Raw genomic sequence first — 119,879 nt, 5'->3', positions numbered from 1 at the left:
ATCATTGCAAGCACCAGTCCCCACCCCTGTGAAAATTGCTTCTCCAGAAAGGAAAAAAGGAAAAAACAAAGAAAGAAAGAAATGCTAACATGATTTTCGTGTGAATTTCCTATCTTCCACAGCCTGTATTACTCCCACACCACCACTAATCTGCAAATCAAGAACAGATGCCCTAAGAGTTCTATATCTCTATAAGACCTGGATAAGAAATTCGGTGATGAATTAAGGCCAAGTATGGGAATAAACCATGAAAAATGTAAACTTGTTTCTTCAATTTCTAATCAACTCTGATGTTAATGTCTTCTCAATTTGGAGATTCTCTGTAGTTGATCTGTTTAAGAGCTGAATTGCAGTTTAAAAGGTTAGAGATAGAGAGGAAGAGGAAGAGAAGGGAGTCACATGCTAGAGGACGAGAGAAGTCTCTGAGAAAGAGCTTCGACCCTTCTCTCGTTCATGGCGTGTTCACACCCTAAATTGATTTTTTTTTTCAATCTCTTCTTCCCAAACCCTTCCTATGTTCCATTAAATCACCTTTGGATCTTTGAATCCATCTGGATTTCAGAGTAGCAGGGGAAAAAGAAAAAGGGTAAAAAGAAGCCCAACCCTTCTCTATTGATTATGCTGCGAATCATGGAACCGAGGTGAATTGGGATGAAAGGGATGAAGAAAAGGGGTTGGGGGTAGAGGTGGGGCGATGGATTGCACCATCATCGTACCAATACGGCAGTTCCCCGTCATCAATTTCTTCCCTTTCAACTCTCTTGGCCAACGATGAAGATCTCCACTCTCATTTCACTCATTTTCACTCAAGTGAGAGAAGAGAAAACGTGGAGAGGTGGAGAAGGAAGGAGAAGACCCATTGCTGTCTTCTCCTTGTTCTCTCTGTCTGTAATCTTCGACATCGACAACTTTAGTTGCGTTTTGGGGAACCTGAGGAGTCGAGACATTTACTTCTGTTGTGCCTTAACGGAATTTGAAGAATGGTTCTGTGAAAACCTTTCCATTCTTACGGGAGGAACGTAATTCTCATCTCTTTCATCCTTCTGATTCTTCTTCTTCTTCTTCTTCAGAATCTTGTGCTAATTCTACTAATTCTGGTGTCACTGCGATTGCATCGTCTTCTATCCATTCAGAGTTAGCAAAGTTGTACGGCATTTGGGTGCTTTCTTTCTTCACTTATGAGAGGGTTTTCTGTTTTTGTGTTGAGGGAAGACAAAGGAAATCAAACCGTGAAATCGTACGTGCGTAGGTCAAAGCAAGGAAGCTGAAAGGTTTTAGATGTTTTAGGTGTTTTAGGTGTAAGGGTAGTAGGGTCATTTCAGGATTTTTAAGTCTTTTAGGTATAAGGGTAGTAGGGTCATTTCAATATTCAACTTAACAGAGTCTAACGTTCTAGGGTCGACTGTAGTTTTTAAAGTATCAAAGGTGTTTTTTGAATTAAGAATAATTACAGGAGAGGTCCATGTAATTTACTCTTTTCCTTTTTATTTTTTTCCAACCACATTCTAATCTTTTCCTTAGGATCTATCTAATTGAGACCTATGCTATGTAGGAATGGGCTTTAACTGAGTCGCTGAAATCCACAAGCAAGACATCATAAAGTGTCAATTGGCCTATTCTGTCCAGTTTCGGTTGGACTGAATCGATTTTGATGCGATATTTGACGCAGTTACATACCATTCCTTACAGCAAGGGCTTCTCCAACGAGGGTAGAATCGAACTCAGCTACCTCAGACTTTTCAAAAAGGCTGACCTTTAAATTCTCGAATCACAACCTCCTAATTCATTTTTTCTCGTAATCCTGGCTGATCTAACTAGCAGATGTGTGCTTTTTTAAGATAAGCGTATAAAAGAATTTTTAAAAATAATTTAAAAATAACATATTATTGTATCATTATCAAAAGATTTCAATATCAAACACATTTTTTGTTTATACATGTGAAATGATACTATTATCTTCATTGAGAAAAATTGTATGCCAAACTCAACCATGGTGTAGAATTCGATTATTAGAAGTTGTGTTTTATGTGTCATCTCTTTTCTTTGTTTTCACCTTGAGTTATTTACAAACCTTTCAAAGAAATCACTTAACCCTTATTTGACGGACCTTTATCCCCTTAGGTTCGTTAACTGGTACGATTATGCGATTCCTCTCATAAGGGGGGCTGAAATGACCATTCCACTCCCTGACCGAACACACTGCCCAGGTAGGATCCACCCCGTTTTATTAGAGGCACTAAGAAACCGTACCGGACAGGAGAACCACAGGTGATAAAAATTCTTATTTGACCATGGTTTCTATCGCATGTAAGGTTGGACTGGACTGATATTTTCCAGATGAATTGGGGTTGGTAAGCCCTACATGAAGTTTAAAAAAGAAATAATTCCAAATTTTGATAGGCTAACTAGACATACATGTATTAATGTATAAAAGATATATATACTAGTATACAAAACTATTTAGGAAGACAAAATATAGTAAATATATTTCTACAATACATAATATCATTCATTAATATGCTTACAAATATATGACAGAGAAAATAGAGGAGGGAAAAGGAGAGGGAGAGAGAGAGAGCAGGTTTTTATTATTATTCCTAACAACATTGCAATGGCTTGAGTCTTCATCAAAACTTCCATTCTTCCAATCAATCAAGTAGAGAATAGCTTATTTGGAGAGCTTGTTAAGAGGATTATAAAGTACAACTAGAATAACTTGTTTTAAGTTTTCTAAGAATAAGTACATAAAAATGAATGGGCAAAGTGAAGAAGAGAGAAAACAAAAAAAAAAAAAAATCAATCAAAAAATTCCCATTGAGTAGTAGTAGGAGGATCAAAGGTCTCCCACTTGGTAGTGACGACTACAGGTTTTACTCTTGCATTTGAGATCTTGAGCACATCTAGGTTTTCAACACACTTTTGCACTCTCTTTCCCTGCAAAATACCATCAAGTTTTATTTTTAATAAAATTCTCTTCATTTCAATAGCCACATAAACACTAATAAAAGAAACAAATTAGCTGATTGAATCAAAGTATAAAGTAGATTTCCTAAGAAGATAATGGATAAGGTTAAATAAAAAAGAATGAAATCTACTCATCCCGTGATTCCGAATCAACAGATTCATTGAACAACTCTTGAGTAAAGTAATAATATAAGAAATGTATCATGTAACTTCATTCACAAAATCATGCATCTAAATTTCCGATGAATGATTGTGATTCATGAATATGATCTCTCATTGGAATAAGATAGCTTGAATGATGATGATGATTTTTATTTGGGTAAATTACACATCACCCCCCTGATTTTCAAACGAAACTCAAATCACCCCCTTGTTTTTGAAAAAACTCAAATCACCCCCTGGTTTAAACCCCAATATGACAAATTAGTCCCTATCTTTAGTTTTATGCTGTTACATGATGATGTCAGGCAGTTAAATAAATTTAAATCCCTAAACTACCCTTGACCAATGTTGAAGATGAAGGAAGGGTAGTATTGTAAATTTAATTCTAATGTTTTAGTACAAGGGTAAAATAATCCTTTCACACCAATAACTAACAGCAGACTAACACTGTTACTGTAGAGGGGGTGATTTGAGTTTTTTAAAAAACCAGGGGTGATCTGAGTTTCGTTTGAAAAGTAGGGGGTGACGTGTAACTTACCCTTTTTTTTTTGGAGGGTGTGTATGTGCGTGTGAGATAATTTATTTATTTATTTGTTTGTTTATTGAGGATGTGGATTAAAAATTGGATGAGCAAATTAAGCATGAGGTGAATAGCTGCTTGGTCTGTTCATCGGTGGCTTACTAGTAGAGTTAATGCCCCCAGGAGGTCAAGGGATCACTCTCCTCTCACATTTGAAACTCTTGTTAAAGTCCCATTGGGCAATTATATGGGATGGAACCCCCCAAAAAAAATTACTCTCTTTAATTCTAATAGTTTCACTCTTTTTTTGGTATATCTATGTTAGTGGTTTTTGGAGAGCAAGTAGGTAAAGTACTTTTTTTTTTTTATGAGAAAGTAGGTGAAGGTACTTGCTACTTTGTTCTTATTTAGATGATGGGTTGGGGGTGGATGAAAACAATAACCATAGAAACCTTACCAACTCCTCCATGTTAATACTATTTTTTTTTTGGGTAAACCTTCATGTTAATACTCTCACTAATTCCCAATTTATGTATTGTTGCTTTGTTGGTTATTGAGTTTGTGTTAGTTTTAGGTTAGGTTAGTTGAGCTTCTTGGGTGCCAGCCTTCATTATAATATTACTTTGGTACAAGTAAGATACCATGATCTCATTCACCCAAAAAAAGATACCATGATCTCTTGGATCATTATCATTTGCTACCTACTAATAGGTCTACGGCCAATTGTACTAGTAGTTGTCTTCACCTTCAATGTATTCATCTATGGTGAAAGAAACACCTACTCATCCAGGGTCAGTATTACTCTCCTCTCGGACACTTATCCAAGACCAATGATAGTCATCATGAGGAGGTTACTTCCCCGACTTTGGAATGAGAAATCGGTATCAGATCAGCGGAAAAAGTTGGATCGGATTAGTATCCACCGTGGTTGATACAGATTCTTGGCTGATCCTGGTCAAGGAATCTATATTGGTACTTGGATCATATACTGATCCAATCCGATCGATCCAAATTGGTCGATGCTGATACGAATCAACCGATCCGATACCAATTCCTCAAACCATGCTTCCTATACCATGTTGTCATCAACCATCAATCCCCAATATCATGAATCCAACTTTAAATCCGCTGCCGATGCTCTTCCTCCTTTGGCATGAAGGCCATGTGGGCCAAATCATGGTCCTTCAATGGATTATTTATTTATTTATTAATTAAAGGTAGATATGCCTAGGGATGTAAACGGATCGAATTTGGCTTGGATAGTGCTATATCCGCATCCGCATCCGATTAGCTTTTGGACGGATTCAAATAGTGCTAAACGGATACGGATCAGATATTTTATCCGTTTACAAGTAAATATAGCTTTTCGGATAGCTATAGCCTATTCCTATGTGCATCCATTTAGCTTTCGAACGGATTCGGATAGGACTAAATGGATATAAAAACGGATACGAAAATGGATTTCAGCTATTCATTTACACCCCTAGATATGCCCTAAGGAGATTTGAACTCGTGAGCTACCCACTTGGAGTTATAGTTAAGCCCAAAGATTCATCATAAATTCTTTATTTATTTATTTAATTTTTAATTTTCCTCAATGGCTAGTGGGTCAATGACCAATTTTCGGCAGATGAAAAGACAGGTTTAAACTAAACTTAAATCTTGGATGGACCCCCTAGCCTTTACCAATCCAGGTTTGCATACTTAAGAAGCATAATTTCAAAAATCCTGACCTGGTTGACCTGGTTTAACCAGAATTACCCACTTTTTCTAATATGTTTTAGCTTAGATTTAAGAGTCTTCAATTTTAAAACTATGTTACAAACTATAAACAACTCTCCATCATGGGAACTAGGTAATGTGCAACGAAAATAGAAAGATAGGGATGAAGGCAAAGCTAACCTGCAAGTTTTTTTGAGCAGAGGTATCTCCTTCTGTGGGGATACTATCTAGTTTGATTGCTTGTCTCATCAGCATCTCAATCAAAGTTGTTATTTGAACTTCTGGCACCTTAATCCCATTTGCAATTGACTTGTCAATTGCAGAAACCTTCTCAAACAGAGAAAAAAAAATAACAAAATTCAGTACTTTATGACCATTACTGCAACATTATTAAAAAGAGAAGATCATTTTGGTTCTTAATGCTTAAAGTCAGATTATTAGAAGTTCCTTCCACAACTAAACCAAAAGAGAAGCACGTGCCAAAGTGCTTCACATCTGTATTGAAAATTGAAATAAAATCAAACTCCTAATGATAAATCTGCTGGGCCTGGGCCCCACTTCAATAATTTAATATGATCGATCCACAGTCCACCAGGACCCCATTGGATTCGTCTCCCTTCCCCAAGGCCAAGGTCCCCTCCCCGCCACCACAGCTTTGAAACGCGCACCTATGACCACCGACACAACAACAGTAACCATAACAGTTCAATCTAGCATCACCGGTGGGAGGACGAAACTCTCACCTCTCCACCCCTCCCCCCCCAATATGTCTAAAATAGTATGGCCCACCCGGGAACCCGGATAGAAAACCGTGTGGACCAAGCAGAGATGGGAATTGATTAAATGAAGTAAAAGAGAGTCAGGCATGAGTCATTCACCTGATCAGCTAACTTGTCAACTTCCATAGAGACGTCAGAAATGGCACGATGAGCGCTCTGGATCTTCGCATTCCTACGCATCTCCAGGAATCTCTTCTCTTTGCTCGCCGGATCCTCCATCATCACCACCTTGGATCGATCCTTCACACCACACATGTCCAAGTACTCTCCGTTCTCTCTCTTTTTTCCTCTGTACAACAAACTCTGCTCCGCCGGTTGCATTCCCGTCTCCGCCGCTAGAAGTTTTTTCAGTTCCCCTGCATCAACACAACACCCCTCTCAAAGTAACCAAAATGCCCCGAACAATCAGAGAATCCCAGATCGGTATCGATCCATCGATCGGTAAGACTTACCAAAAGTGGCTTGAGAATTAATAGAGATCTCGTAACGGAGAGCACCGTAAGCGATCCTTAGCCCCAGGATCGGAGCAGAAGAATCGTTTTTCTCGCATCGTTGCTGCACCAGCATTCCTCCTGGCCGCATCTCCCACTTGGTTTCTTCCTCCTTGGACGTTGACGTCGTCGTTGTCGAGCTCTCGCTTAGTCCGCCATTAAAGCTTAAGCGTTTCCTTATCATCTTCTTTTTCTTCTTCAGTTCTTCTCCACCACTGTAAAGTGAAGATTCGGAACTCGACTGGTTTGTATTTGTTTTTGTTCTCTCTCTCTCTCTTAGCGTAAACAAATGTACGGCACCCCCTCTCCGCTGCCGACAGTTTCAGTCTGGCTTTCTCTGGTTTTGGGGTTTGTGGTAATATTGACAGTTGGATCAGTGGTGTATAGCTAGCTATATATTAACAATTTAAGCACATGAGTAATAAGTAAGGAATTATTTATTACTCCAATGGGAGATATCCACGTAGAAATTTGAAAGTGTTTTTCATTGACAGCTAAGCATGGGTTGCCCACACGTTAAGGTAAGCATCCGAGAGCAAGTGCCAAGCAGAAGTCTACTTCCACCATGGCCTGCCATGTCACGTGGAGATTAATGAATGGGTGAGTTGGAAGAAGTTGGGCGGGTTTATGAATTATGATGATGCTTAGAGTTCGATACTTGGATCCCTTTCTGTGGTAGGTTGATTAGCTGGTCAATTTACCATAGCACCCTTATCTAACTTTTTAATTTTTTTCTCTTCTATTTTTGGAAATATTGGACAAACAGCTGTGTCACACGACTCAACATCACCAACCATCGGTTTAATCGAATCGGCCAATAGCACCCTTATCTAACTTTTTAATTTTTTTCTCTTCTATTTTTGGAAATATTGGACAAACAGCTGTGTCACACGACTCAACATCACCAACCATCTTAACGAATAGAACAGTTAGGTATCACTTTGACATCATCGGACCAGGGTTTTTGTAAATCGGTATCGGGTTAATCGAATCGGCCAATAGCGACTGATACCAATTTGGTGCAAATTTTACCATATTATTATTTTTTTTGGAATTGATAGCCACATTTCGGCATCAGCAGAGATCGATTACAGCATTGGACCGATTTCTAAACTCGGTTTTTTTTTCTAGGGTTCAGGTTGATTCTAGTGGATCCTAGTAGAATCAAAATCTCCACCGATTTTGTTGCCAATTTTGCTTCCTTGATCGATAAGGTTTTAAAACTCGAGATACAATCAGCTGAGGCCAATATGACTCTTGCTGATCTTTATTGCATTTTTACGATTAGGGCAGAATTTGACTGATTCCGACCTATTCTTGACGATTCTAATCAAAATCGGCCGGAACCAGTCTGGATACCGATTCTGCATTTCTGCTCTTTAAAACCCTATTCCTCGAACAATGTTGAAATGGTTGGTGAGATGGCTAGCTCAACTTTGGGTGATCAAACCATTGTCTAAAATCAAATCATCGCTTCCATGAACCGATCGGATCCATCTACGGTTGATAAATATATGGAAACAAATAGGGAATTATTTAAATAATTAAGGGAACTTAATCATTAAATGATGATAATTAAATAAATGGGCATACTATAAAAAATTATGCATGTACCATGTGGGTTACGTCGTTGCTCATGCATTTCCTAGTTAAAAGTCAAAACCATAGTATAATCACAATCATGTGAACCTTAAAAGTCTTTTAAAATGGATTAAAAAAAAAGTTTCAATGGTTTACTTGTTTAGGAGTCAAGAGTCAAGACTTAGGAATAGGGATGTAAACGGATCCGATTCGACTCGGATACGGATCAGATGTGATCGGATTCGAATATTCTCTGGTCAAATACGAATACCTCTAAACGGATTCAAATGGATTCAGATATTTGACCATCCGTTTACATCTCAGCCTTGTGTAACCCGGACCTTCTTCCCCCTAACAGATACAATTCACTCTCAATCCATATCTCTTAAATCATGATTCTCTTTTCCTCATATTCTAAAACTTGTTGAAGCTTCAAAACCCCTTAAGATTATCATTTACTTAATTTTTTATTATTAAGTATTTAATTTTTTTTTGACGGATTTTTATTAGAGTAATTCAATTTTTTATGGATGTCCCTAAACAGATACGAATGCGGATTTGGATTTTCAGATAACCATTTACATACCTAATCAGGACTACCAAATTTAGGATTCTAACTTCAAACAAGAAGATTAGTGTAACAATATTCGCTATAAATATATTATTTTTTATAAAATGGAAGCTATTATATAAGGAATTTTCTCGTTGACACCATAAATCAAATCGTAGTTTATCTTTTTTTTCCCTCTTCGTATGACACATTTTTTTCCTCTTGAAAATGATATATTGGTAATAACTTTTATTACCAAAAAAATAATAATAACTTTTAAATTAATTTGAAAACACCTTTTTTCACCATTGACTTAAAAAGTTTTTGAAAAAACGACAACAACAATAAAAGAATATTGATAAAATGACAGCAACAGTAAAAGAATACTACATATTCTCAATACACCTTTGCAGGTGTCATTCAGAAAATCCCTTCTTTATATGGATGTGGATGTTTGTTGAAAAATCACTCCAATAAACCAACAGCGTCCCTATTCATTCACAATGAGTGACTTGTAATTATACGAAACATGTTCATTTCCAAATTTTGATTATCATAGTTTATATAATAAGTCTTTATTCTTTATGCTACAATTTTTATAAGTATTTGAGAGTTATTAGCAATGATCTTTTAAAATAGCATTATATTTTTAATAAAAAAAATTCAATATATTATAAAAAAAAAATATGAAGTTGATTATATTGTCTTGACACAATTTTCGGTCCTATGATAAGAAAGGTCAAAATATAAAATAGAAAAATAAATGAAACAATTAAAGTCATAAGAGCACATAAATACAAACAATAATTATTTAGTTGGAACCTGTTTGGTAACGCTCTTAAGATAAAGCTTTCTTGTTCTTTATTCTATTTGGGACTAGAAAAAGGGAATAAAATGTTTGATAAAGTACAATTGATTGTTTTTGTGTACCCAAGAACAAACCGGATCCAATAAGTCATTTAGGAATGACTTTGATTACCCATGTTCCTCATTTCCAAGATCAAATTTAGGGCAAAGTCATCCGTGCAAATCCAATAAAACATCCTCTCATACCAAAACCAAGAATACCTGAAACTCCTCTTGCGTTTTCAACTGTAACTCTTCATTTGTTTTCGATTGAAACCCTCTTGAGACTTAAACACATCTTCAAGGATTCTGCAGCTCATCTTCAACTCCTATACAAGGTTGAAACCTAGGCAAATTGTCAACCTTCTGCAACTCTCTACTACATGAATGAATGTACGCACGTAAAATTGAAGCTCGTCTCTCTCTCTCTCTCTCTGTGTGCAACTCAATCGACTTGCTAAGCTAAGCACCCGAGTATCAAAGTATAATTTTGATCTATATAATTTTTTATCATAAAATGTGACCTACGCCAACACTCCCATATGTCTATTTCTCTCATTCATAAAACAAAGGACAATTTTTCATATAAATAAAAAAAAGAGACTCAACGGAGCACTGGTCTAAACCACACTCCGGGGAAAAAGATCTTTTCCTCAAAAAGAATTTAAGTGGGTGACAAAATATTTACCAAAAAAGCTGAAGCCATTAAAAACCTGTATCACCTCACTTTCTCAGCAATAAATGTATAACCTCACTTGGCGTCTTATAATAGGTCCACAAAGAATTATAGCTGACGTGGTATGATGTTTAACGTGGGAATTAGGGCTGTTAGGGTTACAGTGTATTATTGACCCGTGACTGAGTTGGCGGCTAGCAATCCATAGGGGAGCTGATATGAGCTGTCGGCGATACAAACGGAGTTATCCTGTTTGGAAAATTGGAGAGTGTGGTGACGCAGAACCCACTTTGCAAGGGGGATCCACTTGGCAGCGACAGTGCGACACTAGTCACTGTCACTCAAACCTAATAAATGATACTAAAAGTGTCCACGTCGACCCATGTTACCCTTGTGCATCACCAACATGAGGATGCCACTTTAAACTGCCGCATCTGTCACCCAACATAACCTTCCAATGAGAAGTCTCTAGTTGGTCCGAATGAACCAAACCGATCGAAATTGGTCCGAATCAAAACTGATATGAGCATATATTGGATCATGTTTCGGATTGGGATTTAGCGACGCCAGATCCAAATTGGACTGCACCGAAACCAATTTTAGAAACTGAAATCGAACAAAAATCGATCTCTCTCTAAGAATCGACAGCAACCCCAAACTCATAAAACAACACATTTTTTTCCCCCACATACTTGTGAATATATTTACATGGTGAATCGATCCCAAATTGAAACCACAACAAATGAATTAGAGAAATCGATAAGAAATCAAAATCAAACCGAATCACAATCTAAACCGATCTGAAACCGATGTGCTCTTATTGGTCATGTTTTGGACTTGCTCATTGTCACATCAAAATTGGTCCAAACCGACCCATTGACACACCTATGATCTACTCCTGATGAGCTTTTTCTTTTGTTTTGGCTTAATGTTTCCATGACTTAAAACTGAAACTGGTCCCACTCGAAACACTGCAGCATCCTCCTAGGAAATATCCTAAATACCCCTCTATTTGATAAGCTTTCGCTAAATGCCCCCATTAAAACAAAAAATTGCACGCTCCCACCCAAAACACTGTAGCACCCCTAGGAAATGTAAACATAGGAGGGGGCTTTCCCTAAATGCCCCCTCCATCGCCGAAACCGGTTGCTGCTGGAATTTTTCCCTTTTCATTGGGGGGGGGTCATTTCGCATGCCCCTATGTCTATGCGCAAAAACAACGCACCACACACACTCAGGTAGCTTTCTTTCTCTCTTTAAAAAATTATAAAATTACCACAAAGGGAAAATGACATCTTTCTTATTTAGAGCCACTTCATATGCTCATTTGGGACTAAAATTTTACGGCTAGGATGGATGTAGGATTGTTGGGTCTTCTATCACATGGAATTTTTACTCATGTACGACCATGAGACAAGTAATAGAATGGTAAAGTATCTAATCACAATTACTGTGAATTATCAAAGCTGCATTTATAGAGGTAGAGAAGCACCTTGACAACATTTCTATTCTACATGAATGATTCTGAGCTCGAGTTATTTTTTGTGATTCCAATTTGGAAGAGTGATTTTGTGATTTCAATCTATATAGATGTAGGTGCAAGCTTAGGAACAAGTGGTAAGAAAGCCTGTGAGCAATTTTAAATTGAGAAGAAACGTGTTTTTAATCAAAGTTGAGGGACAAAACTAACCCATTTATTTGGTTGGGAAAATGTTTATAAATGGAGTCTTCCCACATCCATGTTCAAGGGAGAATCCTTAATCGAGAGGTTAGAATGGTGTCTATAGGGTATAGAGGAGCAGTGAATTTATTTGTAAATAGGGTGCAGATTTTTTTCTGCACCCATGGTGCATAAAAACTTGCATATATAAATGCAATCTACACGACCATGTCGATGTCCCCTTTTACATGAGACCCATCGTGAACAAGTAGACCCTTAAATGCCCTGCTCACATGTCAGGTTTCAGTTTAAATACAGTTTGTCGAACCATCCCCTTATATCCAAAGGTTCAAAATTACCACATCATCCTGACACATCCTAAAATTAAGGATCCTGTGGAAGGAAATCTTATATCACTACGCACAATGCAAAGGTAAAATTTCCTAAAAAAGATGTAGCTTCTACTTTCACTTCAGCACCTGTTCCTTTTCTTGCACTGTACTTTAGGCATTTAGTTATCCCACGTTGGAATGGATGCTACAATTAATCATGTTTTACCTTTTCTCCAAATCTAAAGTTAGCTTTTGGTCAACTTGCACAATCTCTTCATTTGTTAAAAGAAGCAAGTGCAGATGATTCCAATGGAAACTTATGGGTAACCTCTAAAACCTTTCTTAAAAGAAAAGGTATATTTCTATAGGGCAAGCTAATAGATCCACCTAACTGATTTTGATTAATTGGATTAGTGGTTAAGCGTTCCTTCAATTCTCATCAGCTGCTTATCGATATTGTGTTTGTGCCCTTTGTGGTAAGGGTGTCAAATTCGAATCAGAATCGAAAACCAAAATTGAAATTGGATCAAATAAAATTCGATTCGATTTAAGAATTGAATTTCAATATCGATTCGATCTTGGTTTGGTTTTGGATCCAACATATGAGCCGAATTTCAGAATCAAAACTAAGCCTAATTTTTATACTAGTATATTATAGTATATTAATAGATTATAATACTAATATTTTTTTTTATGATAAGAATACTAATATATTTTAGTATATATTATTAATATAAGTATTAGACTTTATAATACTTCTATACTATACCACAATATTATAGTATAATATATGTTCACCAAAAAAAATAAAATATTATAGTATAATATAATATACTATATACTGTATATTATAATATATGGACTGAATACAGGAACCGAATCATATAAAAACCGAACCGAGCAAATATGATTTGAGTATCGAATTTCAGAATCAATTCAGTTCTAGATCACACCTACACTCTCTGAACCCAAACCGATTAACCGATTTACACCCTTAGTACTTTGTGGGGTCGAATTGGGTAGAATTCAAGGCCCAGCCAACAAATCCTGCACTATTGCTATTTGCCAATGTAACTGTGCTGGGCCGACCTTGGGCTTCCATAAAGTTTTGTATTGTTCTGCTTGGCCCACCCATACCTATAGGGATTTACTCCAATTCCCCTGGTGCAGTTCGGGGTGGCGAGGTTGACATCTGGCAAGCACGACATCCAACAGTCTGAACTCATTGACTTCATTTTTTTTTTCTTTCGCCCCATCCTATGTCTGGGCACAGGAACCACGCTCTTGGATAGAGTCCTTCCCCGATAGGCGGCCACAACACCTTGAATTAGGTTTTAGATTTGATTCCCAGTTCATAATGAAAACAATATATTCTAAGATGCCGAATCAAAGATTCTTGGTTCATCTAGGAAACATATATCCTCACGGGTTGAAATTCATTATATGAAATAGAGATGGTTGGATTAAAAAACTTAGTTGCCATATGTGAGGATTAGTTTAAAATAGCAAGATTAATTTAAAATAACAAATTTTGATGTATTGTTATAATAAAGGGGCGATGTTCTCTGCCAGGAAGTGCACGGGGGCACAAGCTGCACCCAGACACATGGGGCAAGATAGGGCGGTCATTCAGGGGGGCGGGGCAATTATTTCACCCACCCCATGTGTCTGGGCGCATCCTGCACCCCACGTGTAGAGAACATTTTCCCTAATAATAAACCTCAAGTCCCAATTAAGGCACACTTAATAAAAGCCATGTCTGGCATGGCCTGGCCCACCAAGGGTTCATCAAATTCAAATGGACAAACTTCTTATGTTTTTTCATTATTCAACTTATGTTTCATATTTCTCAGATGACTATGCATGCATTTGTGGTAGCTAAAACTAATAACTAAAACTTAAAGGTAGGTTATGCATTTATTTTGCATTTGCTATGAAAAGAGCTTTTGCATGAATGAATCTATCCATAAAGACATTGGCTTTTGCTTTCCATACACTACTTGGAGCAAGTTTATGGGAGCTGAGAATGGTAGGGATGAATAATCATCTTTTTTCTTATATTAGTTTTTTATATTTTAAAATATAATAGCAAACAATTTTTTTGTCAAGTATTTTAACAATCCTAAATCATTTTCATGTTGTAACAATCTAACGCCCTCTATTTTGTATTTTCAAAGCAGAGTTCCAACATTCAAATTAGAAACACAAAAGTGATATATTGGAGGAAACTGAATAACGTAAGTATAATATTTTTCATAATGATATTGATGGTTGAAAGGCCAATGCATGAATTTTTGATAAATTGATATCTTGATCAAGAAATGAATAACCGATAGATAATAGATAAGGGAGTAAGTTGGTTCAATTCCTATTGATTCAGATTGTAATGGAACCAAACCAAAACCAATTATTAATCGGTTTTATATCGGTTCCTATTCTCATGCATTGAGCAATGGTTGTAAAGTACAACATCTTTGCCTGCACCAAGAAATGGTCGCACTCTTCGAACCCCTTTGTAGCTCCCCTACAGGCCTACACCCTCAATAGCTCCTTCACCAGTATAATTAGTTTCTCTTCTGTATGAACTTATTGTACAACTGATCGAGCATGCATTTTTAAACCTGATCACAATAGTAATGTTGTTCTTCAAAAACTATATATATAAATATAAGGAAAGTTTAAGATTTGTTGGTTTGTGCAACTATTTTCTAGTGTGGAACTTCCATAGTCAGCAGATAACTATAGAAGCATCGCCAAGAATTCAATATCACCAATTTCCACAAAGAAATCTTCTACGAGAAAATTGTACACAAATTTTTTTTTTCTTCTCATTACAAGACATTCATATACATCTATTAGCTAGTGCCATATATAAATGATCAAATATTCAACACAAGCTAAAAATACATACAATTTTTGGGAAAAAAAAGTATAATTCTAATCACCTTTGCATTGTTCTTGTCCATGGATTTTTTAGATTATACTATAACCTAAGAGAAATAAAGATATTCACATGTGCTTGTGTGCAGCGATCGAGGTTCAAGAATTTGTAAATTTGTGTTTTTTTGTTGTTGCATAGAATGGATTTCTCTCATGTTGGATGTTATAGCCACAAATTAATGAGATGGAGGAAACGGAATGGTTGAGATTTGAGTTGCCTATGTTTATTTATGGGGAACAGTGAAGGATATGGCGGCACAAAAGAGAGAGTGTCATAACATATCATCATCATATACCAGTACTTCGGGTTATTGATGAATTACATCATTGTACTCCGGATTCTATTCCTCAACTTGCTCTGGCAATTTGCTAGTGTTTATTTATGGTTGTTGGTTTTGACGAAATGAGAGTAAAAAATGAACTGAAGCGATAACACTTAGTTAACTCTGATTTTATCAACTTTAACTGCGAGGGATACAGAAATATACATCTTACCAAAAGAAGAAAAAAGCTTGGTTCAGCACACCCTAGTGAGATGTAATCCACTTATTCTTTGAACCTTTTGGAAACCATCAATTGTAAAGTTACTTCAAAATGATGAAGCTAACCATCTTGATTAAAATTTGTTCTTAAGATGCTTAGCTATTAGTCATCATTTTGTCCACAAGTTTAGACAAAATTTCTTCCCTTCCATCCCTTCAAAGTGACAAGCTGAAGATTAATTTTGATGGAGCAAACTCAGATGGGTGCACAGGGTATTGGGATTGTGATTCAACATCATTGGAGATTTGTCGCACAAGAGCCTTTGCTCATGTTCACCATTGGTTTGTGAAGGCATGGCTTTGAGAGAGAGCATTTCCTTGGCTATTGATAAACTTGGACCGCAATGTGATAGGTGATGGATGCACTCCCATGAATTAAGAGTTTGTCATTTTCTTCAGAGATTCCCCAACTTATGGCAAGAGAGGGTTGTTTTAGTAGAGCCTCTAAAGCTAATTCTTTCCATGGTGTATCGACTTCACTCCAGATGGTATTAGCCCATTAGGGGGTTAAAAAATAATAATGATACTTAGTTTTAGAGCATAAAGCTACTTCTTGTTCAAGATGGATCTTTATCCTCTCAGGTTTCCTGTTCAGTATAATTCGTTCGGTTCCTCTCATAGGGGTGAAAATGACCGTCTTACCCCCGCCCAGATGGAGTCCACCCCCCTCTTATTAGAAGCACTAGAGAACTATACCGAGCAGAGAACATGAGAGGATAATTTTCCATTCAGAACCCAGGACCTGAAAATCGAGGACAAATTTTAATCAAGATGATACCAATAACAAGCTAAATTGATAAATATACCCACCTAGCTAATGGATAAGGCTACTTCTAAATTCTAATTCTAGTTCGATTTAGCATTATCGGATGATAATAGTTGTTTCTATCGTTCGAGAATGCGAAATCAACCTAGAATGCATACCAAACACAGCCTTAGAGAACCGGGAAAAAATATCAATCTCCCATAATACCTTCAAGGGAAAAGGAATGCACATTGATCGGTGGGTGCAGTGTGTACTTGCACTTAGACACAATCACGCATGCAACGAATGGCACACTCCTGATCCTTTATGCATTTTCAGGGGGTGTATTGATCATTTCGTGCACGGCGGTGCCACTGTACCGGACAGGGAACAAGGGACTGATAATGATCCATTATATTAAACACTTATTAAACATGTACTGTAGGATTACCAAACACGTTTTATTATGCCGAATTTTTAAAAAGTATTTTTACCATGTAATCCGTTAAGTTGTCGGACGTACTACACGCAGGCAGGTGGGTGTAAAGCGGTAATTGCACGCCGCCCCGTGTCTAGGCAGCACGGTCCTGCCGGCCAGCTCGGCAGTAGTGGATCCGTGTCCACACTACCGTTCCCGAACATCGTTCCCGGTAGAATATCCCATCTTCCTATCTTCTCCAGAAATATCTTTTCTGCAACCTGTCTCGCTGAAGAAGATCCAAGTACGAATCGTTAATTCCAGCAGGTATCCCGACCCTCGCTCTTTATATATACTCGTCACTTTCCGATCAAACTCCAGAGCAGCGGCGAGTTGGCTACCGGTGCTAGGTCCTGAGCAATGGCAGGTAGCGCGGCACAGCAATACCTAATGTCCTGAGCTCCTTGAGCAGCAGCGAACACTCCAAACAGACACGTGCGAAAATAGGTTAGAAAACCCCTCACCAGTCTTTTGGATTTACAAACCCGGGCTCAATTTCTCAATACCTTGTCTCCAATTCGAATGATGTTAGGGTTTAATTCGATGTATTTTTGTTAGTTGCGAATTTCTTTCCTGGATATTCGATGTGACTTCTTCTGTTTCTCATCTGTAGATGTAGTTTTTTGAGCTGAGGAATAGAGGATTTGACGAACTTTGGCAAGTTGATGGAATTGAGCACAGAAAATATAGTATTTCATGCTTGAATCATGGATTGGTTTCTGATTTGAATTGCTATAATTAGCTCGTCTTCTCTCTAGTTTGTGAACATCAACATTCGTGGCGACATTTTATGGTGCTTTTTTGGCAATTTGCCAGTATTACCTTAACCCCAGACCCTAATATCTCTCTGTCTTTTCATAATATTATAGCTTCATGCTAAAGAGTCGACTTTTTTCTTATAAAAAAAAAAAGTTCTTTTGGATTTTTTAAGCACCACTATTGTTGAAGTTGCAAAGCAAATACTGTTGCTCTCGCCAAGTGTTCCCCTTGAAAGTTAAGTGCTGCAACCCAACCATAGGTAAAGCAGCAATGTACAAATAAAATTAGGGCTGCTGTATGGAGAGAGAGAGGGGGGGGGGGGGGGTTAGGGGGAGACATTTGTTATTTGGTGGGGAGAGATGGTTATGAGGGACAAGAAACCAAAATACAGTATAGAAATTTCAGGAATGATGAGATAGATTTATTTAGATAAATTAAATATTGTCATTCTCTTATGAGAAATTTAAATCTAATTACATACACAATTGAAATATCTATTTAGGAAATTTGACTAGATATGGAAACTAAATCTGGTTGAGAGAGTTTTGGAGCTGATTAAGGAAGAAGGGGGTGGAGTCTGGGAGAAAATTTATGTTGCGTATATGCCACGCCAAGCTCAAAATGGGAGGTTTATTCTTAAATGATTGAGCAACAGCCCACATGAGAAATCCTAACAGGTGCAAAGTGCACCAACAAATTCTCCTTTACTCTATGTTCTTTTTCTCCTTTTCTTCTCTATTCTGTTCTTTAGTTCCCTGGAGACAGGTCAACGTCAGTTACTCCAGATCAACTGAAAATATCCCGTCAATCTTCTCTTAAATAGACAAATCACTCAAAGGGTTTTCCAGTTTATTCTCTTCAATTTTGTCCTGTATAGAAGTTCTGCATGTATAGCCTAATCAATTGTTATATTTGGCATTAGAGTTCATTCTTATAATTTGTCCTGTATATACTTGATCTGCATCTATCCTTCGTCATTAGTGATGCAAGGAAAATGTCCAGAATTGATGCAACACATGTCTAAAGAAATTCAAGAAATTAATTTATGAGAACTTTTGTCTTCCAACAGACGAGGTAAAGACTCATCAAAACTAGAAGGTAAGATTGAGAAGAGGAATTCTAATAGACTGTTCTGCTCATATTACCTCTGTGATCTAAAATACATCCTATTTAAGCAAATTTTGTTATTCTTACACAAAATACTCTTTGGTGCTTAAAGTGTATTATCTTTTTCATATTTTTTGATTATGGTGGCTTCGGTGCTTAAAATGTATTCTCTTTATCATAATTTTTGGTTATGGTGGCTTGGGTGGTATTGGCATTTTTACGTAATTATTTGGGTTAATTATGATGGTAATGGCATTTCTGTAATTATTGGTAACAGTGGTAAGAATTAGTTTTGGACCAGGTTTTACCAAACGCCATTTCTATTCTGGAACTACTTCTGGAACAGGTGTACCAAACGCTAATCTAGAGCCAAAGAATACAGTTCAAGAACAGAAATGAAAAAAAGATAGTTCTGCCAAAAGAACACAGTTCTAGAACAGAAATGTCAAACGTTACCAAACATGGATGAAGTGACTAAGACTTTCGTTTCCAAGATTCCATGTAGATGTTGGTTGAAGAGAAGTCTTCTCGTCTACACTTTGGCTTCATCATTAAATGTTGGAAAATATTTTATTTTTTCAGAAGCCACATTTATACTATTCTGTTTTATTTTTTCAAACCATATATTCCAAACTTACTTTTTTAATGGTCATGATCCATCAAAGTGAAGAAACATGACTTGCCTTGACCAGGTTTTCCAACTATGCTTTAGGTGATTTCTCTGCATCATTAAGCCGTAAATCCACCATGACGAACATCTGAGCCGAGCCTTGGTTTGAAAAAAGACTCAACTGACTTGTAGATTACGGTTGAGGTTGGGCGTTTGAGGAGAAAAGGAGCAGAGAAAAGCTAAAGGGTTTGCAGAAAGCATGATAGGCAGAGGTTGGATTCCAAGAGAGAATTGAACAGATTAATGGGTAACAAGATTGCACGCACAACACAGGTTTCAGCATCAGAGTACTACCTTCATGATCTTCCATCATCATATAACCTTGTCCTCAAGGAGGTTCTGGGTCGAGGTAGGTTCCTTAAATCGATTCAGTGCAAGCACGACGAGGGACTTGTCCTCGTCAAGGTCTACTTCAAGCGTGGAGACTCCATTGATCTCAAAGAATATGAGCGTCGCTTATTTCAAATCAAAGAGACCTTTCGTTCTATTCAGCACTCTCATGTTTGGCCATTCCAGGTAGGTACTCTATTCAGTCCAATCAAATTCGTTCATATATCTGTCAATCATCTCATTTCTTTGAATTTCTCATAAATTTCCTTTTTTCGGGTTTTGAATTTCAATTTTGTTTTGTTTAATTTTAGTGTGCATTTGAGTATTTGCAGTATTGGCTTGAAACGGATAAAGCGGCTTATTTATTGAGGCAATATTTCTTCAATAACATTCATGATCGGTTAAGTACTCGGCCCTTCCTTAGTTTGATTGAGAAGAAGTGGTTCGCTTTTCAGGTGAGCAAATTAGCCCCCTGGCCTTTTTTTTTTTTCCCCATTTTGGGTTCTATGGAGTTGTGTCTATGGCCTTTGTGGAGTTCTTTTGATGTGGTTGCCCACTAAGATTTGTGGTTTTGCAGTTACTATATGCTGTGAAGCAAAGCCATGAGAATGGTGTTTGTCATGGTTAGTTTACTTGACTGAGGCCACTTAAATTTTTGGTTGTGAAGTTATCTTTTGATGGTGTGTTTTTTGGTGTTGCACAGGTGATATCAAGTGTGAGAATGTTCTGGTTACTTCTTGGAATTGGCTTTACCTTGCTGACTTTGCTTCATTCAAGCCCACTTACATACCTGATGATGACCCCTCCGATTTCTCTTTCTTCTTTGATACTGGAGGGAGAAGGCGGTGTTATCTTGCTCCAGAGGTTGGCTGGTTCCTATCCACTTCTAGCATCTCTTGTAAACTGCTATGAAAATTTTCCACTGTCTGTTTTCTTTTAGAAACTCAATGATTGAAAATTTATGGACCTCTCTAATGCAGATGTTTGAGAATTCATGGATCTTTAATGCAAGTGTGTATTTTGTTCTGGGATTCCAAATTGGTAGATGAGAACATTGGCATGAACCTCATATCTTCTTCTGCCTTGTTTAGTCTTCCCTTTTTGAATAAGTGAAAAATGTCTTCAATGGCAGGAGGTCCATGAAATTCTTTTAGTGAGAAGACAATGTAGGATTCTAGGTTACCCCAAAAAAGTGCATGTGGAATTAGAATGATTACTATATTTTGTTGGTCAAGAAGGAACATACAAAGTTGGGGAAAGGTTTTCATTCAGGCTCCATTTGTTTCCACGAAAGAGAGAAAAATAGATATTTCTATCCATTTGTTTTGATGTAAAATATGGAAATTGACATTGAAAAACAAGTAAACTTAAAATTTTCATGTAAAAGGAAAATTCTGCTCTGAAAGGGCCTCAAGGGGAAAATTAGAATTTTTTTTTAATTTTAAAATTTAGCATCAATAAAAATTTTACTTTGGCCCAAAAAACAAAAACCATCATAAAGTATTAAAGAAGCTACTTGACGTTTTTATGCTAAGGAGCTTGGTCCTTTTTTTTATTTTTGATAAAAACACTTTATTAACGATGGAACAATGTTCCAATTGAGTCAGCATACAAGAGCAGAGAGAAAGACTGGGGTGGGGAAGAAAACCAACACAAAGAATGCTGTGAAGAAGCAGCAAACGAAGCCAGGGAGTCAGCAACCGCATTAGCTTCCCTCAGAGAATGAGAGAACCTAACTTCGTCGAAGAAAGGAACTAGGTTGAAGCAATCATTGATGATGGTCCTGATTCTCCAAGGAATTGCCTCGATGTCTCTATTAAGCACATTCTTCACCAGCAGATTATCTGTTTAGAAAATGATCCTCTTAAAATTGAGAGAGCGTGCTAAGAGCATTGCGTTTCTGACCGCAAGAGCTTCCACAGCTAAAGCGAAGTTCCATCCAAGTCCTTCCTAAAAACCACAAATAAAAGAGGAATTTGAATCTCGACATCCCTTGTCAAGGATCTTGGTCCTTGACAAGAGAAAATGTGGACAATATAATCAGAAGAGAGAGTACTGGAAGAAGATCATTGATTTATTTAGTTAGTTTACTTTGTGAGCAGGTCGAGGGAGATTTTCACAATTTGGGAAAGGGAAAAAGAATGCTGCCCGGCAGATCCCCCCTACACCCAGACACAGGGCGCCGTGAAATGACCACCCCGTCCCTGGTTGGATGCCTGTGCATACGCTCCCATTGGTCCCTGCACTGGTGCAGTGGCCATGCAGCCGGGCAGCGATCCCCCTCCCTTTAGGAAAGTAGAGTTGATTGCCGTTGATCTATTCACATCCCCTCTTATATTGGATGTTGGACGGTTGGACCTAATGAACAGACCTGCTCAACATAGGAAGCCAAACAAGACAGGCTGGACTAATGAAATGCAGCTCTAGGTTTTTTTTGGAACCCACTCTTTCTGTTTTTTTTAATGGAGTGGGGACACTAACTACACACTCCCTATGGTGTTCAGCTATGGAACCATTTGAATCATTAACATCTGATGCAATTCACCAGGGCCTGTCCTTCAGTATATACCTTGGGAAATAGCTGAGTCATTGTTTTTTTTTTTGTTAAATTGCTAGCTGAGTCGTGGGTTATTGTTGAGCATATTTGCATGAGGCAATACACACATATATAGGAGGATAATAGTCCATGATTTATTGTCTGGTTTTATTCAAGGCTGAAGCTCTTACTATGCATATTATCTAATGAAATCACCTGTTTCAGAGATTTTATGAGCATGGAGGTGAGACACAAGTTGCACCAGATGCACCTTTAAGGCCATCTATGGACATCTTCTCTGTAGGGTAAGCAGTCTTTATCACATATCCCCCTTTGAGGTAAAAAGTAAAGAGATTGATATCATCTTCTCTGACTGCAAGTTGTACCAGTTTTACCTTTAAGCCCATCTATACGCTTTAGAAAATTCGGAAGTAAATACACAAATACAGCATGTATTTAGTTATTTACCCTGATGTATAGAGCAACATAATTATCATGTATAATTATACTGTCGAAATTGTGCATGGCTTTTACTCAAAGCTATGCTGTTTATTCAGTCAATCATTTTCTATTTCTGGAAGTTTGATCTAAAGATATCGTCAGTAATTTTGAAACAATCTTTTAAAATCTTACCTTTTTCCATTCTGTCACTATCAAAAAAAAATGGCTTGCAAATAGTTGGACTTAACTTGCTCGTATGAATTTAGGTAACAATTTTAATGATGTGATCACTATATTGGCACTCAAGCTTTGAGTTAACAGCAATATGACTACCAATAGAATAGAGTTGAATGGTGAACAGTAATAATAATATGACTTTAAATACATTTGCATGGTGAAATGGGACTTGTTGTACCTGACTCTACGTAGTTGAGACTAGTTGAGTTAAGGTCTCTACATTGGAATTTACTAGTGTTCAATAATGGATATGAACTCCTTAATTGCAGTTGGAACACAATGCCTAACTTGTCATTCATATTTCATATTTGGCATAAATGTTTTTATATTCTTATCTATAGTCTCATCTGATTCCTATAAGCTGATAAGAGCTTGTAGTTTGTCTTTGGATTTCCTACAGGAATTTAAAAAAAAAAGGCTAAGGATGGGAACCTTGTAGGATGAAGTATTATCATGTAAAGATGTAGTTTCAAGTTCGAGACAAGGTTTAAGATCTCGGGTTTCGACCAGTCAGAAACCGAGATATGGTCGAAACCAGTGATTTTTTCCTAGCCAACTCGAGTTGGTGGTTTTGAGGCCTAGAAATGCTTTTTTTGATTTGAGTTTTTGTATACAGCCTATTTTTGACATTCTGAACACAATGCATTAAGACTATTTTCACAAAAAAAAAAAAAAAAAAACTCAAAATGGTACTTGTGGTTTTTTACCCAAGTTTACTAGTGTACGCACAGTGTACTGAGAGTACAGTTGTCACGCCAAGCACTTATTTATGCAAAATATCATGTAAGTAAATGTAATACAAATTCCCCCCTATTTGAATCAAATAAAAATAGTTAAAAAAATAAAATTCCAAAAGGAAAAAAAGTCAACCCCCAGTTCAAGAACAAAAACTGGATTTTTGGCGGCAGGTGAAATTTTCAACTTTCTATGCTGGGGTTTTTCTCAAATCTAAAAATTTCATAAATCTTAATATGGTAAAACATTGCTAAAAACCAAAAGTGCGGTAAAATATTCATTTGTTTTGATGTCCAAAAAAATATTTTCATTCAAAGCGATTTTGAGAACATTCTCGCACACCAAATTAAGTTTGACCGGTAAATAACTCCTTCATTATAAATCAGATTTAAGCAATCTTGGACTTATTGGAAAGCTATCACAACAAAGAAAAGGCAAGAGAGATGCAAGGATTTTAAAGTGGTTTGAGAAACCTTCCCTATGTCCACTACCAAGGCTACACAAGCACTTGGACTTTCCACTACTCTCAATTGCTTTCCAAGGTAGCAATCAAGCCCGTCCAATTGTTATTTTCCTCGTACACTACAAACCCAAAGGTGTTTTCCACAGATAACACCAAAGCCAATAATGTCACTAGGTGACACTCCTTGTGTGGCCCAAGGACGACTCACAAGTAAACAACACTCAACAAAGGTGAGAGAACAGAATACAACCTCTAAGAAAGGTAGATTGCAATTACGAAGTACAAATCTCTCATAATCTCTAAAAGCCCACACGCAATATGATTCTCAGTTATTTCTCCTTAAACAGTGTTGTCTCTTATTTTTTAGGTCCAAGAGTCTCCCCAAACCCCACAGTGGCGGGAGCCTCGTGCACTGGGTACGCCCTTTTTAGTCTCCTTTATATAGGCCACTAGTGTTTAGAAAGAATCATCTCAAAATCAGTTTAAAACACCATGCGGGGTGACCACTCAAATGGTGCCGACTTTTTCTGGCTTCCAACGGTAAAAAAAATATAGCTGTACCAACGGTCAGAAATATATCCTTTGGAATTCTGACACGCGGGCTTCTCTACAGGAGTGCGGATGTCTGCAACAGGGTGCGGGCATTGGTTAAACTGAGGGACTAAATCTGGTCGGAAACTTCCAATTTATTTTTTTGCAAGTTGTTTTTCAAAAGAGGTGGCATTTGATGATCATATGTCCGACATTCATAACTGTGAATTAGGGTATAATAACCTCTCCGATTATATAAAAACCATATTGTGAGTGAACAGAATGGTCAAAAGGGATGAGTCTGTTGGCTGCCAGTTGTTGCCTCCAAATTCATATTCCTTTCTATTCATGAAAATGCATTAAGGCTCCAATTGCTTCGATGGATAATGTTTAACAGGTATTGTCAAAAAATCAGTTAATTGAAATGTAATACAAATTTTTGGAAAGCAACTTTCATTTTGTTTTTCAAAAGTGGCATTTGGTCAATGATACAATTATCACCAGTGAAAGACCATCCTATTAAATGGCTGGATTCTATTCCTTCTCAATCATGTCCAGACATGCTTTCTTTTTGTTGAAGTCGTGAGTTATATGGGGCAAATAGGTCTTTGTGTAGTTACTTTATTCCTTTGTATCTGTCCTTTATATTTCTGTCTTTTATATTTCGACTATGTAAGGGCAATTCTGTCCAGTTAAGTTTTATATAAATAATCATATTAACCTGCGAGAGAACATTAAGTTCTCACGCAGGTCTTCTCTCATACGGCTTGCTCTCTTTCTCTTCTCCTCTTTCTCCCTCTTCTCTCTTCTCTCCCACCTTCTCTAATCTGGTTCTCTTATTTCTGGTATTGTATCATGGTATCAGAGCCTGAATAATCAGATTGGAGAAACCCCCACGATTCTCTTTTGATTTCCCTTTATCGATTTCTGGTTTGTGGTGTACAGCCACCTATAGCTGTCTCTTCTACGATGTAAGTTCACTCCTTGAAGAATGAATGGAGTGATACATATTGGTACCTACATGATTTGATGATCGATTGGAATCCTCCCTCGATTTTTTTTCTTGAAGGCTGCTGAGATCGAGTACAGGAGAAAACCCTGACAATTATTGTTTTGTTTCTTTCGAAGCTCTCCCTTGATGTCTGGTTGTTCTGGCCTTCTCCTACATGGTATTTAGTGATTCTAGAAATTATCTTACCCTGTTTTGGGGTGATGTTGCTGCTGCTGTGAAGATCCCTTCTTCTTCTCAGAAATTCTGAGATCGATTCTGCCTGGCTGCTTCTATCAGTGTGGGGCTGCTGCTGTCTATTACCTCTGGGTTGCTGGAGATTATTCATCCTTTTATTATCCTCTGCTGCTACTTATCACTGCTGTTCTTGGCTGCCTTCATTGAGTGACATTGGCTGCTGCATATTTACATTATTTCTGCCTCGGTTTTTGACGTATATATACTATGGCTGATTCGAAGACCTCCAACGACAATGTGAATGTTCAGATTACATCCATAAAGTTGAAGGGAGGTTCCAACTACTTATTGTGGGCACAGGCTGTTCGAGTCTACATTATGGCCAAGGACAAGGCTGACTATCTTACTTCTCCTCCAGCGGCTGACTCTAAGGATTATAGTACTTGGAAAAGGGCGAATGCTATTATTTTGATTTGGTTGTGGAACTCCATGGAGCCAGACATTGCTGCGAATGTTATGTTCCACACCACGGCAAAGGGAGTTTGGGATGATCTCAAGGAGACATACTCTCAAGAGAAGAGTATGACACGTATCTTCGACCTTTATGAGAAGCTATTTCAATTTCAGCAATCGGACAAGTCTCTCCAAGACTATTACAGTACTTTTAAGGGAATGGTCGAAGAACTAAATATGTTCCAGCCCCTCACCACTGATATTGAGAAGTTGAAGTCTCAAAGAAACGAATTCTTTGTATCTAAATTTTTGGCTGGTTTGAATCCTAGTCTCAAGGCTGTTAAAGAACATATACTTGCTGGGGAATCTGTCCCTACATTGAATGACACTTTTTCTCGATTGCAGCGTATTGCTTCTTTTAGCTCCAAGCCCGACACCAATCCAAAGGAAAATTCTGCTTTCACTACTACTAGAGGCTGCGGTAGAGGCCGTGGCTCAGGGGGAGGACGCGGATTTGGTGGTCGTAATTCTGGCGGACAGCATATTGACAAAGCAGCCCGTTTATGTTCTTATTGTGGGAAGACAAATCATACTGTTGACACTTGCTGGTCCAAGCATGGGAAACCCGAATGGGCTCAAAGCTTGGCCAATCATGCAGTCTTTGAAGATGGTTCTGATTTTGCTGCACCTAGCGATTCTAAAGCTGGTTCGACCGTGGGAGATTCTTCTACCAACCTTCGTGATGAGATGCAACAACTCATGCGTCGCATCAAGAGTCTGGAATCATCCACTTCCACTGCCACCCTAGCTCATGCAGGTACTCTTGCCGCTCTCCTTTCTACTACTTCCACACCCTGGATCATTGATTCGGGGGCTTCCGCTCATATGACTGGTAAGTCATCGGTTTTTAGTTCTATCTTTTCTAACTCTCACACAACTCCTGTTATTGTGGCCAATGGTTCCTCCACTCCTGTTACCGGGCATGGTACTGTATCTCTCAATTCGAATATTTCCCTTTCTTCAGTTCTACATGTTCCTCAATTTCCTTTAAGTCTTTTGTCTGTTAGCCAACTTACTAAAAATCTAAACTGCTTCGGTAACCTTCTTTCCCTCTTACGTGTTTTTCAGATCTTCACACGAGGAAGACGATTGGTGGAGGGTGTGAGAAAGATGGTCTATATTATTTGTATGGCGCTGCCCGCTGCTTCGCCGCAGCTACTTCAAGGTGGAGAGTCTCCGTTTCGATGGCATTGTAGGCTAGGACATTTATCTTTATCTAGATTACAGGTTGTTTTTCCTCAGTTTAAGAGTTTGAATAAATTAGAGTGTGAGGGCTGCGAGTTGGGTAAGCATCATCGTGGTACCTTTCCATCTTGTTCTATGCCCCGTAGTGAGTCTTTATTTTCCTTGGTACATTCAGATGTGTGGGGTCCTTGTCGTGCTAGCAATAGACATGGTTTTCGTTATTTATCACTTTTGTGGATGATTATTCCCGGACCACTTGGCTGTATCTTTTAAAGGATAGATCAGATTTTTTAAATGTTTTTCAGAATTTTTGCAATGAAATAAAGACTCAATTTAATGCTGTTATTAAAATTTTTTCGGTCTGATAATGCTCTAGAGTTTGTTCAAAATGAGATCTCTTCTTACTGTGCTTCTACTGGGATGATTCATCAGACTAGTTGTTCCTATACTCCTCAACAGAATGGAGTTGCGGAACGAAAAAATAGGCACTTACTTGAAGTTGCCAAGGCCCTTATGTTGCATATGCAGGTGCCCAAATATTTTTGGTGTGATGTTGTACTTACTTCGTGTTTTTTGATTAATCGCATGCCCTCTTCTGTCCTTGGTAACAAATCCCCTTTCTCTATTTAATTTCCCGGTGTTTCGACTTTTAGCTTGCCTCCTAGAGTTTTTGGGTATGTTTGCTTTGTTCACAATCTCCATCTTCATGGTGATAAGTTGGACCCTCGGTCCACCAAGTTTATCTTCTTGGGTTACTCTAGGACCCAAAAGGGGTATAGATGCTATGACCCTCTCACTCGCAGACAATTTGTGAGTGCGGATGTCACCTTCTTCGAGGGTACATCCTATTTTTCTGACAACCCTACTATATCTAGTGATCCATTAGCTGTGTCTGAGGCTCCTCCTATTCCTGCCATTGTCCCTATGACTCCTCCACTACAGGTGTACCGGCGCAAGAGGCACTTTGGGCAACTCCATCCGAATCAGCCTGGCCCATTAGCATCGCTTCCTGCACCTGTCTCAACCTCTGGTGGAGATCCTACTCTACCTGTCCCTCCTGTCGCACCAGCTGATCCGGATCCTGAAGCCTTGCCTATTGCTACTCGGAAAGGTAAATGTTCATATACTCAAAAGTCTCTCGTTGCCTATCCTTTTGAACAATTTGTTTCTTTATCTCATCTTCCTTCTTGTCCCCACGGTCTTGCTACCTCTTTGTCTTCATATACTATTCCCCGCACACACTGAGGCTCTTCATAGTCCTGCCTGGAAACAGGCCATGGATGTGGAAATGGATGCTTTACTGACTCGACATACATGGGAGTTGGTGGATTTACCTCCTGGTAAAGACCTAGTTAGGTGTCGTTGGGTGTATACTATTAAGTACCATTTTGATGGGTCTGTTGAGCGGCTTGAAGCCCGCCTGGTGGCTAAAGGGTATACCCAGACTTACGGTGTTGACTACTTTGAGACTTTTTCTCCTTTGGCTAGACTGAATTTTGTTCGCATCATTATCTCTTTGGCTATGAATTTTGCTTGGCCGTTGTATCAGTTAGGCATCAAGAATGCTTTTCTTTATGGTAACCTGCTTGAAGAGGTCTATATGGAGCAACCTCCGGGCTATGTTGCTCTGGGGGAGAATAGTGGTCGTGTGTGTAGGCTGCACAAAGCCATTTATGGGCTGAAACAGTTTTCACGTGCATGGTTTGAGAAGTTTAGTTTTGTTGTCACACAATTTGGTTTTACTCAATGCTTCTCTGACCATTCTATGTTTGTTCGCCGCCAAGGAGAGAAATTGGTGGTTCTAGTGGTTTATGTTGATGACATCATTGTGTCAGGAAATGATGAAAATGGGATCCAGGAGGTGAAAAGTTACTTACAGTAGCACTTTCAGACCAAAGATTTGGGCCAGCTTCACTACTTCCTTGGGATTGAGGTTATCCGAAGCAAGAAAGGAATAAGCCTGTCTCAAAGGAAATATGTACTAGATCTGTTGACTGAAACTGGTATGCTTGCTGCAAAACCAGTGGATACTCCTATGGACCCTAATCACAAGCTTGGTTCTGATGATGGTGAGAGTCTTAAAGATATTCATTCCTACGAGCTTAATTGAGAAGTTGTTATATTTGACACTCACTAGGCCAAATATTTCCTATGCTGTTGGGGTTCTTAGTCAGTTCATGCAGTCCCCTTGCAAGTATCATTGGGATGCAGCTATCCGTGTTCTTCGGTATTTGAAGGGAGCCCCTGGGAAAGGACTGATTTATCGTCCAAATAAACATATGGAGTTGATTGCTTATTCTGATGCTGATTGGGCAGGTTCTGCTAGTGACCGTCGATCTACTACAGGATATTGCACTTTTGTTGGGGAAAACTTGGTTACGTGGCGGAGCAAGAAACAGACCACGATTGCCAGGTCCAGTGCTGAAGCTGAGTATAGAGCCATGACCCATACCACCGCAGAGCTGATGTGGGTTAGGTCTCTCCTTCTTGAGATGGGTTTTTCTATTCCAACCCCCATGAAGATGTTTTGTGACAACCAGGCGGCCATCTATATTGCTAGTAATCCTGTCTTTCATGAGAGGACTAAGCATATAGAAGTGGATTGTCACTTTGTTCGCAATACCGTGTTGAAGAAGCTGGTTGAGATACCTTTTGTCTCTTCGTCTGATTAAGTTGCTGATGTGTTCACAAAGTCTTTATTTGCTCTTACTTTCCGGTCTTGTTGTAACAAGCTGAGCATGGGTGACATATATGCTCCAGCTTGAGGGGGAGTGTTGAAGTCGTGAGTTATATGGGGCAAATAGGTCTTTGTGTAGTTACTTTATTCCTTTGTTTCTGTCCTTTATATTTCTGTCTTTTATATTTCGACTATGTAAGGGCAATTCTGTCCAGTTAAGTTTTATATAAATAAATCATATTAACCTGCGAGAGAACATTAAGTTCTCACGCAGGTCTTCTCTCTTACGGCTTGCTCTCTTTCTCTTCTCCTCTTTCTCCCTCTTCTCTCTTCTCTCCCACCTTCTCTAATCTGGTTCTCTTATTTCTGGTATTGTATCACTTTTCATGTGCTATCAGAAAAACGACAAATAGTAAAGAAGTACGAAATGAGTTTTATATAAAAAGTTTATTTTCCAGGATGTTTGTAGAATTTTTTTGTCCCTTTGAAACAAACAAAGCCTAAAGGAATTGGACTTTCTGAGCAGCTTGTATCAAACCAGGTGTCTTCATGAATTGGGCTCAAGTGTGAAGTGCTGCATCTTTCGTTGCAAATATCTTGATTTAATATTGTCTCTAGTAATGGCTTGTTTGATACACATGCTTCTTTCACATCTATGCTCAATCTAATATTCTTATCTTTCCAGGTGTGTGATTGCGGAGCTTTTTCTTGAGGGACAGCCGTTGTTTGAATTATCTCAGCTACTTGCTTATAGGAGAGGGCAATATGATCCAAACCAGCTTCTTGAAAAGGTAGTTTTCTTTTCCTGTTCTTCTTTTCTGTTATCATTTTCAAAATTTGGCTGCAATTCCACACTGATTTCATTATTGCTTTTTTTATTCAATTTTGTTCGTGCTTGGTGATCATATTTTCTTGGTTGGGTATTTGATTTTTGCAGATCCCGGATTCTGGAATCCGCAAGATGATTCTTCATATGATTCAGTTGGACCCAGAGTCACGGCTTTCTGCTGATAGCTACTTGCAGAATTATGCTGCTGTTGTGTTCCCAAACTACTTCTCACCATTTCTCCATAATTTCTTTTCCTGCTTGATTCCCCTTGATTCTGATACCAGGGTAAGGAACTTCTGCAAAATTGATTCCTTTAAAAAACAGATACTCAGCAGCTCCATAATGCTTCTTGCCTACATTTTTTTTTTAATTTGTCTTAGATTGCAGTGACACAGAGTGCCTTCCATGAGATACATAGGCAAATGATGAAGAACAAGGAAAGTGAGGAGATTGGTTCTGTATCATGCAAGTCTTCCAATACCACAACTGATGGGACTCCTCGGAAGATAGGCTTGAATTCATCAAAGGAGTTCTTGAAGAAGAGAGAGCCAGATAAAGGCCTGTTGAATGATCAGCTTCAGCTTCTTGGTGATATCAATGCACTCCTTAGGGATGTAGAACCGAGTAATCATTGCTGTAATTCTGAGCTGACATTTGAAAATTCCCCTAGCGTTTCTTTGGGAAAGTCTGATCCAAGAAATTCTGCAACTCCTCAAAACCCAAAGAACGGCCAGAAGGAATCTCCAGGGGAGCTCTTGCAAACTGCTTGTAATGGGTTTAGGGGCAGGGATCACTCCCTTTTCAGGAAGATTATAAAGAGCGACTTGAATGCATTGATGTCCCAATATGACAACCAATTGGATACTTTTGGGATGCCTTTCTTTACAATAACCCAACATAATATGAGCTGTGAAGGAATGGTGTTGATTGCTTCACTGCTATGTTCCTGCATACGTAGTGTCAGGTTGCCACAGTTGAGAAGGGGAGCTGTGCTACTACTGAAGTCATCTTCCTTATATATTGACGATGAAGACCGCTTGCAGCGTGTGATTCCACATGTTATTACAATGCTTTCTGATCCATCTGCAATTGTGCGTTGTGCCGCTCTGGAAACTGTGTGTTGCATTCTGCCATTAGTCCAAGAATTCCCTCCTAGTGATGCAAAGATTTTTCCCGAATACATTCTTCCAATGCTATCTATGCTTCCAGATGATTCAGAGGAAAGTGTGCGGATTTGTTACGCCAGCAATATCTCCAAGGTCGCGCTAACTGCTTATCGTTTTCTAATTCAATCATTAAGCTTGAGCAAAGCAGGGGTTCTTGATAAACTCAGTACAACCCCAAAATCATCAGTTCCATCATCTGGACAGCTGCAGAGTGAGAAAACTAATGCACAGCTTGCTCAGTTGAGGGTGTTAATAGCTGAGGTGGTTCAAGAACTGGTTATGGGCCCAAAGCAAACTCCAAATATCAGGAGAGCACTCCTATATGACATTGGTAACCTTTGTTGCTTTTTTGGTCAGCGGCAGAGTAATGATTTTCTGTTACCAATCCTCCCAGCTTTTCTAAATGATCGAGATGAACAGCTGAGGGCAGTATTCTACGGCCAAATTGTGTTTGTCTGCTTCTTTGTGGGTCAAAGAAGTGTCGAGGAATATCTTTTACCTTATATTGAGCAAGCCTTAAGTGATGCCGTGCAGGCTGTTATTGTTAATGCATTGGAATGCTTATCCTTGCTGTGCAATAATAGTTTCTTGAGGAAGAGGATATTGCTTGAAATGATTGAACGTGCTTTGCCATTACTATGCTATCCTAGTCAGTGGGTAAGGAGATCGGTTGTCACTTTCATTGCAGCTAGCAGTGAGTGTTTGGGTGCAGTGGACTCCTATGTTTATCTAGCTCCAATTATACGCCCTTTCCTCCAAAGACAGCCCGCATCTCTAGGTTCAGAAAAGCCTCTTCTTTCATGTCTCAAGCCTCCCGTTTCAAGACAGGTTTTTTACCAAGTCTTAGAAAATGCCAGGAGCTCGGACATGCTAGACAGACAGAGAAAAATATGGTACAATTCATCTGCACAGTCAAAGCAATGGGAAACAGTAGAGAACAAGAGGGGAATGGGGGAGTTAAATCCCATTAAGAGCTGGTCAAGCAAGCCACCTGATTTGCAGGGTCATAAACCTGCCAGCAGTACCATACAGCAAGTTGGGCTATCTGATGGTGATGATGGTGATGCTAAATTTAGGGCAACGGGAAGCTTCATGCCAAATGCTTCAAGCACAATGGATATTCGTGATCCTCTGTCCTCAGAAAAGATGCAGTTTTCTGGCTTCATTTCTCCACATGGTAGTGGTGGGAGCAGTTCAGTTGGTGATGGATCGTCTGAAGGAATACCTTTGTACTCCTATAACATGGACAAACGAGCAACTGGAGTTGCACCTGCTGGATCTGATTCTGCATCACAGTGGAACAGCCTTGGAATTGGTTCATCATCAATGCCTTGGGTAGACCCACTTAATAAATCCTTTAGCTTGGCTAATTCATCTGTGGCACCTAAGCTTGTTTCAGGCTCCCTTAGCATTAGTAATGGCTCGAAGCAGTTCTACAAAGTGTTACGGGAAGCTGAAGGCAGAGAAAATGATCAAACTGTCTACATCACCAACAAGTTTCAAGACATGGGAGTATCTGGTTTGTTAAAAGGAAGTTCTATTAATGTGGAGGATGTCCCTTCACAATCTGATGCAACAGGATTGACATCTTTTGCCCGAGCATCATCACTTCCAGACACTGGTTGGAGGCCTCGTGGGGTATTGGTGGCACATCTCCAGGAACACCGTTCTGCAGTCAATGACATTACCATTTCATCTGATCACAGCTTTTTTGTAAGTGCATCTGATGATTCTACTGTGAAAGTATGGGATACAAGGAAACTGGAAAAGGACATCTCTTTCAGGTCACGGCTGACCTACCCTTTAGATGGAAGCCGGGCACTATGCGCTACAATGCTACGTGGGTCTGCGCAAGTTGTTGTTGGAGCATGTGATGGAATGATACATATGTTCTCTGTTGATCACATTTCCAGAGGGTTAGGAAGTGTTGTTGAGAAGTATTCAGGTATCGCCGACATCAAAAAGAGGGAGGTTGGGGAAGGAGCCATTCTCAGCCTGTTGAACTATACAATGGAAGGCTGTCCCAGTCAGACAATTATATACAGTACCCAGGGCTGTGGGATCCATCTCTGGGATACAAGAACAAATTCAATGTCATGGACATTGAAAGCAGTTCCTGAGGAGGGCTATGTGTCTTCTCTGGTGACAGGTCCTTGTGGAAACTGGTTTGTATCAGGGTCTTCGAGGGGTGTGCTTACTCTTTGGGATCTGAGGTTCCTTTTGCCTGTTAACACATGGCAATATTCTCTGGTATGCCCCGTAGAGAAAATGTGTCTGCTCGTACCACCTCCAAATGCTCCCAGGTCTACTGCAGGAAGACCCTTGGTATATGTAGCTGCAGGTTGTAATGAAGTTGGCCTCTGGAATGCAGAGAATGGGAGCTGCCACCAGGTATTCGAAAACCAGTTTACCTTTTTTTGCTTATTTTGAGCTTCCAATAAAAAATTTAAACATTTCCTTAGGCCTGCTACCTTTTCTTTTATTTTTATTTCCTGGTGCAGGTACTGCGACTGTCAAACAATGAATCTGATGCTGAAAGCTCTGGCCTGCCTTGGGCCTTAGCCAGGCCTTCCAGCAAGCCCAGTTCTAAACAAGATATGAATCGAAATGTCAATCCTAAGTACCGAGTTGATGAGTTGAATGAACCCCCAGCTCGTCTTCCCGGTATCCGTTCAATGCTCCCCTTACCTGGAGGAGATCTATTAACTGGGGGAACTGACTTGAAGATTCGTCGGTGGGACCACTGCAGGTTTCTTTCAATTCCTTTCCCTTTCCAGAATTTCTTGTTGAAGATTCCTTTGTATGTTCTAAGTCTTCATCAATATGTTGCAGTCCTGATCGCAGTTATTGTGTTTGTGGGCCGTCACTGAAGGGAATAGGAAATGATGAGTTTTATGAAACCAGATCTAGTTTTGGGGTGCAAATTGTGCAGGTATGTGAAAAGAATTAGACAGATTCAGTGAAGAGAATGTGTTTGTTTTTATTTACTCTAGGTGAAAAGCTGGAATCATTCCAAGGATATCTGATTTCAACCCCCCTACATGTTGGTAACTGTTTGTTTTTAAACTTCTTGACACAATCAACCGGTTGCTCGAGTCCTAATAGGGAAGTTCTCATATATAATGTTGGGATAGCATCTTAACCGGTTAATTTTTAGCATTGCTGGGCTTTCATCCTATTTGCATGTATGTTCACCTCTTTTTTTGGTGGACTTCTTTCCCTCCTATTTCTTAATATAATCATGTTGGCCACTTCCTCTTAAAAAAAGAGAACGAAAAGTTGGGTGAGTTGACATCCCACTTCTGCAATAAGTACCTGCCTAATCCTGGTCCAGCTTGGTCCGTATCACTAATCAGTTAATGTCCCTTATCTATTAGGTTAGGCCTCACCAAGCCTGATGAATTGCCACCTCTAGAGAGTATTGATGGAGATCACTAGGATTGATACAATAGTGCAAAGAGTGTGAGTATGAATACAAGTCCTCGTAGGCTCTTGCAAAAAGTTGGAGGTGTGCTTCAGGCTGAAAGAGACAAAAGCACAACCGTGCGGACTTACCTACACTGGCTATTCATCCACATTCTAGCAAAGATAGAACAATAAATTGGAGAGGCACAATCTTAGTGCAGAGTCTAAAATGCATGTGGGTTGGCTAGAAGAAGGTGACAAGATAAATAAAACCTGTGACCATGCTAGCGACACAGCAGTATCATATGATGTGCCTTAGTGGTGTTGGGTGGAGAAGCTGAGCTATTGATAAAAATGTCACTGAATGCATTGAAGCAAAGTAAGTTAGCAACATAGACATCCAGATCCATCCAAAAAACAAGAAAACTTCCAGAAGTGTTCTGCATTTTGGTGATAGCCAATGGGGGAGGAGAAATGTTAAGAGAGAAAACACAGTTAAAACATAAGACAGCATCTTGGATCCTACAGAAAAAGCCAAATACAAAGGGCACCATCGTTGGAACTATACCTTTTTATTAAAATTTCAGTCGTTTTTTTAACATTGCAAACCCAGCAGGAAGTGATACTCATAATAGGTAATAGCCCTTTGAAAACTTAATTACAAAGTTAGTCTGTTTTTTTTTTTTTTGGGGTCACGCCAATATCTTTTTTCAGGAAAGTAAAGTTGAATTCTTCCATATCTTTGTTGTTTCCTTTCTTATGCCATGTGCTCACTAAGTTATCCAAGTTTTATAGTAATGTTTTGTACTCCCAAAAGTTATAAACTGGTTGTACAAGATTATGAAAAAAAATGTATAAGGGGTTAACTGTTACAGGAGTCAGTTACGAAAATAGGTTCACTATCACAATTTGACCTGAAGTGCTAGCATGGCTGTGTCAATTCCTTTTTTCTTGTGCACCACTGCCTCCATGAACCACATGTCTCTTATGCCTCACAGTTTAAGCTCTAAGGACCATGCACCTGAAGTGGGTATGAATTCACAGGTGATAGATTAATAGTGATTTGGTTATTGGAGATGCTTTGTCTTAGTTGATTCAGTTAGATAGCGCAACACAAGAAACAAATATTAGAATCAAAGACACACAAGCCCACAAAAACACATGGCAGTATGTAACTTTTGTCAAGGTCATCATCATGCTAATTCACAGATTTCATGCAACAGTACTAATACTGGTTTACCCAAGCATTATCCTCCCTCCTGTGATCTTCACAACATTTAATGAACATGAGTGGAATGGATTGATCAAAGCAATCAGCTTACAACTCATCTGTGGAACCTAAAACTTCTCTACACAGAGGTGGTGTTGCAATCCTAGTGATTACAGTTACGGAGATACAGTTTGTTCCATAGAGAAAACAGTATATTGGACTTTCTCAGTAAAGTGATCCTAGTTAGAAAAAAAGCATTGCAAAATCAAAGGATCACAAAAGAATTGTGTAACGAACCTAGAGCTCGGAAGGAAAGAAATTAAGTTGCAGAAGGAGAAGGGGAAGGGAAAAATACCACTTCGAGGGTGGTGACCTCCTAGAACAGAAATAAGAGAAAGATTTTGATTAATTCTTGGATACCTCTACATGACCTTCATTCCTCCATTTATAACAACCATTTATCCTCTAATTACCCAACTGCCCCTAGCAGACTAACCCAATACAAATTACCCTCTACCTCTACATGATTAACCCAACACAATAATCCATCTATCTATGACTATCTATGATCATAACAAATTGTTAATTGGACAGGAATTTGGTCTTTTCTGTCACTGAATGCATTGTAAATGAGCTACTGAATTTGCCTAAAATGTAAAGAGGAGACCTCAGCATAGCCAAGCAGAAATCAAAGAAGATATCAATTGTATTACCATTATTAACCAGAAAGCAACTGACTTACCTTCCATGGAGTAAATAGATCCCATGAAGGTCGAAAACCAGTAGCACAAATCACAGCTTCAGCATCATTACCTATAGCTTCAGCCAGCTTATCCTGACCCTCTGTTACATCGGCTTTTACCTGCAAATTAGATCAACATTAGACGAGGCATCACTGATATATATACCTGGTTTCTGAACACATTACAAATGACAACAAACCCCAATAAAAGGGCAATTATAACTACTCACAAATTGCAAGTCCGGATTGTTAGAAAGACTAGTCTTGGCCTTCTCTATGTCACGAACCCCAGCCTTCACTGCAAAACCCTTGAGCAGGAGCTGATCAACAATCCTTTTTCCGGTATTCCCAGTAGCCCCAGCAACGAAGATTTTCTTCTTCTCATTCACATTTACTTCCCCTGTCTCCGTAATTTCATCTCCTTCCATCTAAGAGTAGTAAAAAAGAATAATTGATAAGTGGACCCATGAGAGAGAGATAAATGATTATTAAATTTCCATTTATAAAGGTTTTGTAAACAAGAAATGTGTGCATAAGAAGCCCTAGAAGAGGAGTATGAGAAGCAGATTACCTTAGCAGCTTTAATGGAGAAAGAACAGCGGGATTTGGAGAGAGGAGATGCAGATAAGGGTTTAGTAAGGAGAGCCTTAGCTTGGTGAAAGAGAGAGAATTGACCTAAATGAGTTTGAGTGTTTGTAAGGAAGACTGCTGAGCTCATTGTATTTTGATTTTCCTCTTCTTCCTTCAAAACTACCAACTTATAAAACGTCTACCTCAATTCCTCAAATGACAAATCCCTCCTCTTCTGAATAAGCAGCTCGAACTTTGACACGTGGCAACACCACAAAACAGCAAACTGGTGTCGGTGTTTGCAAATTGAGAAGTCTGAATTCCGATTTTCTAGTCAGCAGAAAACCGGATCATTCGGGCCGAATATGAATCTTACGAAATTTCAAACTGAGTCAAGTCGGACTGAAAAAAATGAGTCAATGCTTCTGTGTCTAAGGCCTAAGCCAAATGCTGGTTTTGTGATAAAAAAAAGGTTCTGTGAACCGCTGGGGTAGGGTACACTTGTACTCTTGTATCTCTATATCTATCTTTCTCCTCATATAAAATGAACTCAATTTTTGCCATATCAGATTGGTGCATATCTATAATGCTTGCTCCGAGAACCTTCACCCTTGTGATAATAAGCAATATAAATTACCAATAACCTTAATATAAATTATGGTTTGGGAGTCAACCCAATGTAGAACTTCACAATAACACTATTACACGGGTTTTTTTTTTTTTTTGGGTAGAATACTATTACGCATTACAGCATTGCAATCTTGTAAACTCCATTAGATTGTAAAGTAAAGGACACAGAAAGAAAGAGAAATCAATTTTAAAAAGAAAATAAAAGCTCTTATTATCTATCAAATTAAAAAAAAGAGGCAAGGTTTCGCTGTTTGATCATGTAGCACTTGTAACAAGGCCAATGAGAATGCACTTAGGAACATCAACATGGATGCACTTTTTTATTTCACGAGGGGCAAGACGGTACTTTTGTACCCTCTTGTGCCTAAGCATAAGAGCCACATGATCAAATAAAGTTCTTTTCTTCAAAAAAAAAAAAAAAAAACCTTTGTAATCATGATTGAATTACTATCCTAAACTCTTACTAAATATGATAAAAATAGAATCTTTATTTTTCTAAAATGTAGTGAAATTTTAATTACCATATTGGAAATGACTTGGATTTAATTTACACAATCATATTATATTAAGTGATGATTACAAAAGTTTCTATTTTAATTTTGATTTGATTTTAACTCTTTTCCACTTATTTTTCTTGCAACAAAATCAGAATCATTGAGGACACAAAAATTGGTGGGTTGTTTTTGACCATTCAATTTTATGTAATTAATCGACAGAATTAAAATGTCTGATAAATGGAATCTCAAAGTCTGTTTTTTTACACCTTCTCACGTGAGATTTATTATTACTTTTTAAAGAGAAAAAATAAATAAAACTACCCTGTGAAAAGGGACACCAGCAGTGAATAGTATAAGATTGGAAAAAAGTTCTTTGAAGTTTGAACTGCTAATGTACTCTATACCCTCTTATAAATTTTTCTATTATTTCTCTCTTGCGCACCAATGAAAGAAACCACGGGTCACCAGTCACCCCAATGCCCTACCCCTACAAGGACAAGGTATGCCAGCAGTTCAAGAACTCTCTTGACTTTGCCCTACAAGATTTTTAAAAAACAAATTATGGTAGAGAGAACATTGCTTGGTCGCATGGTCTCTAAGCCAGCACATGGGCCAATGAGAACGTTCACCCAGGCATCCAACTAGGGCAAGGTGGCCGTTTCACCAACACATGTGCCTACGCGTCAGTCATATGGGGGCAACCAAGCAACATTCTTTTTCCCAAAAATTAATGATAAGGTTTTTTTTTTTTGAGAAACATGGTCTTAAAGATGCCAGTCCACAAGGCTTATGCTTCCAATAATCCAGGTAAGTTCAAGAAAATAAATTCCTCATAAGAATGTCAACTAATAGTTACATTTGAAGTCCCTAGTCCACTGCTCATACAGCAGAAAAATATTAGGTTAATTCTACCAATGCATCATCACCATTGGTTTCTTACAAGTTTTGGATTGCAATCTTTGATCAGGAGCCTTGCAGACAACCCAGAATTGATCCAAGATACACATGCAGCAAAATTGCATTATAGAGCATCAAGCACAGGCCAATAGACCAATATATTTTCTGGAGTGAGTTTGACACCTTCATCATAATCTAGAAAATTCATTAGCCCATTAAAAAAACACAAAACAAATGCATTGAGATCTATGAGATATGACGACTGTTCAAGTTCTTAATTTTGCAAATGAACAGTTGAATTGATCCTGCCTGAGTTTTTTTCTTCAAGCACAAGGCTATGGTGGTTCATGGCTGAAACATGATACAGCAAAAACCATTGTGCACCACATGTAGTTTGCACCATTAATCAAATTCGCTTTTTCACTCTCAACTCTTAATGGACAGAAACACATTACTCATAAACACATAACCGGCTGATCACCCCTATCTTTCAACCATTACTTCAACTAAATCTTGCTTGATGCTTGTTGAAGCCAATTTATACCTTTAAGCAGTGAACCAATTTTGCTCCATACAAGTCAAAACCAAATTATGTGTCAACTTTAAAATGCAACTTTATCAGGGTGAGAGGAATGAATGCAAACTAACATTGGAATTTCTTGAAAAATAAAAAAATCCACAAATTTAATATTGACCACTAGCATGGAAACTGCACTTTTCTCATGAATTGGCAGTAAAAAGGGCAATACAAATAAAACACCTGTTCTAGCCAAGACATCATATTGAGAAATACCAATTTACTACATTGCAACAGCCTCCAGGTTATCTGTCTTGGGTGTCCACCTTGCAGTCTACGCAACAATCCAGCAAGCGATTTAAGCTCTCCACAAAGGGGCAAAGTGACAATTCTGTTTTCATGTGTGATAATTTTGCTTCTTCATTTTCTCTTAATACTCCCTGAAATCCATTAAGCAAGCCATTTAACTAGTAAAGAAACAAACAGAACTCTCTAATACGCAAGGAATTGCAAGATTAACATCATATGCAGCCTTATAGTATTATAAGAAACTTCCACAATGCTGACTAACCAGGGGAACAATGAACAGATGAAATGTAACAATTATGCTTTTGACCATGACTCCACTTTAGTTAAACTTCTCACATCCCACGGTATTGGCAGTTGAAAGGAAAGTAAGGTTGACAAGTCACTCAAATTGACTCACCAAGACATTTGCTCAGTAGGGTTTTAGCTAAGTTTAACATCAATTTTTCATTTTGATCAAAAAGATTATTCCCACCCCCATGGGGAAACATTTGTGCAGAAGCCCATGCGCCAACTGTTACGATGAACGCCCCTCAGGACATAAATATGCATACTTAAAAGTTACTACACCAATAAAAAGGAAAAAACAAAAACTGTACTTTCTAAACAAAAATATTCCAACCAGTAATCAAGAATGTGAACGAGGTTTTGGGGGAGGAACAGTACACAAGAGAACAGTAAAAGCCTAGAAAATCTTGTAATCTCACAAAAAGAACTAATATTTACTAACCTCATGAGTTGCTGGCATAAATGGAAATTTGCTCTTCTTGCCACTGTTTCACATCATATGCACCATTTCATCAACTACCATCAATCTGTTATCTGCTTGCAGTTTCTGCAGAAAAAGGCAAACATATAATACTTATTGTCCATTCTATTTTCATCCTCAGGTAGGTAATTTGGGATCAATCCCTCAACCTCTACTTGCCACATAAAACACGATATGATAGAAGTAAGATCCCCAGAGAACAAAAAACATCAAATCACATTTTTCTCTAGATGAATTTATCAACCTTAAATGCTACTTACCTCTAATAGAGACATTATTTCTGGCCTGGTGTAATGTACAGCTGCTCCCGTGTTGACAACCTTCTCAATATCTGAAATAGATATGAGATCCAAGTGGTTTGCACGCATATGCTGTCCAAATACAGACTCAAATGCTTCTATTCTGCAAGCCAGCACAAAAAACAGAGGGCTGAGAACCACCCTTAAATGATAAATTTGGTTAAGAGAGAAAAAAAAGTATGTTATGTGACATTATTGACTTGGAGACAGACCTTTCTGGAGAAATACTGAGACCAGATTCACCTGCAGGAGGGTCATCCAAATCCATGGCATCCGTTGTGGAACTAATGAAATCAAGAAAAAGATTAAGAAACATAAAATTGCATTATCCATGCTAATTTGGAAAATGAAAGAAACTTGAAAATATTACACCACCTAAACCTTATGCATCACCAACAGCATGAAAATTTGATTATATTGGATAATCAGCTGATATTATCATATTTACTTATGTGATTGGAACAAGGTGCGATAAACAACTGATTGGAAATAGGCTGTGAAAGAAATAAAAGAATTAGCCAAGTCCAATGCTCAAAATAAGTCCAAGTTCAAACCAATTTTGCATTTGCATTGATTTTGGAACAATTTGGGATCTAATGGCATGAATTTTTCAACAAGACTGTTTCGAACCAACTTTGCATTTGCATTGATTTTGGAACAATTTGGGATCTAATAGCATGAGTTTTTCAACAAGACTCTGTTTCAATGTAAATATTTTGCAGGAATTGCTTAAGAGTATAAACGGAAAAGGTAATAAGTAAAAAAAATCCAGAAATTATTTTACTGAAACGACACAATTTTGAAAAATGACTTCAATTTTAAATTTTTAGATGTTTTCTAGAAAAGTGGCAGCAACTTCACCCATGGAGGACCAAACCCATTTTATAGCTGAATCTTTTCCACAGTCAACCATTCCTAAATATGCTTCCTCGTTATATACAATTAAAGAAAGGACAAAAGGCAAAAAAAAGAGAGATTTTAAATAAAAGTTTCTTCTCCATAAATTTTTTTTCCATTGAAATAAAAGGAGCTTAAGAGAAGTGAAATGTTTTTATGAACATTTTCCAGATATTAAAGGCTTCCATTGCACTTGGACTACTAATAGTTATTTGTGAGACTTAAAGTATTTGATAGAAGTACATAATACATAATTTCTTATGCATGTCAGCATAATCCTTGCAATATAGGGTAGCTGGTTGTTGCTTTCTGGGTAATGAGCATCATTGCCTTTGTTGCTATAACAGCCTTCCGACAGTTCACTGCTTGACACTATGATTTTGATGTCCTTCCATGTTATCACAGAAATGTTATAAAAAGAAAACAATGCACACTGTTTTCCATTGATTTCAGGTTCCTGTTGCCCCACCCAACTAGATTATCTATATCAGGTTCATCTTTTTCTTTTACCCTTTTTGAGAAAGCCTGGTTGGACTATTAGAAGGTGGGATTCGATCCCAAGACCAGGCCACAACAATCCAAGGTCCTTACCGCTGGGGGAAGCGGCATCTTCCCTATACCAATTTCATCCCATGGTTAAACTTCCGAATGTCCACCTCCACTAGAAATGTTTGTTACCGACACATCTCACACAGATATGGGTTCAGTCTGAGACAAAGGCACAAGATGCCAGATGTGGAGGGCCCCAAAAAATTTGAGTCAAGGACAAGAGGGTACTTAGTACTTTATTTGAAAGTGTTAATTTATTTGTATTTCATGGGAACAATTCTTGAAGTGTCATGAAAATGATCAAATTGCTTGTGTGTGTGTGTGTGTGTGTGTGCAGCTAAGTTATTTGTAAGTATTTGTGTATTGACAGATGAAGGAATATTAGTTTCTCTGAGGTCTTCAAATAGGTGCTATTAAACACGTTGGGATGCTTATAAAATATAAAAAGTGAAAATGAACCAGAGAATGTGAAAATTTTGGGGAACTAAACATGATGTATTTTCTAGACATCTAGAACTCAATTAAATCATAAACTCCAGAAGGATAAACGAGTAACTTGTTGAGCACAAAAAACGAAAGGACGATGATTAAGTACATGCATACGCAATGATTCTATCTGATTCCTTTAACACCAACATACAGGTACATATCCAAACTTGTAAATCAGCTCCTACGAGAAAAGGAGATTGCTTAACCACCAACATACACAGAACAATAGCTGAGAAAACAGAGTTTGTCAAGCACAGAAATAGTGTGAACTTCTAATGAGACATCATGCTTAAAATACTCACCCTCTTGCCGTAGCAGCTCCACTGCCAGCATGGTCAGCTTTTTGTTTCCTTTCCAACTCCCTTGCCCTTTCTTGTTCACGATCCTCCATCTCTGTCAACTCTTTGTGGTATATGGCAAAGTTTAGAACTTTAAGTGCAGCTTCAACATCAGTTTTTGTAACCTGACCAGACAAGTTGTCATTCAGAACCAATGAACAGAAAGCATGAAATCAACAATATAAATACTTTTAAAGCTGTGACAAGCATGATAAATGCACATTCAAATATGAACATTGCCATCTTATTTCACCTCAACTCCATGCTTTTCTACATCTTAGATTAAGTTATAGAACGGAAAAAAAGAATTTCCAGAATTGAATTTATACCTTTTTACTCAACTTTAATTTGGCATGGGCAGTTGAGAGACGAATTATGGTCTCCAGTGTCCTTGCAGTGATTGGAAGTGTTCCTCCCGATCCCCCTCCCGATGCCTACAGAAGAGAGAACCAATAAAAAATCTCAGATGATCCCAGAAAGAACAAGAAACGAAGGAGTGTGGATATGAATTAAGCTCATTCTAGCAACTTCAATTCAAAATATTTGCTCAAAAATTGTTGACACCAACCCTTCCATTTGAGCTGGCATTTCTAAGCTCCGCATATGCAGTTGCAATATTTTCAGATGCCTGTGGTTGAAAATTGTGAGAATTTACAATCAAACATGGCATAAAAATGTAGTCAACACATACTAGTTTTAATACTAGCATAAGCTGTAAACTTCATAAGAGAGTTTCATGACAGGCATAATATTGGAGTAGACTACATGCAAATTAACTCTCTAAGGAGGAAGAGGTTATGGTAGTTTACTATTAGGGAAGAAGACTAAAAAAAAAAAAAGCAAATAGACCAAACCTCATCAGTCAGATCTGGCTGAATCCTATGCTTTGCGTAATGAATATACTTCTTAAGAAACCTGATTGTAAGACTGCGTGCCCTTCCTGTTTTCTTTCCATGTAGCATGCGATTATACTTGATAAAGACAGAGGAATTTGCATCAGCATCATCTTCTCTGTCTCTTGAAGTCCCATCAAGTGCTGTCCAGTCCATGAAATTATAAGTTGATGCAACCCACTAGTTTCATATAGACAGAAATATTACAGAACTCAAAGTTTTCTTGAAGCACGGTTGTCACTTACCACCATCTACTGCAGATCGATACCGATGCATGCGTACAACATGCTCGGAGATCTGGCGGTCAATATCAGGATCCATTTGATCCAATACAATAAACAGCAGATCAAAACGGGAAAGCAAAGAGTCAGGGAGTCCGATATTCTTTGTTGGGGTGAGTGAACGATCATACTGTAGATTCATTCAATACCAAACACATAATCAGTTTGATCACATGAAAAAGCAGCATAGATTCTTAGAAGATCAAGGTTTGTTTTAGATGAATAATATAGCAAAAGCCAACTAAAGTCTATAAACCAAAGATACAACTTACAGTTCCATATATAGGATTTGCAGCTGCAACCACACTGCATCGAGCATTTAGTGAAGCATGAATACCAGCTTTAGCAATAGTTACAGTCTGCTGCTCCATTACTTCATGTATGGCAACACGATCTTGATCATTCATCTTGTCAAACTCATCGATACAAACAACACCTCGATCAGCAAGAACCATTGCACCAGCTTCTAGCCTTCTCTCTCCTGATTATATGAGTCCATCTGGTGTTACTCCGAGAGAATCACCAAATAATGGCAACATGTAAGAATCAAATGAGTTTCATTACCAGTTTCTTGGTCAGAAGTAACAGCAGCAGTCAAACCAACACCAGATGAACCCCGACCAGTCGTTGATATCGCCAAAGGAGCAATATTCATGATAGCTCTTAAGAGTTGAGACTTGGCAACAGAAGGATCGCCAACCATCATCATGTTTATGTCACTAAAAGTGAGCAAAGAGGAAGTTAGATGATAGTAAGAATTAATGGAACTTCACTCACAGGTGCCGAATAATGCTGATAGTTAGAGAAGACAGCACTACTCACCCTCTTAAGTGGGTTCCATTTTTCAGGTTCTTTTCCATCCCCCCAAGCATCAACAAAATCACCGCTTTCTTTATCCATGAATGTCCGTAGATGGATGGTGCAAGTGAACTACCCAGCAAATCAAATGTATCCTCTCTCTCAGCTATCTTTCTTATGTTTTTAATATCATCAGTTGTATAGATTGGTGCATTTGCCTCTTTGTTGAGAAGAGACACATTGTTTGCAATAAGGACAGTCCTACAGAAAAAGTTCACTGGTTTAGACTTTTAAATTAGAAATTGTTATAGGTCTACTATGAAGATGAACAAGAGAAACTAAAAAATAAGATGAAATAGAGGACCTGAATACTCCATTTACACTGCCCTTGCTTCTCCCTGGGACAGCTTTATATATCCCCACAATTGCTACACGGTCACCAGGCTTGCATGAATCCACCAAGTCATCCTCTAGTATTATATCCACTGTTCGTGGAAGTTGACCAGGGGCAGAATTCTCTGGCACTTCCTGCATGGACAGTGTCTGATGGTCTTTGTACTTGCACAACCCATATTCAGTCACCAACAAGTTACCATTTTCATCCTGGCAAAAAAATTGATTATTGGCATATCACTCTTCTAAAGATACATAATGGCTGAAAAAGAATTTTGAGTTCGAAATTGAGATTACCCTTGTAGGATACACAGATCCTGTTGGTAAGCCAGTATTCGAAGTTATATCTCGATATTCACGGGACATAAAGGCAGTAGTTGTGGGGCAGTAATGAACACTTTTGACAACCTTCGGCCTTACAAGAGAGCCTTCCATTGGAAAATAAATGAGAGTTTAGGCAAATATCTAAAACATCTTGCATAACTTGGGAAGTACTTACACTTAATTTAATATGTCATCACAGTAAATCAGTTTCCCATTACATATATCAAAAAAACAATGCTCTTAGTTGAAAAGGTATGTATAAGCACTGCAGCAGAAAAAACACATAAGTTCGTTAACTGTAAATAATTCTTGTCTTGGAAAAAGCATATGAGAAACATCCAAATTGTTCCAACTTCCACTGCTGGAAAGTAATAATACATGAAATATGTGTTCAATCCCAAGCTTCACTATATCGGTTTCACAGGCCTAAACCCACTCTTCTAGATAATCATTAACTGGAATTCAGGGGATAAAAAACCACAGGCACATCTAGAAGTCCTAATGCCAAAGTTGAGGTATTGGAATTGCAATCATACCAGGTGAATTGCCGAATTCGAAACAGAAACATCCAACTTCTGCAACCCCCTTTTAAACCATCTTGATTTAATGTTTTATCTTCATTTTTTGCCAATGTTTCTGTTAGTCAGTAAAATATAAGATAATCAATGAACTTACCTTGGGTCTGAAGATCCCCAAGTTTATTGAATCAAAAACTCCAAAAAATTCACAGATTGTTGGAAATCTTAGTTTCTTCTTCACAATTCCATTTTCTAGGGTTTCATGTCGGAATCAGTGTAGGCCGATCCCATGCCCAACTCTGTATACTTGAACCATACCTAATGGTCAACTAGAAAGTATTTCAAGGGTTTGTTAACCAAATAACCACCTCGGAAAAAATATATATCAATTCTGACACCGTTATGCCTTTTTCAACACCAGCGTTTATATAAACTGAAAGCAGCTGGGACAGACCATAGCAGAGATATTGGTTCTAGAGATACAAAGCAAATAGTTGATACGGTAGCATAGGTACATTAATCTAAAATCCACATCTTTATTGCCCCAAACCCCCATGAAGAATTAACCGAAATGCACCGTCTGTTAACTTTTCAACTTTTCAAGCCCAAGCAGCTAAGCTAAGTGGAAAGAGAGAGAAAGAGAGTACATTTGGTAACGATCCCTTCAACGCAGATCATAGAGCCAATGAAGTTGGAGAGGAGTTCTCTGGGAGTGACCCTCCGGGAAACAAAGGGACCTTCGAAGCCGACAAGGACATGCTCCCCTTCCTTTAAGTATTTCGGATCAATGTTGCGGGTTACCTCTGTCAGCGCATCGGAGAATGGTTGCATGTATTCACTAGGGTTCTGAAGCAGTCTGAGATAGAGAGAGAACAATTTTTTTAGTGATTTCTGCTCTAAAATGAAACGAAATAAAGAGAGAAGAGACATGACAGGGGAAGGTAAGGAAAGAAGTGAGGACAGACCGGCGAGCCAAGTCGGTGTTGAAGTCATGGAGATCGGACATATCGATGATGAGACGGCGGCGTTTATGGTCGATCATGTCCCTTATGGTTTGCATGTATATACCCTTCCCTACCTGTTATAATTCATTGTAATTCGAACCATCTCAAAACCAGATCATCATACAGAGTTACAGATCAGAGAGAAAAAGAAAGATTAACTATGCCTACATCTTGATCCAAGAAATCCATGAAAGTTCGCTTGTGAGCTGCCATGGATTCTTCGCTGATGTCCATTTTTTGCCTTGTTCCTGCTTCACAGAGAGAGAGAGAGAAACCCACAGAGACAGCAGAGAGACGACGAGCCGACGAGGGTTCACTTTGTAGAGTGCCTGCGATTTTCCCTTGTCTTAATAGGTTTTGGCGGGAATCAGATATGATGAGGAAGCTTTTGGCGGGATGATTATGTGCAACAAATGGGTGGACCTGGGCCTTGTGTCTGTGGCGGCCCAGTCTTCAAATGATGACATGGTTTTCTGTGTTACATCTTACAAGAGAGCGAGGAAGGGGGAGACAAATGGAATAAAATCCTCTGCAGGGCCGGCATATGGTGGTGCATTGTAGTGCGACATGCGGAAGATGCGACATCCAATGGTGCGAGCTCAATGCAAGGCAAATTTTTTTTTTCTTTCTTCTCGAGCTCGGCACCGTTGAATGTCACATCTTCCACGTGTCGAGCTCTCAGGCCAGCACTATAGTGCACCGCCAGGTTAGAGCACTGCAGAGGATTATCTTCCGAGAGAAAGAGAGAGTGGGGTCCATGGGTGAATTGTTCTTGTATTATCCTCCAAGAATAGTTGGAAAATCTCGGATTTTTAGTGGGTCGAGTTGAGTCAACATTTTGGAAAACTTGATATGCCTACTGGTATAATCCTCCACAAATAATAGACATTTTCACGGATTTTTCTCAATTGCAGTGCACTGACCGGTGCTCCTCACTTGAGAATCCCGCCATAAAAACATGGGCAATAGCATCTTTTTATCTTCACAATTGTTGGGTGTACGGTTGGATTGTTCTTGTATTATCCTCCATGAATAATAAACATTTCCACATGGTAGATATCTCACATTCAGGTAGGGATGCAATAGGGTCGGGTTGGGTTGGGCCGGGCTTTATACAACCCTAGCCCAACCCTATGTCTCCTTAGCTGGGCCCAGGCTCGACCCGACCCTGACTCAGGGCCTGAAAAATCTAACCCTGACTCACCCTCAGGGTCGGGCTGGGCTGACCTTGATTGGCCCTAATCATGGGGATGGGGAAGGGAGATGCATGGGCTAGATTGGGCCGGGGAGAAAATTAACAATTTTTACTTAAAATAACACTATAATAAAATGTTTATATCACTTATTATCTTCATATATAATATATCATAACAAAATGTGGATGACATTTAAAGTTTATGATATATATACTATATTAATATATATTTTATAATATAACTTAAAACAGGGCCAGGCCCGGTCAAGCTCAGCCTAAGACCTCAACCCTGACCCGACCCGACCTTGACTCAAGGTTAGAAATTTCTAACCCTGACCCACCCTCAGAGCCAAGATATCTCAGCCCAGGCCTGTTTGGGCTTTGGGTGAGCCAGGGCAGATTTGGGCCGACAGATTCAAACTTGCACCCCAACGTGCAGGGGAGTGTACGTTGATGTATACTTTGTTTCTTTGGGAAATTTATATGTACCCATTGAGTTAAGGCCTAATTACCCCCCACCCGTGAATTTTAGATGTTTTATGCATACCACCCGTAAACCCACTCCGTTAGAATCATTATCCACAAGTCCAATTAGGACTAGGAATCCTAAATCTACGAGGATTACAACACCTAACTGGGATTAAACTATATATTGAAGCACTTCTTAATTTCTCCACTATACCCCAAAACTCTTTCTACCTAGTTTCTACCGTTGTGGCCATTAATTAATTCCTTCTTTGTTATCTGTTCTGTAATACAATAAAAAATGGTGGGTTGTTCTATACTTTTGAAAAGCTCTAATGGATATGCCTATGTAGCCAATGAAGAAATATGTTTTTTGTCAGAAACGATCCGTGATCATATGCCTACAATTTGTAAGCACAACTCCAATATGGGTATTGAGATTACGGTTCCAAAAGTGGAAGGTGAAGTGCTAGCAGAAGTGATCAAATTCTGTGAAATGCATGCATTCGAGACTTTTGTTTTCAAAGATGAAAATGAGATCAAGAGATGGGATTCTGAGTTTGTTAATGTTGATGAAGCTACCTTACTGGGTCTCGGCTTTGCTGCTGAGTTTCTACAGATAAAGATACTGCAAGTCCTTATTGCATCCAAGATGCCAAGAGATGGAAGGAGTAGCAGTACATGTACGATAAGGTGTCTACCTTTGAAGAAGAGGAAATGGTACTATTGTGCATAGAAAGAACATCAATTAATGGAAGAAGTTTTTCATTGAAACGACAAACTGAAAAGATGAGGATCTGTTTTATTACCTTTTAGTTTGTTTTGTTAAAGACTTCTCTAGTTGTAACGGAGGAGGAGAGGTGAACAGAGCTCGAATATTACTGAAAGCAATGCTTCTTCTCTTCGTCTTCAAACAATTTTTTACATTTTTACCCTTGTCTCTATCAATCCACCGATACGATATCAACTGATTCTAATACAATCCGACCAATCCGATACAGATTTTTTAAATCATGCTCACACGCTCCTTCCTGACGTTCTCTATTTATTGATCATGTGGGTCCCATGGTTCATGATCTCGGTATCAGCTGGATCAGATGGGAACGAGATTGGATCGATCGATATGGATTGGGATCGCTCAAACTCGGACTCGGGCTAATATGACACTTTTGTCCCTGTTTTCTTATTAAAAAAAAACTATTTTTTTTACATTTTTACCCCTATTTGTACAGTTGGATCGGATCAGAATCGGGATCGGTCTCGGTCGATAGCAGTCCGATCCGGCCAAAATCGACCTATCCAATCTGATACCTCAAACCATGGTGGGTCCACTTGTAAATGAATCGTACAACAACACTCTCTCCCATGGTTCCCTTGGTTTAGTATGGGAAATATTAATATACACAGCTAACACGTTGAATGCTGATACCTTGTTTAGAATACAATTAGCAAAGATGATACGAGTTTTAGGTATAAGAATCAAGATTACGAAACTTTCAATTTTTTTGTCTGTACCCAACCAGGGTTCCTTTACGAAAAAAAAACCAATAAGGGTTCGAACCCAAGCCTTACGACTGGGCTTGAGTCTGGATTGGGCCTCGTGTCACAAACTAATTTAACGTTTTAAATCACAAATTCGGGACTCGAGTCCCGTCGATTTCAGGTCGGTGTATAAATCAAGGCCAAATGTTTTTTGTGCCAGGGGTGCAGGCTGCGCCCAGACACATGGGGTGGGCAAAATGATCACCCTGCCTCATAAATGGTAGGCCCATGTGTCTGGGCAGGGGCTGTGCTGTGCATAGAGAACATCAGCCCATAAATCAATTAAAAATTAAGGGAAAGAGTTCACTATGGGGAGCATGGCCCTTGTGCGCGGGGCCACATGGCATGTTTTTAGTAATCAATATCGTAGCGGTCTCGAGTGATACCAATTTGGAATGCCAACGCAGGGCCAATGGGAGCACAAGCAGAAGTATCAACATGGACAAGAATTAGGATCGGGCTCCTTTCCTGCGACCCCAACACCCGGGGAGGCATCCAATAGCCCTTGGTTGCTAGGTGTGCAGGGATGTGTGTGCCTAAGTGAGGCCCGTCATGCATCCTGGCACACCCAACAGCCCAGAGTCATTGGATGCCTCACCGGACACCCTCTGGGTGTTGGGCTCGTAGGAGACGGGTCGAATCCCAAGAATTATGCCTTTAATGGGGGGCAGGGTGATCATTTTGCGGGGGGCTTGTGCCTAGGCGCAGGAGCCACACTCTTGGATAAGTGCCCCTTTTACACTAAAAAAAATAAAAGAAATCTACTTGTAGATCTAAGATCTATAAACCACACATCAAATTTGGGAGAGGGTTCCAGAAATGTAGTGTAGCCCTTGCACTAGTGCAGGGTCAATAGGAGCATGTGTGGAAACACCAATAGGAGTAGGATTTTCACCTTTCATGAGAGGCAAGACGTTCATTTTGCACCCCTATGTCTAGACATAGAACTATGCTTCCTTTTAGAATTCTTTTTCCCATTAAATCAACAAAAAAAGAGGAAGGACAATTGAATTTTTCCTCTTTTTGTACAAAATGTTTCTCAAATTCGAAAAATCCAAGGTTTTGAAACATAGAATTGAGGACCAAATCGGCCAAAATCCGTCCTAAGAACCCCAAAATCCGCATGCAAATCCAAATACACAGTGATTGTAGGGTTTTTAGATGTGAATCGAATGTATCAGATCAATCACGGTTGATTCCGATCCAAATTGACTTATTTATGTATCTGATTACCAGTTCTTAAAACCTTGGGAATATCTCTCACCCCAATTCCCTTTCAAATTTAATACTCTGAGGTGGCCAAATTAGTGAAAACATTACAAGAAATAAGATCTCCAATTAGTTTTGCAGGATGAATCAGCACAGATCGGATCGACAGTAACAATGTAACATCATGGGTCCTGGAATCGGGGTTGACTTCGATTCTATTCAATTTTTCAAATTTCAGTGAAGCACAACGGCACGCAACGTTATAAAAATAAAATAAAATAAAAAAAAAACGGCACGCAACGTCCTAAATTCGTGAGCTTCGAGGCAGAGACCAAACAGCCATCGAAAGTCGGTTCTCACAAGTGCGTGTTTCCGATATGTCGGTTCTCACGGGTCGCGTTTTCTTTAGCAGACATGTGAACTCATCTCATTTATCCACCTAGCACCAGCTCAGCACTTCTATCTTATCTTCACTTCATGAGACAAAACTACCCCTCTAAGGTTCCCGAAACGTTTAAAGACCCAAACAACGTTAAATAGGGATAACATCGTAAATACGCCCACCGTAACCTCCGCGCCTTCTCTATATAAATTTCACACTTAGGGAGTCCAAACAGTCACAGTGAAGTAGTGTGAGGAACGAGTGATAGAAGAAGAAGAAGAAGAAGAAGAGCTGTTAAGGATGCCGAAGGAAAATAAGGTGAGAGAGATTGAGGTGCTGATAATCTCAGCCCAAGACTTGAAGAACGTAAAGCACGTGACAAAGATGAGAACCTACGCGGTGGTCTACGTGGAGCGTGACATGGAGACGAGGACACACGTGGATGAACAAGGAGGAGTGAATCCGACGTGGAACGAGGTGGTGAAGGTTAAGTTTCACAAGGGCTTGGCGGAGAACGACGTGAAGACAGCTCTCAACGTCGATATATACGCGCATGGTCACATACGGGAGAAGCCGGTGGGAAGTGCTAGGGTTCTTCTTTGCGATGTGCTTAAGGGTGGAGATGCATCTGAACCGGCGGATAATCCGATCCAGTGTATGACGATTCAGATTTGGAGGCCTTCTGGTAGGCCACAGGGGTTGCTCAACCTGTGGGTTCCACCCACCGGGAAGTTTCTCATCCGGCGGGATTCCTTGTCTTTCAGTGCCAAGGACGACGGTGAGGTTGTGGAGGCGGAGGGTTCGAAGGAGAATGTGGAGTCGGTGGTGGTGGAAGACGAAAAGCCTGTGACAGAGCGCGATTAGTTCTAGGAATCACCGGGGAGGGGTTTTAATGGGGGAGGTGTTTTATTTTTCATAATAATATTTCGTTCTTCAGTTCTTGTAGCAGTATTAAAAAAAAATGAGATGGATGGATGTTATTTATATTTATAAACTTAAGACTATATAGTTTGCAACATCGACTCTGTGGCCCAATGGATAAGGCGCTGGTCTACGGAACCAGAGATTCTGGGTTCGATCCCCAGCAGAGTCGTTTAACATTTGTTTGGTTTTTTTTTCTAGGGCTTGCACAGCCTTTAGTTGATGCCCTTTTTGGAATTCGGAACTTTAAAAGTAACCATCAGAACCCCAAGAGTGTAGTCCAGTTGGCAAGTTAACGTGCCTAAATCGACATGCGTCCTGTGTTGGACTCCCCTTAGCCCCTTGGGGACAACCCCACCACTTCTATGGTTCTCATAGGACCTAGTGCTGACTTGATGCGTGTGTGTAGGAGTGTATGCGCATGCCTGGGGGATTAGTTGGTGTGAAGGTCGTTAGGCGAAGTCAAATCCAATATGTGTGATTCCCTTGGTGGGGCTAGGATTTTAATTTTAAGGGAGAAAGAGAGAGAAACAGAAAAGGGAGTGTGTCAAATGACACCTCTATGGCTCTATTGGTGTATTTAGAACTTAACACCTTCTTTTAGTTGTCTCTTTTTTTTATTCCCAAAGGTTATTTAAGATGAGTATAAAAAATGAATTTTTCTCTTCTCAGGTTCCTTGCCCGGTTAGGTGCGCAGGTTCCTCTCATAGGAGGGGTGGAAATGACGACCTCTCCCCCGCCCTAACACACTGCTCGGGTGGGGTGAGGTCGTCATTTCCGCCCTCCTATGAGAGGAACCTGCGCACCTAACCGGGCAAGGAACCTGAGAAGAGAAAAATTCCTTTTTTATACTCATCTTAAATAACCTTTGGGAATAAAAAAAAGAGACAACTAAAAGAAGGTGTTAAGTTCTAAAGACACCAATAGAGCCATAGAGGTGTCAAATCTGTTAGGGCAGGGGAGAGGTCGTCATTTCCACCCCTCCTATGAGAGGAACCTGCGCACCTAACCGGGCAGGGAACCTGGGAGGAGAACGATCCATAAAAAAATTGGGCAAGAGATCGCTGTCTAGGCCTCTAGTGACTGCATCAGTGTGCAGGCCAATGAGAATGCACGCAGTGTGGGGGCAAGAGATGCTGTTTTTTATTTCATGGGGGTGGGGCGGGTACTTTTGCGCGCTACTGTGTCTAGTGGCTCTGGGCCACACGATCAGGTAACGTTCTTTTCCCCAAAAAAAAGTTTTAAAAATAATTTTAAAGTGACAAATCAATATGTCATTATCAACAGGTGACATTATCATGCACATATTTTAGTATACATGTAAAATGACACTATTACCCTCATCGGAAAAAAATGTGTATCACACTACAAGGGCAAGAAAATAATGTGACAAATTATTATTTTGTTAAAGAACCAATTTATTCAGAAAAGCGACATACACTTCTAAGATTTTACTATAAATGTTCAGATAAACAGGGATCGGAAATAGGCCATAATGTCCTTCTCGCGATAGATAAAGCCCTCCTTGCAAGAGCATATGCTATGACCTACGACATTAGAAGCTCTTGGAATAAACTGAAAAATACATGACTCGAATAACTAGCCGGATATCTAATGTAAAATACAATAGAATAAAGAATGAACCTAGAATTGACGGATTCGGACCAGAGACATGATATCAACTCCTGATTATGACTCTCCACAATCAAGTTGTCGACGCCTTCTGAAATAACCTCCAAAAGACCTTGCCGAATTGCTATGGCCTCTCCCACCAGAACGTTATAAAAAAAAAGGGTTTAGAAACTGCAGAGATACATCTCCCAAAATAATCTCTAATTAAAAACCCAGCCCTCCTCGATTCTCTTTTGCAAGAAAAGAAGCATCACAGTTCAACGTTACAAAAGGTTGAGAAGGAGGTTCCCATGTCAAGGTTGGTGGTGCTTGAGTGGCCACCAATACTTGCCCCTAAATGGGAGGAGCATTCATGAATTCTAACCAAGCCGATCGGACCGAATCTCTAACCTCATTAGGCATCGACTTCCAACGAGCAAAGAGTAACTTGTTACGAGAAATCCACAAGAACCAGCAAATAAAAGCATAGAGAGATGTCGTTTTCTTGGAAAATTTCTTCCCATGAATAAAGAGAACTCCAATCGTCAGTCCATTGGGACACCAAAAAATCCATGCTACTTGGAACAATATAAGAAAGGCTGCAACCGAACCATACTGCTTTCGCGAAAGGGCAGTGAAGGAAGATGTGACAAATTATTTGACACCTTAAGAGGTGTCAATAAAAAATCCCAATAGAAAATGGCATATGTTTAGGGTGAAAATGAATGCAAATTCGGGGCAATGCTTTCCCTTTTACATTTGTAGTAGGATTATCTAGGTTAGCATGGGGTAATGGTGGTAGTGGTGGAGGGGGAAGAGTATACAAGGACTTCAGTTGCTTGGTTATGAACTTGCTGTTATGGAGAGCCAGTTGGAGTTCCAAGTCATCAGACCACCACTGCTGCAACACATAAGCTTCAAAAAACTTTTGTTTGCCCTAGGACATCACGAACAGCTTTGCTGCTACATGCCCATCACCAGGATCCTTGTTCTCTTTTCCAGAAGTCTCACCACTGCCGGCCTGAGTATCTGCCATTGTCTCAGCAGGATCAGTATAATAGCAACAGACATAGTCACTGTTGTTCACATATAGATCTGGGATCCATTTCTTCATTTCTCCACCGCCACCTCAACCTCCTCTTCCTATACCAGCAGTAGTCTTCTGTGTGTGGTTCTCCAAAAGTTTGGGTCTCAGCATTTGAAGGAAGCATTGATTTGAATCTGTTCCAAACAAACTCAGCTATCTCTCCAATGCTTCTTAGGCTCATGGCTAGTGACACAGATGGGGGATTGAACAACTGGGTCTCCATAAACACTCCTTGCTTTGCCAATGCTTCACCCACTTGGAGAGCAAACCCAGCTACTCAAGAATGGCCAGCAATGCATTTTTCGATTACAAATATGAAATGACACTATTACCTTCATTGGGAAAAAATTGTCTATCATACTAAAGAGCAAAAAAAGGAAGATTACATATTATTTGACACCTTGACGGTGTCAATAAGAAAAACCCAACAGAAAATGTCATACATTTAGGGTGAAAATGAATGCAAATTAGGAACAATTATCCCCTTTTACATTTGTAGTAGGATTATCTAGGTTTGCTCTGTGGTGGTAGTGGTGGTGGAGGGGGAAGAGTATACAAGGACTTCAGTTGCTTGGTTATGAGCTTGCTGTTATGGAGAGCCAGTTGGAGTTCCAAGTCATCAGACCACCATTGCTGCAACCCATGAGCCTCAACAAACTTCTGTTTGCCCTTGGACATCACAAACAGCTTTGCTGCTACATGCTCATGACCAGGATCCTTATTCTCTTTTCCAGAAGCCTCAGCACTGCCAGCCTGAGTATCTGCCGATGTCTCAGCTGGATCGGTATAATAGCAACAGACATAGTCACTGTTGTTCACATATAGATGTGGGATCCATTTCTTCATTTCTCCACCTCCCTCTCCTCCTACAATAGCACTAGTCTTCTGTGTCTCGACTTCTTCATTACACTGGGTCACGGCATTTGAAGGAAGCATTGATTTGAATCTCTTCCAAACAAACTCAGCTTTCTCTCCAATGCTTTTCAAGCTCATGGCTAGTGACACAGATGGTGGATTGAACAGATGGGTCTCCACAAAAACTCCTTGCTTTGCCAGTGCTTTACCCACTTGGAGAGCAAACCCTGCTCCTAAGGAATGCCCAGCAATGCATACATTACAACTTCCATGTTTCTCCACTGTTGTTTTTAGTGCTTCCAGAGCCACACCAAATCTGACAGACCCTTTCAAGCTTTCCCATGCTAGAAACCGGAGATCATCCTCTATGTCCCTTCTAATTGTGGGGCTCTTCAGTAATGTTCCTCTGAGTGCTAGAACAGCCCTTGGAGCACCACTAGGTCTTATCACAATAAAGTCAGCCAGAGCCGCTGACCGATCCCATTCAAGTATGGCCCCAAAAATGGAACCATCCCTTTCATCCAATAATACTTGGGCCAGCTTGTACTTGAAGGGCTTCCACCATTTTGGAGCAAGAGCAGTTGCTTCTGTTCTATTCTCTTGTCTGTCAAGTTCAAGCAAGTACACTGCCTGTATGAAGCAGGCTATGACTGTTCTTCTGTAGTTAGCATCCTTCCTGCAAACCCAAGCAGTGGGCAGTTCAAAACGTGATCAAATGAATATCTGAATGAAGCTACACAAAGAAACACCAAAAGCATTGGTACTCCTATAAAGTTCAGAAGAAGTTGATCTAAATGATGTTCAAATGTAGATACAGCGATTCGTAAATCCACCCACAATTAATTGATAATTTGGAAGAAATTAATGGTTAGCTAGTCAAATTTGATCATGAGTGAAGGATCCCATTGGATTCCTGAGTTCCCATTCAACAAAAACAGATCCAACCAGATGATCACAATCATTAAAGTAATCAAATTATTTTGGGTCGTCTGGAAGAAAGCCCCTGCTAAGGGTCCAGAGACCCAAATAAATAAAGCCTACTGTGTAAGGGCTTCTCTTTACTCAGAAACACTGAAAAGCCACAAAACCAATATAATAGCATTTGGGGCTGATGCTTATTTTGACTTCCCTGTTTTGATAATGGCACAAAACAACTCCTTCAAATTGAACAACTTGAAGTAGTTTAGGACCCAGTAAATTCATAAATGCTTCAAAAAGAGAAAATCTAGAGATGATAGAAAACCATAGACATTTAAATGAACTAACTTGTCCTCTTAAATTTAAATGGGAGAAAGAACGCCATCTGTTCGCGTTTCCAATTCAAATCTACAAATAAACTAGGAAACGAATATACAAATATAATGTCTACGGGTTTCTACATTGCAATGTTATATACTTTTCAATTATAGACACAGGAAGAGCCCCAAACTGTAGAACACTCTGTTACAGTTCATCCTTGAGGGTTTGCTACGATTGTTCACATCATTCTTAAGAAATTAGGGTGTTTCAGTGAATTGTAAACCGTGTTCACCCGAACTCTCAAAAATTTATCTCAAGTCCGAGAAAAAGATCTGAGACCCATTGTAGCATTCAATAATTAGAACTCTGGAAACCAGAGAAAGTCCATGAAAGGAAGTGAAAAAATGAGAGAGGTTCATACCAGCTAGAGTTGATGAGATCTCTCCAATTGGGAGAAGAAACGTTTCGAGGTCCAGAGACATGGAAAGCGTAGGGATGAGCCTCGTCGCCCTCTGATGCAATCTCTTCTACAAAACGCTTCGCCATGAAACAATCCTCCTCTCCTTACTCTGTGTTTATCTTGACATATTGTAACAGACAAGTCTGACTTGAGAAAGCAATTAAGTGTACAGAGAGAGAGAGAGAGAGCAACGGTCGAGAATAGAAGTGGGAAGATTCTGAAAGAAAGGAAGAGGAGAGAGAAGTAAAGAGATAGAAAGCTAAACTTTGAGAAATTCTGATTCGATTTAGATGCCGAGAGTCTGATATTTTCTACGTTGAAGCTGTAAAGTTCAAAAAAATGAGCTAAACTTAATAATTAGATGCCTTCTTCATTCATTAATTTGTTAAAAAACGCCTGGAAATTCCCCGGGTTCTGCGCACCCAACGGTCATATCTCTCACTCTCTGAGATATATATAGTGTTCTCGTTGTTTCTATCGCTTTTCTTGATAAGACAAAATACACCCTGGACTAAAGCCGTAATTACTTAAGATAGGGTTTCTGGATAACGCAAACTGAAAGATCATCATAGTCATTTCACCGAGTGTGGACTTCTTCCACTTCTCCTTTCCTTTTTGGCCAAGTTTTCCAGGGTTCCTAGTTCGTTCTTACCAAGCACCAAAACTTCAATTATTGGGTATTGCCATATTTGCCATGTGAGAATCCAAATTGGTGAGTTGATGGATACGCGTTTGGGTTAACGTTCCTCACCCATGACGACATGGACCCACACGCCATATGGAGATGTTTTTGGGTTCTCTATTAGTCGTCAGATTGGAATCTGATATTCCAATTTGCACCAGTTTCATGTGTATAGTTGTACCAAAAAAAAAAAAAACCCCTATTATGCTCCTATAGTCCTATCAATCCAACTGGACCACCACCGTTGTGGGACCACTGACCTTATCAAAAAACATTAGATACTGATCGTCTGGTACACACTTTTTCTTTTGGCAATGAAGAGAATCTAACCACTAAGGGTTGGGGGTTCATGGCTTTAGTGAGGGGGAGAATCTAACCACTTAGGGTTGTGGTGCATGATTTTAGTGAGGGGGTGCATAGTTTTAGTGATGCTAGAGCCATGCAGCCTCGCAACGATCCCCCTCCCAAAAAAAATAAATATAAAATCTTACAATTTTAGGGAAAACACAAAAAAAAAAAAGAAAAAAAAAAAAAACTTTTTGAGAAGAAAGAGAACAAATTTCACTGCTATCAATGTGATTCAATGTTTTTTTTTTTTATCTTTCTTTTACATTTTTTTTTGATTTTTTTTCTTTCTTTTACATAGACAAACAGAAACCTAGAAAAGTTTCCTACTTTTCTTTTCTTCTCACTTCTTGCCAAACCATGGCCTCAGATAAGGATCTAATCATGCTGACTTTGAATTTTGTACAGCAAAGTCTACTCAATATAACCAGTCTTGCTCTCCTACTCCTCCCTTGTAAAATATAAGCAGAGCCATTTTTGGCAGAGCCATTTTTGGCTTTGTATGGCGTACACGAAGAACCATTATGATGAGAAATGGTGAACAATCATCACTGATGTTCCATCCTCATGAAACACGAGTCAATGGAGATCTGATATCATTCTTTAGAAGAGCTCGAATATGCAGTCCTTCATATTTTTATCTTCCCTTCAATGATGGAACATTATGGCTCTGTATTACATGGTTGGTCTGTTTTTGGTGCAGCTTTCAGTTTCTCCAGCTGTTTTCGAAGATAGGCCTGTCTTAGTTTGTCCCTGCGAGTTGCAGCTTGCTCTTGCCTACGCAACTTGAGCGCAGATGCCTTTTCCCTCGCTTGATTTGCTTCTTCATGGACCTCCCTAAGAGAAATACAAAGAAAGGTGTTAAGATGCAGAGATTTCACATGGTCTTGCACATTCGGATAATTATAATGTTTGAACTACAGTAGTACTAGCTATTAAACAAAAGTGAACCAATGTCCCATTGCAGAAAATTATTTGTTCAACTCAAAAAGCATTTTCCCCTCAAAGTGTCAGAATTTTATTATTATTTTTTTCTTTCATAACTATTTCCCAATTCTTCATTCCTGCTCCTCTCAAATGAAATATGTGCTTACAGTAATACAAATTGGTAGATGAGTGATCAAGTATGGAATCATCAGGAAGTTTATTGTTTGATTTGGTTCTTGTTCCTTAGTTTCGAAACTTCTTTAAGCCTTACCTTTTCTATTTTTTTAAAACTCGTTCTTAATAAAACTCTTTGGTAATCAATAGAGAAAAGAACATACGTCTAAATGGTCCAAAGTTTTATAAGTACATGGCATGGACATCAATCTAGATGTCCGGATGATGTGCATAATATCTGATAATACTAAAAGAAATTAAAAAAAATAAATGAGAGCAGCTAAAAATAATCAGTATTTAGCTTGATAATTATTTTGTTGTTGATAGAAATCAAATAATCAATCAAAACAGAATGCAGAAGGAAAGCATTGGGCCACACTTTAGAAACAATAGCAGAAAGGTCTGGGTAGTTATAAAAACTAAATATAAGTTAGGGTTTTAAGTGTGGCATGGATGCAGTGGTTCAAGGAACCCATAAAAAATGGAAGCATTCATCCATCCGTCACCCCAGAACAGCATTATGAAAACAAAATAGCAATAGGCTGTACCTCACAAAACGCTTATGTTCCGCATTATCTACTGTGCCAGCGGTTCGCCCAGGCCCATATGTTCTTGTGTTAAGCATTTCAGAATCATCAACGTTATCTTCATTTTGTGCGGAAAATCCAGGGGAAGATTCATGGACTTGTGGTTGCTTTTGCTTATCCTGTTCAAGGCTCTTACTGAAAAAGTCCACACAGTACTTCTCCTTCTCTTCTTCGTCAGAGAGTTCCCCTTTTGCAAGTTTATCATATAACTCGGCCTTCCTTTCTAGTGCTGCATAGCTGGCTGATCCATCATTTACTGCTTTCAGCTCAAGCTTGTCCCTGGCATTTTCGTACAGAAAAGTTCACCTTTAAGATGAGCAATCAGCCAAATTTAAGCACAATATATAGATTTGAAAGAGCTGTCATAAACAATAGACATGACCAAAATACTGTCAATTACTATCCAAAAAAAGTATTTAAGATTAGGGTCGCCGTTCTCTGTGGGAGAGTGTGGCCCCTGTGCGAGCACGGAGGCCAATTAGAGCACGTGCGATGGCATCATAGGAGGGCGGGATTTCCACTTTTCATGGGGGTGGGTTGATCATTTCCCCATTCCCCCCCCCCCCCCCCCCAGGGTGTCTGAGAATGGGCAGTACACTCCCCCACATGGAACTTTTCTCCTAAAGATTAATAGCAGCTTATTGTGGCTAATAAGGATTTGCCATAGATGATAATGATACCAAGGGTGATGGAAGGCAAAGTCACCCCTTTTTCTTGTATTATCTTTTTGGTCACCCATAACGATAGTATCAACATCAATCTTACTGACATCTTCTTAAGATTATCACAAAATAACCATGGAATAAAGTAGGTAATTATTTTAATAGTTTTACGGAGCAGAGATTACAAATTCATGCATCTTGATACTTCATTCCCAACGTTTGATTGACCCTGGGTTCCAGAACAAAACTTAATTGGTTGACATTCTGCACCACAACCATGAGAAAGTTGGGTTATTTCAGCTTAACTAATCAAAACTAAGTGCCTCTCTCTCTCTCTCTCTCTCTTGGGAGGGGGGTCATAATGAAAAATTAAGTGCCTCTGATCATCGCCCATGAGGGCAGTACCATTTACTCTGTCCGAGTTTGGGTCGTTACGATTATGATCCATAGGAATTTTTTGACTGGCTGTCATGTCCGGATGATTATTTTGATTGGCATGAGATAAGAAAGTTAAAAAAAATGAAGCTTGCAAAGACCAAATTAGTGGGACCGGCTCAGGAGTGGTGGAACCATATGAAAGGAGGTTACAGCAAAGGGGAACAGCCCGCTAGTACTTGGTTTGAGATGAAAGAGGAACTCAAGGGCAAGTATCTACCAGCTATCTGCCTATCTGTAAATCACGCCTTCTTGACAATCTTAATTTACTAGAGCAAGGAACCTTGTCTATTGCCGACTATATGCAGCAGTTCGACACTCTCGTCTCACGCACCAGGTTGACTGAAGATGATGACCAGTTGCTGTCCCGTTTTAAATTGAAACTGAGACCAGGCATTCGGAAAGAGATGGGTGTGGTAGATATTTATGATCTTCAGGACTGTTTCCAAAAGGCTCTGAGGGCTAAGGAATTATTGAAGCCACCAGTGCGGAAATTTGGATTCCAAGCTGGGGAGTATAACAAGACCCACAACAGTGTTGCTTCCACAAGTCCCCCAGTTCATCTGGCATGTGTCCCTACGATTGTAGAGATTAGGAAAGGCTTCTATGAGTAGTGGCAGTTACACGAAGTGCTATCATAGCCATAAGTATGGTCACTTTGCCAAGTTTTTCCCTCATCGACCAACGATAATATTGTAGCAGCTATAGAAGACAATCCCGAGAAGACATATGTTGAGCCCCTTTCCTTTGGCGTTGAGTTTGAAGAGCAACCAACCGATAACATTGAAGAGCGTGAAGATGACACCATCGGCATTAATGCTTCATGTATGGCTCCTTTGATAGATGTTGCAGAGGACAGCAATGAAGAAGACTCTGATGCGCTTGAAGGGGAGGATAAGCAAGGTGATGATGTTGTTGCAGAAGATCACTTGGGTGCAGCCTTTACTCTTGACGATGATTGTGTGTCTGAGCACGTTGAGTATATAATTCCACCCAAGTTCTTTGAGAAGAGAGGACCACGCCTTGAGGACTACATCTCCAGTTATTGTGAGCTTCTGGAGTATTTGTTTGGGCAGCGGTTCGATATTCATCATACTCATTTTATTCCTCGACTCATTAAAACTAGAGGTCGAGTTTTTTCAAGCCGGGGAGAGCTGATGCAGACTTTAGAGTCTATACTGGCAGGAAGAAATCCAAGAACAAGGTCCATGCGTGTGGACCATAACTTGGTGTGCATGGGACAGATTAATTACTGTGGCCTGGAGCAGATTTAGAGCTTTGCATGTTGGTGGAGGGGGCCACATTTATTTGAGATTTGTTGGATCTTTTGATAGAGTTTAGTTGCTGTTTTAGTTGCTCGCTGTTTCCTTTGTTTAGTTGCCCTTAGTTGCCATTTTATTAGTTACTAATTTGGGATCAATTCTGTTTGGATAGTAATAAGGTTGAGTTTCTATTTTTGATAGTTGTTACTTCTTTGTCTTTCTAATTGTAAAGGAGGGGGGATATAGGCACAATCTGGAAGTCTTTTAAAGACTGCGCAAGGACTGTTTCTATTTTTTTCTCCCCCGTAATTGCAAACTATTAATAAAGAAGAAGGGAGAGAATTCTCCCATGATTTAATGTTTAGAAAAAGAAAACTTGTGCTGGTGCTGAGTGCCTGAGTGAGAGGCCATGGGTGAGAGACCCCTCCCTTCCCTATCCCTTCTTCCTCTTCATCTTTGATTTCCTTTATTTCTATTTTTTATTACTGCTACAACCACTGTTCTGTGGAATGATTGAAACCTGTTACAAGGGTGTAAGGTGTTATTGCTTCTGTTTATGAAGTTGGAAAAGTGATCTCATCAGGTCAACATCAAGTAAGGTCACTGTACCATCATCCCTATCTGCAACACTGTTTCTATTGGAGTTTTCTGCTGATATCTTCAAGTCGCAGGAACTGCAGATCCATCCACCTGTTGGAGACTTGGAGGCCATATTACAGTATCCTATAAACCCTCCTTCGATAGTGATTTGATATTGTTTCAAAGGCTGGATTAGCTTCTACCAGTGAGTTACGTATTCTGGATTTAGTTTCTAATTTTGACAACCTGTTCTATCTCCACATCTAGCCATTAATTCTGGCTATACTTTTGAGGAGTCATTCTACTCCTAAGGACCTACACTCGACAGCGATATCTCATCCATCTACAATGACTTAGTTTCTATTTCTGTGGACTGTTTGAGTTCTGGTTATTCACCCTGTTATAGTGTTATGTGACCTGGGATAGACTTTGAAGTTGTGGCTGGACTTTTTATTAGAGCACTGCTGGGTATTGTTAAGAGATGTGCTGGTTAAATACCTTGCTGTACTGCTACTAATGAGAGTTTTTGTTATTGTGTACTGCTGGAACTGATAACATCTTGGACTGTTGGTCATATTGGAAGATCCTCCTGTAAGTTTGGGTCTAAGTGGTCTAACTGAATCCTAGCTTACATCATACTGTTTCTTTATTCCATTGTTGCAATTCATTTCTTCAAATTCTGTTTTAATTCCTGCAACTGAAGTCAGATTCTGTTCCTGCTATTCTTTAGTCTTACCTTCACTAGGATTGCTGGATTTTTAGGGTATTTTATATTGCTGATTTCAGTTCTGGTTTCAGAACTATTCAATTGACAGTACCCCCTTTCCATAGTTCCATATTCTGTTTTCAATTACTGATTCTGTTGAATATATGACCCAGTACTACTTTGAGCAGGATTGCTCTTAAAGACCTAAAATCGATACATGCTGTTTTAGGATCTGTTGGGTCTGAAATCAATAGTATTTATTGATATTCTGTTGGGATATATAAATCTGCAATCTGATCTTTATTCTGACCCTGCTGTGACAGTTTTAGCCCTCTCTTAGTATCACTAGGAATCCCCTACGAGTTCAGATCAAGCTAAGATTTTCAGCAAGGTTCCTACCCTCTACAAGGAGAACTTGACCAGGCTTTCAGCCTGAGCTGAGTTCTTGATTTCATTCTATATATTTTCTCCTATTGCTGGAATATTATCTCTCCGTTTCGATTCTGTTGTTAGTGCTGGTTCATCAATTAAACTACATTAGCCACTCTCATGAATAATGATATATTACTACCTTTAGATAGCCTTTTCTTCCAATAATGTAAGTTCATACGGTTCAAATCTGAACTTGTAAGAATTGGTTCAATTTTGTGTTGGATTGCGTGAAGACTATCAGTCTAACAGGAATTTCATGTTTTTAGCTCTCAGCCAACTCCATGAACATAGGAGTTGTAAACATCCAGCTAAAGTGTTCAGATTCACTCAAAACGAAATGTAGGAATCACATATTGTGGTTGAAATCAAACTGTCAGCTAAGGTTAAATCTCATCTTCATTAAGAACCTATCCTGAAATCATGGGAGTTCCAACTCTAACCATCCAAACTTGTTGTAAGATAATACCTCAAAAAACATTCAAATACAAACCATGGCAGTGGCATCCCCATGCAAAAACACCATAGGGTAGCAAGACACTCCACCTTACACACCCTAAGAACCAACTAGTTCTCCTAAAATATCAACTTCACCAATGCCTTATGGAATGAGATTGATTACTGAGATTGAACCATAATCTAAAACCACCTTATGGAATGAACCTGCTCATAATTAGCTTTACCCAAAATTATTGAATTATCAGTATATTATTACAGAATATCCCAGGCCACCTGTTCTGACGGAGAAGCCATAAAAATGACAACTTCTGCCTCTTGAATTACTTGTTCAGTAACTCTGTGAATGAGAATAAAGTAAGGAGAAATAATCAACTGGAGTATACCCCCTGCTGTCTTTAAGACAACAAGTCAGTGTCATAGGGGCTATTTATCTATTTCCTGCACCTAAACCCATCCAAACATCCCTGGTGATCAAAGTATTTTGGGGAAACACAATGAACATGATAATACACCTTGAGCTTATTGTTACCAAATTAAGGCATAAGAAGTCGTCGACCATCATCTGGGGCACCTTCAATACAGTGATGACAAACCAGAATAACTCTTTTAGGAAACTTATGTTGTGCATCTACCTAATTAAACTGGCAAATGTTCCATGCCTTCTAATGACAGTAATACCGACCTCATTCCCTAAGGTGACCTATGTAGAGGAACCCAGTTTCTCCAACACCAGGAATCTCAAGAATCTTGGGGTTTCAACTCCATTCTTAGCCACTGAAAAAATCAAATTGAGCTATAACTCCCATTTGACATAATATTCTTCAAAACCTTTCTAAGTAGTCCTTGACTACTATTTTTTCTGTGAGAGTTGATCGAAAACCAAAAATTTGGCTTATAAAATAGAACAAAGGGAAACGAAGTTTAATTTTCCATTGTTAGACCTGGTTAGCAGTAGAATTGTTTAGAAAGGTAAGCCGATACGCAAGGAAAGATGATTATCTGTGTTTGCAACACTACAACTACAACTATACCATTCCCGAGCAATGAAATAGAGAGATTGAGAGAACCCAATTCAAATTCATGTAAACTCAAAAGCATGGTTAAGAAAGCCCTTTAGAATTGTTATGAATTAAGATTATTGAAGAAATTGCTCAGTAAAGTTTACCCATAAAAGAAAATGAAGACAATAATACAAAATAAAACAAATAACGTACTTGGTAGCTCGAGATTCTACACCGGAGTTTTTCTGTGTGAATACATCCTGGGTGACGATCTTCTTCTTGGCCCGGTGGTATTCTACATCGGGGGCAAATTCCTTGGTCTTCTTGGCCTCTTCTTGGGACTTGTAAAGATGTGCCTTCAGCTCGAGGATGGAAGAGGCACCTACGCCTTCGATGGCCTTATGCTTCTTGGGCATCACAGAAGACTCCGTCAGCCATCCTAATGACTCCACCACCCTCTTCTTCTTCTCCTCTTCCACCATCTCAACGATTGATTACTTTGTGCTACTGAATTCTGTGTGTGTGTGTGAAGTCTGGTCCAAGGCTCTTTGGTGGAACGAAAGAGAATTGCAGAACAAGAACAAAATCGACCTAGATGTGCAAAGGGATTTACCGAGGAAGGAGAGAGAAACCAATCTTATCTTTCCTTTTTTACCCTTCATTATATTTTCATTCTTTTTTAATTGATTTTTCTGTTCGTAATTTCACTCTCCATGCCCTTCCCACCCGTCCCCCTTCTTCTCCGCTCAGGCTCTCCCTCTCCCTTCCTCGCCGGCTCCCCTCCACCGACCTCGACCCGCTCCATCCACATCTCCGCTCTGCAAACCATATCTGCCCACGCCCTTGCCTCTCACCGCCACTGCAGACTATACTCCTACCAACACCCCTGCAGTCCCATGTCGCCGATTGAATTTGTTCTCCACTTCATGTCTCTCTATCAGAGGGATACATCCCACTATTGTGAAAAAAAGGGGGTTTCTGCCCCCCTATCTCATATATTCAGTTTAACATCATTTGTGTTCTCCAATAACCAAGCCTTTCTCTGTGTTTCTCTATCAATCTATCAGATTGGCATGCCGATGCGGGACTATGCCTCCGGCTTCGCGCTTCCCTTGACCTTCCAATCGCCGTGATTTCATTTCAGATTGCAGGTAACGCTCTCTAGCTCAAGTCTGTGCGTTTCTCGCAATGCATTGAAGAGGACAACCATCTTCAATCTTGATCCCTATTTTTAACCACTACTACTACATCCCTTGCAATACCTCTTTGGCAATGGAAACAGTGGAAGAGGTGTAACATTCATGTCACTTCGTGTTCAGTGTGACAGACATGTATAAGTTCATACTTTGCATTCAAGAAGACAACTGAACAGAATTCAATTCTTTTGTTTTTTACCAAAAAATAGAATCAGAATTAATTATTGCCAGTCTGGGAGTTCATACTTCGCATTTAAGAAGACAACTGAACAGAATTGAATTCTTTGGTTTTTACCCAAAAAAGGCAAATAATTTTGGCCACTATATGTCATACTACCAGGGAAAAATAGATTTCAAATGTTCACATATGGCATTAAGGGTAGTCATCCTGATTGCTTTGCTAGCATCTTCAGTCATTTTAAACTGCAATGGAATTGAAGGAGGAAGGTGTCTATCAGTCTCCACAGAAGAAGATCTTGAGTTAGAGAGACAACTCAATATTCTGAATAAGCCTGCAGTCAAGAGCATTAAGGTGAAGCACAAACACATCAACCTTTTCCAATTTAAGCATCCAATATTATTTGAGGAATGGAATTGATCTGCTAATAGATGGTTGGTTTTATGATGTTCACAGACAAAATATGGTGATATCTATGACTGTGTTGATTTCTACAAACAACCAGCTTTTGATCACCCTTTACTCAAGGATCACATTCCAAAGGTATGGTCCTTTTTTTTTTTTTGGGTTTCTTTTTCTTACTTGGGGGAACTGATTTGTCATTCAATTCACCTACTAAAATCATGGAACCCTAAAAATTTTTTTCTAGGTGAAACCTAAGTTATTTTTAAGGGAGACTATAAAAGAAGTTTCTTCAAGAGTAAAACATGTAGATCTTGGGCTTGAGGGAGGAGGCTGTCCATCAGAAACAGTTCCCATTAGGAGGACCTCTAAAGAAGATCTGATAAGAGCAAAAGCCTTTGCAAAAAGTCATAGCAGAAAAATTCAAGTCACTGGCAAAAAGGTAAGTTTCCCCTCCTCACCCACCAAAAAAATCCATACCTACAAAAAATAGTAAGGGTTGGTCAGTAGTCACTAGTATTAGTGAATTTCAGACCATCACAAATTCAGATTCCTTTCTAGTATCTAACATGGATGGGTGCTCCGATGGGGAATCTCACATCCATATTGTTCATCAAATTTAAGCCCCAAACCTCAAAAATGTGCCCAAAGATATTGAATTTACAGGAAAGGATTTGCTGCCTGGTCGTGTGGTCCCTGCACCAGCAAGGGGGCCTATGAGGGGCATGCAAGGGCATCCAACAGGAGGGGCGTTGCGGTCTTTTGCCCCATGTGTATGGGTGCAGGGAAACGCAACCAGGCAGTGTTATTTTTCCCTAAATTTACAACAATGTCATTAAATTCTATTGAGATAAAGGGGGTTGGTCATAAAACTTGCTTCTTTTTTATCCCCCTTATTCCAGTTTGCAGGCTACCAGACAAAAGCTGAAGGCAAAAAGTACCGTGGAGGCGCAAGTTTTCTGAGTTTATACAATCCATCAGTCTCTCCCAAGCAATACAGTGAAGCCCTAATGTGGGTAGAAGGTGGTCGCTCGGAACAATTAAACCATGTACAAGTTGGATGGACTGTAAGTTTGAGTCATATATAGTTGCCTATCTTTTGTGCATGATCTATATATAATATCTCTCTTAAGGGATAACTACAATTTATAGCATCTAAATTACAAAAGTTTGTCTCAGGTGAATCCTATGTTATACGGCGATCACCAGACCCGAATGTTTGGGCATTGGACTGTAAGTTTCAGGGTCTCAAACTAACATCCATTGCCACAGCTTTGATTCCAAATCTATTTAGCAACTAATCCATTTCTACTGATAAAATTTTATATAATACACAGGCAGATGCATCTCAAAAAACTGGCTGCTTCAATAACCTATGTCCAGGTTTTATTCAAATTAACAGCAGAATACCCATTAGCTCAGTTATGAGTCCAATTTCTGTCATTGGTAAAGATATATATGTAATGCATTTCTATCTATTCCAGGTAAAATGACTTTTATCTTTTCCATTGTGAAAGATGGATTAATTAATTGCCTCTAATTTGTTTCTTCATTTTGGTTGGAGTGTAGCATCAAGTCACTGGAGATTGGTGGCTATATGTTGGACCAAATGTTACTGAGGTTGGATTTTGGTCAGGACGTTTATTCACTAGTATACACAATAATGCAACTGTGGTTGGTTGGAGAGGAGAGGTTTATGCTCCCCCAAATGAACCAAGCCCACCAATGGGGTCTGGTAAATTTCCAACTGGAGATAGAGATCTAAGTAGATGTGCTTTCTTTGGACATGTCGGAGTTTATATTAATGGATCTGATACTGCTATAAGTCCCCTTAAAGATAGTCTTGCATTCATCCCATCATTAGCTACTAAATGCTTTCGGGCACAAGATGTTCCCTATGTTGATGATGACTACAAACATACTTTCTTTTTTGGGGGACCTGGGGGAGACTGTAATCTGTAAGGATTGATGGCATTGTGATTGAGCATTATCCATGTCATTGCAAATCTCAAAGTCATATAATAAAGTTTTAATTAGAGGACCAAGAACAAGAGTTTCAGAGAGATATCATATATAGAATGGAGATTAATGCTAGGTAGTTTTTTTGTTTTTAATTGTCAGATACCCATCACTTCCACTAAAATTGCACCTTTTGATCTTCTTCCATGACATTTAGCCATTACAAAATTATATTTACCAGTACTCTATTAATAATTTATCTGAGATTATAGTGGAAAGCTTGCCTTTAGTGCTTTGATGCATCAAGTTTGTTAGGAAAGAAATAAAAGAAGATGGACCTCCTCTTCGGGCACAATAAAGCAGATCTTGGAAGCCATTACTTTTGAGATCAGAAATAGGCTTCTACCCATTTGTTCTACAAGCCCAAACACTATAAGAAATTGACATCTTGCCATATGTAGTATCAACAGTTATCTGTGTGTGATTCTTTAGAGTCATATTTGTAATAGGAATATCATTACTAGTCTTTCTATACTTTATATTACTAGGAATGATCTAGGATTCATTGAGTCTAGTTTCTACAAGGACTCTCTTATTTGTATATATACATGGTTCTCTAACCATGCTCAATCAATGAAATCATAACATAGTCCGGCATGGTATCAGAGCCACCACTGCTCCACCAACAGCCAATCTGCTACTCATAGGTTGCTAAGGACCCTTTTTGGAGGTCCGCCATGACAAATGAAGTTAATGCCCTGATTAAAAATGGCACCTAGAGTCTTGTTCCTCACTACCCGAATATGAACTTGGTTGGTTGTAAATGGGTATATCGTATCAAATGCAAGGCTAACGGTTCTTTGGAATGCTTTAAGGCCAGTCTAGTGGCCAAGGGTTTTCATCAGCATCATTTATAGATTACACTGATACTTTCAGCCCTGTGGTTAAACTCACCACTATTAGGACGATTCTCTCCCTTGCAATAACTCAGGGGTGGCTCATTCATCAACTGGATGTCTGTAATGCTTTTTTACATGGTCTTTTACAAGATGAGGTCTATATGGTGCAACCTCTGGGTTTTGAGGATTCTAATTTGTCCAATCATGTCTGCCGTTTGCATCATTCCCTCTATGGCTTGAAGCAAGCTCCATGGGCCTGGTTTATAGGCTGTCACAGTTTCTCATTTCTATTGGGTTTCTGGGTGTCTCATTCGGATCCCTCCTTATTTATTTACAACCAAGGTACCATTACAACGTAAGTTTTGAGTTATGTGGATTATATTTTGGTGACGAGTAGCCATCCCAGTCATGTGGATACTTTACTTTCTTGTTTGGCCGCTGAATTCTCTATGGCTTGAAGCAAGCTCCATGGGCCTGGTTTATAGGCTGTCACAGTTTCTCATTTCTATTGGGTTTCTAGATGTCTCATACGGATCCCTCCTTATTTATTTACAACCAAGGTACCATTACAATGTAAGTTTTGAGTTATGTGGATTATATTTTGGTGACGAGTAGCCAACCCAGTCATGTGGATACTTTACTTTCTTGTTTGGCAGCTGAATTCTCTATTAAGGATCTGATGCCACTTCACTTTTTCTTAGACGCTGAGGCCCTTCCCCATCCAAACTAAATACCATTGTGTTCTGTTTGCTCCCCTATCAGCATTATTACTAGGGTTTTCTATGGTTTTGCCCATCCCTTAGATAGGATGGTTCTGTCAATGAAATGTAAGACAGTTTGACCAAATTCCGCTCCTTAACTTCTAGCCTTGTGTAATGTCTGTTATTTGAATAGAATTGTTTCTTACCCCAACCCACCCCCCCCCCCCAAAAAAAAAAAAAAAAAAAACAAACATTAAACAGTGCTCACAAGAGTTATAAATTGCCTCTAATTTGTTTCTTCATTTTGGTTGGAGTGTAGCATGATGTCACTGGAGATTGGTGGCTATATATTGGACCAAATTTTACTCAGGTTGGATTTTGGCCGGGACACTATTCACCAGTATAAACTAATTTGGTAGGAGAGGGGAAGTTTTTGGTCCCCAAAATGAACCAAGCCCCCCAATGGGATCTGGTCATTTTCCAGATGGAGGAGGAAAAGGAAGCATATTAACTTGTGCTTTCTTTGCAACAGTAGGAGTTTATAATGGAACTGATCACACTGTTCATGGTCCCCTTGAAGATAGTCTTATAGGCATCCCTTCTATTAGTGAATGATATTAAGCACATGATGATCCCTACATTGATGATAGGTTCAAACAAACTTCTTTTTTGGGACCTTTATCGCCTACGGTCCTTGCCCGGTATAGTTTCTACAATTCTCTAACAAAGGGGGTGAAATGACCATTCCAACCCCTGACCGAACACTCGGCTCGGGTGGGTTTCACCCTCCTCATGTTAAAGGACTGTAGGAACCGTACTGGGCAGGGAATCGTGGGAATCGTAGATGATAAAAATTCTCTTTTTTGGGGGGCCTGGCCCTGGGGAAAGTGTTAGTCAATGCTATTAGTATCAAGTACATGATGATCCCTATATTGATGATAGTCTTGCAAGCATTCCTTTTGTTAGTGATTGGGCATTATTCATGTCTGCAAATTTCAAACTCATAATAAAGTTTCAATTACAGGACCGAGATTAAGAGTTTCAGAGAGAGAGATCACAGAACAATGGAGATTAATGCTAAGAGGCTTTTTTTGTTTTGATGGTCAGATACCCATCACTCCAGTAGAATTGTACTAAAGCTAATTTTTGCCTTCTAATATAACTGATCACTAAACTGCCTACTTACCCACCCACCCACCCAAGAATAAAATGGGATTTAAAAACTAAAATTAATTATCGGGTGACAAATGTCGACTGAGGAAGTTTTCGTTCGCCCATGGTGAAGGAATACAGAAGTAGTTTACCCCAAGGGGTCAGCTCAGTTGGCAAAAGACCAACTCCTCAAATAAGAGGTCATGAGTTCAAACCACCTTGGGGCCTATCCCCATCCCCTATTTCCCCCCCCTATTAAAGCTATCCAATTCCCAAAAAAATACAGGAGTAGTTTCCTTTCACCCAAGGCGAAGGAGGTATTCCTTCACCATAGACATTAATGGGCGTAGGATGAGGATCATAATGAAGGTAGCGTCGTCCATGGAAGGAGTATTAATGACTGTCAAATCGTAGGTTTACTTTCTCTTGTGTCGACATGATAGTTGCACTTTTCAATCTTTTTCCTTGACTTTTGGGCATTATAAAATTATATTTATCGTTAAAAAAAGAAGACCATACCCAGTGCACAAAGCTCCCGCGTTTAACAAGGTCTGGGGAAGATCAAATGTACGCAGCCTTATCCCTGTTTCCAAAGAGGCTGTTCCAGGACTTGACCATTACTCTATTAATAATTTATCATGTTGACCACAGCTCCCATATCCCTTTCCTTTGGATTATCGATGGAAATATAAAACAAACAAATAAAACAAATACAATAGATGTATGATGGGTCAACTTCCTAAAAATCCTTAACCAGCAAGTAAACAGATCAAACTAACAAATCCTTAACCTCCAAGGTTTGGCTCTAGATTTATACACTCTAAACGTCACTCTTAACATTTTCACTTACTGTTCTATTATTTATTGTTTCTTTGTCGTGGGGAAGAAGAAAATCAAGTTCTTTGACCCCCAAGTAAACAGATGAAACAAACAATTCTTTGACCTCCGAGGTTTGACCAAGGTTTTAAAAATCAGGATTGGATCAGCCGATTCAGATCAGAATCACCGAAGTCGATTTTCCAATTGTGAAAGATCCTTGTACAGAAACTAGGATTAAGCATTTTTATATCTCCTGACCAATTCTGATCTGATCTAGATCGGAATTGGTTGAGACTGAGCTGGCTACCGATTCCTGTCTTTACAAACCTGGGTTTTGGCTCTAGATTTATCAGGGCTTTCTCTTTGCTTTGACCTTGCATGTTCCCTCACACTCTATACTCTATAAGGTCACCCAAACATGTTCATTTATTGTTTAATGTTTTCCTTGTCGTGGGAAAGAAGAAAATCCTTCATAGGCACCCATGTTCACCCTTTATATAAACCTTTATTAGTAGACATTTGAACTGCAAGAAGCCAAGACAAGACTTTAGTGAGAATCATGGTTCAAACAGCTCTCATAGGAGACATCAATCTCTTCTTCCCTCTATTCCTACTACCTCTTCTTTTTCTTCTTTACAAGCATTTCAAATCTTCCCTATCCAAAGGTCCATCTCTTCCACCAGGGCCATCTCCATGGCCCATCATAGGCAACATTCACCAAATGGGAAGGGAGTCCCATGTTTCATTCACCCACTTAGCCCAAACCTATGGCCCACTCATCTCACTAAGACTTGGTCCCCAGCTTCTTGTGGTTGCATCATCACCAGCCACAGCAACTGAGATACTCAAGGCCCATGACAATGTACTCTCAGGCCGCTTCGCACCACAGTCGGCAGCCGACCTTAAGACCAACCCAGAACGCATGACGATTGCATGGGCTCCTGAGTGCAATGATCAATGGAAGAATCTACGTACCCTTTATCGGTCTGAGCTGTTCTCAGGCAAGGTGATTGAGTCTCAGGCAATTTTGAGGGAGAAGAAGGTGATGGAGCTGATAAGTTTTCTGAGTACAAAGGAAGGTGAGGTTGTGAACATAGGTGAAGTAATATTTGCTACTGTTTTTAACATCTTGAGTAATCTTTTCCTGTCAAAGGATTTGGTTAGCTTTGAGGATGATGGTAGTGATGGAGGGATTAAGCAACTGGTGAAGAGGATAATGGTGTTGGCATCAACTCCTGACTTGGGTGATTTGTTTCCAATATTCAAGAGGTTAGATATTCAGAGACTAAACAAAAGGGTGAGGGAGTTGTTTGAGAAGATCAGTGCTAGGTGGGAGAATATCATCAAAGAAAGAAGAGCAAGAGTTGATGGTGGTATTTCAAGCCAACAAGATTTCTTGGATGTTCTGATCAACCATGGCTTTACTGATGGTCAGATCAACAACATGCTTCATGTAAGAACTCTTCCTCTCTCTCTCTGATTTGAATTTTTGCTGTGACATTTTTAAAGTTGAACTAGAATCACACTTGAAATGCCCATTAAATCTTGAAGTTTGCTGCTTCATCTCCTTGGCAGGAGCTTTTCACTGCTGGTACAGACACAAGTGCGACAACAATTGAGTGGGCAATGGCAGAACTGATGAAAAATCAAGCGGCCATGAACAAGGTTCACGATGAACTTAAAAGGGAGATGGGAGATAATTTTGTAAAAGAGTCTGATCTACCTCACCTACACTACCTTCATGCCTGTGTAAAAGAGACACTAAGACTACATCCTCCAGCACCCTTTCTGCTTCCTCACCGTGCAATTGATACATGCACTGTGATGACATACACCATACCCAAGGACTCTTTAATATTCGTAAACGCATGGGCAATTGGTCGGGACCCTGCGGCTTGGGATGATCCATTAGCCTTCAAACCAGAGCGGTTCCTTGAATCTGATGTTGAATTCAAGGGTAACCATTTCCAATTCATACCCTTTGGTGCAGGAAGGAGAATCTGCCCAGGACTACCCATGGCTTCTAGGCAGATTCATTTTATTCTGGCTTCTCTGATTCACTCCTTCGATTGGTCTCTCCCACAAGGCATGCATCCAGCCAATCTAGACACGAATGACAAGTTTGGAATAATGTTAAGGAAGAAACTACCTCTACTTCTCATTCCTGAAGCAAAACACAGTCAATAATCAATGGATAGATGATTAATTTTCCTTACAGTGTTGTGAGAGTGGATTGTTTTGTAATCCTATTTCAAGTTTGGAATAATGTGAGATCTATTTCAAGTTTATTTTTTTTTTAAATATTCCAAGTGTGAAGAGAATAGTTTTCCTCCCACAGCTCGCCAGATTTGGATTTCTGAGCAGCAAACCTGCAGAGCTTATGGGCATCATGTACAACATTTCTACCCACTTAATAAGTGTTGATTCAAATTGTTCTAAGAGTACAGAAAAATCACAGGCAATACTGCAGTAGGATAAAGGCCCCAAGGCCATGTGGTAAAAGTGCCCCCAGTGAAATGCCTGTATTTGATTAGAGTCCAGCCATATCTCTACTCTTTGAGCACCAACCTCCATCGTTCTTTGTAAATCCCTCCTGATTACATGTCCTTCTGCCTCCAGGGTTCCTCAGATAAATAGGTTTCATCACCACTAGTGAACTCATGTTGGAAATCTTTGATCAATTTATGTCTTTGAAATTACACTGTTGCCTGAGAAAAAATACGTGGCTATTTTTGCCATGTGGGAGGGTGGTTTCCAAGTCTACGACTTCCCATATATAAAGAAACCTGAGAAACATTCAGCCAAATGGACCATTGACTTGGCAGATTCAGTCCTCTAAATTATGTAAAGGTACATGAAAGTTTAAACACAGCTGTTGGAGTTACCAATCATGCAGTAGCAAAGTTCAGGACTGTGAGGGAGAGTCTCTTGTTAGTAATTTAGTGTAATTTACATAATTTGATCATGGAATGTGACTCCTCTGCACAACAAACATGCTTTTCAAGAAGTTTTATTCACTATTGCATCTTCTTAGAATATTAATGAAAGATGGTAAAAGTATCCAATTAAAAGCAGTTGATGCAGCACGTCTTGCCCAGTATACAGAATATGATCTGGTTGACTAGCCCTTTCTTTATTTCAAAGGATATTCCTTTTGAAGATGGTACTTGGAAGGAATAAAACCAAAATGAATGCAGTAAATGGTGATTAACTTAATATAATGTTACTACTGACCTTTTTTCTTTGGGGGGGGGGGGGGTGGAGATGGACGCAAACGACTTCACCATCCACACAGTAGTGGGTGGTTCAACTTTCTGAGCAGGGGTTTAAGCTTGACAGATCCCAGACAAACAATCCTTGACCTCGCCAACCAGACAAGTTTATTGATTCTGAAAACAGGTACAGCATATCCTTCTTTACCTCTCAACTGGTGCAACTGGAAGGCAGAAGATATCTGCAACTTCAGAAAAAGCTCAGCCTCCGTTAGTTCCACAAACAGCAGGCTACTGAGTTTTACTTGCAGAAGTCAGCACCCACATTTTTTTTGATGAAGACAAGGTTTAAATTAATGACCAACAAAGACATAAAAACAGCAGGTTAATGGAGTTTCACTTGCAGAAGTCACGATGAACATTTTATTCATATAAGTGAATCCTTTTCTAGTGATGTTGAGAAAAAGTACAATGGTAATAGTCATCCATGCTTTAAAAAGTAGCACAAAATTGTCATCTCTGAGGTACAAAAATGATTTGGCAAATAAATCAACATGGGTTCAGCAGTGCCACTTCTTCCCAGTTGCTGCTTCCCAAGATTGTAAAATGTGGTTCACAATTTCATCGACACCAAGCCCATGCTTCACCTGCATAAATTCCACTCAAATATGAGTTCACAGTGTCAACATGTAGAGCATATTTATTTTCTCAAGAGAGGGCATATTTATTTTCTCAAGAGAGGGCAGGCGTAACTTTACATAGGTGGATAGGCCAACTTGCCAGTGTTACTTTGTAGAACCTAATTAAGAACCTAGATATAAGTAGACAGTTTCCTACCACCCCACCCCCCCCCCCCCCAAAAAAAAAAAATCTACATGAGATTGAGGTATTGGGACTCCCCAGGACTTACAAGGGATGTTAGTGGATGCATGTTCAAGACTTTGCTAGAGAGAGAAACCTGAGCAAACACAAAAAGTCCTCCATAACGCATCCGAAGTGCATCTCGCTCCATGACTGCCAAGTCAGCCCCAACTGCAGGTGCAAGATCTGTCTTGTTTATTACCTGCATTCAAATACATATAGCTCTGAAATGATTTTATTTTACAGAATAATGTCTTAACGAGATTGAGGATTTAAAGACAATGAGAAGCATAAATGACAGTATGTATGAGATTCAGAGAATAACATACTAGGAGGTCAGCTTGGGTAATGCCTGGGCCACCTTTCCGAGGTATTTTATCACCACCAGAGACATCTATTATGTAAATTATGAAGTCAGCCAACTCCCTGCTGAAGTTAGCAGCTAAATTATCTGCAGCATACAAATTCAACAAGTGAAGGCTCCCCTGATCAATACCCATTCGACAGGCTTGGTTACATAACCAGTGCTATAGTCAACAACAAGTGAAACCAAATGACCAGTACTTGTGCATGCAGTAATCACAAAACAGCTTCTTAACAGACCTATACTATATAGTGGAAAATAGTCAAAGTTATCAAGACAACATGAACAGCAGAACTACCTCCTCCAGATTCACAAAGAAGTATGTCTGCTTCGAACAAGTTTGATAGCTCTTCTAGAGGACCAAGATTAATACTGATATCTTCACGGATTGCAGCATGTGGACAGCCACCTGTTTCAACGGCACGTATTCTTTCCTCCGGAAGTGCTCCATTTTTTACCAGAAATTCTCCATCTTCTTTTGTGAATATATCATTTGTCACCTGAAACATTTAATGGAATCAAGATCCTAAATAAAAGGCACACACCATGTAAAGCCTCCAACCACCATAGAATGAGGGGAAAAAGAGAATAAGAAGACATTGGCAGTAGCTTCAATAGTGAAAACAAAAGGATCAGACAATTGTTTAAAGGATATGATATTTAATCAAGAATGATGAAATTCTTGTTTATTCATTTTTAATTAAATTTTATGTGCACTAGTTAATTAAAGTCCAAATCAGAACACACTAATCATGGCATGATGTAAAATGCCCAATCATAACTGGATAAGAGAAGCAATGAGTGAAAAGAGAAACAGACAAATTGAAAGAAACTGTTAGTTCACCAGACACCAGAAGGAGACCGGAGACAGAAACTCAAAAATGACAAAAGAAAATGGTCCATTTGAAAGATAAATAATTCTTTATTTATTTTTGGTGAAATCAACAATAGTAAGAGCTATCAAGAGTATATATTACACTATCCAAGAAAGTGCACATTTTGCAATGCCAGCTGCTTAAACAGACTGGAAATCTCATACATGTATCCCTATATTAAGCCCCCAAAAGACTTGATTTTTATGCTATCTATGGTTTCCTATGTCTCATGTGACATCTGTATAGAAGTAACATGAGCAACCCAAGTGCAAGGATAAGGATCTTGGAGGAGATAATAACCAAATATTCATAATTTAGAAGTTAAGCATTCCCTTGGAAGCAATTAAAGAATCTTGCCATAAACTGCTGTGTCAAGTTGAGAGAAAGCAGTGCAGTGTCTTGGCTCTGCAGGTGAAGTTTGCTTAGCTTGTTGGATTTTTTCTTTTTCCCTGAAAAAATTAATTAAAAATTATAGAAATTAAATATTGATGTGACTGGAAGCCATGGAGTTTGAAGGCAGAAATAGGGAGAACAAAACATTTTCAAGTTTTCTCTTCAAGGGCTTCCTTAAAAAAAATTGTAAGTTTTTTCCCAATCATAAATTTATTTTGTGGCCCAGTAGTTAAGCTTATATAACACTATCTTTTGTAGTCATTTATTGGTTTAAATACATACAGGGAGATTTCCAGGCTTGTTCATGCAATCATAAATCTCACAACGACAGATAATACATGAAAGCAATATCATGAGTTGCTACTCCTGGAAACATAGCCACCACTTCCAAGGTTTTTAGTTGCAAGCAAAAATTTCAGTGACAGGAGACATGAAATATGGTTCTTCAATCCATTTCATTAGTCAACACAAACGATTTGTGCATCAACACAAAATTCAGATATGCTCCAGAACTTATACAAACCATAGACAGGACACCAATTAGCATGATAACAAAGGAGGCAATTGCAGAAACCCATGGTTCCGAAAGATGTTTCTGAAACATTGAACTACATAATACATACTGCAGCGAGACTGTACTTGTCACGCAAGAATCTGCACAGTGCCAACATTAAAGCTGTTTTCCTACAGAATGCGAATAAAGATCTGTTAATCACCATATCTGTTTGTTTGGCCATTTGGGCTAATTTATTATTGGAAAATCTGGAAGCTGATTAGAGAAAGAGAATGCAATCAATTCAAGAGTCAGATCCAACCTAACCCCATCTCAAATATTTGTGGTCGGCAAAATAAATCTAGTTTCACAAGTCCACTCGTACACAGACAAATATCAAATTAGTCAATCCTAGTTTTTCAACAACAGTTGAAGAAAAGTACCTATGCAACACTAAACTAACTAATCTTGTAAGTGATAAGGATAGGAATTCATCTCCAACGGCTGCAGTTGATAAGGATAGACCTTCAGCTCCAACGGTTTATCTAGTGGAACCCAATATTCTATCTACATGTGATAAAGGCTCATGGGATAACAATGCCACCTCAGCCATTGTATCTACTCCAACACCAGCGTACAAAGCCACTGCAGCAATTGAGTTAAACTCAAACTCCTCCAAGATCAAGGAAAGTAACCGGATTCACTCAAGCACATCAGGCTGTGAATCCTATTGTAATCATCCATCCAATTGGAAGAATCCCTGTAACTTCAAAACACCTATCTCTAAACATCTATATAAAGAGATACTAGGTGAAGGTTAAAACAGTGTGGAAAATATAAGTAGTGTGGACGTAGGTTTCCAGTGAAACCGAACCACATTAAAAACGTTCTCTGTGTCTTCTTCTTCTTTCTCTTCTTTCCCTATATGCATAAACTAAAGCTCTGACGAGCAATTACTGTACAAGGACATTTTAAGTTTCCAAGGGATAAATATTTTTACACTTTACCCAAAGAGAGAAATATATTTCAGAATTCCCATTGAAGCACTCTGTGGTATTATTGTCAGTAAATTTTCCTAAATTTAAGAACAAAAGTATTGGAACCAAAGAAAACAAACACAAAAGCAAGAATCCAAAGACCACTTGTACTAGCCCTTTTCATCCCTTTCAAACGACAGAAGGGTCACCAAGATCCTGTATATGCCAACAACGACTACAATAAATTAAATTCAAAAGGCAAACGAGTTGAACAACCAAAGAAGTGAAGCATACCCAGTTCCGACCGGCCCTCCAATGCCAATAGTGAAAGCTCTTTCATTGAAATCCCTATCGAATAGGGGAGGAGCTCTTCTGCTAAAATACCCAGGCGAGCATATGGGTTCATGTGAGTGTGGCGCTAATCCATCATGGCTATGATAAACTTTACCATCAGCACCTACCCATGATGTTGAACCATCTTGAGCTCCCCTAATAGAAGAAGAGGAAATTAATGGAGACTGTTATGAACCCGAATATCAAATGAAAGAGTTCGATCGAAAAAATACTCGTGGGTATCATGGTGGTGATGGACGTGATGATGATGATCATGGGCATGTTGATCTTGGGAAGCCATTCACTCACTCCTTCAAACTACGAAGTCCCTATTGAGTCCAGACTTCTGAGTGCAGAGACAAGTAGAAGACTGGTTTTGCTGTGTGTAATGGATAATTTATCTCGAATCTTGGATGCAAGCGACAATGGCAGGGAAAATTAAAGCAAGGGTAGTGTGGAAACTATCTGATGTGGATGGCAATTGATACACATTGAACAAAACCATCTATGAAGGCAGTGGCCCACCTCTTTTATTTATTATAGTTCAATGATCAGAGTCTCAGTCCAACTGGGGATTAGATTCAGAGGATCTTTAGCCATCCAAATAGATAGATTACTAGGGTACATGGGTCACCATAAAGGCCCTTCTAGATCCATGATTTGTTGGGGTATGGCAGTAGGATTCCACATTTGAACGGCTCTGATCAAGTCATGATGGGACCATTTTTACAGTATTTAGTGTAAACAATACAAGATTCTTTGCTGAAATATATGTGGTGGAGCAGTTTTCTCATTTAAATTGTGGTGATTACAGACCTACAAAATGACTGAAGAATAGCCGCAGGCCAATGGAGAGTAAAATGGAAAGTTGGGACTTGAACCTTCTCTTTGCCCAAAGCCTTCCATGGCATTCAATTATTGGGCTTCTTCTCTCCACTCAAGGCCTTTACCCCCTATAATTTCGGTTCCAAAATGCAGACTTTTTCTTCTTAATCCCTACTCTAGCTCTCCATGCCTACCAACGGGAAAACAGCTCTCCGTTTCTTTTAAGGCAGCTGCTCAATCTGAAGGAACAGAGGGAGGAGTAACAGAGGACCCTCCAAGTTTCTCAGGTGATGCATTATGGATATGCTTTAAATTGTTTTATTTATTTATGTATGCAAGTTCTTCTTTGACCTCTGCTATTACAATTGATGAATTGATTAAATTGTCAGAATATGAAAAACCCTTGTATCTTTTGGCAGGAATAATGAATACCAATCAATTTTGCCCAAACCAAAATATTATGAAATTGTCATGCTCTTGTTTGCTTTTCATGTCGTCGGATATTTTTATGAACAAGGACTGAACCCTCAATTGGTATTGATGAATTACTATTACTCTGTAAAAAACACGGAAGTCAATGAAGAGTGCACACTTCTTTCAACATGTAGGTAGGAGTCTATTTCACAACCCATGCTTCATGGTAAGAAACCTGACCCCTTATCACTGAAGCAGCTGCAAGTCTGCAAGTGCCTCAACAAGGCAGATGAACAAACCTAGAGAAGAACATCATTTTAATGTTATGAACATTCATTTAGTTTTGATAAATACTGACTACTTATAAGCAATCTTGTGAAGATAGCGTCGACTCTTACAGCTTGAGTGGAATTAACCAAGTGTTAACAAATAAATCTGTACTGGAAAGTGCTTTTTCTTTTATTCATGTTTTAAGAGTGGAAGTATATACCCATTACTATTTTCATGAAGCTGACTTTCATGTCAATTACTGTTCCTTTACTGCACCTTGTTGAAGAGAAATTGTGATTTCAAACTGAAACAAAGTTGCTGGTTCATGGGTGAAAGGTTCTTTCTCTTCTGCACGGACTCAGCTAGATCTCTTGGAACAACTGACATCCACCAGCTCCTTGAGTGATGGTAGGTGCACTCTCTTTCATGAAGAGAAACCCTTACATGGTCAACCATTTTGTTGTAAACAAACCCCTTAGTTTGCTTCATGACCAGGTTATGAGAGTGGTGGCGATTATCAGCGACCAACAATTCGTGATCAGCTCTCTCAGCTGGTTGGAGACAGAGAAGGTGAGGAGTTCAGCATACCGTTAGGTAAGAATCTAAAGACGGCGACTGCAAAGTTTTTAACTATCTCACAGAAGAGGAACATCAAAAGACAGGCTTACTTGAATGAAGTGTCTCGAAGAAATGATAGTGTTTTCTTTGCCACAATTGGAGCATTTGTACTTCTTCCACCGGTTCTTATATTAGGGGTAGCTGTATTAACTGGTTATGTGCAGCTTTTTCCATGACTTCAATGAATATTAAAGAGGACATCAAGAATTCTTCCAGTTATCTGGAGAATTTCCCTGTTCTAACTATGTTCCTCTCATGATCTTTTCCAGGGAATCTTGAGCACCATCGGTTCTTTGATTTGTTATGTGACAAAAAGACCTATATGTAACTAGACCACCCTTATAGCAATAGACATTACATCAACGTACCTGATGATTGAATCTCCATACATTGTTTGTAGAAATACCTGTTGAAGTGATGGAGCTAAATCCTGCTTCACCACATACTGTTCAAATCTTCATTTTCATTATCTATAGGAGAGACTTGCAATTGCCCTGTTTCTTACACCCCCAACATGTCTCTAATGGACTAATTGCCTCTTTGAGGCAGTTTGGCATGTAGCCTGTCATTGAAGCATCCTTTGGACCTAACATTTTCCAGGCATCTGGTTGAAATTACCCTTACCATAGTTGCCCATTTTTGTGCAATTTCATTTAGCTACAAATTGATTGTTGAATCACTTGCAACAGGATGGTTGAATAACTGCCTTTTTACTAAGATACTTCTGATCTATTGGCCATTTTGCAATAAATGAGTCTCCACAATGGTGATTAGTATGGTTAAAAGTGAAGTCAACAAGGTTCCTGCTCGAACAGGAAAGTCTTGAAGGAAGTTTTGCGCTTTCTATAAAAGGCATTTTTGGTTAAAACTTGAACTGTGAAATGAAAAAGGGTCCTGGTTGAATTATGAATTTCTGAAAGAGTTTGGGCTTCTTAAACTATGCATTCTCCTCTGCAAACCTGTGTCCTCTACAAATTTCCAGGCATTGGAGTTTTATTAGCTTTAGAAAACATGGTGAGGAATGAATGGCCAATTTGAACCCTTCAAATACGATTTACCAAGGGATTATGTTTAATACCAGGGAAAGAAGCATTAAAAAGTTTAGCTATAGATTTCATTTCACAACAACCTGCACACAAAGCTACAGGATGCATTTGCAGAGATGTTCAAAGATGAGTCTGATAGGGCTATTTCAGAGATGTTTTGAGCATTGATAAAATACCATGATAAACATTCCTTTTATACACAACACAAGGTTACAAATTATACTGGTGAAAGCTTTTACACAATACAATGTTACAAACTGTAATGCAGAAAGATGCTTACAGGTTAACTACAAAACTAAATGTCAACCATTATACAAAGTAGCACACTATTCCCCAATCGGTCTTATTATATTATAAAAAACAAAAACTTTCTTTACTTCCAATGGCAATGAAATATGCTTCATTTGGTCTCATGAATTCCAAGAAATCCAATCTCTCATAGTTGAGGAAGAAAACCCGGGGATGACAAAAAATACTCACATGTTGGTTGGAAGGGCACCCTTAAATTGCTTTTTCATCAAGGCACAATCATTTCCTTTTGGTTGGTTGTTGGAGAAATTACTGGATCAGTGGGCATGGCGGTTTCATTACCTAAAATTACTCTTTGCTTTTGCATATATTCCCACTTGTCTTGTAACAGATAGAGGAAAGCAATGAAGAATATCTCAGCAGTGAAAAGTAAAGTCCAAAGTCTTGTACTATTCAATGTCTTCTTCTCGTAGGCTCGTAGCCCAGTATATATGTTGATGATCCCCATCAAAGAAATTCCAGTTCCAAGTGCCCAGTGAGCAAAATACCACACACTTCTTCCTTTAGTTCCTCTGTACAGTGGAAAAGAAGGAACTTAAAGAAACACAAAAACATATAACCCCTGCCTCTCTCTCTGAGACAACCATCCACCCGCCCACAGACACATCCTCAGATATGGAAAATGAAACTATACTCAGGCAAAGTTACTTCGAATTAGGAATTTTATTTTAATGTTATAAAAAATGAAATTAAAAACTAAAATTGGGTTAATGAACTTCCTGTTTTAAGGCTCAATCAAGTAGCCAATCATGCATGCAATAACAAATGAAGGTCTAGTTATTTTTCAGCCCAACTCAGTCTTTCAGTAAACAGAAGGGATTTTTCCCCTCTTAAAAACTTATGAGGAATCAGTTAAATTACCTTTGAGGCCTGAAAAATCCAACTATGACTTGCATCCATATGACACCATAAAGAGCCAAGCCTAATCTTTGATGGTTGTTACTGAAGGAGTTCTCAAAATTTCTGATGGACATGACTGCTCCAGCTGTGGCAAGGAGTACTGAAAGTATCTGTTGAATGCAAATAACCAACCCAATCAATCAGTATATGATAATAAAAAACATATATTTCCGTGTGTGCATGCATAATGTTGAAACGGGGTTCTTGTGAAATACAGATCAGCCATACATTTTCTATTAAAAGAAAAAAGAAGTATACTCTTTATAAATCAGTAATGATTGCTTTACTATTAATTACATGCAACCATGCTCTCATAATCTGTGGTTTGAAGGCCAAGCAAGCTGGACACTAGACCCATAGCTGTAGTCAATAGTCGATAATTCCTTCGTAAGATTGAAGGAAATAAACTATTTTGATTTTTGTTTTATAAATATTTTTAGACACTATTTTATCTTGATATCCAAGCATACATGATAGTATTAGTGATCAACCTGAAGGTGTGATGTCTAACTTGATTAAAATAGTTACTGTCATGGTGTCCTAAATAAAATACTTCAATATAAAAGAACCTCTTTTTTTTTCTTTTTTTTTGGGGGGGGGGGGTGGTTGGTCTCTTCATCATCATTGAAAGTCCTAGTTATAAGGCATAAATGATCACATTTTATAACTCCAGGATCATTCATGATTAAGTTAAAAAGGGAAAATAAAAAAGAATCAGTGTTGTTGATTTATCATCAAGAAAAAAGTATAGCTTAAGTAACAGAAAAACGGAGGAAGAGGGGTGCTCACCTGCAAAATAACATGGAAATAGAAGATAACCTTGAGCCTTCTCCCACATTTCACTTTATTGGACATTCTAATGATAAGGATTCCAACAGGCATTAGGAACCCCATTGAAACCCAAAGGAGGAAGCCATGGACTGTAATTTCAAATGAAAGCTCAGGGCTCAACTGTAAATTTAACATAAAAATGGTCAGCTTCATTAGCTTAGTTCCTTCAATTCACACAAATGCTTTGCAAATTTTTAAGATTAAGAAATTCATAATCACATTCAACAAAAATGAATTCTGTAACCAGCTAGTAGCATAAAGGAGACAAATTCTTTGCCGCAGTTTCGAACTAAAGGAGTTTTTTTTTTTTTTTTGGAGGGGGGGGGGGGGTGGGGGAGTGGTTGGAGGGAAACAGAGAAGAGAAGCAAAATAAGAGTTTTGAAGAAAAACTAGAGACTGAATAAAATACCTTTTGCATGTTCTGAGTTTTTCTCTTGTGATTGCTCATGGGTTTTTTCTCTTCACTTGATGAACTCACAGATGGCAGAAGAGCAAGAACAACAATACTGGAAGCAATGGTAAGAAAAACTAGCTTCTGAAAGATTTTCATTCTTCAATCTCAAGCAAAACAAGGACAACCCAATTCAGATCAATATAAAAAATCTCCTTAAATGCTCTTCTTTGAGTGATAAGAATAACAAGGAAACTGGCCCAGATTCCAGACTCTAGAGCCACTGCTGAAATAATCTTCTAAACAGGTGCTCAAAGACAGACATGCTCGGCTGGATGAACTTCTTAAGTATATCACACAGACCCATTTGCTGACGTCTCCTTCTGTCACTCTCCGTCTCTCTCTCTCTCTCAGACAAAGAAGCAAGGAACTTTGGTATTTAGTCCTCCTTTCTCAATACCTTCTTTCGTCTAGAAACTGGATTTTCTACCAGTTAAAAGGAAACAAAGTGGGTGGTTAGTAAAATATTAAAAGGGCAATCAGACTATTCTAGTTTGTATGAATACATTGTGGCCTGTGGGTAGTGATTCTTGATGGAGCTCAAATAGTTCTGCCATGCTGGTTAAAAGATTTGAAAATGAAAAAGAAATGGTGGCCATGAATAGTAATTCATACCATGTGGGCCTCAATCACTGTAACATGCTTTTTGGGTTGAGAGAAAGGAATGTGGAGTTGCAGAAAGCATAAAATTAAAAGGGTCAGACTTTTGGAGGGACATATTTGAAAGATACTGTAAAGTAAGGTATGGAAGTAAACGCATACATCTATCTTCTGCATTCCCACTTCCATTGTTCCCCACTCTGAGCTGCACAATAATAGTATCCTTGAACATAATAGATACACAGTATCTATTGTTTCATATTCAGTTTGAATTCCTCTCAATCTTTTCTTGACAATGGCCTTAAAAGTCTATACTATACACTTTCATATTTCAGGATATGAAGAATTGAGAACTCCCAACTTTTTATGTGAATAGCATACACATGGCATAATGGTAGTGGTGCAACTTGCCATCAATCAGAGAGAGAGAGAGAGAGAGAGAGAAAGGTGGGGCTAGAACAAAGCTACCTGTGGTCTTGATTGTAATCAATACTGAACTTAATTTCATGGCAACCATGATGATTTGGAACCTACAGATTTTAGACTTGCAAAAGATTATGACTATAATTCTTAGGAAAGTTTTGGGGGAAGAGATGGAGTTGGGTTTCTGTCTTCTGATATCATCAGATGGGAAACATCTACGACACACCAATACATGGATTCCAATCTGATGGTTTTGTCATTCAAGAACAGAGACACAGTTAGATTAGGTCAATCTCATTGATTTATACCAGACTCATCATGTTTAGTGAGAACTAAAATACATGAGACCAAATCTCAGAGAATTATATAGGACTCATCATGCTTAGTGAGAACTAAAAGATATGAGGCCAAATCTCAGGGAATTATATAGAACTCATCATTCTTAGTAAGAACTAAAACACAGATTGGCTTATTAAAAAACCTTAACAGTGAAAGAGTTTCCCTTTATTTCATTAGGCAAGAGCTGTATGATCAAACATGAAATTGATGCATGGGTGATCATATGTTGAAGCTTATTGTATATATATCTTTGTCGGTGTGATTAGTTTTTAAAATTATTAATATTATTATTAAGATTTTAAGATTGGGTTTGGGACTCTGGCCTGTCTCAGATATAGAACTACAGGAAATCCCACATTGCCTGGGAATGTGCCATGGAATATGCATAAATGTTATGACGCCCTTTATTTGGTATAACACGTTTTAAAATCATGAAACCACTTGTCAAAACGGATAATATCGTACCATCGATTAAATCGGGTTTATTGTACATCATCAGAGGCAGCAGCTCAGGGAGCTTTTAGTTGGATTAATTGAGTATCTGCACCAACCATTAGATTAGGGAGATAGCAAATTACTTTCAAAAGGGTCTATGTCAGATCCTCATCCCAAAACATGAACTAATTATACTATTTTCCACTGTTGTTGACATATCACATGTGGTTTCAACATCAATGACCTACATGAAATCATGCGATTGAATGGATATTACTACGTATTTCATCTGATTTCAATTCATAAGTTGAAGGCAGAATAAAGATATTCAAAAGAAGACTTTGCTTTCACTATCTAATTCTACCATTGGAGGACTAGCTCTGTAATCTTGAATATATAGAACAAAGGAAGGACAACTTTTTGGAATGGAATTTGACTTTTGCTTATTCTTTTGGTTCTGTTCTTTAACCATATTAGTAAGAAAAATTAGAAAGTGTTCCTTAAGGATAATCAAGTGGGTTTTTTTTTTTTTTTAAATATTGATTATAAATGAGATGCTCTCTAACAACCACTAATTTAAAAAGATATCTTGATTGGATGTGTTGGTATGAGCTTTTTGCCTTTTGGGCTCTTTAACCGAGACATAAACAAATAGAGGATCAGATCCACGCAATGGAAGGGTCCTACTAATTATTACTCTCATTTTGTTTTCAATGAAAATTTAATACCATGTCAATTTTAATCTCAGAAGGGCATGTTGCATGGATTCAAGAATTGGAATCGAATAGGATAGGCTGATTCGGATTGAAATCGGTCGAGGCTGGTCCAGATTCTGATTGACCAGTTCGGCCGATCACTTCTTATAACTTTTATCATGTTGTGCTCTTCAAAAAGCAACTCTTCTCAAAATCTCCAAGGTTCTGAATTTACTATCCAATCTAAGAGCAAACAGCTAATAAGTTCCACTTATTGAATAAAATTCAATGGTCAGTCCATGACCCCTGGATGTTGAAGACATCCCTTGGGGTGATCTCATAGTTCTTACAGGGTGGAGACAATGAGGTTGATCCAAAATCTAGGGTTAGAGCAGATTTCATTTGATTTTGATTAATTCTTTATCAATTTCAACCGATCCAAATCAGGATTTGGATCTTTAAAACCTTGGTTGTGTATAAAAGTGTTAAGGGAGAATGTTCTCTGTGTCACAACACATGGGCAGCCTGTGTTGGGGGCAGGGTGATCATTGGAAATCGGATCAGCTACCCACATCAGCTACCCACATGGGGATGGGTGGGGGCAAATCTGACCCCTCCATGGGGTATGGGTCCCACACCCTAGAGGCAGGCCCCACAACCCCATAGAGGGTTCAGATCTATCCCCACCCGTCCCCATGTGGATAGTAGATCTGAGCTCTGATCATTGCATCCACCCTCATGTGTCTGCGTATAAGCTGCACTGCGGCACAGAGAACAGCACCCCAAGTGTTAATCAGAGAAAATTAATGTTATTGTTTACCACAAACAAAGGTTCAAAATCTGTCTTCCCTCGTCGACCCACCTACTATAATGGGTAGCATGGCCACAAGGCCTGCTAGCCTGACAGTCCCACTCACTAGTGTGTGCCATCACTGCCATGTATGTATCTCACACATACTTATGATTTTGTGTTCTGTTTTCCCTTCACATATTTATTGTTGTGATAGTGGTAGGAACACTGGCAAGAAATCTGACTCAATAATCTCCCATTTTTGCTTTCTTTTTTATTCATCAATTTTAAGTTTGATCAATAAAGTTACAATATTTGTTTTTTTTTTTTTCTTTCCAAAAACACTTATTTTTTGGAGTGAAAAACACTAAAATTGGTTCATGGGTAGTTAGATCCTATTTCCCTTCTGTAACTTACCTGACACCCAAATTGGTTCACAGGTAGTTAGGTCCTATTTCCCTTCTTTGAGTGTCAAGTTTCACTGCAATCAAATCAAGGTAGGAAACATTAATCACTCCCATGTCTAAAACGAAAAAAAGAAAAAATAAATCAGAAAAACTATAGAAGAGATAATTCATTGATATATAAATAAATAAATAAATACAGTTAAATGGTTCATGTTGGATTATATGATTGAGATAACTTAGATAAAATTTATTTTATATTCATTTAGTCATGTCATGTGTCGTTAAACTAATAATAAGTAAAGAATATGAGAGTTAATTCAATCGGATGCATAGGATAGTGATGCAACATCATGAAATTCCACACTAAATAGAAATTATCAAAATTGAATTCATATATAAGCACGTGATTCACATTCAAGCCTACGTCATAATCACGGTTCTTAAAAATGGTATTGGTATGGTCAATGATATAGATCAGCCATATTAGGCCTAATCGGATGGCTTTACTCTCAATTTAGGTTAAAAATATTTTTGGACAAGATTGCCCCCAATTAAAATTGTTCCATCAATAGAGGATCGGGTGTATCGGACAATACCATTTTTTTAAACCAAGGTCATAATGGAGTAAATAAATTTTCTTCATTAATAAAGATTTTATTATTTTGGAAAAATTATGTTTATCACCCCTATAATTTGATAAAATTACATTGATTCCCCTCAAAATTACACCTATCCCCTCCAAAGGGGAGGTGAATGTAATTTTGAGGGGGATTGGTGTAATTTTGTTAAACTACAGAGATTTTTTATATATTTTTTATTTGTAATTTTCCCTATTATTTTTCAAATTTTTAAGGGAAAAGGTTCTCTAACGACTGGGGACAGAGTACGCTAGGACCTTTATATGTTTTTCTCTCTTTTCTCACATGAAATGACATTGCTGCTCTCCAATGTATGATACCATTTGTCAAACCCCATTGATGTGTCCCTCTATGCTAATAGCTTAGAAAACCCAATTTCTGTTTTTTAAATTGTAAATTGTAGAATATTATTTACCTCGTCAAGTTAAGAGAAGAAACCATCTCGAATTGATGTGAATTCTCTAATGAAAGCGCTCTCACCATTCGTCAAGTACAGGGCTTGGGCTGTAAATAGGGCCCAGAACTTCTCAACATTCCCTGTTTCTCATGGTCAGCCCACATCCCTTGTGCAATGTGTCTTTATGAGTTCAGTTCAGCCCACATTCTAGCTTGGTATGATTGTAGGATAAAAGGATGCGGACAACATTTTCATTTAGTTCTTTACAACATGGACAAGAAAGGTAAGAGATCCCATTCCTCTCTATCAAATTGAATTTAACAATCAAAGCATCATGACAAACAGAGGATTTGATTCAGGTGAAGTAACTATCTCAGTCATAGCCCATAGGTGATTTAGTCATGATGCAGACCAAGTTGAATTCAACAACCAAGCCCAAGTAATTTTCCTACGACACAATGCAAACACAATCACACAATGCGCACAAGGATTTACGTGGTTTGACAAGGTTGCCTATGACCACGGTGAGATGAGATCTGTTTCACTAACAATGAAGAATAGGGTTATAGTCGCTCGTTCCTCATGCCTCTCTCAGATTTTCGTTACAGAGAAAGAACTCTTGCTACAGGTTTATAGCGAAACCCTATACAAGAAATTTACCGATATACCTATATAATCCTTACAAAATTTTCCTCAATATATTAAAGTAAGCCCACGGAAGCTCCACACAGCAGTCCAGTCATCAGAAGTCAAGACACCAATCCTCAATACATTATGGTAACCTGATGATTGATACTTAATTCAACTTAAAGCCTTACCTATACCAATCTTGTTTCACCTTCTAATTGAAGTAGTTTGACTATATGAGTGGGTCAGCGACACTTGGTCCATGAGTCCACTGGGACTCCATTGAAGCCAAGCCCAACCTTTGGGTCTATGTTCACAAAAAATTTTGGGTACAATGAACCACACTTACACCGTTCAAGAAATCGGATTTGGTTGAATTGGCTGGAATCGAGATCGGTCTCAGCCGATTCGTTCTTAAACGTTGGTGGCATGGCAGATATTTGGGCCCTCCTAGAAGGCCTTGTTGGTGGGCCAGAATGGAAAACATCCAATAAATAAATGCAGGAATCTACGTGGCCCACCCAATATTGGCAAAAGGCTCATCGCATGGCCCATTTAGGTTCATCGTACTGAATCGGTCTATGTTCGTGTGATGTGACTCGTGACTCGCAACGCGCAACTCAGGAGTGTTTGTCAATCTCAATTAATAGGGAAGAAGACGATTAAAACGCAGCGCAGATTAATCTCCCATTCACGTCTTCACGGTGCACCTGAGCTCAGGAATTCCTTTTTCTTCTGTTCCCAATTCCTTCTCTAAGTTGGTAATTGGCGATTAACGATTAGCGATGGAGTGTGTGTTCTGATAATCTTCAATCACAGACCAAATTCTAGGGTTTTTTTTTTTCCTTTCACAAACACTATCATGTTTCGTTCTTGTCTGGCAAGGTATCTCTGACAATTCAAATCCAAAAATTCTAACTTTTGGAGTCATTCAATGGCGGCTGTGTCAGTAGCTGCAGAATGGCAGCTCCTCTACAACCGCTACTACCGCAAACCCGAGATCTACACAATGCAGTGGAAGCATATGGATCTCAATCGCAACAAGGTAGCGTGCGCTCCCTTTGGGGGACCCGTCGCAGTCATCCGCGACGACTCCAAGATCGTTCAATTATACGCAGAATCAGCCCTTCGTAAGCTTCGTATCTTCAATTGCGCTGGAGTTCAGCTCTCCGAGACCGTTTGGAAGAACCCAGGTGGACGTCTCGTGGGCATGGCATGGACCGATGATCAGAATTTAGTCTGTGTCGTTCAGGACGGTACAGTGTACCGTTACAACATCCACGCAGAGCTCCAAGAACCAAACATCTCGATGGGTAAGGAGTGTTTCGAGCAAAATGTGGTTGAGTGCGTGTTTTGGGGGAATGGAATGGTTTGTATCACTGAAGGGTTCCAGATTTTCTGTATTCCTGATTTCAATAATCCAAAGCCATGTAAGCTTGCTGAGACGGCAATTGAAGAGTTGCCGCTTTGTATGGCGGTGATTGAGCCACAGTATACGATGTCGGGGAATGTGGAGGTTCTTCTTGCGGTTAATGATCATGTTTTGCTTGTTGAAGAGGAATCGGTTCAGCAGCTTGGAGATGGGGTGGGTCCGTTGCAGAAAATGGTTGTGTCACGGAATGGTAAGTTGCTTGCTTCGTTTACGCACGATGGGCGACTTCTGGTCATCTCTACTGACTTCTCAAAGATAATTTTTGAGCATAATTGCGAGGTCAGTTTTGAATTTCTCTGTTCTTACTTGTATTACTCTAAAAACAAATAGAATGAGATAGCCCTGAATAGTGAATGCTTGCACTTTGATCATTGACCGGGTCTACCTGTGAAAGATTGTAACTTGATTGAATCTTGTTCAGTAGGATACTGTGGTAACTCTTGGTAGTATTCCAGATAATTTGTATCCATATATTCTATGACAACTTAAATTTAAAGCAATTCAGTGCTGAATTGGTGAAAGAATGCTGAACTTATTCATGCTTCAAAGATGTTTACGTTTTCTCTTTTTTTTGTGTGTGTGTGCAAAATTGCCTTTCTATTTGTCCCCTTTATTTCATTAAAGGGTTTTGTCTCTGTTTTCTTTTCCTTGAGAAATAGTGGAAAATTTTGTTTCGGTTGTGTTTAGCATTGCTCGTTGAGAATGGTTTTGATGGCATCCTTAGCAGTATATCACACTTAACATGTTGCAAGAGCTTATTGGGCCACATTACTTTTACTTTCATATTACAGTCAGCCTTGCCTCCAGAACAGTTAGCTTGGTGTGGAATGGACAGTGTGCTACTTTATTGGGATGATATGCTTTTGATGGTGGGTCCTTACGGAGATCCTGTACGCTATCTGTATGATGAACCTATTATTCTTATCCCAGAGTGTGATGGAGTGAGGATCCTTACAAATACAAGTATGGAATTCTTACAACGAGTTCCAGATTCTACCGTGTCCATATTTAAGATTGGAAGTACACTACCTGCAGCTTTATTATATGACGCATTGGATCACTTTGACAGACGTAGTGCCAAGGTATGTTTCTCTTTCTTCGCAAATTGAATGACAAGCTCATTATGGCTTTGACTGGCAGTACACAAGCACTGAAGAAGTTGTAGGAAAGGTTTTTAAGAGAAATACTAACCATACTTTTAGGTGGACAATAAGAAAATAAATGCTACATGCTATATGCTTTTATTTTGCTCTGTCTAGAAAAGTTCATTTGTGTCTTTATTCTTGAATTGTATCATACATGTGTGTACTCATTGACAATACATGATTCATCGATTCTACACTTTTGTTATTCCATTTCCATAAATGAAGTGAAAATGGTGCTAAAGAAAGTAGACCCAATATTTCAGTTTGATCTATTGTTGAGCTATTTAAAGTAACTTGAAGGTAGACTTGGGGAGATAATCCTCTATTAGAATGTACTATGTTATGGTCATATGAAGATGAAGAATTTGGGAATTCACAATAAACTAAGATGTTTGTGCTTTGGTTTAACTGTAGACTTTTGATTAAATTTGTATCATTTTGTATGTCATTAGAACCCTTGGAGGAATCTGGATCTCTCCGACTTCACACCTCAGAAATTGCCTTTTTCTCTATAAGAACAGCGCATTCACATCCTCCTTCAAACTCCAAAGTCCCAATGTCCACACAAACAAAAACCCAAAAAAAACAGCGCATTCACATCTTCTTAACCTGGAAGCTGCGGATCATTTGATCGAAATGAAATTTGGAATGGGTAAACTTGACGATATGAATCAGTTGAACAAATAAACGTATTTGTTTTGTAGCGGATCTCTTACATGATCAATTGAGATTGGCTCTGGTTCGTTTAGGAAATGCGATTCGAGGAACTATATGTAAAGTTTTTAATAGGGCTAGATTCACTAAAACAGCAAGTAACTAAACCCAACCCACAAGTAGGACTGTAGGGTATAATTTCCAGCTACAATAGGGAACCAAGGCTTAGATCAAGCCCAAGTTCTGGTCGAGTGGGGAATAGATAGAAGGACAATAGTTTCAAGTTTGAGGATGATCTGAGGGTTAGATATGTTGCTACGATAGAGAGAACAAAATAGAAAGTATGCCTCGAATTTAGCAAAACCAAGATCTAACAAACTGCCGGTCAGATCAACGCCAAATTAGAGTTAAAGGTAGGGATTGATGGCTGGATACATCTCTCCAAATATGCCATCAAACTGATGATTAGGTTGAAAGATAGGAGTGAGACATGAACTTAGTTAGTATGGACAGATTAACTTACTAATTTGTAGCAAAACTAACCATTAGATGGGGCTGAGATTATGGATGATGGAAGGTTTCAATAGGAGTAATACACCCTCAAAACAGTGCCTAATTCTGGTGGCCAGAATAGGAGTTGTTGCGGACTGAAGGTCTTGCTGCCACAGGACAGAGATGATGCAATAGGGTCTTCTCCTTGTAGTAGCTTGATGATATCAGCACTTGAACTTCAAGAACAGTAAATAATATCATTGTTGTATTACTTCACAGAACAAGGTTGCAACAGCAACAAAATATACATAAAAAAAAAAAAAAAAAAAAAGAAGCGAGAAGAAGGGAGGAATTTGGGGGGGGGGGATATGACCAATACCTCTCACCTATGGCCTATGTCAGTCTCTCACTAATCCTATGGCACGTCACCATACTTACTGTCTCTCACAGCAACAAAGGCACAAAGCCAGTTCAAACTTTTTTCATAAGATCGTTGGTGAGGCTCTATGGCTTACAATGTAAAGAGGAGTCTGCTACCTCCAAAAAGGAAAGTTCTAAATAGAAACTACTAAAAATAGGCCCACACATGTAGTAGTGGTGCCTTGTCCATCAAGGAAATAAAACTTGAAACTAAAGATAATACTAAGTAACTAAAATAGAAACTAACTACTTAATCCCATATAGGATCCAAAATATTTGGGCTTATAGAATTGGCTCATTATAATAATGAACCCAAAAAAATTCATAGTTGTCAAGGCATTGCCTAGGCATCTAGGCGCTTTGGTTGCCTTATTGGCATCACCTTGCGACCAGGCCCCCTCTAACGCCTTGGATTGCCTAGATGCCGTGACAATTATGCCAAAAATACTAAGCCCATGGTCCATATAACCCATTGCGTATTCAAAATTAAGCTTAACGTGACCCAAGAAAGGGACCAAACCCAAAACAACAAGCCCACCTTCTCTTCTTGCTGAAATTATGCATCAGTTTTTGCTTGTTTGCTCTCATTTTTCTATGACCATGTGAGGAATGTCAAACCCTCCTCTGCCCCCAAAAAAAGAGAACTTAGGAATGTGGTTGAGTTTGTGGCAGTTTTCAAATTATTTCTTAAGTTCTTAATTTCTTTACAATGGTCTTGGGTTTTGTGAGTTATGATTTCCTTATGCTCTGCTATTCACATTGTTAGGTAGTGTCTGTACAAACATAGGACACCTGGTTGTGACTTGCGCATCATTTAGGAGGTAGGTGCTCTGATATTCACATGGTCTTGGGTTTTGTGAGTTATGATTTCCTTATGCTCTGCTATTCACATTGTTAGGTAGTGTCCGTACAAACATAGGACACCTGGTTGTGACTTGCGCATCATTTAGTAGGTAGGTGCTCTGATATTCACATTGTTAAGTAGTGTCCGTACAAACATAGGACACCTGGTTGTGACTTGCGTATCATTTACTAGGTAGGTGCTCTGAAATTCACATTGTTAAGTAGTGTCCGTACAAACATAGGACACCTGGTTGTGACATGTGCATCATTTGTGTCAGTTTTCAAATTATTTCTTAAGTTCTTAATTTCTTCACCATGGTCTTGGGTTTTGTGAATTATGATTTCCGTATGCTCTGGTATTCACCTTGTTAGGTAGTGTCTGTACAAACATAGGACACCTGGTTGTGACTTGCATCATTTAGTAGGTAGGTGATCTACTTGGTTAAGAACTCATAGAAGGCAAATGGGAACTGAAGTCACCACATGGTGAATTTTGGTGAAGCTGCATAATGTACAAGAGGATCATTTATGAAAATCTGTTGCCATCCTATTTACAGAGTTGTGCATATGGACCAATTAGTGTTTGGATGATTTCTTCAAAATAGTTTTATATTTTTTTATGTAATATCCAAATTTTTTTGTTGGGGAGCATCTGTATAACGCTACCATCTTTGACAGGCAGATGAAAATTTGCGTTTGATTCGATCCTCCTTGCCTGAGGCAGTTGAAGCATGTATTGATGCTGCAGGTCATGAATTTGATGTCTCTCGCCAGCGAACTCTATTAAGAGCTGCTAGCTATGGCCAAGCATTTTGCAGGTTTGTCTTTTAAGAGCTTTCCCAGTTTTGATTAACCAGAAGTGCAAGTTAGAACAATTGGAAAGAAGCCACATGCATTTTTCATTTGAAATATTGCTTTCATGATTGAGCATGAAATGTAGAGTTAATCTATTCAGGTTTAGGATTGTATTACTTGTTTCATTTTCATGACAGGATTGATTTCATGAAGCAAAAGTACTATTTCCATTGTTCTGAAACCATTTTGTTGGAGTGAAATAAAAATGTGCTTACCTATTAACTTCAGTTCTTCTGGCGTAATTTTCTCTAGATACGGTCTTTTTCTGGTAATACCTCTATGGTTCTATTATTAGCCCTTCATTTTTTTGTCGTTCAGATTGTGTAATCATCTTGCAATTTATCTAAATGTTATTTTTTTTTTAAGGTATTAAAACACAATTTTCTGATTTGCACTCTCGGTAATGATATCCAGTTGGCTTTGGCAGCAATTATCAACGTGATCGGTTTCAAGAGATGTGCAAAACATTACGAGTGCTAAATGCTGCGCGCAACTATGAGATTGGTATTCCCCTTAGCATTCAGCAATACAAGGTCTTCAATACTTACTGAATCTATCTGTCTTGTGTATTACTGAATTCACTTGCTTATTTTCTCTAACTATTCCATCTTTGCTTGTCCCTTTCAGTTGCTTACTCCAGCAGTTCTGATTGGTCGTTTAATAAATGCTCACCGACACCTTCTTGCGCTGCGTATATCTGAGTATCTTGGCCTTAACCAGGTAAGTTTCTGGAGTTTTTAGTTTTGTAGGTTGCCTACTTTTAAGAATGAGAGTTCATTTTCAAAAGTTTCTTCCCATGTCTACCGTCTGTCAGTTTCAGACACCAACACTGTATAAGCCTACATAGTTTTCACATTTTCCATCTTGGTCATCATATAATGCTTACCTATATTCCACATTAAGCATTATGCTCCATTGCTCCCTGGCTGTTTTTGATTGTTTTTTTTTTCCCATTCCTTTTCCCTCCTATTCCTTTATTTCCAACAACTCAGCCTGTATAGTCAACTTGTGAAGTTCTTCCTGTTTAACTAGCATTATACTTTTTTTCAGTTGGTAGGTCTTTTTGCTATTCCTTGCTTATTGATTTTGCGCACAATTTTTTGCTTCGTATTTTCCTTCTTGTGCAACCAAACAGTCCAAGTGGAAAATTAGTTTTACCCATCACACTGAAGTTTTGTATCCATGGTAAATCCCTCCTAGGGTAATACCCAAGAAGTAATGATATAATCCTAGAAATTCAAGAACATGTTTACTTTATAAATTCTAACTTGTCCTCCGCCTTGCATGCGTTACTGTCCAAATTCCTTCCCTGACGATTAATATGTAAACATGGCATTTGGATAGGTGTGCCCTGGTCTCTCATATGCTTCTTACTGAAAGTAATTATGTTAACTTTCTTACCTCACCCTTTTTGAATGCAAAGAATCATTGTCCTTGGAAATCTGTGTAATTTTCTCCTTAATTTATCTTGTATAGGAGGTGGTAATAATGCACTGGGCATGTGCAAAAATAACATCTTCCTTACCTATTCATGATGCTGCTCTTCTTGAAATCTTACTTGATAAGGTTCGTGTTTCCTCACATTTTAGTCAAGTTATGCGGAAAAGTCTTCATGGTTTTCCTGCACAAACTACTTCATGCAACTTCTGAAGCGATGCTTTGAATTTCAGCTGAAACTATGCAAAGTGATATCATATGCAGCGGTTGCTGCACATGCAGATAAGAGTGGACGTCGAAAATTAGCTGCAATGCTTGTTGAACATGAACCACGTTCTTCCAAACAGGTTACTTTGTAATTTTTTTGTGATTTAAGAAAATATCTATTTGCCCCTTCATTGTCATTCACTCACTCAGAAGTTGTTTAGATTTTGGTAAAAGATGATGCTGCAGTAATTTTCAAGATAACTTAAAGTAATTTAGTCATTATCATTCTTGTTTATCAGGTCCCATTATTGTTGAGCATAGGTGAGGAAGACATAGCTTTAAGCAAGGCTACTGACAGTGGCGACACTGACCTTGTGTATCTTGTTCTTTTTCATATCTGGCAGAAGGTATTACATTCAACATTTTGTACATTACTTTTCATATATGGTCATATATATTCCAGATTGAATCAGCTCACCATATATGCAGCATCAATGAAGCTGCTGATGGCAGATTTCACCTTTACCATGATTTTCTTGTATTTTCTTGCTTGTAGAAGCTCCCCCTGGAATTTTTCAGTATGATTCAAGCGAGGCCTGTAGCTCATGATCTCTTTATCACATATGCACGGTATTTTGCGCTCGACTGCATCATATAGTTATTTTAGAAATTTCTCTTCCAAATTTTTTTTTTAAAATAATAAATCAGCAGTTTGATCAGAAGGAAAAGGATTTTGTATTCCTATATATGAGAAACAAAATAGGTGTATATGTGTATGTCTTTGCTAGGAGATGAGCTCCTCATGTACAACAAAATGTACATGTAAATATAAAAAGACATGTCCATGGTCTTGGGCTTCACTCTAAGGTTCAGTATAGTCTTTTGTGCTTCACTTTAAAGTTCAGGGTTTGGGTCATTCCTAAAGCTCAGGTGTACGGGTGAGCTGTTCATAAGAACCGAGTTCAATTGCTTGGCAAATCTTTGACCCTGGGAGTTCTATCTTACCATATTTTTATCCGTTTTGATGGTCTTCTTTCCAACTGTTGTAGTCCAAATTCTATAATTGAATCTGTCTTTTTGCCAGTGGGGACCTTAGTTTTGCATTGTATGTTCGCTCATTAATCCTTTGCTTTTCAGGTGTTATAAGCATGAATTCCTGAAGGATTTCTTCCTCTCAACTGGACAGCTTCAAGTAAGTTTGAGTTGTTTGACCAGCTCTATGGATCAAAACCAGGCAATTTGTTTTCCTTAGCACCATGAAGGTTGCTTGAATTGCAGATATTCATGTACAAGGAGTTAGCTTTTACTTTACCATGATCAATTCTGAGTTAAATCTGGGGGGACCCTTTTATACTTACAATGCAACTTTATGCTGTTTGAATTTTAGGATGTGGCTTTTCTATTGTGGAAAGAGTCGTGGGAACTAATAAAAAATCCAATGGCAAGTAAGGGATCTCCACTTCAAGGTCCACGCATAAAGTTAATTGAGAAGGCTCAAAGTCTCTTTGCAGAGACCAAGGAGCACACATTTGAATCAAAAGCTGCTGAAGAGCATGCAAAACTGCTCAGGTAAAACAGATGCAGGGTGTTATGGTCTTAGAATCTCAATAGAAATTCACTCACAACTTTATTGTGTGATTTCTTAGTTCATGATTCCATTTACTTACTATCATGTATCATCTAGTTGATATAAAAGGTATTTTTTTATATATCGGAAATATGTCGCTGTCGGTAGCACACAGATATAACGTGCTGAATTGATGAAGTTCTTCTAGTCTTCTTGTTTGTCCAGGGGTTTCGAATGCTCATTTGAGCCCTTTGTTTGGAGCACATACACTTTAAAGAACCTTTTGATCTCTGTGTCCACCACTTATTTCCATATGGAGTTCATTTGTACTAGGGTAGGTAGCCTATCCTACTGTTGGCTCTGGAAAGGGCATCCTAGTACAGTGTGATACTTGTCAGGAAGAATAGAACTACAATTACAGCTTAGCTTCCAGCTGCAAGGTTCCAGGTTTCGGAACCAGGCTCGAAACTTGTACTTTTTTTCTGTAAATTTTGGCGGTTGGTTTTGAGGGTCAAATGGCCAAATTAGTTTCTAGTACACCCTATTTTAGGTCCTCTAAACATAGTGCCATAGTTTGAAAACTCGTCACGACCAGGTTGAGGCGACCAAGATCTCACCGAGATGGCGAGTTTGTGCATTTTTTTTTGGTTTCAGTATGATGGTTGGCTCTGAAACTTTAAGGGAAGCTTGTTTTGGGCTTAATAAACATATTTCAATCTTCAAATAGTAAAAAAAAAAACACACCCAATTTGGTGTTTTAGATTCGCACCCTTGGTTGGTCGTAAACGTTGAACCCTTAAATGTAAAATTGCCTATTCTACACATTGTTTTAGTATTGTGAGACATAATTGGCAAGTAAAACAAGTAAATTATGCTATAATTAATGAAGACACATAATACTGAATAAGTATTTAAAAAATAGTTAAAGACTTAAAGTTTCTACTACAAACTCCTCCACGTGAAGTGTTCACAATGCATATTACATAGGCACCCAACAGAGAACAATACATTAGTCATAGACACCCTATTTCACTAGTCTTCCATGTCCCAACTCCCAACAATACAATCAATCTCTTTGTAGTGATGTGGCAACCCCCAGTAGTGTATCCCAATTGTATTGAGTGATGATGTGGCTAAAAAGTCAAGAAACAAGGTTTCCCCCCTTCTTTGTCGAGTTACTTCGAAATTTCGAAGTGTGCTCTCGAGTTGGTGCTTTTTTATAATGTGGAATGTAGTAGTTTTCTGAAATTTCGGCGAGATATTACAAAGTACCGAAATCTCGCCGAAATTTCGGTCAAGATATTCGAGTTTGTGCATATTCTGTGTCTTGGATGTGAACTCATCTCGAGAAGCTCGAGATTCTCGAGTTTTCCGAGATCTCGGCAAGTTTTAGAACTATGCATAGTGTAATGTAAGGTTGGATCACGAAGGATCTAGCCCCAGGCAGGATCTTCTTGAACAAGTTAAATGCTGATTTAGTCTTCAAAAAACTGGACAACAATTGATGAAAAATAGAAGAAGGATGGTTTGGATTGAGCGTCTCACTCTCTCCCTTGGGTCTCGCACCCACGGCCTCTCACCGTTACTGCATCTCACAGGCACAACTACATGGTTGTAAAAACAACTCTTTTTTCTTTCATTCAAATCGTGAGCTCTAATGGCTGACACAAAATAAACAAAATAGAAACTAGACTCTTGGACCTTTATCCCCCGAGGTTCGCTGACCGGTATGGTTGTGCGGTTCCTCTCATAGGGGGGGCTGAAATGACCATTCCACCCCCTGACCGAACACACTGCCCGGGTGGGGTCCACCCCCTTTTGTTAGAGGCACTAGGGAACCGTACCGGCCAAGGGAACCGCAGGTGATAAAAATTCCTAGACTCTTAACTAGGAATTCCCAACAAAATAGAAACTAGACTCTTAACTAGGATTCCTAACAGAACTAGGATTCCGAATTAGGAGTACAACTCAAAACATAACTAGGAAGCTAATTTCAAAACATAACTAGGAATTAAAAGCCTAACTAGAAAAAGAAATAAAATAAGCCGCAATATCAGCTGTCCATATCAGCCCCCAAATCACTGTTCACGTGAACAGTAACTCATGGTAGTGTTCACGTGAACAATAACTTTTTTCCTTTTTTTTTTTTGGGGGGGGGGGGGGGAATTCTGTCTTGGTCGCCTTCATGCTCCTATCTGGACTGGGGCTGCCTTATGAGATCTCCATCGAACCAACAATAACCCGCCACATCATCAGACCAGGCTGCCTCTTACAGCAGTTGAATCCCACAACTACGCTGGGCTGGTTTTGGGGCTTGTTCCTGTGGCTACGCATGGACCTGTGATCTACATCATAGTGGAACCCTTGGGTTTTAAAAAATCACACAAAAACTGGTAGTTTGACTTCAGACCCTAGATTGGTAGTGTACGTTGTATTCATTCTCTAATATGGTCTATTCCACACAATGTTTAGTACTAGAACACATAATTCGAGTAAAACTACTTAAATATGCATTAATAATGAATAGACATAAAATAATAAACCGTTTCATAACTCATACATCATATATAGTTTGTTACAAAGAGTCAAATATAGTGGAGTCAACAATACAAGCAACAAGCCTATTCCCATCCTGGAGTCCAAGACTCCTAATACCAAAACAAGTTCCGGCCCGGATCAAAACCACCAGAATGATGTTGTTGCTGGTGTCGAATCAAGTTATCCTTGACTGTATCACAAAAGCTGGCTATGCCATAGTATGGGGGAAAAAACGCTCAAAGTCCTCCACAACAGCCCTATAAATGGAATCATCAACATACTAGAGGTACCCTAACCTAGGGTATAGATATCTAAACCGTGAGGAACTCAATCGAGACCAACTGCCACTGAAATGGTGCCTATAGAATCCTCACCGGCATGTATGGCTTGGGGGTCGAGAACGAGAAGATGTTGTCTACAACATCTGATCCAGTATGTGATTGACCCTCATGTACTCTCAGAGGGTAATGACGACGGAGGGATAAATTTCCCATACCCTCCTCCAACATTGAATCTTGCACAAATCTTCCAACAATGCAGCACATTGTTGCTTCCACTGTGTTCCTCTACTGCCCAAGTATTTGTTCCAACCCTGTATAACATTGATTTAACCAAAAAATCTCAAAATCAGGTAAAAAAAACCCTTTTATGGTGAAACTGTTGAAGTTCACGAAATGGGTCAAAATTTTGACCCATTTTGTGCAAAACCATGCCTTTACAATAAAGGTTTTGTTCCGTTTCGTCCAATGTTTTGGTCGAAACATTACATTTCTTTAGCTCCTTGCTAAATTCTTATTTCAAATGTTGAGAAAAGATTTAAGTTTCTATTCATTGGAGCTGAGGTTGTTTATTTATTTAGTTCCTGATATTTAATCATATCTGTCCTACATTTGTTGAAAATCTTTTGAACTTCTGAATTCTTTTTTTTTTTGTGGTTGGGTTTGTGCAGTTTTCGATCTTACTGTTTCTGTTTTGCAGAATTCAACATGAATTAGAAGTGACCACAAAACAGGCCATATTTGTTGATTCAAGTATCAGTGATACAATCCGCACCTGTATTGTTCTGGGAAACCATCGAGCTGCAACGAAAGTCAGAACAGAATTTAAGGTTTGTTTCCTGTACTGCAGCGTTATGGATTATTCTATTATTATTGTTTAGTAAACTTTATTGAAACAGAACAACAGCTAAGGTAGGTAAGAGAAACTTCTACATGTAAACATTGTCTATGAGGCAGGTACTTTCCATAACCACTGGGTATTAATGGGGCAGGGATCCAGAGTGCCATACCTTCCAGCATGCGTCGCTATAATTGCCATGTGGCAATATATTTTTATCCAACTTCAGTATATATGTTGTCCATCATCTAGTCATGGTTACATTTTAAACCTATATCTGGCTTCTCCACGTGTTGTTATAATGCTTTAAAAGTATTTGAAAAACAGTGAAAGAGTCCCATAGATGGTGGCCTCTAGCCAATGATCAAAATGCCAAATCAAGAGTTCATATGACAGAAAATTAGCTGGAATGTTGGAAACAGATCCAGGGGTGTGTTGAATCCTTTTCCATTTTTTACTTATTTTGTCTCTTCATTTCTTTAAAGTTTTCAATGGGCGAGCCTTGGCACAACAGTTAAGTTGCACTATTGCAACCTGTTGGTTGCGGGTTCAAATCTTGGAAACAGCCTCTTCTGTGAAGCAGGGGGTAAGGCTGCATACATTTGCCCCTCGCAGACCCTGCAGTAGCGGGAGCCTCATGCATTGGGGCACTATTTTATTTCTTTAAAGTTTTGCCTTGATTACAGATTACTATCATCAGGCAAAATTTTCTGTACATGGGACGCTATTTTATTTCTTTAAAGGCTGCGTACATTTGCCCCTCGCAGACCCTGCAGTAGCGGGAGCCTCATGCACTGGGACGCTATTTTATTTCTTTAAAGTTTTGTCTTGATTACAGATTACTATCATCAGGCAAAATTTTCTGTACGTGAGCACCCACTTAGAAAGATTTCAATATTGTGCTTATCATTATTAAATTTTATTTCTCTTTTCAGGTTTCTGAGAAGAGGTGGTATTGGCTCAAAGTATTTGCTTTGGCTACAATCAGAGACTGGGATGCGCTAGAGAAATTTTCAAAGGAAAAAAGACCACCTATTGGTAAATATTTCCTTGTATTTTTTTGTGAAATCTTTGATATTCAGTTGCTATACCTATCCTGCCATCTTCCACACCCCCCCCCCCCCCCCCAAAAAAAAAAAAAAAAAAAAAAAGAAGGGTGTAATCAATTTCTATGCACTTCAGCAGAGCAAGCTATTGTTAATCATGTTTTATGCGAAAAATCTAACCTTACTCGAGTATTAACTTTATGTGAAGAATCTTACCTTACTTGACTTTTAACTTATCTAATAAGTTTTTTTTACCAATTTATGCCCATGACAGATATTGGACAGTGATTAGAAAAACTGTTACTGTTTCCACTATAATGGCTATTATAAGTGTAAGAGACTTATAGCTGTTGTAGTCATAGTTGTATGGCATCTAGGCGATCCTAGGCATTGAAAGAAGGAAAAAAATTAAGGTGACACCAACAAGGCATCAAGATGCAGCCTAGACGACTAAGGCGCCCTTCTAACAAAGGACGCCTGGACGCCAAGGTGACGGCTTGGCAACTATGGTTATAATGTCATGGTGGGTATAAGCCACTATATATTTCTGAATGGTGGAGCTATTTTCGCATTTATAAGGCTACCGAAAAGAGTAGCAAAAATAGAAATAAATGCACCACTATTAACACATGTATCAAAAAGAAAAAAAAGGGTAATAATGCTTTATAATGGTTAGATTGGTCACTATTCCCGCTTTTCTGTTCATTATATGAAACCTTGGCCTCGAACGTAGTTCTGTTCTACAACAGCCATTCAGCATATTAAATGCTGAATGCTGTATAGAATAAACTACATTATTGTTTTTTACCAGTTGTATTTTCCGTTCATTTTGAAGATGACTTTACAAGACTGTTACTCTGTGTTTCTGAATCAAATAGGTTATAGGCCATTTGTGGAGGCGTGTATTGATGCAGATGAGAAAGCTGAAGCTCTTAAATACATCCCAAAACTCACAGATCCTCGAGAAAGGGCTGAGGTAATTGAGCCCCTTTTTACATCGACTAAGATATTACGCTCTCTAGGATTTGATTTTCAAGCTCATGCTTTTCCCATATGTCTCTTCTTTTTGGGCAGACTAGATTTAGTTTTTGCTTTACCTCTCTAATTTTGGGGGAAAGAAAGTTTATTTGGAAGCTACTGAATTTGCTAATCATTTGGTTATTCACATCTCTTCTTGTATACAAGCCACCAAATTTTCCCTTTGCATGCTTAAAATGTCTGTCTGAAACAGTCATATGCACGCATTGGCATGGCAAAGGAAGCTGCGGATGCTGCATCTCAGACAAAAGATGGTGAATTGCTTGGTCGACTGAAGCTAACCTTTGCTCAGAATACAGCAGCTTCATCAATTTTTGATACCTTGCGAGATCGATTGTCCTTCCAAGGAGTTTCTTAGCTTTGTCTCCCGTTTTGTCTTTTGTTTTACTTTCTATTCCTATTGTGTGCTTTTGAAGTCTTTTACTTATTGTGTTTAGGGAGAGGGTTCTCTGAGCAAGCAGCATAGGGGAGGGCATCAATGAGGTGTGACGAAACAGTATGATAGATAAGAGGGCAGGTTGGGGTCATTTTGAAGGAGGAGAGAGACAAACACTGAGAGTGCTAGTTTACCCTCTCCTGGCAGCTCAGAGAACCTTTTCCCTTGCGTTTATGAGTGTGGAGTGAATGGAAGGTGTCTATTTCTGTTCAGGGACTACAGCCTGTGGATGGGGAAGCAGCTGGGATTTTTTTTTTTTGGTTGCTTTCTCTCTTGGGTGTTCTCTTGTTAACTTTATATTGTATGTATAAGTAAATCAATTAATTATGTGTGCAGTTTCTTTTAAGTGCGGTAGAGCACGTTGGCTGTTATTTTTGTCTCTTGAATTGTTCATTTGCCAAAGCATGAAGAAAAAATGGATTCATTTCAATGTTTTTGAGCGAGTCTAGCATTTGTTATGAGTCAGTCCAGAGATCTATAGTGGATGCTCCCAATGGCCAATGGGCAATGGGCAATGCTCTCACGAGTCTTTGCTTGATACGCTTGGCTCCGGCCTCCTGTGCAGAACCTGTATAAATTACCATGTGCCATATGAGCTGCAGCCATATATGATCAGAGTTGAGGCCTAACCAGCCTCTCTGGAGTGTTTATTGAAACTTTCATGTGTAATGATAATTTGATCATCAACTATGGATATACACAACAACGGGTCAGAATTGAGGTGTGGCTTTGCTTAGAGTCAGATGAGTTGGAATTGTCCTAGTGTGATGGTTTGATCTATGCTTTGTACAGGAGAAGGTTAAGAATCCAATCTTATTTTAATTTTTGCAAAGGTGTTTTGCTATTTAAAAATAAAAAAAAAAAAAAAAAAAAACCCCCAAGACCACCATGAAATAAAGGACTTCAACCTGTGAAGTGTGTGCACCCATGACCCACTTCTTGAAGCTGCGGTTATAGAAACAAATATTTTGTGTTAGGGTGGGTTATGGTGTAGTTGGTTTCAAGCATCATGATACCATCACAGGTCCTCAGCTCTTCTTAAAGGTGGAAGTGGAACCATATCTCGGTATTTATTGGTATCATTTCGGCCATATAAGCCTATTTTTTTTATTTTAAATTCCATCCAATCTTGGACCGATACAGCCCAATACTAGATTGTTATGAATGTGTTGGTGTAGGTATCACCGGAGAGTCGGAGACCGATATCTTGAGGGTGTTTTTTTAAAAAAAAAAAAAAAAAAAACATTTTCCATTTCTTATTATCAACTCCGTTCAAAATTCAAATCTTCTAGATAATTAAAATCACACTATAAAGTCAATATATATACTTTGAGAGTTCTTTGAGAGATGATTTTCTTATTGAGGAATTCCCCCCCCCCCCCACCTACCTGGATCTATATCCTCTTAGGTTCCCTGTCTGGTACAGTTTGTAAGATTCCTCTCATAAGGGGGGGGGGGGAGGGGGACAAAAATGACCACTTCACCTCTTGCAATCACGGAGTAGAATTTGACCAAACTGTCTTACACTGTATAGACAGGGCTTTCCTTCTGGGTTCGGTGGTGTGTCAATTATAACCATTGAATGTCAATGAAATGGATTGGATTGCCTATATCTCAAATTTCACACTTAAAAATCAACTTATTCCATGCCATGTATTTTGAGCCTTACATTACTCTTCACTAAAATTTCATTTGTTTTTTAAACTATAGATGTTGAAACTGTATTTTGTGACTTAACCAACTTTGGGTGTACTGAAAGTTGGTTGGCCAAGTTTATTTTGTGAGTAGGAGAGTGGCTGGGTTCACCACCTATCAACAAAAATTCATTCCCATCCAATTTGCCATTTAATTGACAGATATTTGAGCCATCCATGCAAGAAAGTCGTGCTGAATCATCCAATATTACCTCACCATCTAATGAATTACAGGAAATATACCCAAACATAGTCATAGAGTTTGAAGAAACTGATTAACAATGATGAGAGTAGAGGTGTCAATTGGTCCAGTTCCGAATCAGTTTCGGCCTCTTGAGTTCATGACACAACCGGTTAATTAACTAACCGGTCCTATATATTGAAATCAGGACCAATTAGTATTCGATCTAGTCGTTTCCGGTTCTCGAATGATCCTTAATCGGTCCAAAGGCAGTATGACCGATCACCTGAGGCCGAAGAGAGTGATTTTGAGTCCATAAAAGAAATAAGAGAGAGGAAACAAGTACCCCCAATGCAACACTTCGGAAGGGGCTCAAACAGGCTCCTGTGCCTGGTTTGATAAATTCTGCATCGGCAAACGGAGGCGAGAAAGATAGTGAGAGTAACCGTGAGAGAGAGGCGCAACAGAAAGATAGAGGGATAGATAAGAAGAGAGAGAGAGTAACCGTTTAAGAGGAAAGACTATAATGGCGATGGCATTGGACAGGCCGGCTGCTTCTTCGTATAACCCACCGCAATCGAACAAGCTTCGATGGGGTGAACTCGATGAAGAAGACGGAGAGGATCTGGATTTCCTTCTCCCACCTCGCATGGTAATTGGGCCAGACGAGAATGGCGTGAAGAAGGTAATTGAGTACAAGTTCAATGATGATGGCAATAAGGTTAAGATCACTACTACAACTCGGACTCGGAAACTTGCCAAGGCCCGACTCAGTAAGCGAGCCCTAGAGCGTCGCTCTTGGCCCAAGTTTGGTGATGCCGTGCATGAGGAGGTTGGTAGCAGGCTCACCATGGTTTCCACCGAAGAAATTCTCCTTGAGAGACCTAGGGCTCCCGGTTCGTTTGCTTCCCTTTTCTCGTTTTTATGCCTTAATTTTTTCTCCACCCATCATTGTAGGCTGTTCGTTGAATCTCTTTTATCAAATTTGTTTTATTTATATTGAGTTGTTTTAAGTAGAGAGGAACTCGCTATCTAATCTTCCTATGCTTTAAAATCCGCTTTTGGATAATTTCTGTTGGTGCGCTTATTAGTCATGGAATCCTAAATTGCATGGATTATGATTATTTCTGTTGTTTACATCAAGGAAGTTCCTGTTATATAATGATTCAGGGAACCCTCCTGAGATTTTAGAAAGCGGTTTCACAGAGGACTTTTTTACTTGCAATACTAACAAATTATTGCTTTAATATCCCGTGTCTCTTATTATACAAGACTAAGATACGTTTACTTTAATATCCTTCTCATGTATCTTACGTATTTTCCTTTCCTTTTGGGAGTTTTGGGGATTAAGTAATTTTGGACTTTCCAGATTTATGAAAAACCAGATTACCCTTCATTTAGTGCTTTTATGGAGCCCGCATGGGTTTTAATCTTTTAGTTCACTGGTTTCTTAACTTTGAATCTTAAACCTAATTTGCTCTATTGGTGGATTTTTTTTCTTTTCATCACTTGCATATATGTTACAATATTATAGTAACTTGGTAATACTCATATTCAATTTACCAGTTATTTTTCTTGGTCTCCTAGGCAAGACCTGATTACTACCTGGTCAATTGCTTATTTGATTATCTTGGGAGGCCCAAAAAACATTGCCTAGCCACCTTGAGAGGTTCATACTTTGTGTTTGGAAATCTGACCTGAGTTTTTAGGAAATTTTGTATGTTCTTGAAACTTGAATTTCAAAAGAAGGAATATAAAAGTTGCATGAGAATTTCAATGGTAGTTGAGTTGTTGGTAGAAGTATTCCAGAGTAGATTGTTGCTCTTGTCAAGAAAGAGGAGACTGCTGAGTTGTTCCATGAGAAAAGCTGAAGTTGAGGAAGGGTTCAAGAGGATTTTTTGAACTGAGGAAGCTAGTTGGCATTATAGAGAATCGGTTCTCTTTCTTAACGCATTACTTTCCAAGGCGCTCTTCAACGTCTCTTTTTTTTCCTCATCCCATATGTATATAGCCGGTAATAAGTTGGAGGAAGGTGAGAATGAAGTCAAGTCATTATGCCCCTCATGCCCTGGCATCTGCGGCCAGACACATGCAAGAAGGGTGAAATAACCATACCCCCCCCCCTCCGCCCATGAAATGAAAAATCCCATCCTTGTTGGATGCCTCCGCACACGCTCTCATTGGCCCCCATTCTGGCACAAGGCATCACAAGCTGGCAATGATCCCCTCCCATATATATTTATGTTTTTTGTTCTAAAGAAAGGTTGGAGTTGATTTGTGGGCTCTATAGTTTGGGTGTGCCATTTAGCTTATTCGCGTTAAGATGTCCTCTAGTGATGACAGAGTCCCACACGGGCAGAAATATTAAGGGTAAATGTTGGGTCATTGTATTAAATGCCACATGACATGGGTAACACTTGATTAGCTTAGTTGAAAGTACAAACTTGATATGCAAATGTAGAAGCCTTGGATGCATACCAGGGTTAGAGAAAGCATCATGGATGGGTCTTTATAGTGTAAGAAAAGTGTGCACGTGTTGAAGTTGCATAGGTTGATGTGATTTCCAGCACTAGCAATTGTTTTAGCTCAAGTTGTGCTGGAGTTTTTATGTTGTTCCATTGCAACCTTAGTGGTTGCGGATTCAAGTTGGGAAACAGCCTCTCTACGAAGCGGGGGGAAAGGCTGCGTACATTATGACCCTCCCCAGACCCTGCAGTGGAGGGAGCCTTGTGCACTGGGTTCTCCCTTTTTTATGACTCAGATTATTGGGTGAGATCTGAAACTATAGCTGATCCCATCACCTTAATTGGTTTGGATAAGGTTTATTTGCTGAGTTTGGGATTAGTTGCAAGATGTGGATGTGAGACTCTTTGGCTATTAAATCGGAGGAGTCTATGGTTCTTGATCAGTGGAAATAGAGGTGCTTCTAATTGTATTTAGGTTTTCTAGTGTGTATTGTTGAATTGGTTTATGATGGAAAGTGAAAAACAATTGGTGCTGTAGAAGGATAATCATAGTAGTCAATCTTTATTCAACTTACTGTCGACAATGTTAGCTCTGCCAGAAAATAAAGTGTGTTATGCATGGGAATAGCAATGGGTTCTTTTCAGTGGGCTAATGGCCGAAATAACGAAACCAAATGACCGAAATTACGACAAAAAAGTGCATTTTTTTTTAAGATCAAAATTACCGAAACAGAATGACCGAAATTTTGGTGAAACAGTGTTAATTTCGTCTTGCCACCTGTTTCATCTCGGACATATCGAAATTAGCCGAAATTTCAAACTCTGTGCAAGACATGGTACATGTTTTCCATTAGCGTGGAGTAATGCTTTGAATCCTGCTTTGTGGCTTATAGCATGGCCTAGGCAGCAATTCTTCTCATTATTTAATTTGTTAAAACTTGAACTATCATCAATTGTCGCTTTGGGTATTTTGCAAGTGAAACATGTGATAGGAACCCTGTTCTATTAACCTCATCTTTCAATGTGTATACACACACTGTGCATTTAGATTTTAACATGGCCTGGTCATTTTCTTTGGTTTGGCGGCTTAGCTTGTTCAAGAGAACTGATTTGCCAAGCTTGTGTATACTGGTGAATGAAAAGTTCATTTCATACTATAACAACCTACTCTTTGTTCCTTTACTGAAGGTTTTATTAAGATATGTAGTTTCTGCTTGTTGATGTTGTCTTTTCCATTATTATTTCCATCTTCCTTCCAATTTGGAATGTGGTATCCATACCCTAACCTGAGTATGTTACAACAGGGAGCAAAGCAGAAGAAACCAAAGTTGCTGGAGACCCTTTGGCACAGCTTGGGAAAGGTGGTGCCGTTCTCATGGTATGTCGTACATGTGGAAAGAAGGGTGACCACTGGACATCAAGGTGCCCCTACAAGGATCTTGCTCCTCCATCTGAAGGTTTTGTTGACAAGCCTACATCGGAAACTACAGCTCCTGCTGCTGGTGCAACCAAGGGAGCCTACGTTCCTCCAGGCATGAGAGGTGGTGCTACAGATAGAGGCAGTGCTCCTGATAGGCGCAGGAATGAAGAAAATTCGGTTAGGGTTACCAATCTTTCAGAGGATACACGAGAACCTGACTTGCTTGAGCTCTTCCGGACCTTTGGTTCTGTCAGCCGTGTGTATGTTGCTGTTGACCAGAAGACAGGCGTGAGCCGAGGGTTTGGTTTTGTCAACTTTGTAAACAAGGAGGATGCTGAGAGAGCCATCAACAAGCTGAATGGCTATGGATATGATAATCTGATCCTCAGAGTTGAGTGGGCTACACCTAGGGCAAATTAGGAAGTCTCTAAACAAGAATGTCACAAAAGACGGTTGCAGTATTTGAATTTCAATCTGATCCAATCTTGGACTGATACAGCCCAATACTAGATTGTTATGAATGTGTTGTAGGTATCACAGGAGACCGATATCTTGAGGCTTTTTGTTTTAACTTTTCCATTTCTTATTATCTTGAGAGTCCTTTGGGAGATGATTTCCTTATAGAGGTATCCCCCTACCCCAAATATAATGAATTAGAGGAAATATACCCAAAAATAGTCATAGAGTTTGAAGAATCTGACTACTGACATGATGAGAGTAGAGGTGTCAATTGGTCCAGTTCCAAATCAGTTTCGGCCTCGTGAGTTCATGACAGAACCGGTTAATTAACTAACTGGTCCTATATATAGAAACCAGGGCCAATTAGTATTCGATCTAGTCGATTCCGGTTCTCAAATGATCCTTAATCGGTCCAGAGGCAGTATGACAGGTCTACTGTGCCCAATGAGAGTGATTTTTTGTCCAGATATTGCACACATCTCCAATCTTATGATTTAAACAAAAAAACAGCAATAGAACAGGAATCGAATTGCATAGAACCTCAACCAAAAAAAAAAAAAAGAATTGCATAGAACTTGAATGTTAGACCTGATAAGTATTGAAGGGGACAAGCTAGGAATTTTTATCCTATCCTGTGATTGCACGGTGCAGTACTGCATCGTGCGGTGGTTGCAAAGGCCATGTGCACCATGTGGGGCTCACTGTGCCATATGGTCTCTGCAGCGCCGCACGATGCAGTGTTGCATCGTGTAGTAACAGGAGAGGATAACGATTCGCAAGCTAGATGATATTTGTGGCATTGTCCAGATTCTAGACCCTTACAATTAATAAAAAGGTTATGAAAAGCTTTAGATATTAATATAAGCAAAATATTATGAAATAAATGCTTTCTAATTAGGAAAAGCTCTATTACATGACCCACTGAAATGAATCTTTCTTTCATGGTTTCACCATTTTTGAGCCACAAGGATGACTTGTTGGAAATGGTTAAGAACAAACCAAGGAGCAATGGTTCATTATACGTTTCTATGTCAATAAAGTACTTATTTTCCATGTTTGGAATTGTTTAAACGACAGCTTCGTAGGTATATTTAGAATTTGTAACTTTTTTATTATTGTCCATGTATTATTCATAAAATTTCTCTAAGATATGTGTAACAAAAGATTCTTATCATTATGTCATGACAAAAGGTTTTATGCACAATCATATACGTACACGGTTGTGCCTTCAATCGTTGGATGAGGAAGAGAGGGAATATGTAATTACACTTCTGCCTCCCACCTCCATCCAACGCCCAACCACAACCGTGTATGTACATGACCATGCATAAAAATTGGGTTCTTATGTTATTATCAAAACTTGTCATTGTTTTTACACATTTTCAAGTACACATATGAAACGATAGGACTAACCTTTATTGAAAAAAAAATTAGTTATACTAAAAAGGCAAAAAAATAAAGTTACAAAATATTTGACACCTTAAAAGGGATGTCAATAAGAAAATCCCTTCATGTTTTTTGTACCATATTGTCATAACCACAATGTGAAGAGTCCTCATACATTGTTCATTGTTGTGCCTTTCTATTTAAGTCTCATTTGTTTTGATAGGTAAGAAATAATAAAAATTATGTTGTATAACATATCTGTTTGTAACTTGAGATATTGGAGAAAACTAAACAGGTAGAGCTAACCCCATCTTATCTCATCCTTAATCACCTATTTATTTACTTTTGTTGCCAATCTTTGCTTTCTTGCATGAATTTAGGTTAACCTTTTTATACAAATACCCAATTGAATCTAAAAAATAAATTATGTATTTAATAATTACAACTCAATGACTACAATAAGGTTGAAGATCAAAAGAAAATGAAATTGAATTTCAGTGTTTTATGTAGTTACTTAGATCTCTAGTATAAATATAAAGCAAAAGAATGAATGATAAGGTGTACGATTTTGGCTCACTTCAAATACTTGAAGCTAAAGTCAGAAGTGAACACACTTAAATGGGTAGTATAATAGTATGTTGCAGAGGTGAGTTATTAATCTTAATGCATATATATAATAGATTGATACCTAGTCAACCAACATATGCTAGGGTAGATTTTCAGAGTAGCACATTCTTTGGCTTTAATATTTGGATTATAACGACAGAAAGAAATGGTGACTTGATCAAGTTTGTGCCCTAGTCTTCATGCTGCAATAATCAGTACTAATCAATCCAGGCTTTCTCCACCCTTCAGTTGATTTTTTTTATTTCTTAAATTATATGCATCTCTTTTTATTGGTAAATAAATCATGATAACCTGACCTGAAATTTGTTACATAGAATCCCGGAAAGTTGCAACCACCAACCACCTGCATAGTTTGTCAGACCTGAAAAGGGGGATATTTGATGTTGATTCGTATACAATGAATGTGAGGCATCTTTTGGAGAAATCGATTTACCAGATTGTCAAGTGGAGCCTTCGGAACTTCACTACACATGGGATAAATGATTGAAAGTAAGAGTTACGCGATTTGGAAATGAAACGACACACCTTGAAATACCCACAGACTATACTATGTCGCGAGTTTAGCTAAAATACGATTTTTGCTCCTAAAGTTAGTTGAGTGATAATCTTGCTTAATCTCTTTCTACTCCTGGACACCTAGATAACTTAAATGAAACTTCTTTCTTCTTAGGGTTCTCTAAGCTTGTTTCCAGTATAGAGCAATCCCTATACACCCAAATTTTCCACTTCTTTGAGTTCTACGAATTCAAATATGATGTACTTGATCCAAGATCGATTGTGTTTGATCCTCATCAACGCATACCAATTGAATGCCATCCTAACACCACTTATACAAAATGTCTTCGCGAATTACAAATTGAATGGCATAAATTGAACAAGAAAATCAAGTCTTGTGATCAGGAAGAGAAGAGTGCTGCAGGCTGTTGTTCATTGTTTCCAATCTCTGTTCTAAGCAAGGGATGTTTCTCAGACACAAGTTGTTGGTCTTAATTGTGATTGGGGCTATTTTGTGAGTTGTTGATTATGTTTCCCTTCATATGTCGTAATAACAGTTTTTGGGTCTATTGAAGCCCTCTCCACATGTTTGCTTGCGGAAATTACATCCCGCATTTGTACATTTATAATAACTCTTGAAGAGAACAATCAGATCTATCAGTAAGGTGCATTGCCAAATATCATTTTAAGTGTATGTTGTAATTTTAAACTCAACACAGCACCACAAGATCAATACAAATTAATAGAAAATCACTTCACAAAATTCCTATAAAGAACAAAACAACGGCTAATGCTTAATTAGAAATTAGAAGAGTTTTTTCTTTTCTTTTTTTTTAATAAATATTTCCTTTTTCTTCAATGATAGATAAAAGATTTCAAGTAGTACAAGAACCAGAATGAATGGGTTTGACTTGATTGTAGTAACCTTTTTCTTCTGAATTTATTAGAATGATTAGGAAGAATTTAAATACAATTTCTAAAATCTTATGGCTGCAGATGTTCTAAAACATGGCAAGGAATTCTAGATAACTAGGGAGGAGGGAGAAAGAGAAACGAGAAGATCAAGTGGGTAGAGGCCCAGCTCAATACCCATAGATGTAGACTTGTCGGACGTTGCTCCATTCAATTGGAACAAAGACAGATTCAGATCCTCTCCAGCACACATCAAATGGCTGAATTATCTAGCATGCATCCTAAGGAGAACACCACCAGGAACGCACTAACGCTGAAGAGGATCCATTTCCAACAAAGACGGATAAGAGGAAGGGGGCAAGGGCTCTATACTGTTAGATGGAAAAAGAAAACATCGTAGTGGACTGGGAACATAGAGTTATTTCTTTTGTATTTCTAGAGATACGAATTATGTTGCACTCTCTTTAGCCAGGAAGGCTTTGTGTCTAATAAGTAAGATAGTGTGGCTTGATTCGAGTTCGTGATCATTGTAATGAGCATGCCTTGAGCTCCTTTTATTCCTCTTATCAATAAAACTATTTCTTACTTAAAAAAAAAAAAACTGAAACAGAGAAGAGGACATGGCATGGTTTTAAAAAAAAATCTGGAATCGGATTGTGAAATCATCCGATTCATATTGGAATCGACCATGACTGATCCTGATCTAACCCTAGAAATTTCCCTGTTTTTGGATATGTGAACCGATTCTATGGTTCTTGAAGGCCGATTCCATATTCTAAAACCTTGGGCAGGAGGCTCAATAACCTTTGATGTAGGCTCACCGACCACTACTGCAGTGGACTTGGAAGGAAGATGGAGAACAGGAATGCGGGCTAGCGTTCCAAAACCAAAGAAAACAAGGAAGGTGGTTCCATGGGTGAGGATCCAGGCTCACCAAAGGATTTAAAATGCGAAATCGGACAATGACGATTCCAATCCGTATCGGATCAAAATCGATTGAAATCAACCTTCAAAAACTCTAGAATTGGTCCACATATCCAATAAAAGAGAAATTTCTAGGGTTTTAAGTGTGAATCGGCCATACCGAATTGGTTGAAATCGTGATTGGTCATGGCCGATTCCGACATGAATAGGAAGATTCAATGATCTGATTCCCGATTTTTAAAATCATGGACTCACCCATATCTTTCAAATGAAAAAAAAAAAATTTTGGTTGAGGCACCAATTGTCACTAAAAGAGTGACATATAGAAAATACCAAATTACATAGATACACAAAGTGTAAAGTGGCCG

At 38.8% G+C, this 119,879-nt stretch overlaps 14 protein-coding genes and 1 non-coding gene across 16 annotated transcripts; 8 read left to right on the top strand and 7 right to left on the bottom strand.

Moving 5' to 3' along the window:
* Positions 1-2,645: 2,645 nt before the first annotated feature.
* Positions 2,646-6,908, bottom strand: LOC122650767 (BAG family molecular chaperone regulator 3-like). The gene is made up of 4 exons (XM_043844152.1): positions 6,600-6,908; positions 6,247-6,503; positions 5,549-5,695; positions 2,646-2,934 (listed from the first exon to the last, which is right to left on the bottom strand). The coding sequence occupies exons 1-4, from the start codon at positions 6,820-6,822 to the stop codon at positions 2,797-2,799; spliced, it is 765 nt and encodes a 254-aa protein (XP_043700087.1). The 5' UTR covers positions 6,823-6,908; the 3' UTR covers positions 2,646-2,796.
* Positions 6,909-19,460: 12,552 nt separating this feature from the next.
* LOC122651149 (uncharacterized protein At2g34460, chloroplastic-like) lies at positions 19,461-38,462 on the bottom strand. The gene is made up of 4 exons (XM_043844471.1): positions 38,282-38,462; positions 37,941-38,138; positions 37,703-37,830; positions 19,461-19,491 (listed from the first exon to the last, which is right to left on the bottom strand). The coding sequence occupies exons 1-4, from the start codon at positions 38,426-38,428 to the stop codon at positions 19,461-19,463; spliced, it is 504 nt and encodes a 167-aa protein (XP_043700406.1). The 5' UTR covers positions 38,429-38,462.
* LOC122652338 (serine/threonine-protein kinase VPS15-like) lies at positions 19,655-35,402 on the top strand. Its single transcript, XM_043846047.1, has 10 exons — positions 19,655-20,040; positions 20,187-20,309; positions 20,432-20,477; positions 20,558-20,718; positions 22,616-22,695; positions 31,044-31,149; positions 31,296-31,472; positions 31,568-34,744; positions 34,855-35,102; positions 35,186-35,402. Exons 1-10 carry the CDS (start codon positions 19,768-19,770, stop codon positions 35,301-35,303), a joined length of 4,509 nt encoding a protein of 1,502 aa, XP_043701982.1. The 5' UTR covers positions 19,655-19,767; the 3' UTR covers positions 35,304-35,402.
* A 2,505-nt stretch (positions 38,463-40,967) lies between the features above and the next one.
* On the bottom strand, positions 40,968-48,998 carry LOC122652339 (DNA replication licensing factor MCM3). The gene is made up of 17 exons (XM_043846048.1): positions 48,848-48,998; positions 48,641-48,753; positions 48,323-48,531; positions 47,131-47,261; positions 46,805-47,043; positions 46,465-46,701; positions 46,207-46,361; positions 45,915-46,123; positions 45,607-45,772; positions 45,323-45,504; positions 45,037-45,096; positions 44,798-44,902; positions 44,433-44,593; positions 42,408-42,479; positions 42,157-42,298; positions 41,858-41,962; positions 40,968-41,261 (listed from the first exon to the last, which is right to left on the bottom strand). Exons 1-16 carry the CDS (start codon positions 48,911-48,913, stop codon positions 41,906-41,908), a joined length of 2,304 nt encoding a protein of 767 aa, XP_043701983.1. The 5' UTR covers positions 48,914-48,998; the 3' UTR covers positions 40,968-41,261; positions 41,858-41,905.
* Positions 48,999-50,640: 1,642 nt separating this feature from the next.
* Positions 50,641-51,075, top strand: LOC122651147 (SKP1-like protein 4). The gene has a single exon (XM_043844470.1). It carries the CDS (start codon positions 50,641-50,643, stop codon positions 51,073-51,075), a length of 435 nt encoding a protein of 144 aa, XP_043700405.1.
* Positions 51,076-53,772: 2,697 nt separating this feature from the next.
* Positions 53,773-54,336, top strand: LOC122651146. Its single transcript, XM_043844469.1, has one exon. The coding sequence runs from the start codon at positions 53,773-53,775 to the stop codon at positions 54,334-54,336; it is 564 nt and encodes a 187-aa protein (XP_043700404.1).
* A 156-nt stretch (positions 54,337-54,492) lies between these two features.
* TRNAR-ACG lies at positions 54,493-54,565 on the top strand. Its single transcript has one exon. It is a non-coding gene; the product is annotated as a tRNA-Arg (tRNA).
* A 3,011-nt stretch (positions 54,566-57,576) lies between these two features.
* Positions 57,577-59,853, bottom strand: LOC122652340 (GDSL esterase/lipase At4g10955). The gene is made up of 2 exons (XM_043846049.1): positions 59,607-59,853; positions 57,577-58,622 (listed from the first exon to the last, which is right to left on the bottom strand). The coding sequence occupies exons 1-2, from the start codon at positions 59,729-59,731 to the stop codon at positions 57,596-57,598; spliced, it is 1,152 nt and encodes a 383-aa protein (XP_043701984.1). The 5' UTR covers positions 59,732-59,853; the 3' UTR covers positions 57,577-57,595.
* A 1,426-nt stretch (positions 59,854-61,279) lies between these two features.
* Positions 61,280-68,493, bottom strand: LOC122649638 (uncharacterized protein At4g18257-like). The gene is made up of 3 exons (XM_043842870.1): positions 68,107-68,493; positions 62,322-62,639; positions 61,280-61,509 (listed from the first exon to the last, which is right to left on the bottom strand). The coding sequence occupies exons 1-3, from the start codon at positions 68,373-68,375 to the stop codon at positions 61,335-61,337; spliced, it is 762 nt and encodes a 253-aa protein (XP_043698805.1). The 5' UTR covers positions 68,376-68,493; the 3' UTR covers positions 61,280-61,334.
* Positions 68,494-69,456: 963 nt separating this feature from the next.
* Positions 69,457-77,427, top strand: LOC122651145 (probable (S)-N-methylcoclaurine 3'-hydroxylase isozyme 2). The gene is made up of 9 exons (XM_043844468.1): positions 69,457-69,621; positions 69,724-69,810; positions 69,917-70,111; positions 70,572-70,736; positions 70,849-70,902; positions 71,007-71,153; positions 71,239-71,627; positions 75,731-76,652; positions 76,775-77,427. The coding sequence occupies exons 1-9, from the start codon at positions 69,457-69,459 to the stop codon at positions 77,384-77,386; spliced, it is 2,736 nt and encodes a 911-aa protein (XP_043700403.1). The 3' UTR covers positions 77,387-77,427.
* Positions 77,428-78,878: 1,451 nt separating this feature from the next.
* LOC122651578 (urease accessory protein G-like) lies at positions 78,879-83,073 on the bottom strand. The gene is made up of 7 exons (XM_043845017.1): positions 82,941-83,073; positions 82,669-82,863; positions 81,528-81,588; positions 79,935-80,136; positions 79,602-79,723; positions 79,370-79,474; positions 78,879-79,058 (listed from the first exon to the last, which is right to left on the bottom strand). Exons 1-7 carry the CDS (start codon positions 83,006-83,008, stop codon positions 78,972-78,974), a joined length of 840 nt encoding a protein of 279 aa, XP_043700952.1. The 5' UTR covers positions 83,009-83,073; the 3' UTR covers positions 78,879-78,971.
* A 373-nt stretch (positions 83,074-83,446) lies between these two features.
* LOC122651580 lies at positions 83,447-85,075 on the top strand. Its single transcript, XM_043845021.1, has 3 exons — positions 83,447-83,819; positions 84,553-84,624; positions 84,712-85,075. The coding sequence occupies exons 1-3, from the start codon at positions 83,612-83,614 to the stop codon at positions 85,008-85,010; spliced, it is 579 nt and encodes a 192-aa protein (XP_043700956.1). The 5' UTR covers positions 83,447-83,611; the 3' UTR covers positions 85,011-85,075.
* A 748-nt stretch (positions 85,076-85,823) lies between these two features.
* Positions 85,824-88,685, bottom strand: LOC122651579 (cytochrome b561 domain-containing protein At4g18260-like). Of its 2 annotated transcripts, XM_043845019.1 has the most exons (6): positions 88,675-88,685; positions 88,330-88,523; positions 87,879-88,040; positions 87,051-87,199; positions 86,243-86,701; positions 85,824-85,834 (listed from the first exon to the last, which is right to left on the bottom strand). In XM_043845019.1, the coding sequence occupies exons 2-5, from the start codon at positions 88,468-88,470 to the stop codon at positions 86,398-86,400; spliced, it is 756 nt and encodes a 251-aa protein (XP_043700954.1). In that variant the 5' UTR covers positions 88,471-88,523; positions 88,675-88,685; the 3' UTR covers positions 85,824-85,834; positions 86,243-86,397. The 2 variants fall into 2 exon arrangements, with proteins under 2 accessions (XP_043700954.1, XP_043700953.1); XM_043845018.1 differs by lacking the exon at positions 88,675-88,685 and having other exon boundaries at positions 88,330-88,575.
* Positions 88,686-94,552: 5,867 nt separating this feature from the next.
* Positions 94,553-108,928, top strand: LOC122651865 (protein VACUOLELESS1). Its single transcript, XM_043845425.1, has 15 exons — positions 94,553-95,433; positions 95,946-96,236; positions 99,387-99,526; positions 99,991-100,096; positions 100,191-100,283; positions 101,040-101,129; positions 101,234-101,347; positions 101,507-101,614; positions 101,764-101,837; positions 102,345-102,399; positions 102,595-102,776; positions 106,291-106,420; positions 107,364-107,466; positions 108,353-108,450; positions 108,706-108,928. Exons 1-15 carry the CDS (start codon positions 94,657-94,659, stop codon positions 108,868-108,870), a joined length of 2,526 nt encoding a protein of 841 aa, XP_043701360.1. The 5' UTR covers positions 94,553-94,656; the 3' UTR covers positions 108,871-108,928.
* Positions 108,929-111,343: 2,415 nt separating this feature from the next.
* On the top strand, positions 111,344-115,181 carry LOC122649761 (eukaryotic translation initiation factor 3 subunit G-like). Its single transcript, XM_043843003.1, has 2 exons — positions 111,344-111,719; positions 114,593-115,181. The coding sequence occupies exons 1-2, from the start codon at positions 111,350-111,352 to the stop codon at positions 115,126-115,128; spliced, it is 906 nt and encodes a 301-aa protein (XP_043698938.1). The 5' UTR covers positions 111,344-111,349; the 3' UTR covers positions 115,129-115,181.
* Positions 115,182-119,879: the final 4,698 nt, after the last annotated feature.

Source organism: Telopea speciosissima, chromosome 2 (genome assembly GCF_018873765.1).
Source record: "Telopea speciosissima isolate NSW1024214 ecotype Mountain lineage chromosome 2, Tspe_v1, whole genome shotgun sequence".
In the NCBI taxonomy this organism is placed as follows: domain Eukaryota; kingdom Viridiplantae; phylum Streptophyta; class Magnoliopsida; order Proteales; family Proteaceae; genus Telopea; species Telopea speciosissima.
This window is presented reverse-complemented; position numbering and strand designations above follow the sequence as displayed.

Excerpts from the sequence above, each read along its gene's own strand:
- LOC122650767 (XM_043844152.1), bottom strand. The coding sequence starts at position 6,822 with ATGATAAGGAAACGCTTAAGCTTTAATGGCGGACTAAGCGAGAGCTCG. Across the intron at positions 5,696-6,246 it reads TTGACAAGTTAGCTGATCAG|GTTTCTGCAATTGACAAGTC; the intron begins GTGAATGACTCA and ends CTGTTTGAGAAG. Across the intron at positions 2,935-5,548 it reads CTGCTCAAAAAAACTTGCAG|GGAAAGAGAGTGCAAAAGTG; the intron begins GTTAGCTTTGCC and ends GGTATTTTGCAG.
- LOC122652338 (XM_043846047.1), top strand. The coding sequence starts at position 19,768 with ATGGGTAACAAGATTGCACGCACAACACAGGTTTCAGCATCAGAGTAC. Across the intron at positions 20,719-22,615 it reads GGTGTTATCTTGCTCCAGAG|AGATTTTATGAGCATGGAGG; the intron begins GTTGGCTGGTTC and ends CACCTGTTTCAG. Across the intron at positions 31,150-31,295 it reads CAAACCAGCTTCTTGAAAAG|ATCCCGGATTCTGGAATCCG; the intron begins GTAGTTTTCTTT and ends TGATTTTTGCAG.
- LOC122651149 (XM_043844471.1), bottom strand. The coding sequence starts at position 38,428 with ATGAGCTCAGCAGTCTTCCTTACAAACACTCAAACTCATTTAGGTCAA. Across the intron at positions 38,139-38,281 it reads TCTCCATTAAAGCTGCTAAG|ATGGAAGGAGATGAAATTAC; the intron begins GTAATCTGCTTC and ends TACTACTCTTAG. Across the intron at positions 19,492-37,702 it reads ACTCCATGGAAGGTAAGTCA|TAAGTTTGGAATATATGGTT; the intron begins GTTGCTTTCTGG and ends CCATTAAAAAAG.
- LOC122652339 (XM_043846048.1), bottom strand. The coding sequence starts at position 48,913 with ATGGACATCAGCGAAGAATCCATGGCAGCTCACAAGCGAACTTTCATG. Across the intron at positions 46,702-46,804 it reads AGTGTAAATGGAGTATTCAG|GACTGTCCTTATTGCAAACA; the intron begins GTCCTCTATTTC and ends CTTTTTCTGTAG. Across the intron at positions 42,480-44,432 it reads GGAGCTGCTACGGCAAGAGG|TTCCACAACGGATGCCATGG; the intron begins GTGAGTATTTTA and ends TGATTTCATTAG.
- LOC122651147 (XM_043844470.1), top strand. The coding sequence starts at position 50,641 with ATGGTGGGTTGTTCTATACTTTTGAAAAGCTCTAATGGATATGCCTAT.
- LOC122651146 (XM_043844469.1), top strand. The coding sequence starts at position 53,773 with ATGCCGAAGGAAAATAAGGTGAGAGAGATTGAGGTGCTGATAATCTCA.
- LOC122652340 (XM_043846049.1), bottom strand. The coding sequence starts at position 59,731 with ATGGCGAAGCGTTTTGTAGAAGAGATTGCATCAGAGGGCGACGAGGCT. Across the intron at positions 58,623-59,606 it reads GATCTCATCAACTCTAGCTG|GAAGGATGCTAACTACAGAA; the intron begins GTATGAACCTCT and ends TTGGGTTTGCAG.
- LOC122649638 (XM_043842870.1), bottom strand. The coding sequence starts at position 68,375 with ATGGTGGAAGAGGAGAAGAAGAAGAGGGTGGTGGAGTCATTAGGATGG. Across the intron at positions 62,640-68,106 it reads GTAGAATCTCGAGCTACCAA|GGACAAGCTTGAGCTGAAAG; the intron begins GTACGTTATTTG and ends CGAAAATGCCAG. Across the intron at positions 61,510-62,321 it reads GAACATAAGCGTTTTGTGAG|GGAGGTCCATGAAGAAGCAA; the intron begins GTACAGCCTATT and ends TATTTCTCTTAG.
- LOC122651145 (XM_043844468.1), top strand. The coding sequence starts at position 69,457 with ATGGCATTAAGGGTAGTCATCCTGATTGCTTTGCTAGCATCTTCAGTC. Across the intron at positions 69,622-69,723 it reads CTGCAGTCAAGAGCATTAAG|ACAAAATATGGTGATATCTA; the intron begins GTGAAGCACAAA and ends TGATGTTCACAG. Across the intron at positions 71,154-71,238 it reads TGCATTTCTATCTATTCCAG|CATCAAGTCACTGGAGATTG; the intron begins GTAAAATGACTT and ends GTTGGAGTGTAG.
- LOC122651578 (XM_043845017.1), bottom strand. The coding sequence starts at position 83,008 with ATGGCTTCCCAAGATCAACATGCCCATGATCATCATCATCACGTCCAT. Across the intron at positions 81,589-82,668 it reads GGAGGGCCGGTCGGAACTGG|GAAAACAGCTTTAATGTTGG; the intron begins GTATGCTTCACT and ends CGCATTCTGTAG. Across the intron at positions 79,724-79,934 it reads TCTTTGTGAATCTGGAGGAG|ATAATTTAGCTGCTAACTTC; the intron begins GTAGTTCTGCTG and ends TGTATGCTGCAG.
- LOC122651580 (XM_043845021.1), top strand. The coding sequence starts at position 83,612 with ATGGCATTCAATTATTGGGCTTCTTCTCTCCACTCAAGGCCTTTACCC. Across the intron at positions 83,820-84,552 it reads GGACCCTCCAAGTTTCTCAG|GTTCTTTCTCTTCTGCACGG; the intron begins GTGATGCATTAT and ends CATGGGTGAAAG. Across the intron at positions 84,625-84,711 it reads CACCAGCTCCTTGAGTGATG|GTTATGAGAGTGGTGGCGAT; the intron begins GTAGGTGCACTC and ends CTTCATGACCAG.
- LOC122651579 (XM_043845019.1), bottom strand. The coding sequence starts at position 88,470 with ATGAAAATCTTTCAGAAGCTAGTTTTTCTTACCATTGCTTCCAGTATT. Across the intron at positions 88,041-88,329 it reads AAACTCAGAACATGCAAAAG|TTGAGCCCTGAGCTTTCATT; the intron begins GTATTTTATTCA and ends TTAAATTTACAG. Across the intron at positions 87,200-87,878 it reads ATTTCCATGTTATTTTGCAG|ATACTTTCAGTACTCCTTGC; the intron begins GTGAGCACCCCT and ends TGCATTCAACAG.
- LOC122651865 (XM_043845425.1), top strand. The coding sequence starts at position 94,657 with ATGGCGGCTGTGTCAGTAGCTGCAGAATGGCAGCTCCTCTACAACCGC. Across the intron at positions 95,434-95,945 it reads TTTTTGAGCATAATTGCGAG|TCAGCCTTGCCTCCAGAACA; the intron begins GTCAGTTTTGAA and ends TTCATATTACAG. Across the intron at positions 100,284-101,039 it reads AGTATCTTGGCCTTAACCAG|GAGGTGGTAATAATGCACTG; the intron begins GTAAGTTTCTGG and ends TATCTTGTATAG.
- LOC122649761 (XM_043843003.1), top strand. The coding sequence starts at position 111,350 with ATGGCGATGGCATTGGACAGGCCGGCTGCTTCTTCGTATAACCCACCG. Across the intron at positions 111,720-114,592 it reads TGAGAGACCTAGGGCTCCCG|GGAGCAAAGCAGAAGAAACC; the intron begins GTTCGTTTGCTT and ends ATGTTACAACAG.